The sequence below is a fragment of the Thermobia domestica genome, chromosome 7 (genome assembly GCF_964235325.1).
Source record: "Thermobia domestica chromosome 7, izTheDome1.hap1.1, whole genome shotgun sequence".
NCBI lineage: Eukaryota > Metazoa > Arthropoda > Insecta > Zygentoma > Lepismatidae > Thermobia > Thermobia domestica.
The window spans coordinates 108,165,581-108,309,759 of NC_137460.1; the positions used below are offsets into that span (position 1 = coordinate 108,165,581).

At 35.7% G+C, this 144,179-nt stretch overlaps 2 protein-coding genes across 2 annotated transcripts; one reads left to right on the forward strand and one right to left on the reverse strand.

Moving 5' to 3' along the window:
- Positions 1-24,675: 24,675 nt before the first annotated feature.
- tank (EI24 domain-containing protein tank) lies at positions 24,676-79,802 on the reverse strand. Its single transcript, XM_081765105.1, has 7 exons — positions 79,632-79,802; positions 76,015-76,193; positions 70,108-70,363; positions 64,807-64,926; positions 63,624-63,847; positions 50,015-50,089; positions 24,676-38,316 (listed from the first exon to the last, which is right to left on the reverse strand). The coding sequence occupies exons 1-7, from the start codon at positions 79,644-79,646 to the stop codon at positions 38,211-38,213; spliced, it is 975 nt and encodes a 324-aa protein (XP_081621231.1). The 5' UTR covers positions 79,647-79,802; the 3' UTR covers positions 24,676-38,210.
- An 8-nt stretch (positions 79,803-79,810) lies between these two features.
- Positions 79,811-100,371, forward strand: Trs23 (trafficking protein particle complex subunit 4-like protein Trs23). Its single transcript, XM_081765107.1, has 3 exons — positions 79,811-80,080; positions 88,533-88,811; positions 99,560-100,371. Exons 1-3 carry the CDS (start codon positions 79,906-79,908, stop codon positions 99,757-99,759), a joined length of 654 nt encoding a protein of 217 aa, XP_081621233.1. The 5' UTR covers positions 79,811-79,905; the 3' UTR covers positions 99,760-100,371.
- Positions 100,372-144,179: the final 43,808 nt, after the last annotated feature.

The following is a 144,179-nucleotide window of genomic DNA, read 5'->3' on the forward strand; positions in this document are numbered from 1 at the left end:
TTTCCTGTGTTCTGAACGATATGAGATTTCTCTTGTTTAGAGCACGCTCTATTTGGAAAAGAAAACTCGTAAGATTTCGATTTAAGCGACTTCAGGTGAGAGCAAGTGAAAACAAACATCTGATGCAGTATGTTCCGCTAATATATAATGTAATCGCGCAGGTTTACTTTTGGTGTGCCACTCGAAATAATTGTTGAAAAATTATAATTTGTCACTCATTTCCTTATTATAATTTTCTAAATTATTTGCACTGAGCGACATGAAAATATCTCATATAGGATAGATAAAATACAAGGGGACCATCAAAAGCAATCATTGAGAAACTATTTTTTTTTTTTAGTTTGCCTATAAATACGGCTTCGGGATGTAGCTATAGTATGAAAACTATAGTGCAAAAAACACAAACCTAACCGTAACTAACTTGATCTAACCTAAACTAAACTAATGTGAACAGAAACTACCGAAATTGTAACATTTCTTAGAAAAAATAGCTAGACTCCTTCTGCTATTTAGTTCTTCTTAAGGTCCGTATACAAGGGGGTCTAGGGGAGCCGGGCCCCAGTGAATTATTATTGGCCCCCAAAAATGTTCACGGTAGGCTTACAAATCAACTATAACATAGTGATGAATTATAATATGGTTCGATCGGATCTCCCCTAACTTCTACCGCCCTCCTACATTTTTGCGCTGCCTACCGGGCTGTTCCTCCTGAAAGAGGACTCCACAACATAGAAACGGGAAAATGTTTCGAAACTGTCTTTGCCGTTAGTTATTTTTCTTAACCAAGCTTATAAGTAAAAATACAGGATATTGTGAGGATAAACTGACAAACTTATCACATATAGTACTTATCAAAAGTTCCGGAACGGTTAAATACCTCAGTTAAAATACGTTTTGGTGTAAACGTGAAAGTAAAAAGTTGATAGGTATCAACAGTGTTGGGAAGTAACGTAACGCAAGTAACGCGTTACTTTTTAAGTAACGTTTCCTAGTAACGCGTTACATTTTCTCCAAAGTAACTGTAATGGTAACGCGTTACAAATTTTTAAGTAACGTACCTAGTTTGCGTTACTTTTTTCGCGTTACATTTCGGATGAGTAACTACAACATATGTATATATTTTTTCGGAAACAAATGTTTCTTTCCTGTAAGTGAATTTCTCAGAATGAAACAATCGAGCATGAACTACATATGCCAGTGACCGACAGTCACAGACACACAGAGAAACAGATAAATCGTAGTGCCACTTGCTGTTTTTTTGAAGATGAGGACAGCCTTAGGAAATCACATGTACTGATTGCAAGCACCTGGAAGATTTTGTCGTAGAATTTTGACAGCTCCAAATCAATACATTCAGTGAGTGAACTAGGAGTGCAATGATATCGATAGTCTATTTTACTTTGATTGGTGTTGTTTTTTTTATAAAGATGGAGAACGAAAATATTTTGCCGTTCAAACATTTGAAAAAATACTTTTTTCTTAAGAGCCGAGGATGATGGTGGGCAGAATTTAAAAGTAAAGTGCCTGAAGTGCGCCGGCAGAAAATATTTAACAACTAGGGTGCCATAATTAACGATTTACACTAAGGGGTTAATATGAATAAACTGTGTTCTGCTGAGCAGGCCTACTTTATTACTAGAAAATAGTTTACTGATGGTATGTAATATTGGAGTTCTTATACCGGCCATACACTGACGTATTTTTCCGCCGTAGCCATAAAATTTCATGCGCTAGTCTTGTTAGCAGCTGTTAATACGTTAGTGTATGGGACGTGGCGTACTTTTACGTACCGAATTTTTATACGCTGGAAAAGTCTGGCTGCTTTTAACTTCGAGCGTAAATACGGCTCAGATGAAAGGGTTTTCGAGCAGCAGGTGGTCTCTTGCCTTCTCCCTGGTCTGGTCTTATTGTTTTCAGAAGAGAAAACCTGTTCTTGTGTTGTCCTCGTGAATCGTTGCTGAGGTTTGCTAGTAGACTCACAAGAAATCATCATTTCAATCTAGTTTCAGTCTTTCTATACAATACGTGATTTCGGCTAAATTAATATTTTGTATTCCACAAAACGAGACCTTATTTCCTAATTAAAATTCATAATTAATTTTCAGTGCATAGAGAAAAAGGTATTTAAATCCAATACTTCAGAATCAGAATTCGCAAATGATGAGAGCTCCTCCGTGGTTATATGGTCAGCGTAAGCTTCTCCGGCGCAGGATATCCTGTTCGATTCTCGGCAGAAGCTCACGCAGTTTGGATCTCACTTCTTATATAGCCTCGCTGTCTAAGAGGTCGCTCAAGTCAAACCCAATTCAATCGAACATGATGTCTTTCGACTACGAATTTAACATGAAATTTAATATTTGACAATTAGTCCCAAGATACTTCAACAAGATACTATCTCGATATCTGCCAGATAAAACAGCAAAAAATTGCGTTTGACTATCGAAATTCACTGAAATGTTTTTGGTATTTCGACCACCTGCTGATTGCTATTTTAAGTACCTTCTCAATTTTACAAGAACTTGTAACAAAATAGGTTCAGAAAGACATTTTTTTCACGTGATCTTAACATTACTCGTGAAAAAGAAAATGTGATAAACCACAATACATAGCCTAATGTTCCTGTCTTTGTGAATTATTTCAAACCTCAGATTGTACGCATATTTAAATTTAATAGACCACATAATAAACTAATTTCGCCATTAGTGCTCACATATTAAGTCTAAATAGCACAATCATTGTACCGCACGTTTTAGTGTGCTTGCTTTTCAGCCTTAAAAGTTCAAGTTCAATCCAGGGTACCAGCTATATTGAATATTTTTCAACATTTTATTATATCTCGTCATGATGGGGACTGTGCCAACACTTATTTGAAAAACTTATGTAGACTCAAAACAGAACATACCTAACGCCAAAATTGAAATGACACCCATTTGCAGGAAATAGGATTACACTCATAATAGTTCATGTTAACTCGTAGTATGCCATTAAAGCATTTCTCAACCTTTGTGGTGTGGTTACTATCAATTCTTCCCAGATAAACGTTAACTTAAGGTCTATTATCACAAAATATTAAATAACAATGAATATCTGACAAATAATTTCTTTCACGAACAATCATTTTATTGAGCTCCTCTGTGACTAAACGGTTAGCATACGTGTCTTTGGCGTGGGAGAGCCGGGTTTGCTTTCCGGTGGGAGTTCATGTGGTTCGGATTCCACGTTAATCAGTAGGTCTCGTCTCATATAGCCTCGCTGGTGAAAGGGACGTTAAACTCAAAATCAACTCAACATAATCGTTTTACTATCTTTATAAGTAGCATGTCCATCCTGTCAGGAGAATTTATATAATAATTGACTTAATAGTGTACTATTTTTCTTCTTAATAGTGTATTATTTTAGTGTCATTTTTACTACTAGAGCTTCGAAATTGATTGATATTTAATTGTTTTCAGTTTCGTATAACATACAAGTTTGTTTACATTTTTCTGTTTACTTTCTGCTTAATTCCTTGTAACTACGCTTTCTTACAGTGAAATATGCCTTATGTAATGAATATAAGAACTATGAGTATTAAAAACATACAATACGACGGGCTCTTTACACTGAGAGAAATGAAAATTTAAAATAAAACAAATCTGCTTGTTTTCCGAACCAGTAAATGGAAACTCTTCCGACTTAGATTGCTTCAAATCATTTGTTCATAAGTTGTGAAACAAATGAAATAATAATAATAATAATAATAATAATAATAATAATAATAATAATAATAATAATAATAATAATAATAATAATAATAATAATAATAATAATAATAATAAATTTAAACGAACGAATGGATTTGGTTCAAAGTGTCTTTAATGAGTTAACAGTTTAAACTTCTTTTGAAAAAAATCTAAACTAAGATTGGGTAGCTCTCAGTTATTTTTAACAAGCAGTTGGATGTTTGTACAATCCGCGGCAAAAAACCTGCAACATGAGGATGTAAGTTTATTGTGAAACTACGCCTAACAGCACAGGGAATGAACATAACGTCTAAGTGGAACGAATCACGCCAGGATAAACCTCGGCCTCCTCCCGTGCACACTTACTTTGGAGCAAAAGACTTCTTTATTTCACAATAAACTTATATGTTCATGTTGCAGGTTTTTTGCCGCGGATTGTACCAACATGTAGTAAAATTTAAGCAAACCAGTTGTTCAGAATAGTTTAACTTTGTTTGAAAATAACCTAATCTGAGTTGAATTGGAGAATAGAGAGTTGTGAATAGCTAATGTTTGAACGGAATTTGACTACTATAAGTTCGAAACTAAATAAATTAAGGTCTATATTATGGTAAAGCTTCGTGATAATATGCCAAATATCATAGCTACGCCAAATTTATGAAACAGCTACAATCATTTGTAACAACCCCACATTTTATTATTTGCAGTTTTTTATGTTCCCATGTAACATACACGTGCAAACATCTTTCTTTTAGACAAATTTAATATTTAGTATACTAAATAACTATAATAATTTTAATAAAGTGTTAAATTTATCTTACTTTCCGTAATCAATTATAGTTGCGCAAAAACACAGATCTATTCGCCTGTAATGGAAAGTACCAGTGACGGCAATTGGGTATGAACACTAGAAAGGGAGACAAAACACTAATAATAGTAAGGGGGCATGTAATTAGGCTATAGTGTAAAGCCAAAAAAGTGGGAACAGCAATTACCTCCATGCCCCTAATCGCCGATGGACAGCAAACTTGTTAATAATATTCCAAATTTAAGTGAATTTTAAGAAATTGTTGAGGAATAATTTTAGTAGTATTTAATTAGATCTATACGGTTTTATTTGAATTACTTCACTTCAGATCTACAATTAGTTTCATTATATTTTCATTAACTGTTAATCATCAAACGATGCGTTCAAACGTAGAATCACTGGCTTACAGTGGTTTTGGTGCCGGGTGTTTCTTAGCTGATTTGAAGTAGAATTGGGACGCTGAATCCAAATATGGCGTTAGTTTTCCCCTAACAGGTTTAGTTTTTGAGATATAGGAATTGCAAGACTGACCTGCTACAACGTTGAAAATTGCATAGGTGCTGTTTTACTGTAAGTGAAAAGAAAACTATGACATTTAAATCTGTTATTTGGAACACTTTGAAAATAATGAAAACCATATAAACACAAACATCAAGTACATAATAACTCTGTAACTACATTTTATAATAGTTTTTATGAATAAAAAATCAAATAATTTGTTCAAAACGATCTATTCAACACTTCGGAAGCTTCGTTTTCGTGACATCCTTGAATGTTTCTTTGCACAGTCTCTTTTTAGGTTCCAGCAGTAATCTGCCATCATATGGGCATCCCATCTTCCTTGGTAGCGGTCCTCCATTGTTTTAATATCTTGCTGAAATCTTTCACCTTGTTCTTCACTCAGACTGCCTACGTTGTCTGGGAAACGGTCCAAATGGCTGTGCAGGTAATGAATTTTGATACTCATATTACATCCAAGTTTTTGGAATGCATTAAGCATCTGGTTCACTAGCTCAACATAGTTATCAGCTTTATTATTGCCAAGGAAATTCTTGATAACTTCTACAAATGAGGTCCAAGCTCTACGTTCAGTCTCATTCATGGACTCCACGAAAGCCGGATCTTTCATGAGTTGTCTTATTTGGGGACCATCAAATATTCCAGCTTTTAATTTTTCTGTGCTGATCTGAGGTAGCTTGTTTCCCATGTAAGCAAAGCACGGCCCGTCCTTATTTAGCGCCTTTACAAACTGCTTCATCAAACCGAGCTTGAGATGTAGAGGTGGCAAAATGATTTTGTCACACTCAACAATAGGCATGTTAATAATATTTTTCTTACCAACAACCATGTCGTCTCTCTGCGGCCACTCTTTTTTTGACCAATGGTTTGCTTTGTCTCTGCTATCCCACAGACATAGAAAACAAGGATATTTTGTGTAGCCACTTTGCTGTCCAAGAAGAAAGTTCACCATCTTTAAATCCACACAAATCACCCACTGATGGTCCTGATATTTAATTTTTTCCATAACCAAAGCAATTGCTTCATATTCTTCTTTCAGTCGTGTTGAATGAGCGATTGGAATTGAGCCATATTTATTGCCATTGTGTAGAAGGACGCATTTTAAACTTCGCTTGGAGCTATTAATAAACAGGCGCCAATCATCTGGATTGTATTCTGGAAGACCCATGTGCTCTAGGAGACCTCTAACATCGTGACAGAATACGAGATTTGTGTCTTCAGTGAAAAATGGTAAAAACTCCTTTTCCCTTATTCGGTAGAATGTGATTTTAGTTCCTTGTTCTAGTACGTTTTTCTCCTTCAATCTGGAAGCAAGTAATTCAGACGATTCTTTTGAAAGATTAAGGTCCCTAACTAGATCATTTAGCTCATCTTGATTAAACTGTTGAGGAATTGTTGACATTCCCTCATAATCACTGTCACTTCCATCATCCATGTCACAAGAATGTTCACTACGTTCGTTTTCAGTCTCACAAAGCTCTGGCAAGTGGTGAAACGTTGGGATTGGTATTTCATCGGAATGAACAACTGGACGTCTTGCTGAAGGCAGATCAGGATATGTCCACTTGTTCCGGTTATTTCTATTCATACCCGTAACATTTACCAGGCAGAAATAACAGTCATCAACATGGTTTGTGGGTTCCCTCCAAACCATTGGAACACCAAACTTAAGACTTTTTCTTTTTCCAGTTGTCCACTGTCGCAAGTGTTCAGTACACATTTTACACACAATATGTGGAGCCCACGTTTTATCTTGGTCCCCTAGGTGTACACCAAAATATGCATGATATGCTTTTTTTACAAAGTCACTGATATGTTTTCTATTGTCTTTAAATGTGTACTCACCACATATGTAGCAAAACACATCAGGATGGTTAACACAACTTCTTCGACTTGAACTCATTTTATGTTCAGGCCACTAACACGGATGTTAAATATAAAGCCTTAGTATACGCGATACAAGTTATGATTTCAGAACAAAACTCACATGTTCCAACATGTCACTCCACCTGCAAGACAACAACTACGATCCACTAGCCAAGTAGAATACCAATGCAATCTAGTGGACGTTCCTGGAACTACTATATGACTAGTTTCCGTTTAGTACCGACAGATAGCAGCACTAATGAGAAAAGAGCGCCGTTCTTCCAAATAGAAATCTCTATAGAGCACAGTAGGATTTATTTGAGTTGCAGAGTTTATAAGATCATATTCAAACTTGTTATTACGAGAATATTTGTATTTCTTTTGCTTATTTTGTATACTATTGCAAGAAGCATGCAGAAATAGTGGTTACATCATTTATAATTTACATATTTATTTTGGATTGTAATATTTCTTCCACATACATTGTAACGTAAATAACACTACTGGTACAGTAGCCTGTATCTACCAAAGTAGAGCTGATAGAAAAAAACTGCTTACATTCTTGGATTCAGCGCCCCACACATAGTTAAAATCAGCTCTAAAATTTTAGGCACCAAGAAAAAATTTTTTTTCTGTAGGCCTGTGTAGTCATTACATTGGCCAACAACTTAAATTAATTTGTTTACAATTAAATAAATGACCTTTTTTAAAAAAACACCAAATTTGTTATATTTAATTTGAACATGTGGTTTGGTCCAATCATTAGAATCAATCTTTTTTTTTTAATTTCAAAGTTAGTTTCATCGATTAAAAGTGTCTGCTTACTGTGTCACAAGGTTTTCAGTAGACCCTACATTGAATGCTGTAAATTTCTTATATCTTATACATTAACATTAGAGGCGGAGAGAGGGCGTATTGTGAAATTATACACTGAGAAAAATGTATGTGGCGTACGTAAAAACGTAGGTTACATGTGTAAATAATGTAGTTTTAGGACTTAACGTACAGCAAATGTATAACTGAAAAAAGTACTTTTTTTACATACTTTCCACATACATGTTTCGAATAAACGCACTTTATGTACGAACGAAAGAACTGTATATAGATGGTCAGGATCTTACATACAGATATACAGATATGTAGCATATAACTGGCGTATGTAACATACGTATACGTATGTGATATATGGAAGACTGTTAGATGTAATACATCCTGCAACGGAATGATGTAACATCCAAGCGGGGAAAGTCTGTAGCATATGGATAACGTATGTTCCGTGCAGATTTCTGTAGTAAACATAATGATTCTGTATATTTGTACAATATACCGCTGTCCGAATAACGGACTTTTCTCAGTGTATTAATTAATAAGAATTTGCGTCCGGTGAAGGAGAATATTAAAAGTTCGAAAAATTTTATATATATATAACAGTGAGGAATATTACAGTCGAATCGATAAGTGTTAGTAAACAATACAAATGTTTAGAAGGTGGATGAAAAACAGAGCCGTTGGTAGAGATTTCGGCGCCAGGGGCGAAGTAGAATTCGGCGCCCCTACACTCACCTTACCAAGCTTCCTTTTTTTTTACAAATAAAAGAAACAGCTGTTGTCGTTATGCTACGTTGAATTTTTATTATGCTGCTTGCACAGACTATTGCAGCAGCCAAAAGTGATCATTCTCTATTCTTTTACAAATAAAAGCTGTTTTCAAGAGGCTTATTTTGGACTTTTTGTTAAACTTACGAAACTGCCTTTGCTAGGGATGCGCACGAGTCGAGTCGAGACAGAATTTTCCTGACAAATTTCGAGTCGAGACACAGCTCTTCCAATAGAAAAGAATACATTTTTCGAGTCGAGACATCACTTTTACAGCACATTTTCGAGACGAGACAGCCTCAAATCTTGTCTCATGCGCATCCCTAGTTGCTATACACAAATCCACTATGAGAACAATTATGAAAATTTACAACTATTTACGTTTCATACTATATATAAGAAATGAAATTTTAGTACGTTAGAAATTATGTGATTTAAAAAATGTTTGAAATGGGTAACAGCATCAATTTCCAGTAATAATTGTAAACTTTTGTCATTTTATGATATTCTGTATGTGAGCACATAAAGATTTTAATTTTGATTGTTTTACGGTAAAAAATATTTTGTGAAATGTAACGGAAGCTCTGAAGGGACCTTCTTTGGGAATTTCTTAATATTGATCGATGGAGGTAAATAATATGTTTAATGTTTGTACTTGAAATCCAAAATGTAGTTCGGCTACTACATACACTACGTGATCAAAAGTATCCGGACACCCCCAAAACATATGTTTTTCATATTAGGTACATTGTGCTACCACCTACTGCCAAGCACTCATTATCAGCGACCTCAGTAGTCATTATACATAATGAGAAAGCAAAATGGAGCGCTCCGCGGGACTCACGGACTTCGAATGTGGTCAAGTGATTGGGTATCACTTGTGTCAGAAGTCTGTACGGAGATTTCCACACTCCTAAATATCCCTAGGTCCACTGTGTCTGATGTGATAGTGGAGTAGAAACGTAAAGGGACACGTACAGCACAAAAGCGTACAGGCCGACCTCGTCTGTTGACTGACAGAGACCGTCGACGGTTGAAGAGAGTTGAAGAGAGAATAGACAGACATCTATCCAGACCACCACACAGGAATTCCAAACTGCATCAGAATTCACTCCAAGTACTATTGTAATGCCCCGCTATTTTACACCTGCGCCGCATTACATTAAAGTATATTTTGAAACGTGGCGATTTGCATTATGATCTGTATCCGGTGATTTAAACCTAAACAAAGATACATTTTTCGAATCGAAATTTAAAAAAAAAGTTTGAGTCGAAGAAGATAGAGAATATAAAATGGAAGAATCAACCCTGCGAATTGTTTTATGGATTTAATGTTATAGTGTCAAGGATTTGAAAAGTGCAAAACTATTGTGCTAAATTTTAATTAACTTTCTAAATAAGTGTTCAAGGTTTGTTTACGTTAAGACATGAATAAAATATAATGGATTTCTGAAGCTATTATTTAACTCAGGAGATTCTATCCCCTCTCCAAATTCTACACACCATCACATCTAAACTTTCGACATGAATTATAAATAGTTATATTATAAAATAAAATGTCTCATAAAAATTTTCTGTGGTGCATGCTGTATAATATAGACTTGATATCAGATGGTGTTTGTAGCAAATCGTAATGGTAGTGATCTTTCTTGCTGCTTAATTTGTATAGATTCAATGATATATTAATATGGTGTCATAAGATGTTATGTTGAAGTTGGTTACAGACTGACGATTCTGAAAAAGCTCACTAAAATACGTTAATTATATATATGTATATTTTTTTTAAAAAAAAAAGTTAAAATGTAGATATGATATAAATAAATATATACATAAATGAAAGTATATATATAAAAGAGATAATTAATTTAATATGAAAGTTGCCTGTAAGTGCACAGAGATATTTTAAAAGATGATAAAGTAAAACTTCGTATAATTGATGTACATGAGCGTAGGAACGTCAGATAGTACCAATCAATGTTTGAAAGAGAAATAGAAATGGAATGAATTACTGCAAGATATGCACAAGCAAGACACTAAATCGAGCTACATATACTTAAATAAATATAAAACGAGCTACATACAAACGGAACTACAGTTATAATCATAGTACATGCAAGCACGCGCAAACTACTACTAAATTGCTTAACAAATTTCAATGGTATGGATTTATTATTCATAATGTGATTATTACTGAATTTGCTTTTCGTTTTCACAATATAGATTTCAACACGATATGTGTACAGAATCATTGTAAAGCTGCTAGTAACTAAATTTAGTTAAAGTAGGATTTGGTACAAACCAGTTCAATTTGATTACGTTCTGGAACATTTAATTACATTTGCCAGACGTTGTGAATTTTAGATTCCCACTACGTAACATCCATCTCTACCACGAATCTATAATTTTCCTCGGATAAAGAAGGGGAACATCGGCGACTGCGTTACTGGGCCACAGGCTCAGGTCTTCTCGTAGAGGATTCTGTGCCTTTATTATCTTATACTAACGCCTAACTCATTGGAAGTCCGATACTGTTTTGTGTTGTCTGTCTTGTTGAAGCAGTAAAAGGATCCTGAAACGACATCTGTAAAGTCATCCATGGCAAGATAACATTGAAATAGTTAATGACGTCTAGGCATGGAGGGCGTTAATGAGAGTAAGCGCATTACACTATGACAGTTAGGCGTGAGGTGAGAAAAAACTTGGATTTCATGGTCGAGTGGCTGCTCATAAGCCACACATCATGTAGGTAAATACCTCGCTTGGTGTAAGGAGAGTAAACATTGGACGATTGAACAGTGGAAAAACGTTGTGTGGAGTGACGAATCACGATACACAACGTGGCGATCCGATGGCAGGGTGTGGGTATGGCGAATGCCCAGTAAACGTCATCTGTCAGCATGTGTAGTACCAACAGTAAAATTCGGAGGTGGTGATGTTATTGTGTGGTCGTGTTTTTCTTGGACTCGGTTTTCACCCCTTGTTGTTTTGCGTGGCACTCTCACAACGCAGGCCTACATTGATGTTTTAAGCACCTTCTTGCTTCCCACTGTTGAAGAGCAATTCGGGGATGGCGATTGCATCTTTCAACACGATCGAGCACCTGTTCATACTGCATGGCCTGTGGCGGAGTGGTTACATGACCACAACATCCCTGTGATGGACTGGCCTGCACAGAGTCCTGACTTGAATCTTATAGAACACCTTTGGAACGTTTTGGAACGCCGACTGTGCCAGGCCTCACCAACCTACATCGATACCTCTCCTCAGTTCAGCACTTCGTGAAGAATGGGCTGCCACTCCTCAAGAAACCTTCCAGCACCTGATTGAAAGAATGCCTGGAGAGTGGAAGCTGTCATCAAGGCTAAAAGCGGGCCAACACCATATTGAATTCCAGCAGTACCGATGGAGGGCGCTACGAACATATAAGTCATTTTCATCCGGGTATCCGGATACTTTTGATCACATAGGGTATGTTCAAAATTATAGTACTTAATTAATTTCTTAATGACTGAAAATTTTGAATTTAAGGTTACTTTTATTAATAAACAAATTAAAATACACCGGATGCACACACACACACACACACACGCATATATATATATATATATATATATATATATATATATATATATATATATAATGTGTGTGTGTATTTTGTAGGTATGTAGATAAATAAAAAAAATCATACAACTAGATACATAAGCACAAAAAAGAATCCTGACGATACAAGTAGTTAATGCAGAAATGATCCCAATAAATTCCTTTAAATTGGAAGCATTTCATATGTTAATGAAATAATAATAATAATAATAATAATAATAATAATAATAATAATAATAATAATAATAATAATAATAATAAAAACACTGGTAGCGATCAGTCTTTGAAAAAGACGAAATTCTGACCCATTAAACCCCTATTCTACAACTGTTTCAAATTCAAGAACGTTATTATTCCCCTTGTTTACCTTCATTTATAATATTCCAGCGCGAACACCAACTTGTGTGTCTCTTCACTCCTTTCATTTTTCATACCTTTATTCTCATCGTCGTGATTAAAACGATTGGGTAGAAAAACGTGATTAACTAACCAAACTCATCATCATCAAAATGCGTAATTCGTATGTATTGAAGACTGTGACCGTTCCTGATTTTGAAAACGCTCTTGTTTACACTGTAAGTCATTAATTACTTGGCAGCATGTATGTCACATCGTCATTAAGAAATAATAGCTTTTTTTAAAAAAAAGTAATAAGTAAAAACTTGTTCTGACTTATTGAAACGTTTGGATTGCGGGCGTAGCGAGCAAGAAAATTTTTAACAAATCTATTTTCATTTCCAATACTTTCCTTTCTTCTTGCTCCTTCGGCACTCTTGCTATCAGCGCCCGGGGCAACCGCCCCGCTGGCCCCCTAACTTAGTTACGACTCTGATGAGAACTATTCTAAATATAAAGCAATCTATTCTACAGTTGCTAAACGGATAAAAAATAGCACAAGCACTTATATATTTAAAAATTAGTTGTATTTAAGGTAAAGTATTTTTTATATTAAAAAGATATTTTAACTTCCAAGCAACTTATTATTATGAGCAAATGTACTATCCAATGTAATGTAGTATGGTGCATTAATATCATCACTGTGAGAACAAATGCTATGCTTCAAAGATCGTGAAAGAAAACAGGAGAGTGAATTAGTTGCCACCTTTCATATTAGTAAAGTACAACAATACAATTGACATTGTTTTCATTTGGTTATGTTGTACCTCAGATCAAGTGTTAATTCGTTTTCTAAATATTAAATTTTAATTATTCTAGATATTCTTTGTAACTTTTAAATAGCTTGTTAAGTCACACTTCGAAATTAAAACTTGGTTTGTTTGTACTTGGAGACGGTTGACTTTCCTTCTTTTACTTGACCCTTTCATTAAGGAGTAGATTCTACAAGAGCAGCAGATGTGCTGAGCGTATATTATCCAAAAGCAGTGCGCAAATTAGGTTGTGTATATTTGAAAGGGAATAAAATAGTTCCTAACAGGAGATAGTTGATTGCTTTGTGAGCGATCAATGTTTCAATTTGTTGCTTTTGGAAGGGATTAAAACAAAATACAAGGAAATTCCGGCCCGGGATTCGCACCCTGCCCTAGAGACATGAGTGGCACAAGCTGGATGGTAGGCTCTGGTTCCATGAGATATGTTACGCCAAGAGAGTAGATTTATTTATTTGTTCGAGAAGTCTAACAAATTTAGTGAGAAAATTTATTAAATTGAACACTGCTTTCGCAAAATCATGCATTTAGCTTTTGTTTTACTTTCTTCCTTTTTCTTTTTTTAATCTGATTTAACTTTCTTAAAACATTCTATGGGAATTTCACATTCCGATACTACGAAAAAGAAACAAAAAGTACTCCTACATTTGAATATCACTTCCTATCCAAATCTATTCTGTTGTTCTTTCTTTTTATTCGTTTCCTTAATAGCATAATGCTTGTAGGACCTGCACTTAGAAGATATATGCGTCCTCTTCAAACAACTTGAACAAACTGGAAAACGACCGCGTGCTCAAACAACAGGCAAGAGGAAGAGCGAAAAGTGACAGCTTCTTTTTCTTCTTCTTTTACGCGCCTATTTTTACGCTAGGTGTATGGGCCAACTTACGGACCGAAATTTACGACATCATTTTACGGACCGAAAATACGCGCTGAAAATACGCTAGTGTATGTTGGCCTTTACAGATCAGTTTGCTTATCATACCGCCTTATGCAGAGTCGTTTTGTCGAACGACTAGTGTCATACTAAAGATTTGACTACTGCAGCAAACATATGTTAGTCGAACTTTTTAGTATGGCACTAATCACACGTCAGAACGTCTCTGTATAAGGGCCCTAGAGTCCCATTGATTATAGAGTAGTGTAATGTTTCTCTATATTCTGTATTTTTAATTTTACATAACATTGTTATTATATAATTAGTTTAGCAGAATAATAATAAGCAACCATTTTTTCTAAAGGGTAGGGACGAGCACGAGTCAAGCTAAAACTCGACTCGACTCGAACTCAAGTCGAGTTTCGAGTCAAGTCAAGGGTAATATCCTCAAGTCGAGTTCTGAGCCGATTCAGTTTTTCGCGTCGAGTTTCGAGTCCAGTCGAGTTTGATAAATGGCTTGTTCGTTTTAAGTCGTCTTGAAATCATGGCCTGATTACACTGGAAAACGAAAACCATGAGAAATGTAAGCTAAACAGAAATATGGTATACTTTTAGTGTTGCTCACGAGAGGGGACACTGCTCGCATCTCGTCTCGTCTCGATAGCGAGACCACAAGGGATTTTTTATAACAAGCTCAGCTTGGCTCGGCTCAACTGAGAAGATGGTTAGAGCCGGCTCACTTCGGTTGAACCATCGGCTCGAGCTGGCTTGGTAGGGATGAGCCATTTGCTCGGTTCGGCTCAACTGATCCGAGGGCTCTAGCCGAGTCGATTGGATAAGCTGTGAGCCGAGCTGCTCGAGTCGTTGACAATTTTAAACCCGGGCCGAGCAATTTTGAAGATATTTGGCCACTGCCATATAACTTTTAATAGTGTTCGGCTCGAGCCCGAATACTCAACCTAGATCCTCAACCCAAATTCAGAAGCTCGTGAATAATGTCCTTGACTCCTAGACTTCACGACTACCAAGGTTGGCAATCAACTAGTTTTTCTAGTACTCAAATACAAACCGCCTATCTTTCATTTTTACATACAGTGTTGTTATAATTATTAATTAATTAATTATTATTATTATTATTATTATTATTATTATTATTATTAATAATAATAATAATAATAATAATAATAATAATAATAATAATAATAATAATAATAATAATAATATAAGTTGTAGTAATAGTAGTGTCATTGATAATAATTATACTGTCTATGTAATATACTTGAAGAATGTACTCGAAACTACACACCGGGTTTGGCTCTTGTCCACTCGAAATTCGACCCCAATTCGAGTCGAGTTCTCGGTTTGAGCGCAAAGATGTCTGCTTCTATCGAATCGAGTGTCAAACAAAACTCGCTCGAACTCGCTCGTGTCCATCCCTACGAGTAACGCAGTATGGCATTTTATCAATGTTACATTATATGAAAATGTTCATATATAAAGTAAATATTTGTCCTTGCATTTACATAAAGCGATTCAGAATGTGAAATAATAATAATGATAATAATAATAATAATAATAATAATAATAATAATAATAATAATAATAATAATAATAATAATAATAATAATAATAATAATAATAATAATAATAGCGGTAGTAATAATAGTACGGAAAATTGATGTCATATTTTTTTCATATTTTAAAGTTTCGGATCTAAAAGTAATAGTCTAGTAGCTAGAAGAGTCCTGTTGGGAGTTTGAGAGCCAGAAAGTTTGTTTGTTTTACCGAGTTCTACTATCTTTAGTGTTTTTTTTTTTTAATGATCACATGTTCTGAATCATGGTCATTATTGCGCAATGCCCGCCATCTTGAATATTCTTTTCGTATTCATTACATTTTTCTTAAATACATCTAGCTCAAGCTGTAATTGTCGCAAAGTTATCAGTTATACCTCGTTCGATTTGCAGTAGTATAGGCTTTTAGGTGACGTTATTCACTTATCAGTAATACACACAAGAGGGAAGTAAAGGAGGGAAATTTTGAAAATTTCCCTCAAAATTTTCCTTTTTACCGATTTTTTGCTATTGTTATATGGCAACACTGAGTTCCAAGCGAGAAAGAAAAATTACATATATTTCCTGTAATGTGATAAATATATGCTGAAAGTTTTGTCTTGATTGGTTCACTAGCAGAGGAGTAATAAAATATTTTGTATTTTATGATTTTGGTCGCTCTAACAATCTTTGGATTTAATGAAAGTACCTTTGTCACATAGAAAGACCTCCAGCTCAGACTGTAATTGCCGCAGAGGTACAAATAATATTTCGTTTTATAATTAGTTTGATTAGAGTAATAAATGGTGTGGATTAATCTAACATACACCTATGTGCCATTATAACTTATGACAAGGAAGTATAAGGGAAATAAATATAAAATTAACACGAAATATTTTCCTTTAATGATGTGGAAACACTAAAAGATAGAAGTGGAACTACTAGAAATTCACTAAACATTAATACCCAAAATTTAATTCACAAGTGAAAACATAGAATTTTTAAAAATCGTAACATTTCGTGTTCCGTAATTAAGAAATGTGTTCCAAATTTGATATCAAGTGATATTTTCAAACAGCAATTTATTGTTATTCTTACATAACAGTCCACAAATGTCTGATAAACGACACTTTCATCCCACATTTACACACATATTCTTCACTTTACATTTACAGAATGGACAACGCGGTATTTGTTTCACTCTGCAAGGACAAACATTAACTTCTGCACGTCTTGCACATACAAGGAGAGACAAATTCAGGAGGTCTGAAATATACAGCCGTTATTATTGGCTTAGATATCCTGCTTCTTCTATGTAACCATACTCTAGTGGATTTAGTGGTTGGGCTTCATCCTGCACAGTCATCCATATGTAGCACTGAAGATATGCACGCTGTATGAAAGACTATCGTTGATGATGGTGGACGTAGTTGAGGAAAGTTGATAGCTTTTGTTTTGTGGCATTGTTCAAATTGTACCATATCACAGTTTGTTTTTGATGAACCAAGTACTATTGCGATAAAAAGCTTGGCATTCTGTATCATTCCTTCATGCAAGGAAGCAACCCCAAAATTGTTCAACAGGGTTCCTGATGTCATTGCTATTTTATGTGCCATTAGTTTTGTCCCAACCTTACTTGTGGTATCGCAACCAGTTAAACTGTGAACAACAGGAAGAACATATAAAAGTGTGTCGTCCATGTTCTCCGTCATTTTGTGAAGTGTTATGTACCTCATAGATGGTCATGTGTCTTTGACAACCCACAGTTCTTTTAGGCCACATTTTTTATAACTCTTTTTCAAATTATATAGTTCGGAAATCGTAACATCTGTATATACTGAGGCAATCATAACTCTTTCAATGGAATCAGATTCGACCATGTGTTGGATGTGTTTAATGATCCTATTATCAGCTTCCTCATATTCACAGTAAAGATCTGGTACCAAACTAACAGATCCTTCGGTTAATTTCAGGCATAGCTTTGGGTTATGTTTGTGACCTACTCCCAAATACAAAGATTTTATAGAATTTCCTTGATCGACAATACACTCAATGAAGAGTTCTTGCAAACGTGCTTTGTTCTGGCTTGAAGCCCAAAAAGTATCATGTCGACAGGAAGGGGTGCATTTGAGTTACTAGGAATCACATCAATAGGATTAACATTTTTTTTTGTCTCCTCAGTCGCTCCCAGTTTTTGATACTTTTATCTTGATACAAGTCAAACACTATGACAGTGCGCAAACAATCTTCGGAGAGTTTTAAAAATATTTTCCACAAATAGTCAAAGTAGTCTCCAAACGTCTTACACATAAGTCGTTTGACATAGACTTTTCGCGCGTACACCATAAAGTCAATCACCATTGCTGCTCTCGCTTGCTGTTTTGGTAGATGACTAACTACATCATTCTTATTTAAAAAGTGTTTTTCAAGTTCTTTGCTGAGTTGTGCTTTATCTGCTTTCTTTAAGAACCCATCATTTGTCAGATAATACGATGTAAATGTAAGCTCGTATTTTAGTACTGTCTCAATATCGAAATTTCTTGAACATGCTATTTCTATGAACCGAATAGCATTATTTGTTTCTTTTAGTGTCATCTCGGTTGCAGATATGTGTTTCTTTGTCTTTGGAAATTGTTTATGTATGGGATCTAGAATACCTTTGGATTTGTCAATAGGCCTTTCTTGAACGAAGTTTTTGTAGTTAGTATCTCCTTTTCCTTGTATAGAGAGTAAGTACTCAGCTATTACTTGATCAATTTTTGTTCCACTTATAATGTTAGAAATTCCAGTTGTTTTCATTTCACTATCAACTTTCGAAAAGGGATTTCCTCTCTCAAGCATAAGAGTTATCATCTCTGAAATATTTTGCTGCTCTTGAATTGTTAAAGACTTCGAAAACTCATGATGAAGAGCATATTCATCGTCTTCATTAAGGCCACAAAACCGTCTCAAAAAGTATGTTATATTTTCTTTCTCATGTTTGATAAGATCGTGTTTTGTCACAGCTTCTTTTCGTCTGGTTACTCCGATTGTGCCTCCAGATCCCTTAGTTGGCTTACTGTAGTGTTGCTCTAGTGTTTGATCCAATGCAACGCTGCTAAATCTATTGTTATTATGTTGAACTGTGAAATGACCGTTCTCAAACTCATTTTTGATCAGAGGATGTATTTGTTCTAGTTTTAAGCAAACGTGGTAATATAGAGTACACCATCGTGAATAATTTGTTCTGTCAAATGAGAAGAAAAGTGACAAACACTCTCTTAGGCTGCACACATGCAAGTCCCAGTTATTTTCTCTGTCCGCTCGAATTAAGTCTCGGAGAAGAGAAGCAAGTGTGGAGACAAACTGATCCCAATAAGCAAACATTTCACTTTTTTGTGCTCCACTTTCTCTAAATTTCTCAAGTCCATTCTGATGGCACTCAGGTTTTCGATAGCACATTTAGTTTCTTTAGATAAACTTTGTTCTTCATACACTGATAACTGTATGCGTTTTACTATTGAGCACAATTCGGAGTATTTAGTTATGTTAATCTGTTCCATGAACACCTTCCACTCCAGTGTTTCCATTACTTCACAAAGCATTCCTATTGCTCTAACTCCCTTGCTATAGTGGTTTCCTTTTAAAGCGCTTTCAGCAGTGTGTGGACCCATGGTTTCAGTCTAAACAAGAATTTCCAAAGCTCCACTGATCTTGAGGTATAGACCAATACATGCAAGCACGACTTTCTGAAGATGAAATCCTCCAAGGCCAAGAAATATGTTGGAAAACTTTTCGGGTTGAAGAAGCTGATTTTCTTTAGCTAAAGTTATATACGCTTTTGTCACACCACAGTGAACTCTCTTCGACATTTAACTGGTGCAATATATCTTGGAAATTACACATTGTTGTATAAATAGAGTCATACTGAGTTGCAGGATAGGCTAGTATTGGAGTATATCCCGTAATGGTCCTGTGAGATGGATGTTCAGACAATGCACTCATAAAAGCTTTTCTAGAGGGAATCTCAACTTCCTGAGGGAAATCTAATTGAGATACGTTGGATTTTTTTAAGAAACCATGAAAGAAACCATATGAGATCTAAATTTCTGCCTGGCTGTTTTATTTCATTTGCTGTAATTAGGTCATTGCTAGGAACGAAAGTACTGAGGATGCTGCACCTCGCTTTTGGCTTTGTGTAGTATAATAGTTTTGGGCATCTATATCTTTAGTGAGAGTTCGTGAAGTGACATCAATCCCAAACGTTCCCAGGTATCTATCAGGACTATAAGGTTCTTCTAACGAGACGTTAAGTTTATCACTCAGATGATGGTCTTGAAACAAGACAAGTACTGTGTCGTGTGTTCCATGCATTCCTGAAAATGTAGCTTCTTCTCTGTCGAAATTGTCCATAGCACCTCGAACAGGAATGTTGGGTTTTATTGATGGAGGTATGGGAACACGGTGTCCTTCAGCCCTAATAATAGTCTTGTTTGCTAGCATTTGATCTTGACGTAGTACATCATCATAACTGCAGCATAGCCCTTGACGGTTCAACATGGTGATGAGAGTTTTGGATCTACTTAAATGGTGTATTGCTTGAGCATTAGCGACATGTAACGGTGTTTTTTAAAGCCATTGTGTATCAAGAAATAGGATATCTGAAATAAGGTATCACGTCTACGTTGAGTACTTGATGATTTACAGAATGAAGGTACTAATTCGTGAAGGAACTTTTCCCATTCCTTTGGCCGTGACTGTTCATAATCTAATTCAGATTTTTGCAGGTCAACTGTATCACCACGCCATTTATTACTCTAATCAAACTAATTATAAAACGAAATATTATTTGTACCTCTGCGGCAATTACAGTCTGAGCTGGAGGTCTTTCTATGTGACAAAAGTACTTTCATTAAATCCAAAGATTGTTAGAGCGACCAAAATTATAAAATACAAAAAAAATTATTACTCCTGTGCTAGTGAACCAATCAAGACAAAACTTTCAGCATATATTTATCACATTACAGGAAATGTATGTAATTTTTCTTTCTCGCCTGGAACCCAGTGTTGCCATATAACAATAGCAAAAAATCGGTAAAAAGGAAAATTTTGAGGGAAATTTTCAAAATTTCCCTCCTTTACTTCCCTCTTGTGTGTATTACTGACAAGTGAATAACGTCACCTAAAAGCCTATACTACTGCAAATCGAACGAGGTATAACTGATAACTTTGCTACAATTACAGCTTGAGCTAGATGTATTTAAGAAAAATGTAGTGAATACGAAAGGAATATTCAAGATGGCGGCCATTGCGCAATAATGACCATGATTCAGAACATGTGACCAATTTTTTTTAAAACACTAAAGATAGTAGAACTCGGTAAAACAAACAAACCTTCTGGCTCTCAAACTCCCAACAGGACTTTCCTAGCTGCTGAATTATAAGGCATTAGTAACGCGTTACTTTCGAAGTAAAGTAAGTTACTTTTTGGGGGCAAGTAACACGTTACATTTTAAGAGAAAGTAAAGTAACTTGTAACGCGTTACATTTTTTACAAGTAACTTACCCAACACTGGGTATCAACAGAATTATCGGAAGCTTATGCCAGTCAAAATGTGTGCGGTCCTGTTTAAACCCCCTCCCCGTCCCAATTTTGATTTTTGAAATGAAGTGTCCCCATTTTTTTTATTACAAATTCGGTATCTACGGAACAAATCAGTATAGGTAGCCATACTGCTTAAAGCTGTAGGATGTGATTTCGAGGCCATACAGGGCGGGAAAAGTATCAGCGTGAGAAGTTTAAAAAGATCTGGTACGGCTAAATATCCGTGTAATCGATAGGTCGCTGGACTTGAAACTTATCAACTCGAGTTCAAATTTTACTCAAGGTTGTCATATTCTTTTCTCTTTCTCCCAGTAACCCTGAAAACTAAATGGTGACTGTATTTTATTAGCCAAGTTACTGGAAATTCCCAGAAAGCTATGGTTGCTTTGCATTTAATATTTTTTTTTTTTTAATTAAGTGCTGTACCAACCATGCAGTGGCTGCTTTCTTGACCTATGAACTTATTTTCCAGTACGTCTCAAAGGATTCCATTTAGCAAATTTAGTTCTGGGACTTTTCATCATTAACCCACTTCTGAGCACTCTGGGATCCATCGTCCGAAACCCAAGAGAATTGAACAGGGTAGTATGTTCACATAGTATTTTCGTGCATTTCCAGTGACAAGTATAGGATACCACTTGGAAATTGAAACTGGGCCCCCATAAAGCCACGTAGGACACTATCCATTTTAATTGGTCTACCCGTCCGATACTTTTCTTGATTTTCTACAACTTTTGTATCTTTCACGTTTCACAAAAAAGCATTCTAACCGAGATTTTTTAATGGAATTTTTAACACTTCTCACCGTGATATTGTTTCCGGCTTTGTAGGACCCGGCACAATGCTACAGCTTTTACCTGTATATTTTCTGATTTAGTATTTTCCGTAGGTATCAAGTCTGGAATAACAAAATAGGAGCTCTCACTTGAAAAACACAAAGTTGGACCCGTGGGGCCCACACAGGGTCGCATACATTTTGGCTGGCCTCGCTATCCGATAGTTCTGTTTATTTGCTGAACCTTTATTTTGCAAGTTTTCAGACAAACCGCATTTTAACCGAGATATTTAGCCTTCCGGAACTTTTCACACTTTTCATGCTGATACTCTTTCCAGCACTGTGATATCTCGGAATCATATCCTACAGCTTTGAAGAGTACTGCATATATTCTGATTTAGTTTGTTCCATAGATACCGAATTTGGAATAACAAATGGTGGCTCTCATTTCAACATTCACAGTTTGGCCCCGTGTTACCCACACAGGACCACATACATTTTGATTGGCACGAGCTTCTCCTAGTTCTGTTGATATCCTACAATTTTTATCCACATTTCGGAAGGAATGTATTGTTTTCCTCGCTTATTCGTAATACACACTTATCCGCATCGTGTACAAGCCCTACAATATTCCACATGGAACATTTGTTGACCTTTGTAATAACTCTTTCATTTATCCACCAAATACATTTTTGTTCCTCCTGAAGGCTTGGTTTTTTCCATTTTTATTCATGCTTTACTTTATCTTCATCTTCCAGATTGTCAGTAGCAAGACTACTTAAAAAATAATCTCCTATTCTATTTTTACATTTCAATTCTCCAATCAACGTGTGCTTGATATGTACTGATTGCTGATTTACGGAGTCTGTCCAGAAAGAAACCGAACATTCTAAATATGATGTACTTACACTGTTTGTGAAAGTTGGTCAGATTTATCCCAATCAAAATAGTTCTCTCCATTACCAACATTGTTTACAGTGCATCCTGAGCTGCTGGAATACATTATTGAGCACATTTTCTTGGAATAGCCTGAAGGTCTCTTAGCAAAATTTTTGCTCCCTCTCCTATAGATTGGAAAGAGCGACCTTTCAAAGTGGATTTCAACTTGAGGAATAGAAACAGACACATTGCTTTTGCCAAGAACTCCCTAATGACGAGCACCGAATGATTAGGAACATTGTAATCGTGCAGAATCCATGTTCTATTTTTCCAAGCTTCCAGTTTCTTCTTCCTTACAGCCTCCCTCAAATGCCTAAACACTTAATACATTCTGATGATGATTTGGTCATGTGCAGCTCCGTAGCCAGAAACTTCATTTCGGGGAGGATTCGATTGTTGCAATTTTTACAAGTTAACGTAAGAATTGCTATTTAATCTTTAATATTTGTTCCCTTTCATCTTAATTTTCGGATGGGGTCTTTTTTTTTTTTTTTTTTTGTCTCGACAAAGATTTTCCTACCTATTGGAATGACTTGAAGTCTTTGCTTGAACACCATAGCCATTGCCTCCAGTCACGTAAGCTATCTTCTTCGTTTGCACAATTCAAAAGATTTCGCAGATCACATATTTATTTTGTACATTTGTCCGCAACCGTGGAACAAATGTTGCAGCAACACTGTGTTCGTTCAGTTTCTCAACTGATATCACATGACCGGACTATTTACTGATTTCTACTTTCTCAGCTATTTCGCGGACGTTTAAACGACAGTCTTTCCATACAACAACGCGCACTTTCTAAACGTCAACATCACATGATGTTGGTGAGCGCCTACATTTTGCCCTGATTACGACGGATGTTCTTCCTGCTTTTGAAAAAGCTGACACTCATACCACTGGGTTCGGCTCACACATTCTTCCCCACACACTCCCTGCAACATTTACAAAGTTTCTGTAAATGTCTAGCCCAGTTTGAAACAAAACTTGATGCACTTCCGAGATCTTTATTTTCGTAACACCGTAAGTACAGAACACAGCTTCACTCTAACGGTTGTAGTCTCAGATTGACACAAGGCATGATGATGTAATTACAGTTAGTATGCATGGGCAGAATTCCACCATGCAGCGCTGGGAAACAGGAAGTCGAAGACAGCTTCGTTGATCATATTTGCTCAAAAGCTCAGTTTCTTTCTGGACAGGCTTCATATATTGTTCATAATGATTTTATTTGTCTTTCTTCATGATCATATCATGCAAATTTTAAGGGTGATTTTCTCGAAAATGCACCAAAAGGTTTGCGTTTTTGGATATGATAGTTAGTATGATGAGGGCGCTCTTAACGAGCTGACTGGCTCTTCGGTATCTCATTGGAATCTGTTGAGATTCCTGAGCTCCTTCGTAGCTAAGCGGTTAGGGTACGCGCCATTGGCGTGGGAGGCCCGGGTTCGATTCCCGGCGGGAGCTCATGTGGTTCGGATTCCACGTTAATCAGTAGGTCCCATCTCATATAGCCTCGCTGCTGAAAGACGCTAAACTGAAAATCAACTCAACAACTCTGTTGAGATTCCCATGTAAGTCAATGATGAATGTTTTGAGCAACAACTCTCAAAGAATGACAGATTATTGGATGGACATTTGTCAATTCTAGTCAGAGAGAAAAGAAACAACTTAGGCTCTTAAAAAGAAACATTTAATTGCAGGCAAGTAGATGGGTGTACAAACTATTTGCGAGATTCAAACAAATGCGTGTAGAATAGAAATTAGTTACATACATACGAATATGATAATGACTTGGACAGTTATACACACAATTAATCTTCAATGTCAATAAATTTAAAAACTGATTGTGTTCAAAAAAAAAAAAAAGTATTAAGAAACGCTCTTATACTCTTTCATATTATATCGAAAGCACAAATTGCATTTTACATTACTAGAAAGGGGAAAAAGAAATATAAAGTTAAAATTATTTATTGCTATAATCTGCTTCTGGCCTCTCTTAGCTACACATTTTCACTTTAGAGTAATTTTCAAGAAGGTTGCCATTGTGAAAAAGGATATAAATAAAAATTATTTTTTTTAAAAAACTAAATTAGTTGCATGTTGTGTTTATGACAATAAATGACCAATTTACTGAGCAAAATACACACACTATCCAAAAACAAACATGGAAAATTAAATCCTTTTTTTTTCTTTTTTTTATATAGTTTCGAAAAGTAAATAATTCAACTCAATCAAAATAGAACTGGCAATTATCCGATGTACTGATTTCAATTGTAATGTTTACAAATGTTAAAAAAGAATCTTCAGCTTGAATAGTAAGAAAAAACTGTTGCTGAAGAATTCTTATTGTGGTCAAAATGTTGCCAATTTATCCAGAATGTTTCTTCATTCTAGCTCTGGAACTACGTATAAACTTAAATAAAATTAAAATCAGACCAAAGCAGACATTTATTAATAGTCTCTGTTATAGTTTCGAAAACATACAATTGTCTTCATCAGACGTGTCAGATAATGTACTGTATTTGCTTAAGGCAATGATATGTTGCCGATACTGTAACAAATTAGCAATAACAAGCGTTTGCTTTCGTCAGATTTTATTTTTATATTATCCTAGTAAAGAATGAATATTGTAAATCGCTGCTTAATTTCACACATCATAAAATACAGAGTCCGGCAAAAAAAGACCTGATCGTAACGCCTAAAAATGTGGCGCGTGTGAGAGCGCCCATCCAGCAATCTCCAAAGCGTTCAGCACTTGAAACACGTAGATCAGGCGAATTTTTTCAGTGCAGAACCTGTTGCCTTCAAGTTTGATGCTCAAACTTCAATAGTTTTTCTATCCGGAACAGAATCACGTCGGCCAAAGTCGAACCGAATGCGAAATGCCCGCTGAGCAGTAATCACAGAATCACCATTATGAATATACTCCTCCACAACAAACGCATGATGCTCATTGCGCTACGCCATTGCGAATACTGAAAATGACACGTATGCCGCTATCGATCGATACCGCTCTGCCCCGTATCCCCACCACAACTCACACAGCGTCCTCTCCAAATACGGAAGGTCTTTTCACCGGACCCTGTATATATTAAATTATATGAATATGAACAATATCAGAAAATTAATACTGCAATTTCCTTTTAAGGAATCAACACGACTATTTTATGGTTTTAAAAACGACCTCCAGAACTTCCAAAGGTCATGCTGATTTTTAAAATTTTAGTCAAACTTAAAGAATATCAAGAAGTTCTATTTTTGAAAACAAAACAAAATCTACTTCTTCATTTGATGACATTTATTACTAAAAAGATTTGTTGAATTTTCTGAACTGTTTGTTGAATCTGTTGAATTTTGATTTTTTAAAAATATTAGGGTAATTGTTTAGTAATGGGGGGCCAACACTAACCAAGACAGAAAACAACGTGTCCTGCGGGGCTCTAACTCGCATTCACTCGCTAACGCTCGCTCGGCAATACTGTCTGAATTAGATGTTATTAACCTAACCTAACCTAACCGTATGTGAATAGAATATCGCAAAAAAAGTCGGTTAAAAATCTGGCCCCGCAAAGCTAAACAATAACCAATATTAGCGTGTGCTACAAACTTTAAATTAACTTTCATTATACCGATATTTTTTATCTTAATACCGATGCTTTTAACATGAACTGGTTATCAAAATTAAATAAATAACAACTGTGGAGGCTGAACGTAGCTAACTTGAAATTGTAACACAACAAGTGAGTAAGATAACTCTAAGTTATTGAAATGTCAGTAGGAGTTTGAAAAACTATTTTAGAGTATTCTTTAGAAAGTATATACATCAAACTACTTCAACAAAGCATAGATAATGTAAAATATTTACTTTTATTAACTGGTTTTATGTTTATTTAAAAATCACTCAATGCTATACACAGCTTAGTTCGTAATACACTGTTCCAAAAATATATAAATTATTATGAATGTATGTTAAATAAGATTTCATATATTGAAATATAATATAAATGTACTCTCCAATCTAGTTGTAATCTCTCTGTTTCCTAAATACAAATACATTTTTTTTAAGATCATGTATACTGTAGTATTTACGCTCAACTTATTTCCATTACTGTTTAAAACTGCAAATTAGATTATTGCTTCTTTTGTCTCGTGCAGTATTATCTAACCAAAGTAACAGATACTTACAATGGAAGTTATTCATTATAACACCAGGGCTACATGAAACATGGACCTAAAGTAAACGTCACAGAAATTGCATGGCCTCGTTGTGCCAAGAAAAAAAGTGAAAGCCAGTCAGTAAAGTGAGCATTTATGTTTGAAAGGCGTTAATCATGTTTTTGTGAACAACATTTATATTTTTAAGCATTATAAATGTCCTTGCGTTACAAAAACGTTCAACAATAACCTGGAAAGGATGAAAGACAGGTACTGCGTAAGCATAGCAAGAGCAGCTTTTTCCGAGTTTCTTTTCTTTCGAAAATGAATGCCTCTTATAGACATTGTAAAGTCTCAAAAACATTGAGTTGATGCAGCCGAGAAGCTATGCTGAATATAGAAATACATAATTTAAACAGCTTTTCTTGAATTCTCACCTACCACTGTCTACTCGACTACTGCTAATATTCTGTTTGAAACGATTCTATTTTAAAATGCTCTCCTAAGTACTGATCCCGAGTACCTATTATAAGCTAAAGCCACAGAGAATGCTACAGGACTAACAAATGTGGAAATGTTTATATTAGTCGTTCAATTTAAAGTGAACCTAACGCACCTTCATGTGGTGGAAGAGCTAAACACTTACGAACAAATACAGATACTTAAAAAATCCGCTGAACTTAGACACTAATAAATTACATTAATTTGAAATTTAACAAAGTTTATTAACTTTCATCCATACATGTCAACAGTGATAGTTTAATTATTGTTGGATCATTTGCAAAGTACATCCTACACTATTATAAACAGTGAACCTCATTCTTATTCGTGGGGCAATTGGATCTCGTTCCTAGCATAAAATTATAGTTAAACGTAGATCCAAGCCAGATATGTACTCTCATTGGGTATCAAACCAGAAACATACACATATCTTCTAAGAATAATTAAGTAACATAATGTACGTTAAACCATAAATACCACCATATACAAACTACTTTTACTTTTGAAAAAGGATTTTTATTTTCAAAACAACATATGAACTGCAGCAAAGCAACTCTAGTTACCTATTCATTTAAACATAAACCTACAATTTGCACACATATAATAGTAATAATAAGAAAAGTTGCTTTCTGTATTCGATATTATTTCCTAACTATTTATTTATTAAATAAGTTCTCAGTTTCGCTTCCTAGAAAATATCATTTTCTTACGTAAACTATAGAAAAAGCTTATTTATTTCAATTGACTGCTGCTCGGACGGATATGTTTTATCATAGCTTTAAGGTTTCAAGTTGTCTTTCCAGTTTTGGATAAGTATTAAAATATTTCTCAGAAGACACCCACACTTCAAGTGCTTTGAATCTCCAAATGCTTGTTAAACGTCCGATTTTTCTTATTTGAGCGTTCCACTCGAAGACATTAACGAAAGATAGCTATATGGGACCAGTAAAGAGGTTAAATAAGCAATAGATTTAGGTGTTTTACAGCCTAGAGCTATGATTCAAGGTAGAACATAGGAAATGCAAAAATATGTTTGGTTTTGGCGATTTCTGTAGTTCGCTATTATTTCGAGCATAAGCTTTCATGTACATCTCTATGTATTTTTGGTTACAAGCAATTGTCGTATCTTCTGACGTAGTTTTTAAAAATACATTATACTGTAATTGCAGCTGCAAGTTAAAGAAAAGATTTAAAAAAAAAAAAAAAAAAAAAACATGTTCTTAAAACATAAAATGACTTTCATAATAAAGTAATCCGAGGTGTTTCTTGAAACCCCAACGATTTACGAAAAAAAAATTATTACATGTTTATTATTAAAAAAAAAAAAATTACCTCACATGTGAAAACTGAAAACTCAATAACTTTTTTTCAATACATGGTAAACTATGTCGGAGAAAACTATGTAACCTGCGTTTGAAGGTATCTGAATTAATTAAGAGTTACGAGCTATCTCAAACTTTCGTAAACAGCTTGGTAATGTATCAAAAGCACGAACATGGACATTCAGATCCTGACGGATTGTATGGAAGTCTGAACAGAATTTAAACCTCCAATATTGCCGCAGTGGCGGATCCAGGGGAGGGGCACCCCCCCAGAAGAGAAAACTTTATTTTATATATATAAATAAAACCCATCCCAGAGTTTGAAACTCTTAAAAGTAGCTCTAAATAGCAGTATTACAACCCCCCCTTCAGAAGTCCGTCCTGGATCCCCCCCTGTGTTGCCGCTAAATTACGTCCAACTCTATGCTCTGTTGAGATCATAACATGTTAGCTCCCATGCTCGGTAAAACAGACATAAGAAACAAGATCTGACGTTGGCAAAGCAGTGGTGACAAGCGAACAAAGATATTGATAACAGGGTATATCATTTTTAAGGTTCAACATTCATAGATCCGTAACTACTCGTACATTGCCAAATACACTTCACTACATGTTGCTCCCCCCTCGCCCTCTATTCTTCTTGGCTCTCATTCCTTATCTGAGTGTTAAGGAGTGTGCTCTGATACCACACATGGTCAGTTGAAAATGACCACTACACTATTTCTATGGATAATTTATAGTCTTGCAATTTTATCTGTTACTAGCTGAAATGCCCGTTCTTTACATGGGAAGAATGTTTCTTGAAAATGTTTGAAAATAACGGGCTGAGTAGGATAAATGACAAGCAACGCAATAACCGTGTTTCATATGAAGAAAATAGATGTATGGAAAATATTTGAACCCCCTTACCCTTTACGATACACATTTCTATGAAAATGTAATGATAAAATCCTATAACATAAATTTTAAAATTCCCTAACCTTTGCCCTTTAATTCAAGTGATATAATAAAATCTCGCCTTGAGCTAGGTAACAGCCTTATTCCAAAATTAATTTCAAACTGTTCCGTCTTTCTCCAGCTACCGAGACGGTCACCAATCAGCTTAGCGATCACGAAAATTATGGATTTGGCACTAATATAGGTCGTTTTCGATTGTTTATACATGTCACACCCCTTCCCACTCCTAGAGACCTGCACGGGCCGAATTTTTCGGCCCGAGCCCAATCCAGCCCGAATGTACCTAGGCCCGGCCCAGCCCGGGCCCGAAAAGTTTTGAAGATTTTCGGCCCGAGCCCGGCCCGGCCCGATAAGTTTTTAAAATTCTTGGCCCAAGCCCGGCCCGGGCCCGATAAATTTTAAAAGTTTTTGGCCCGACCCCGGCCCGATAATTTTTTAAAAAAAAATTAGCTCGAGCCCCAATCTTTCTAAAAATTTAGTACTAAATTTGACCTAACGCTCAGAAACATTTTCTAAACTCTGGTTCACAACCTGACGCTTGCCTCCCGAATGGTACCATTGCCTCCTAGAACTTTGCCTGTCATGGAGAGAACAAAAACGCCATTCCCTGTAACAAAATAACTTAATTGATTTTTAGCATACAATATTGTTTAGCGACAGGCAAAACATTCCCACCCCTTCTTGTTATATTTTGAGTTCAGTGAAGGTCAAGGTCAGAGCTCAATTTACCGCATAATGCCTGCAATCCTCTATAGTGAAAGTGGAGCCGCTAAGCAACACAAACTGTAAATAGCTATTGCATTCTTTGTAACACTTTTCACTGACACACTTCTTCAACGTTTGGCTTTATTCCAATTATTGTTTAACGAAAGTCAATAATTATTAAAGAATTGCAATTGATCGGCCCCAGCCCGGACCGACTTGAAGAGAAATCAGTGTCGGCCAGCCCAAGCCCGGCCCGGCCCAAAGAAATAACAGTGTCGGCCCGCCCAAGCCCGGCCCGACCCAAAGAAATAGCAGAGTCGGCCCGCCCAAGCCCGGCCCGCGGACCGGGCCGGGCTTCGGGCCGGCCCTGGCCCGTGCAGGTCTCTACCCACTCCCACTCCCAGTCCTAGAGGTGTTAGAGGCATCTTATTCTTATATTAACTAGAGTGACCAGACGTACTGATTTTTGCAGTAAAGTATTGTTTTCCAAAGATCTGTTCTGCGTGTTGTGAAGATGCCTAGAAAATCGTGAAATGTCTCTTTTTCTTAAAATGCCCTGAGTTAATTTATTACTAATATTTTATTGTTCAACAAGCTTAAAATGTTCGTTACTGAATTCTCTGTCTGTGTCTGTTATTTGCGAATTTTTCAATTTTTGAGCCCTCCATTCGATTGAGCATCAAAAACTATCTGAAAGAAATGATGGAATTTTTCATGTCACTCTTACCGTTCCCGAGATATTGGCCAAAAAAGTTTCAATTTCGGGAGATTTAAGGAGCCATATCTCGGGAATCTTAAGTCATAAGAGAAACGATATTGGTGTTGATCAATACGAATGTTGATTTAATATTTAACGTTATTGAAATAATAATTATTGAGTCAATAACTAATGACGCAATAATTATTGAATCAATTTCAAATAAATTTTGGAAAAAAAAAATCTTTTTAACCCTTTTAATCCCACTGTTCCCAAATGGGAACAATTTATTTTTATCAATTTTTGTCTGTGGATTTTTGTTGTGGATTTATTTCGTCTTTTACAATAAGGACCTGCTAGCAGTCCATCTGCTACTACTAAGATGCTCAAAATATATTAAATGAGGTCAGAATCAATAAGTAAAAGGAATTAGGACATTCTGAAACAAAAATAATTTGTGATTAAATGGGTTTAAGCTCGTTCTGGCAATGCCCTTTGAGCATTCTCAACTGGTTCATTCTTTATTCACAACATTTTGAATCACAGGAACTCTTTTGCTGACTGATGAACCTTTTTTTTTTTTTTTTTTTTTAACTCTTCAATAGATTAGAAAAGGAGAATAATCAAGGAACTATTATTTTGCAGTACATTGCTTTTACTGCTTGTTGAGTTATCGATACAGTAGGAAAGATTTCTACTTCAAGTTACGACAGCAATGCTAACCAAGTTAAGTAGAAGCTCCCTCGTGCCGGTCTAAATTTTACTCCATTCCTTAAAACAGTCACACGCTCCGAAAATCAATTAAAAAAGTATTTAGCCTACACGAAGTTTCACTTTACATTTATAAAAATAAACCAATTTGTCATTCATCAAAGCATTTGGAGTTGTGTTGAATTCCTTTAATACTTTTGTTCGGTACTTAAAATAATAATAATAGTAATAATAATAATAATAATAATAATAATAATAATAATAATAATTTAAGGCTAACGTTAAATGAAATAAGGACTTGCGTATTGCCGACGCAATAAACTATTATATTTGTGTCCTACTTTCCGCTTGTCAGAACCTGGTCACCCTAATATTAAATCATGTGTGTACGAAGTTTGGCTGAAATTGCAATAGAGTTCTAGAGCTGGAAAATACGTGTATATTCCATTTTCGGAAATTGTATTGTTTAAACTTCCCAATATTTCATCTTGACACCAAAAATTGGATACAGAAGTCATACGATGTCGTTGGTGATAATCAACAACTAGTTTTATTAATGAAAATATTGATATACAGATAGATAATTTAAGCAGAACACTACGCCATAACGATTAATAAGATATTAAAGAGTACAATGGTTGTTTTTAAACATATAATTTCAATACCTACATCACGGTTTGGTAGAACTTTATTTTATACTACCGGCACTTTATTTTATACTACCGTTCGATATAACAACTCGTTTGTCAACCAGAAACTCACATCGCCTGGAATTGAACCAGCACTTCTTGAGTCGCCGTGTCTGTTGCTATGGCGTGATGTACTAGGCTTTTGGCTTTTTAGTTGATTGGAGTTCAATGTCCTTTTCCACCACCGAGGACATTTAATATGAGACATGACTTTCCGTTCAATGCGCCTCTCATGGTAATCGAACATAGATCACGCGTACGGAAAGCATAAGCTAAGCTATTTAGCCACGAAAAGATATAAATAAGATTCTCTTAACTTAAAACTTGACACCACTTCCTTGTGCACAATCTGCCAAGACTAACAGGGAACACTTTTACAAGATAAAGGACATGATCAGTTATACAGGGTGTCCAATATACAATGTAATCTGGAGTTTGGGATAGTAGAACTTTTGAACCTGAAGCGACACACAAATAATGGTTATACCAAAATGAAACTTTGTTCATGCATATGTTTTTAAACTACGATGTAACGATTGAAGTATACTAGGAATCACACAGTGTTGCCAGATGTAATCGAAGTTGTAAATCAATTTTTTTTGCAAAACATGTAAATTGACTCATAACTCATACGTATAGATGTTCTGTCATTAATTTTCAGTTTGTTTAGTTGGAGTAGCTTGGAAACTATGAAGCAGAAAAAAGAATTTTTCATTTCCACCGATAGCTAATCGGATGAGGCCTCTGTAAGGAGGAACTAGGGAAATCAGAATTTTCATAAATTAACACTCTGAATTGGCAACTTTGCTGATGTTCCAGTGCATCAAAAGGTGTGTTAAGGATCTGTCTACATTATGCAATTCCTGAAAACAATGAAAAACAAACTTTGAAATTATTATGATAAAACGTTTACTTATATGCACCCGGCAACACTGCTACTAACAGAAATGAGTTACCAGCTCTACAGTGGATGCTGGGAGTGTCCCCTGTTTTGATTCAAACACTGGTTCACACGTTTCACCATGTTGGCAGCATCTTTACAAAGAGTAGAAGTGTTAATGTTCTCAATGGCACTGCAAATGTTTATTTGCAGGTCTTGTATAGTTTCAGAATAACTGTTCTTGTATACCTCTTGCTTTAAGTAACCCCATAGAAATGAACAGCAGTGTTGACGGGTGCATATAAGTAAAAGTTTTATCATGATAATTTCAAAGTTTCTTTTTCATTGTTTTCAGGAATTGCATAATATAGACAGATCCGTAACACACCTTTTGATGCAGTGAAACATCAGCAATGTTGTCAATTCAGAGTGTTAATTTATGAAAAATACGATTTCCCTAGTTCCCCCTTACAGAGGCCTCATCCGATTAATTATGGGTGGAAATGAAAAAAAAAAATTCTGCTCCAGTTTCCAAGCTACTCCAACTAAACAAACTGAAAATTAACGACAGAACATCCATACGTATGAGTTGTGAGTCAGTTTACATGTTTTGAAAAAAAAAAAAAACCTTCGATTACATCTGGCAACACTGTGTGGTTCATAGTGTACTTCAATCGTTGCATCGTAATTTAAATACATATGCATGAACAAAGCTTCATTTTGGTATAACCATTATTTGTGTATCGCTTCAGGTTCAAAAGTTCTACTATCCCAAACTCCGGGTTGCATTGCATATTGGACACCCTGTAGAAATAAAATTAAGTTGGAAAGGAAACAAAATTAAATTTTGCCTTTAAATGCACAGTTTTTGCTATATGCAGGAGTGATAGCACTTGAGTAGTTGAAAGGGCAGCTGCACAGTTTTTCTTTGGCAACTCAAATAGTTCATTCAATGAAGAAACAAGTGTAATGCTACCAGAACCCATTATACTGTATATATTTAAAAAAAAAAAAAAAAAAAAAAAATGTTAAAGTGTGTTCATATGTCAGTACGTTTCTATGAGTACCATTCAGAACACGATACACGTTCAAGTGATAATCAATTTCACACCAGACCCTGTGATGCCATATTGAATCTTATTTCCAAGTGGTTCAAATTGAATTTAACACGTACTAAACCTTACAATAAGAAAACCATGGTATGAAGTCGGGGATTTTTACAAGTGAAGAAACCAGTCCTTGATATCCAATCTACTGATCTTCAAACGAATATACACAGCACGTGCAACAATACGATTAAAATGAGGGGTTATCCATCGTGTTGGAAGGCAATGTTGAAAGTATGCATTTCTATGGCCTCGATTTGTGCTCTCAACCAAACGCCCTCTACATGTTTCAACTTGTGCTTCCACTTGTCTTGGAAAATCACCGCACTGCGGCACTACATGCTTTCTCAGGACCTGTTTGTAACATGGCAACACAGTGACTTGCCCAACAAAACAGTTTATCATTCAATCATCCAGGTACAATCACTCCTGCACAGATCCCTACGAAATCCTAGCATTCTTTTTTGAAGATCCTGTATTTAAAAAAATCACAAATTAAACTAATTTAAGTTTTTTATTAAGAGGAAAAATATTCTTACCAGCATTTCTCCTTACAGAAGCAAAAATGAATACAGCTAAGTACACAAAGATCAAGTAGTAGACGAAATAGATTGGAAATATTCCGAGTATCTCTAATTCGTTTATTATAGCTGAATTAGCAGCCATGCTCAGGACTTGTTCTTACAAAATGTCTTAATAAATACGGCAGGTGAAGTGTTGTACCTTTGGAAACTTACAGCAACTGAACACTTGGCTCAAAAGTGACACACACTACAATTCTGTTTTCTACTGTGTTCCTGCGCAGCAAATTACTAGTGTACATATGACACAAGAATGAGATTTCTGATGCATAGAATTATCCATATGCATGCAGTCTTGGCAAAAAAATGATAGTTACTTGAATTACAGGATTGTCAACATGAAGAAAGAAATAATGGCGTCGGGAACCATAATAATGCATTCACTGTAGATTACTCCGTTTAATATGCATTATGTGGCTGACTTATCCCTTCATGATCTGTAACGGTAGGAATGTTTAGAATTCCGTAAGTATTAATAATAGCTGCTTACACATAATATTACAAGATATTTTGGAATCTCATTCTTCAAAGAAATATTGCTATTTGCAGCATGATTTTCCCTTTATATAGTATGATTACAGCATATCTGATATACATATGTTCTATCCTGCTCACACTTTAGTTTAGGCTCAATTTTATATCATGGTCATTCTTGGGTACTGAAATATTTTTTCTTTCTTTCTCTTTTTCTAAACGTAAGAAATACTTTTAGCACGCCGAAAATTGCATAAAACATACCACCCACATCAAAAGGACCTCGCTACTACATCTCTTACATTACATCAAGTACCACTGCATTCATATCACCGTTGTGTTCACAAACAGAACTTTTAAAAGAATACACGTAATACGAATACGTAATTAATAATAATCTGTACAAAATCATTCATGCTGGTCCTTCTTGATGTTCAAGTTCAGATTAAGAGTTACGAAATTAGTTTCAGAAAATTCCGAACTGAATTGTCTACAGAGAATACGTCATACGAAGTTTATATGAAAATATGTCATAAATTATGCTCAACAATAACATGTTAGTATTATCAAAAAAACGACACAAAGCTGAATATTCTACCAACAAAAGAAAATTAACAGTATGACACACAGGCTGAATATTATGAGATATTGGGCCGTATAAATAAAACAGAAGCGAAAGGTCGAAGTACGAAAATTGCGTCGATGTGTACGAATAAGCTCTATCCTTTATTTCATGCTTGTACATCTCGTGATCATGAAAAATCTGCCACGTTTCAATTTCTGTGTCACGAAACTACATACAGCACACTCAGTTTTAGAAACCCAAGGGCTTAAAAAAAAAAAAAAAAAAAAAAAAAAAAAAAAAAAAAAAAAAAAAAAAAAAAAAGTCAAGGATTTTTTGCCTGAAAATTTTCCATTTATATATATATATATATATATTGAAGAAAAAAAGCTGCAATGGAAGCGTTGGTCAACAGTCAAGAAATCTTTGAGAATGTAATTACAACCTAACAATGATCAAGAAAACTGGCTGGAACAGAACAAAAAATAGAGAAATAAATAAATAAATAATAATAAAAACTGACGTACAAGCATTTGCTTCTTTCTATTCATTCGGCCCATTATTTTTAAATCATCAAACAATGCCCCACTAGGGTCACAGGAAAGAAAACACGATGCACAAAAGTTCCATGAAATAAGACACATTCTTATTTGCTTCACATTTTCTTTTAGAAAAAAAGCACCACTTTACAAAAATATTTGAATTATTTTCAATAATAATAATAATAATAATCCATTTTTTTTTATCATATCAACACAATTATCATAGGAAAACGTATATACATATAAGGTACAGTACCACATTCACACACTAACGCACTAGAAAAATGTCAGCTGAAACGTTTGCTTTGGTACAAGCACACTATTTATAATACATTAAGTATACATTATTGAGTATACAAAGTTCAACAATAATCACTACCATATTTAACACTAGCAGTCGCTGTCAGTTCCGTCTATTATATGTAGTAAAATGTAGTAATTTTACTTAAAAAAATTAAAAAATAAAATAAAATAAAATTTGTACCTCTACTTCTCTCAATACAAAAAGAAAGTGTGCTTTTGTGATATTTGTTCTGAGACACTTAAGTTTCCACTTATGGCGAAAGAACAGTACTTTTTTTTTCTTTATATATATATATGAACAAACTGTAGCAAAATTGGAGACGTAACACAACGATGAAGTTTTCAAATTATGGCAGTTCTTCTTTCAGCAATTTTGAAAAATGCAACAATTAAGGATGTAAGACAACGACTTTTAAGGATCTTGCATTCTGTGACTAGCAACAAAGCTTACTAATTCTTCTCTGAAGGACGTGCACTAAGAATAAATTCTTTGTATTTCAGTATTGACTAGGCCGTAGAGAAAATATTTTTGTTAATATTTTTCTATTTGATTAATATAATAATAACTGCACTACTACAAAAAATTGCATTTAAAAAAATGTTTTGTATAATACATTACACTCTTTGCACTGCGGATTATCCTGTAGCCACAGGAACTTTCCATCTCTGATCTGGCTAACGAATTTGATATAAAGAAAGCATCTTATTTGCATGGTAAATTACTAAAACCTCTAAACCCAGATTGGCACTGCACTGATCACTCAGTGGGCAAATTTAGAACCTTATTTGTCCACAGTCTGGATTCACAGAGGTGATGTGCATGTATTAGAACTGTCTATTTGTAACATACCCGAAAAAATATGTATATATACACACACACAAGCATACAATATTTTTTTAAAAAATAAAAAAAAAAGTAATAATAATGTAAATTTATTTGTCACAATCACAATAACTTATCGTCCTCGAATTTCTTGATGTTTGGAAAATAAGTTTTCGATGACACGGGTCTGTGTAAAAATATCATCTTCTCACGCCAGGTGGGTCTGATGTACGTGGACGGATTGTTCGATTGAAAAGTGCATTTGAAATTGCTATCACTGGTGAAAAAAGTTGAAGCGGATAATCACTGAAACGAAATAAATACATAAATAAATGAAAGTGAATTGTGTAAGAAACTTTCGCTTATTTCAAGCGCTGAGTAAAAATTTAGTTTTAAATACTGGCCAGGGTTGACAGACGTCCGGTTTTGGAAGAGGAAAATTGATGTCCTCCTTTGTAATTAAGCCGGTCATATTTTGTCCTCTTTTTATAGCTTGAAAATAATTCTTTTTAAACATTATTATTATTATTAATAATAAATCTATAATTACTGGTGTAAACAATTCGACACATTGCATAGTATAGTTGCACATGATATCAGAAAGTTTATAGATAACCCTAAGAAATGCCGAAATTTCTCACAAGAGGCAAAGCATGCCTAACCCAAAAGAAACAAAATGACAAACGACCAAACCACTAGTTTTAATACAATAACTTGCTAAACACATATATAAAAAAAATGTTAGCATGCGTTGCTAACATAACAAGGAGATATTGAAAAGAGAGGAATATAATAGCAGAACAGTAGAAATGTTTCAGAAAATACACACAGGCGTATATAAACAATTAATAATAGACGCGAAAATAACAAACCAAGTTTTTTGTATTGTTATATACTTGTTATACACAATGTTATATACATATTACAAAATTTACAACCAGGAAAATAATAATTGTTAACATCTATTGTGTTGACATATTTTAAAATCTAATGCTCTTATAACTTCCATTGCTGGCTTTTAAAAAAACAAGTACAGAAATTACTTATTAATAATTTGTCATAATTGTGCGGCATAAATATAGCGGTAAATTTAAATTTTCTATTTTGGACAATTTATATTCTGATTTGACTTTTTATACTGTGTGAATCATCTGGAACATATCCGGCCCAAAACTATTATTTAGTTAAAATATAACTTGTGTCTAATCTTTACAATTCCCTTCTAACAAATAAACACCGTGGCCATACAATTTTATGTGATTTTCTCTCTTTGATCTGCATCTTGATATCCTAAACAACAATCGAAATCCTGTAATTCCATTTTCGTTGAGTTTAGCAACACAATAAATGCTGCCAGGAAACATCCGTAGGTTTCTCAATTAACACATTACCTTGTTAAAATATAATGTTCAGAAAACAAGCCCAAATGTTTTATTCCATCGATTTTGACAGAAACTGCTTCGTTGGCATATTTTATCAAAAGCATGAATCCCTGGCTGTATTTTCCTTTTAAATAGGAAAGATCTCTATGACTTTTGAATTCACCTCTCACCATCTTGTGACACCTTACTCTCCTTTCTAGTGAACATCATTTGGGTTTAAAAGAATTTATGTTCTTGGTACTTAGACCGATCTTCATCTTTAATGTCCCCTACAACTATTTAAGATAAAAAGCTTCCTCCATAATAGGATCAGAGGGGAATGATTTCAAAATACAAGTTGCGATTCCCCGCTGAATTGCTAAACTAAATCTCTGTATTAAAAATTGTTTGCTCGGCGGATCTCTTGTTTTCGCAACCAGCTGTGAACCAATTTGTTTCTCTAGATTCTTTGCCTCTTTGCTGAAAACACCCATTGTTTCAACAGCAAAGGGAATGAAAATATGGCCCTCTTTTAAGCATGTATATTTTAAATGTTTTCGTCTGCACGCTATCTCTGCCGCACTTCCAGCTTCCTTAGATGTTGATACGATATGAGAAGCTGCGAAAGTGTCAACATAAGTTACATCCCATATTAGACATTGCCCTTTTCCCAAGGGGATTAACGTGATGCCATCTGGTCTTTTCCCATCATCCCTTGATAAACCAGATGGTTCTAAAATTGAGGGCACTTCTATACTGGCCAAAGCACGCTTTAGGGTATTATTTAATTCAACGTGTCGGAACACTCTGCCTGCGCTTTTAGAACAGCTCAATGGATGCAAACACTTTTCATTGACCTGCTCCCGACAAATGCATGTAAATTTTTTACACATGTTCATGCCAATGCGTAGAGCAATACAAAGACGAAAATAATTGTTATCCATAAGAGTTCCAATATTTCTCGATGGAATTGATTGCAACCATGCACCAGATTCTTTTTATTGTAATGCCTTAAAGCGAGCTATATCAAATACATTATCCAAGACTAACTCTTGTTCAATAATTGATTTTAAGATTATTTTGTCCTAGCTGTACTTCCAATGTGGATGGTATGTCATTTCCAAATAAGAACTTCCATACGTCAATTGCCTCTGTCAAGTGATGAATGACCACATCATCAACAGGATTGCTAAGGACGTTGGATTTGAGTGGTCTCATCCCATAACAAGAGGAAACAAATGCTGGAAGACTGAGGTCTGAGACTCTGCGGATGTTCAAACCTCCGACTTGAATTGGAAGACTAGCTTGTGTCCATTGTATTTGATTCATGGATATATTTACAATAGACTTTTTTTTTTTTTTTTGGTAGGCATCCATTTGGAGAAGTAGAGATGGCATATACCATGTTGGAGTAGTTCGAAGAAAATATTGTAACTTGGTATACCCATGCAGTTTTTTAGAAGGAAATATGCCAAGTGAGATGGTAAAATTTTTAAACGTTCAATAACGTTTTTAAACTGATTTAGGAGCACCTAAAAGAAATAACTGGTTCGCATTAAGTGTTCGAATACCAGGAAGAAGCTGTTGAAATTGTGATACAATAGTGGGATCCACTTATCCAGGTGTGAGAAACAGTTCACATTTAGAAGGATTAACTTCTAAACCAATGCGTTTAGACTCCGCTAATAAAGTATTCACATCCTGAAAAACGGATTGTGGGGACCCACCCAAAGTACCATCATCCAGATAAAATAAGTTTAGTTCAGATGATAATTTGCGAACTATAGGATGGATTGATAAGCTGAGAAGCATTGGGCCAGCTGGATCCCCTTGTTGACAACCGACCTGGGACAGTATTGTTTTCTCTCCAAAAAACAGCATTGATGGACAAGCATAACTTTGCCAGAAAAAGGGATAGGCGGCAGGGAGCTGTTGCTTTATTTCACTTAGCATGATATCACGTTCCACTGTATTAAAGGCATTTTATAGTCTATTTTGAGAATGACGTGCACTGAATTTTCATGGTTCTTGATAAAAGTTCGAGTTAAATGGATAATTGCTTCACACCCTCTTTTCGTTGCGAACCCTAATTGGTTGGGCTGGAAGTAGGAAGAGCATTGCTGATAAACACTGGAGCATGCGAGCTTAGAAGCCAATCTTCTTAAGGTGCAACGTACAGCTATTGGACGAATTCTGCCTTCTTTCTTACGGAGTGTACAAACTGTGGCTCCAAAGAAATATTTTCGCATATCTTGAGGCACTCTTCCACACAAAATAAGATTAATTAATCATAACAAAATAAGTTTATGATAAAAAAAAAAAAAAAAAAAAAAAAAAAAAAAAAAAAAACCATATACACAGCATACACAGATTATTACAAAACATACGACTCAATACTTCACTCCTTGAACTTGGGACTACTTGAGATGTTCTGAGGAGATATTGAAACACTTAGTACAGAACATGAGCAGATGGAATACAACATTACATTTGAGAGATAACCGGACAGAAGCAGAGATAGAAGATATACAAATTAGGAGATAAATATTCCTTGCTTAGGACACGACCCACTCTTTGAATTATTGGACAAGACGAAGCAGGGATTAAACATACCACCAACCAACCAAACAGAATTAAAAAGACTATATCTAATGTATGGGAATTATATCAAACTATGCGAGTACGGAAAACCAACTGAGAAATCTGCTGAATCATTAAAATATTCTTGATAGACATAAAAATGAAATTTGGAATAAACAAATGTAATGATAACAGGTTAACCAAGGGGGGACAAATAATCAAAAAATATGAGTTATTTATAGAAGATACAGTGGAAGCTATGAAGCCAAAAGTAAACAAATACTTAAGTTTCAAGCAATTGAGAATAGAACACAAAATGATAAAAGAAGAAATAACACAAAATCACTAGCAAAGACTGAAAGATATACGGAAAACAAACTTTAGCAGTAAGAACTTAAGGGGGCAGACTACTAAAGATTTTTCAAAAGCTTAATAACATTTTTCCATTGCCCATTTTTTGTAAGTGAAAAGAGAATGAAATGTAACTTATCACAATAATAATGTTATTTTACACCAGAAAATATGAATCGAAAGAATTTTCAGTATTGCCTTCCTTAGAAATTACAGTGTCGCCAAAATATGAATTACTCAAAAATGTAGGTTAAGGCAGCGATTAGAAAAGTGAACTCAACGGTAATTGATGACTTATTATGTTGTCTTGGTTCCTTGTTAACTACTTTTCAAATAATATTTGTATTTATTTTGTAATAACTTAAAGTAGTTAAAAAGGAACAAAGACAACATAATAAGTCATCAATTACCGTTGAGTTCACTTTTCTAATCGCTGCCTTAACCTACATTTTTGAGTAATTCATATTTTGGCCACAGTGTAATTTCTATGGATGGCAACACTGAAAATTCTTCTGATTCATATTTTCGGGTGTAGAATAACATTATCTATTATTGTGGTAAGTTACCTTTCATTATCTCTTTTCACTTACGACAAACAGGCAAAAGAAAAATTGTTAGCTTTTGAAAAATATTTAGTAGTCTGCCCCCTTAAGTAAAGCCATTAATTAATACATTTGCAGTATCAGTTCCAACATACTCATTTCGAGTAAAAAAATGGATAGAGAGCGAGCTAGCAAAACTTCAAATGAAAACCGGAACAATATTGTCAGAGAACAGAATAGGAGCATGTACAGAAAAAATATCACTTCCAAGAAAGGAAGTACAAGGACTAAACAATATCCGAAACATATATTTCATGCAAATTCAAATATTAGGAAATTACAGGGAAAAGACCAATAGTAGCAGCAGACTACAAGTATACACCCCTCCACCTAAGTCAAACGGAGAAATCAAAAGTAGTAAAAATCTTAAAAACAACAGAGAACATACGGAAGAAAGGGAGGAGAAAAGTATTACATTCCCCGGAACAAGTTAACCAAGAATATGTACACAGGGACGAAAATAGAATTGCAGTACATTGCAGTGGACGAAAATAGAATTTATATCCAGAAATACAACGTTTCACGCAAGGATAAAAGAATAAACTAATAAATAACGAAACACTACAGAAAACATATACTGAAAAACGTAACATATCACAAGTAGATCCAAAATGATAACACAAACTGAATGTACGCAAAACAAGACAGTGTGTCAAAAATCACACATCAAGGAATAGGAATGAAACAAAATAATACCAGGAGGAGTATCATATTATGAACATAATACTAATAGTAATCTCAGATACTGAAGTGGGCAGCAAGACGTTGAAAAAAGCACTTGAAACCATTTGAAAGAAGAAAGAAAAAAACAAACAAAGAAGATAAAGAAGAGCGTAACACTGGACACTTAATGCAAACGCCGGAATAAAGAAAAAAAAACTAGAGAAACAGTAATATTCTCTGATGGTATGTATATTATGTATCGCCAGCTCAGATGAGTTGAGAAAAATACAAATAATAATAGTAATAACTGGAAAACTATTGACTTAAGCAATTTTATTGCAAAATATGAATTTACCAGGAAGACTTGCTACTTGCATAAAACTTTTTGCGACCAAAGTTTTGTGTTCACACGCATGTTGCATCATTCCATGTAGACAAGTTGGACAGTCTGCTTCGATACACCAACGAATCGAGCAACTTCATTTACTGTGTGCCCACGCATAAAATCGACCATAATGGGTTCTTTTTGCCATTGTGCCACATCTTTCTTCGACCCATCTTGACGAGTTGCTTCCATACAACTGACACGTACATTTATTCCAGTTAATCACAACGGTCTTATGTTAGCGGTAATGGACCATTGTCACGCGTTGACATTAAAGTGCTAGCGATAGAAAGGTCCAATATTATAATTGCATAAAATAAACCAGACGCTGAATAATCAGACAGAAAATCTGTTGTATTAATCAATAAAATATGTACAGGGGGTCACTTATTTGATATGACCTCGTAACTTTAAAACTTAAGGGGGGAAAAAAAGCAGAAATTTCGTACCATGCAAATATTGACACGGGGACTTGTTTGACATATCTCCTAACCACTCAGTTAGCATTGTTGCCAACTCAACATGAAATTATTATTATTATTTTCAAATGGTTCTAAGTCAGATTATTACATATTTCAAATTTACATGTTAAACGAAAACTTACAATATCACATTTTTTTTTTTTTTTAATTCAGTGTTCCAAACTAAGGATGACACAATAACATAAAATTCAACTTTTAGAAGTCTCTACAGCAGTAATAAGGCACGTGAGATGTACGAAGCAATACACATCCAAAGTACTTGAGTCGAATAATGTGCTCATGATATGAATAAATAGGAACAACGTTTAAGGAAAAAACTAACTATCTAACTCTATGGCCTATGGAACCCGGAGGTTCAATGTCGCGTTCACAAAAGCTCTCCACTGACTTCTATCCTTAGCTAACTGCATCAGTTTCTACTTTGTATTAAAATCTCTGCGAGATCCATCTTAATATTGTCCTCCAATCTGCGCCTAGGTCTTCCTAATCGTCGTTTTCCGATTGGTCTTCCAGTCAAGACTTTGAAAGCATTTCTACTTTCTTCCATTCTAGCTACATGACCCGCCCACCTAAGCCTCCTAGACTTGACGACCCTAACAATGTTGGGTAAACCATATAAATTATGTAGTTCCTCGTTGTGAAGTTTCCACCATTCCCCATTCCCGTTCCTTTTAGGTCCGAATATTCGTCTCAGGATCTTGTTCTCAAATACTTTCAGTCTATGTTCTTCCCTCAGTGACCATGTTTCGCAGCCATACAGAACAACAGGCATGATTATCGTTTTGTATATTTTAAGCTTCAAATTCCTCGACAGAATTCGCAGCGACAGGAGATTTTGAACCGGATAGTAACACGAATTCCCTGCTTTTAGTCGACATTTAATTTCTCCGTGAATATGATTTTCCTCTGTTAATATTGATACTAGATATTTGAAACTATCCACTTTATCAAAAGTATTATTTAATATTTTAACGCGTCGATAATTTGCTGTATTCCGGTCCCGACGCACTTCCATGTATTTAGTTTTCTCTGCATTTACTTCTAAACCCATGTCCCTGCAAGCGTTTAATAAGATCTCTGCATTTCTTTCTATTGTTCTCCTATCATCCCGTATTAAATTTACATCATCAGCATATGCCATAACCTGGTGAATACCGTTCAACTCTAGGCCCTGGTTGCTATCTTTGGTTTTCCTTATAGCGTATTCCAGAACGAAATTAAATAATCAACGCATCTCCTTGTTTCAGGCCATTTTCGACGTGAAAGCTCGTGGACAAAATTTTTCCTACCCGGACTTTACTTTGGGATTCATTTAAACATATCTTAATTAATCTAATTAGCTTTCTCGGTATTCCAAGTTCTGTAAGAACGTTGTATAATGTTTCTCTCCTAACCGAGTCGTACGCCTTTCTAAAATCAATAAATAGTTGAGTCAATAAAATCAATCTAAAATCAATAAAATCAATCAATCATTAGGGAAAAAATACTTTTTTTAAAAAAACAAGTTTTATTTTAAACCATGTCCTTAGATAAGTTTAGGGATTTGGGATTTAGATTTCTGGGATTTCGGCATCTAAGGCCATTTAGCCTTTCACGTTCTTGAGGAATGACGTCCCTCGGCGAGCACACAATCCGGGGAAAGGGAAGGAAGGAAGTTGCCTGGAATCTATGTTAGGTACCAACCCGGCATTTGCCTGGTTTGAATGAGGAAAACCTCATTCAGGGTGGCTGGCTTGAAAAAGCGTTTTACACTTTTTCGACCGAGTGGCCCCACCGGGACCGCTCGCACCGAAGGCGAGAGCGTTAGCGACTAGGCCACATTCTTAGAAACGTATTCCACCTAATCACGTAGACTGTTTTTAAGGATTTGATATCTCAAAACGTTCCGGAGATAGGAAAAGCATTGGTAAAGATTGCTATAAAATGCTTAAAATGGCCAATTTCTGGGAACTTTTTAAAACAATTGTTCCTTTTTCTTGCTTCTGTAACATTACAATAATAGCTTTTGATAGCTGTAATTACAAGTTCTCGAAATTACATAATTTTAAGCATGTAGTAAACTTTACTAGTGTTTATCATATCTCCGAAACTGTTTGAAATATCGAATTCTTTAGACGGCATTACGATCTTACATTTATTGAAAACAATCCAAGTGATTGGATGTTTTACTTACCTAAATAATTTTTAGACAAAATCCTTTTAGAAAACTTTTTTGTAACTTTGCTCCTATTAATTCGAAATATGTCTTATGACGAGACAAAGGTGCACTTCATATGTGCACTCCCTTGTCCTCTCACCTGCGTTATTAACTGTTGTGCAAACATCGGCACTTTGATTCTTTTTCAGTATTTCTGGAATTGTAACGCCCTTAGTTTGTACACTAAATCATTAAGTGGGGAATTGTAAGTTTTCGTTTAACGTACGATTTAAAAACACATAATAATCTAAAGTAGTGCCATTTAAAAATAAAAAAAAAGTTCGGTTGGCAACAATGTTAAATGGGTGGTATGTCAAACTATGTCCCCATGCAGATGCTTTCATGGCATGAAATTTAAGTGTTTCCTATCTATTAGTTTAAAAGTTACAAGAACTTGTCAAGATAAATGGTACAACACGTATATGTAGAATTTTGTACCGACTCAGCAAGAAAAAAAAAAAAAAAAAAAAAAAGTTGTTCAAAGTATTTACTATGAAGGTATATTAAGCTCAAATTTTCAGTTGTGATACAGATGAGACTTAAATCCATTATTAAACTGTCACGCAATCTTTCTTTCTGTAACGTAACTTAGGAATATTAAATTATAAGTATACAAATAAAACAGAGAGAGAGAGAATCAACATATCCAATGACTTCAAGCACTTGGTTTTATTTTCTCCAGAAGAGGGAGTGTAAGTAACTTAGGTGTATTAAACTGTTATAAAAAATTAAAGGTACTTGTAGTAAATGAAATTAGTATGAAAATAAACAGACTCACTTACTGAAAGTCAGAATTAACAAAGTGAAATTGAAAGTGAAAGCATTCAAAAATAAGAAATTGAAAAACAAGAAGAGAAACACAGGTAAAAACCACAAATCTCAATTGTATAAACTGCCTGAATAATAAACATGAGGGTTAGTCAAAGGTAGTCATAAAGAGAAGTTTATCGACGTAAAAAATTAGAGACTACATACATTTAAAGTACGGCCGCTACGTCTCTGGCTCTGACAGTTCTGCACCTGGACAAAACAATGTTGCCAATTTGTCGTGGGTTTAACCACACACTAAGAATAAACAGAAAAAGCAAGCAAATACAATCAAAATGAATTGCTTAATAAATTCTGAATTTCCATGGATTTTTTAAACTTTTTCACTATTCTCAACAGCACACCCAAACACACAAAAAGAAAAGAAAGAAAAACACATAGTCGCAATAACCGAACACAATCTCAAAGTACTTTTCACTCAACTATGCGCAAACAAAAGGAAGAACACGGAGCGGCAACAACGTCTGGTTTCCATGCCAGCGCGGCGACAGCTCGGTCACTTATTGGGTCCTTATGTGGGTGTGTCCGTGTAGTATCAACCATCGCTTTCTTCTTCGCATAGCTGTCAGAGCCAGAGATACAGCGGCCGTGCTATAACTGGTCAAGACGTAGTCAAAATGGTATTGACACTTCAAGATTCTTCAATCCTCACTCTGTAAGTCATTTCTTTTATTTGTTATGTAAAGTATTAAGACAGTGAGTTCATAACACTGCGGAGGTCTTCCCAGAAATAGGCTTTCCTTCAGTAATTAGTTTTGTTCTTACATATACCATCCTGTTGTTTTTAATCATCTTACAAATTTTGTTTATGAAATTACAAATTTAATTCTTGTACTAGTTAAAACAAGCTGAAATCTTTCCTTCTTGTCAGATGAATTATATAATTTAATACTAAAAAGTCATTTTAATTTCTTCCCTATCTTAGTAACTAATTAAATACACTATATTACCAATTCTATTCACATAAGCCTTTACGTAATATAATCATTTTATTAAGTTACGAAACATTTCTTTATTAATAAATATATACAGGGTGGCCCATTTTAACATTTCCAGGGAAATATCTCGAAAACGGTTCAACATAAATGAACCAAACAAAAACTCAAAAAGGAAATGCCATAGGGCACATCGAATGGTGTTGTCGTGGTGTCCCCCAGGACTCAGGGTACAACTTTAAAATTTTAAATGGAAACATGGAGCAAGTGATACCTCGTTCGATAGATCTTTAAAAACTAAAACGCGCTGGTATAAAAGATTTTTCATATCGGTCAAAGTATTCAAAATGGACGCCAAGATATGGTTCCTGTATTAGATAAAACGTCCAGTACCATTAATATGATAAATGAACCGAACAAAAACTCAAATAGGAAAGGTCATGGGGCACATCAAATGGTACTGTCGCACTGCCCCCTGGGGGGGGGGGGGGCGGCAGAGCCAAATTCAAAATTTTAAATGGAAACATGGGGCGAGTGATACCTCGTTCACACTGCAAAAACTGCAATGTTCGACAATTTTGTTTTGCATTTCAGTTGATTGATTTTTGTATGAAATCATTGCATGCAATAAAAATGGAAGGTACCATTTAACACGAATTTTACCTACTTTTTCTCATTACAGAAATATCTATCTCTCATAAAAATACATTTCAGATAATTTTATTGCGAGATTCAATTTCCAAAAACTAAGGTTCTCATTTGCAATTTCACCATTCCTTTCCACTTCAGAGGAGGGAGGTTGCAGTGACAATTTTCTAGGAATTAGATTTTCTCCTTTGCATTAAGTCACTTTTATTTTAATCATCTTTTTCTCTGCTGCATCGTTCTCGAGCCGTGGAATAATAAATACCCTCTGTGATTTTCTATACGAGTTTTATTTTGTTCATTTATCTCCAATCATATTCATATTAGTGGTACTGGACGTTTTATCTGATACACGGACCATGTCTTGGCGGCCAATTTTAAAACGGTGATCCATATGAAAAATGTTTTGCTACAACGCTGTTTAGTGTTTAAAGAAATATCACTCGACCCATGTTTCAATTTAAAATTTCAAAGTTGGACCCAGGACCCCCATGAAAGGCGAAACGGGAGTCACCACATCATCATTCGACGTACCCATACCATTTTCCTGTTTTACTTTTTATTGTATTCATTTATCTCCAACCGTTTGCTCACTGATGGTACTGGACGTTTTATTTGATATTGGTACGAAGTCTTGGCCGCCATTTGAATGCAGTGACCAATATGATTTTTTTTTCTTTTTTGCCCCAATACTTTGTAGTTTTTAAAGATCTATCGAACGAGTTATCACTCGCCACATGTTTCCATTTAAAATGTTAAAGTTGGGCCTTGAGTCTTCATGAAGGGTGGCTTTGGAGGAACCACGATAACACCATTCGATGTGCCCCATGGCATTGCCTATTTGAGTTTTTGTTCGGTTTATTTATGTTGAAAAGTTTTCGAGATATTTTCGTGGAAAGATTAAAATGGGTCACCCTGTATATATATATATCATGGACTTTTACATCATTGAAATATATTAAGAGTATTACTTACCAGACTCCGGTGACAGGTTCGGCTTCATTTCCACTTATAATGAAAAGTGGAAATAGTATTGAAAACACACACCCACTGCAAAATTATTTTAAAAATTAATTAATTCATACTGATTAAACGAGAGGATGTTCATAGAAGGTACACTAACAAAATGTGGCAGTAAATTCGTAAATTATACTTTAGAAACAGAATTTCTTCCTATAACAACACAAATACTATTTTCTAATATTCAACATGCAGGGTAGGTACACAATCTATTGTCCAAAGAGAACTGAAGATACATATATATATATATATGTCAGTTCAACTCATTTCTTTACTTTCTATCATTTTACTTGATTTTATAGGATGCATGTTCAAAGATTCATAGACGTTGCTTACCCACAAGCACCCAAAATTATGCAGTGTGTATGTTTCCGCAAAAAAATTACTGCCTTCCTCAGCAAATTTCAAAAAACAATAGGACTTTGTTACAAATAACTGGTAAATCACTTTAATAAATTATTAAAAATTAATTAAAAAAAGTCAACATAGGTTACGATACAACATGTGGATGTTTGGTTTACCTATTACATCAATACTTGGTTCTACGTGTGGAAGTTCCATATGTGTAGTCAACCTATTTTACAGAATATTTCTATGTAAGAAATAATGTGGATTAAGTGAAACAAGGAATTTTAATTCATCAACTTGTGTGTCTTCCTCAAATCTCATTACTTTCTTAGCATAAAGGAACATAATAATTAAAAAGGAGTATATTTTAAATTTTGAGTTGAGTTGAGTTGATTTTGAGTTTAACGTCCCGTTCAGCAGCGAGGCTATATGAGACGTGGACCTACTGATTAACGTGGAATCCGAACCACATGAGCTATTTTAAATTTTATTTAAGGTTGTTTGAAGAAGGTTGATTATTCAAAACCGAGTAGTGTTAGCATCAAAATGAGTAGTGCAAGTGATTTTACTTATCGTGTTTAACATCATCGCTTTTCTTGAACCAAACCCATTACATTTGTTAATAGATTGAAGAACATAAGTGAAACACGTGGGATAAGAAGCAAGATTTCTTTAAATATTACCATAATTAAAGCTACATGGAATACCAGTTAATGTTTATGAAGAGAAGTAAATACGGACGAAAGTAATTTTATGAAAGACATCTGGAATTAAGAAAACTAATCATGTTCAGTCAGAAAATAATCACGGTGATGTAGTTTTACAGACAACGTTAGTTTTCTGTAAGAATTTGTGCTGGGGAAGGTAATAAATTCTTTGCCGAAACGCAAACATTGTATAATTTTGGGTACATTTGAGATAAGTAATTTTTATAAACATCCAGAGCAACTGTTGCTGTGGTCATGCTCTTCCGGGGACGACCCAGATATCAATTTCAGAACACATATATTACAGATTTTAAAATTTCCCACAGCATCTGAATTCTCTACGAAGTCTAGTTTTCGGAAAATGTTTCAAAACTTTTTTTTTTTTTTTTTTTATGTTGTACAGCACAATTAGCTCTGTGAATTGAACAAATTAGTTCGAGTCACCTTCATGGCGAACTCACTCACTGCACACATAAAAGTGCATGCCTTTATAATCCGTAATAAATTACAATAAATTTAATACCTCTATAATCCATAATGAGAGAGAGAGAGAAGTTAGCCGCATACTGACAAAGGAAGGCCAACCAAGCCGACTCCGAGAAACGAGGAGAGTATATATATATATATATATATACAGATGGTGATCAGAAAAATGGAAACACCTGTAGTTGGCAACACGTCAGATGTATGGGTTGGCAGTGGTGTCGTGGCGCCCGCAGCGCCGGACCGCTGGTGGTGGTGTGTTAGGTCGGTCTTTATACTACGTCAGGCGCAGTGGAACAGCGGTGTACAGTGGCTGCAGCAGACGGAGGTATTGTAAAATGGGAGACCTCTCAGATTTTTAAAGAGGGCAAATTGTTGGTGCGCGGTTATGTGGAGTGAGTGTGACGGCAGTGGCTACTGTGTTAGGTGTGTCGCGTGGGACAGTGTCGAAGGTGATGACGACCTACACAACACACGGAAAAACCACATCGGGGAAGCGGAACAGTGGGCGGAAGAAAATCATGAGTGACAGGTCACGCCGGGTATTAAAGAGCATTGTCACGCAGAACCGTCGTGCCACTGCGGAGCAAGTGACGGAGGAACTCAATCACCACCTCCTCCACCCTGTTTCGACAATCACAGTCCGCCGCGAATTACATGACATGAACTTACGGGGTCGTGTTGCACTGGCCAAACCGCTCATCAGGAACCATAACGCTTTCGCACGCCGCAAATGGTGCCGCGACCATGCAACTTGGACCGTTGAGGACTGGAAACGTGTGATATGGTCGGATGAGTCATCCTTCACCCTATTCCTAACCACGGGCCGTGTTTATGTGTGGAGAACGCCCAAAGAAGCTTATGATCTGCAGTGTATCCGCCCAACTGTGAAACATAGCGGCGGCTCGGTGATGCTGTGGGCCGCCATATCATGGTTTTCATTGTGTTCTGTGGTCACACCTGCGGACGAATCACTGCCAACGATTATGTCGCAATTTTAGGAGACCACTTGCATCCTATGGTCCGGATGTTGTTCCCGGACAATGACGCCATCTTCCAGGATTATAATGCACCCATTCACACAGCTGGCGTTGTTGCAGCGTGGTTTGAGGAACATCGGGTTGAAGTTCAACACCTCCCCTGGCCCGCCCAATTCCCAGATCTCAATATAATTGAACATCTGTGGGCCGTCTTGGAAACATGTCTCCGGCGACGATTTCCACCTTCATCCTCTCTCACAGAACTGGCTGATGCCCTGCAAGAGGAATGGTGTAAAATTCCACTCGCTACCATTCACGACCTCTATGCCTCCATCCCACGTCGCATCAAGGCTGTTCTGAAGGTGAAAGGTAGCCCGACACCATACTAATCTGGTAAGTTGCAATTTCGTTCAGGTGTTTCCATTTTTCTGATCACCATCTGTATATATATATATATATATATATATATATAGAGAGAGAGAGAGAGAGAGAGAGAGGGCACGTGCTCGAGTGAATATGTGGTACAAAGCTTTGTTACATTACTCACAGCCTGAACCTTGGCCCGGCTATCCTGTCCTTTGATCAATATACAGCTGACAATAATAAGGTTAATTTTAATTTAATTTAACTTATTTATTTGTGTGTGTTCCTATCAAAGACATGAAGGTCAGATACTCTTAACAATGTGAAGTTTCAATTAGTGTTTTATTTCAATTTTCCAGCATTATGATTCAACGCTCCTTCTATATGAGAACGGGACCTATTATTTTAAGTACAGGATGATTCAAAAGAGGGAAATTTTGAAAATTAAATAATTTCATGAAAACAAATTTTTATCTCATTTAATAGTAAAAATTGAAAAAAAAAACACTAATTTCACTATAAGAAATGATAAATAATGATGTATTAATAATTAGTGTCATCTTTATGGACACAAATCCTGGCTTGGAGAAGCCACTTTGAAACCGGACCTATTACTATTGTAACCCAATCATATAGAGTAAATATTTTTTTCTTAAAGTATAATTTTCCTAAGCGCAACGGTTAATAATTTAGAGATGATAATATCCAGGAACTTGCGGTGATGTCAATCCAATCAAGAGGCTTGAAGTGCAATATTTAGCAAAACCTAGCCTACCCAATTTAACCTAAGCTATCTAACTTAACCTACATATACAATTCATACATTAACTATAACCGCAAATAAAGTTATCACGACATTTATAATATGTTGAAGAGCATTTATAGCGAATGTTATGATTACTGATCGGATTATTTCAGGTTTTCTTATTACAGTTAAAATATATGTTACAATGGTTATGCTATTATCCAGACTGAATATCAAAGCAGCAAATGAGATATTTCTAAGTATTACTCTCACATTTCGTATACAGAAATAACATTTGCAAAGTTAGCTTCCTGAGAATATATTACTAAACTTTCAGAGCTAATATCAGTAGAAAGTTTACTGTAATAAAATTTGGTTTTTAAATATTTGTGTTATTCTACTTATCCAATAACTAGGTTATCCATCAACTCGATCAATTTAAAATGATAAGATAGTCTCATTCAGATGATATTAACACACTGATGTATACATGCTAATTCCAAGCCCCTTTCATAGCCTTACCCGAATGTACGTGACAAGCAACAAGAAAACCTTGGCCCACCCCCTAAATTTTGGCAAGGGTACCTAGGACCACCCCCTTTAAATTTTGGAAATTACTAAATTTAAAAATTGGGTATGGTAGCCTACGACTATAGTATGTACCTCTGTAAGTATTTGGGGTCCATCTCGTTCCCTTTTATGGGTAAAAAATTGCCAAAAAGTCAAATTTCGGAGGTTTTTGACCTAATCTGGAAATTGCCAAATTTAAACATTTGGTATAATAGTATAGAACCCTAATATGTATTAATAATTATAAATTTGGGTGGTCCACCTCGTTTCCTTTCATGAGTAAAAAATTGCCAAAATATAAACGTAAGCGATACGTTGTACCAAGTGTTCGGTTTTTGACCCAATTTATCCCTTTGATGAGGTGGTATCTTATATGGTTATATGGGGATGTATAGGGGTCCATTCTCTTTTATTAGACACATGTATATTGGTGCACCCCTTTAAAAATTTGGGAGGGGTACCTGGCCCACCCCTTTAATTTTGGAAATTGTCAAATTTAAACATTCAGTATAATAGTATATGACCCTAATATGTATCACTATAAATTTGGGCGGTCCACTTCGTTCCCTTTCATGGGTAAAAAATTTGCCAAAATTTTAAATTTCGGAGGTTATTAACCAAATTTATTCTCTTTAATGAGGGCTTTATTATTTTATATGAGCATATGATTGTATTCAGGGGCCCATTTCCCTTATACTTTGATGCTCACTTTTTAAAATTTGTTTGGTGTACATAGAACCATTCCTTATATTTGGGAATTATCAAATAACAACATTCGGTAAACGTTTTCTAGAACCCTTTGAAATTCTGGTGTCCCTCTTACGGCCAAATATTCAAAATTCGAAGGTTATTGACCTATTTTATCTTCTTTGATACGGCTTTATCATTGAATGAGTACAGGATTTATTACTTTTTTTATAACACAGGTGTATTTGTGCACCAATCTTAAAATTAGGAAGAGGTACATTTCTTATTGTCAAATCAATAATTGGTAATTGTTCTTAAAATTGGGTGGTATCCCATTTTTTGGGTAAATCATTGTCAAATATTAGTATGATCACGTGGTCACTTATTGACCTATGATGGTATTATGGGTCCAGGACATTGGTACATTGAAACTTTGTAGGATAATTTAAGAATTGTCAAAATGAAATTTCGTTATTGGTCTTGAATATTTCCGCCTATGGGCCAAAATATAAACGTAATTTATACGTTGTACCACGTGATTGACCTTGATGAGGTAGTGTACAGGGATTCATTTCCTTTTCAAAATTTGTTGTGGTACTTCTAAAGTTTGGGAGTTATCAAATAACACACTTCTAGACAACAGTTAGTTTTGCTAAGGTAAACAATTGACGGAGGTTATTGACCTAATTGAGACCTAACTACAACATATAATTATATGGTTAATTCTAGGACTTAGGTATATCGAGAGAGGTACGTAGGACCATTCTTTAAATTTGGGAGTTGCGATAAACAAAATTTTAGTATGAGGCGCAAAGTTTGAACGTTCAATACCTGATTAATATGAAACAATACAGAAGTACCTTAAACTTTAGTCACAGCGCATGTCACCACCAGCAAGATTATTGGTGGTGGTTGATTTTTACCTTGAGTTTTTAGAAATCTGATAGATAACCTTACTGAATCTTATGACTCATAGTCTAAACGCAATATGATATCTGATATGGCACAACAACTCGAAATTTAGTCACAACTCACTGGTGTCTAACAATAAACCAATCACATTTAAGCAAAGCATCATCTCATTAGTTAATCTACAAATGACAAGGATGTTCTCTTTCACCATTGTTAGAGAATAAATGTATCCTTTCAAAGACATACTAATTCAAGGACAAGATTCTGTACTCAATCCCACGTGCACATATAAGGTGGGCTCCCTCTCCATCAAGGTAAGAAAGAGGTTAACCATCTTATCCGTAAAAAGAGACAATACTATTTAAGGTAGGTCCGAGCCCTAAAAGGGGAACTTCAGTTCACCATCAAGAATGGGTAATTGTAAAATTCAGATTGATAAATTTCCCCACAATGTTAACTTATGATGCCATACCACGTGACCAAAAATTTTAAATTTCCCCGTGGGTGGGGGCTAAGATCACGTGACTTTTATCACCTAATCAAAATCCGAGGTACCAAAGCACTCATCTAAGAGAATAACCTTAAAATGAAACGAATTAAAAAAACTGACAAAAGAGAGTGAGGAATTTCCCCGCAAAGGTGACTCATGACGTCATGCCATGTGACCTGAAAATTTCAATTTCGCGTGGGTGTGTCTAAGATCATGTGACCTCTATCAGCCAATCAGAATCGAGGTACCAAAACACTCATTTTACCCGTAAAAGGGAACGAATTTTAAAAATCCCAGGCCCTAAAATCACGTGACCTCTATCAGCCAATCAGAATCAAGATACCAAAGCACACATCTTACCCGTAAAAGGGAACGAATTTCAAAAATCCCTGTCATAAAAGAGAGTGAGGGATTTTCCCGCAGGGTGACTCATGACGTCATACTACGTAACCTAAAATTTGAATTTCCCGCGGGGACGGGGCCTAAAGTCACGTGACCTCTATTAGCCAATCAATATTCAGAAAAATTTTGCTGACTCGGCGAGCCATAACGGGGGCCTACTACTGCGCACCACCCGTACGAACCGATATTATCCAATATGTACACAACAGTTTTCAAGCACTGCTGAATCGTTTATTAGCCAATGTCGACGACGAGGCGATGGTTGGTTTATCGGTAATATCTCCACGAAATACCAATAAGCCATTTAGGGTAAGTTTTCGCCAAGCACTGGTTTTCCTTCACTCACGCATGCAAAGTAAGCCTTATTGATTTTCAACGATATAAAATCCATGCAGGACAAGAACAATGGCGGTGACATGTTCGTACACGTCCCGAATTTATTGGTTGCACAATAAGTAGGAGTGTTATGCATGCGTTGAAATGACAATATTCACCAGTTTTGCAGTACGTGTGGTCAGCGCCAGTATATTTTTCAAGGAGAGGATCCAATATTTGATTTTCTTCAGTACTTGCGTGAACGCCATCCCAACATAAATAAGAATTTTTGCCTTGCTTACAATTCGAAAGGCTACGATGCGCATTTTATTCTAAAGACTATGGTAAAACAATGCCAATAGAGACATGCCGTCATTTTAAATAGGACCAAGATACTGAGTTTAACATTAAATAATCTAACATTCATTGACTCTTTGAACTTCCTGCCTATGGCATTAAGCAAATTGCTGAAAGTGTTCAATTTACCCGCAACCAAAGGATTTTTTCAACACCAAGGAAAACCAAACGTATATTGGACCACTTCCTGAAACGAAGTGTTATGGTGCAAATGAAATGTCCGTTGAAGACAGAAACAAGTTTATGCAGTGGTACAACGATCATCGTAATTACACGTTTGATTTCCAGAATGAACTTATCAACTATTGCATTCAAGATTTCAATGTACTGTGACAAGCATGTGTTTCGTTTATGACGCCATTTGAAGCAGAAACCAAAGTGAATCCCTTCTTGGAGACAATAACGATTGCAAGCGCTTCCAATTTAGTATTCCGCCGGAATTTCCTCAACCCCAATACCATTGGAATCCTACCAGCACATGGTTATCGATGGAAAAGTACGCAATCGATCGCTGCAATGGAATGGTTGGCCTTCATTGAAAAACCAAAGGAAAACAAATCTTACGTGTGGCTCGATAAAAAGAAGCGTTTATTGCGAGATTCCGTGTTGATGGTTACTACCAAGATCCCGAGACGTTAGAAGAACACGTCTATGAGCATGCCGGGTGCTTTTATCATGGCTATAAAGTGATGTTACTACAGGCCGTAATCAGCCCATTTACGGCAATCCGGAAGACACCATGGAATTCCGTTATGAGCGCACGCAAAGAAAAATGGCGACGTATCTCAAGAATCATCCGTACATGAATCACAGCCCCTTAAATCCAAGAGATAGCTTTTTTGGAGACAGGACCAATTGTGTAAAATTGTATCATCAAGTCGACGAAAAAACAGGAGAAAAAATAAGATATTTGGATATTATCAGCTTGTATCCTTACACCAATAAGTGCGCTAAATATCCTGTAGGACACCCTAGAATTTATCTACAGGGAGATGAAAATTACCACCAATAAGTAAAGTCAATGGGCTGATCAAAATGACGATATTACCAAGTCGCCACCTTTATCACGGACTCCTTCCATATCGATGCAACAAGAAATTACTATTTCCACCGTGTGCTGCTTGTGCCGAAGAAATAAACCCAGGCCCTAGAGCAAAGTGCACGCACAACGATCAGGAGCGATGCCTTACTGGAACATGGGTATTGTACAAAATACAAAAGGTAATAGAATTGAGATATCAACCGGTGGAAATCTTTGAAATTTGGGATTATGACATTGAACAATATGACCCCATCACGAAAACAGGTGGTTTGTTCACGGAATACATCAACACGTTTCTCAAATCGAAAATGGAAGCTTCTGGATGGCCAAGTTCATGTGTCACCGAAGAAGAGAAAACGAAATATATACAAACCGTCCTGAAGCGTGAAGGTATTGCTTTGGACCCGGCCAAAATTGAAAATAATCCTGCACGACGAAGTTTATCTAAGCTGTGTCTTAACTCTCTATGGGGCAAGCTACCGAAACGTACAAACTTTAGCCAACCACGATCGTTGATCGGCCTGAAGAATTTTATGAAAAACTAACTTCCCCCGACATTGAGTTCCATCAAATTGTACCCATCAATGATACCATGTTGTATGCGTTCTGGGAGTACAATGAACATGTGCCTGTTCAAAATCAAAACACGAATGTCGTTTTAGGAGCATTTACAACATGTCAGGCACGTCTGGAGCTGTACAAGTACCTGGAAATGTTGCAGGAACGTGTTTTATATTTCGACACTGATTCTGTGATATTTACAGAAAAACCGGGGAGAGCCAACCTTTGAACCCTCCACTTATTTGGGATGTTTATCAGATGAGATAGATTCTTATGAACAACGATCCTACATCAAGACATTTGTTAGTGGAGGGCCGAAAAACTACAGTTTAGAAACATATAATCCAGACACCAATGTCACCAGCTATATATGCAAGATTAGAGCATTTAGCTTACACTACGATGCAGAACAACACTTAAATTTCAACACCTTAAAAGAAATGGTTTCGAATCAATGAAGTGGACAAGTCACCATTACCACCTCTCATAAAATATGCAGGACCAAAGACCATACCATCCTCACTAGCAATGAAGATAAAAAATTACAGCATCCAGTACACAAAACGTCGATTTAGAGAACTCAATTCGTATGATACGGTTCCGTACGGGTACGTTGAAAAACGGAAGCTGGAACAACAAAGAGATGAAGAAAAATTGTAAATACCCAATGAGGCCACCAATCTAACATAGTCTTTTTCCTTTTCCTTTCTTCCTTATCATAAAGCAGCAACACCACGAAAAAATTCAGACATATCGTACCCAGAGGAAGCCATAAAGCAGCAACACTAGCATCAGCAGAAGAAATGCTGTCATCTCGTACCCCGAGGAGGAAGGAACTAAACAGACAGTGCTACACATCCATCTTTTACGAGTAAGTTTTATTTCTCTCTCATCAATATTTACTCCTGTTTATTGTTTCAGGAAAAAAGAAATTCGTAAAGTAATCTATTGTTTCTTTTTTTCTTTACAGGATACGTCTGCAAGACTCGAAGATGAAGACACGATCAAAGTATTCATCAACCTTGATTCTCCACTTATTGTTAATAAAATTGTGTGAGAAAAAACACATACCTTTCGTTAAAATACAACAAGCAAAAAAAAAAAATATATATGTTTTACTATTTCTTGAAACCCCGAACACTCGTTTTCAAATAATGTTAATCTTGAAAATTTGGTATGAGAATTTAAGGTGGAAAATGTAAGTTATATTTTTCCAAGATTTGGTTTAAATGATTAGTTTGAGAATATTCGTTCGAAAAATTGATTTAAACTTTTTAGTTTCCAAAATTTGTTTTTTAATTTTTAGTTCGAAAATTTAAAAGTTTGGTTCGAGAAAAAGTTTCATTTGAAAACCTTTAGATTTGATTTAAATCTTTATTTCGAAACTTTTGTTTTTAAAAATTGGTTTAGTTCGAGAAATTTTGGTTTGAAAGTTTAGTTCGAAAAATGTTTGTTTTAAATTTTTTAGTTTCAATTTTTTTGGTTCGAAATTTTTTTTTGGAATTTTTTTAGTTCAAAAAATTTTGGTTTGAAAATTTAGTTCGAAAAACTTTGTTTGAATTTTTTTAGTTTCAAATATTTTTTTAGGTCGAAAAAATTTTGTTTAATTTTTTTTGGTTTGAAAAATTTTTAGTTTTGAAAATCTTTTAAGTTTGAAAATTCCTGCACTCTGCGGAACCGTTTCGGAAAGAATCGGAGCAATTTAGATTTTAAAAATCTGGCAACACTGTTTTCATCAAGAAAGCGCTTACTGAGCAACAAAACGCTGAGCGTTTAAAAAATCGCTCAAACTCACAACAATGTTTTGTACGAGTTCTAACGAACAATCAGATTTAAGCAAAGCACCATCTCTTTAGTTCGTCTACAAGCGACAAGGATGGGCCCCTCTTTCACTATTGTTAGAGAGTTAATGTATCCTTTCAGAGACACATTAATTCAAGGACAAGATTCTGTACTCAATCTCCACACGTGAACATATAAGGTGGGCTACTTCTCCATCAACGTAAGAAAGAGGTTAACCATCTTACATATAAAAGAAAACTATAATATTTTAGGTAAACTTCAGTACATAATCAGTACAATAACCATAAAAGGGAACGAAATTCTAAAATCACGGTCAAGGTTGGATCACCTGGCCTCATGACGTCATACCACGTAACCTAAAAATTTGAATGTCCCACATGGGCGGGGCTAAATCACGTGACTTCTATCACCCAATCAGAATCGAGGTACCAAAGCACTCATCTAAAAAAAATAACCTTAAAATGAAACAAATTTCAAGAAAAATCCGACCATAAAAGAAAAAAAATGAAATCTTTGAGTTTTACGTCCAACGGTTATGCCGGTTAGGCTAAAGGAGACGGTGATTATGAGAAATGAACGAAATGGTGGAATGAATAAAGTGGGAGGAAACGGGAGAACCCCGAGAAAACCCACGCACACGGTGTTTGTCCACCACAAAGTTCACTTGGCGAGAGCAGGGTTTGAACCACGACCATAAAAGAGAGTGAAGGATTTCCCCGCAAAGGTGACTCATGACGTCATACCATGTGACCTAAAAATTTGAATTCCTCCGTTGGTGAGACTAAGATCATGTGACCTCTATCAGTCAATCAGAATCGTGGTACCATAGTACTCGTCAAAGAAGATAATCATAAGAGGGAATGAATTTCAAAATCCCAGGGTCTAAGATTAAATGACCTCTATCAACCAATCAGAATCAAGGTACCAATGCACTCACCCGTAAAAGGGAACGAATTTCAAAAATCCCAGGATCTAAGATCACGTGACATCTATCAGCCAATCAGTATCGAGGTACTAAAGCACTCATCTTACCCGTAAAAGGGAACGAACAAACAAATAATGCTGCCAATAGCATCCATGTATATTTTTATATAAGCATGTGTTTACTTTAATGGTACAGTTTGCTAAAAAGTGGACTGTAACAAAATAATGCAATTTTAGAATACACAAAAAGAAATTACAAGCTGATAAATCAGGGGATCTGAGAGGCCACTGAATGTCACCATTCCTCGAAATTACACATTCCCCAAACAACTGGCGTACAACAGCCATCAATATTGGTCCTGTATGAGACGTTGACCTACCTTGTTGAAACCAGGCTATGTCAATAATGTATGGAAATCTCTGTAGTTGTTGCACAACACAGGTTTCAAGCATGGCGACGTAACGATTCGATGTGATTGTAATCGCATGTTCAGTTTCATCCTATTTTTCTTTTTCTTTCTTTTTTTTTTTTAAAAAGAGCCCATCACACCATATGATGACAGCACATTACACAGTAGCTTTGTTGCTGTGCAATGGACGCTGGTATAACTACATAGGATTGACTGTCTTGTGCTCGTGGCGTCTTAAATTAAAATGACGATGGAATTCCCTACGTGCTCCCTCCACACTGTCGTTGCTTTTGTAAAACGCTTTGATCGCGAAATCACGTTGCGCACCACTCTAAGCATTCATGATAACTAAATAGCAGGGTGTCGTTGACAAGCCGGCGTACGTTATTTAGTATTACCAACACAATTTTCAAAATTTCCAGTTCCTTTGGATCACCCTGTATTATCCAAAACATTATCTGAGTTTGTATCCGATGTAAGCAACTCCATGGGGAATCACAACCGGGAGCACGCGCATTAATCAGCAAGCCGCGAGGAGGTACTGATTTAACCGAGTATTAAACTGAACTACATTTGTTTCATTTGACATCTTGCTATCAGATCCCACATTTAGGATGAGTTACAGAAACAATATTTAATGGTAAGTGATGCCGAGATACCTCACGTATACTGTTCCATTTCGGTGATTTGTTAACGCAGATTTAAATATCCTACTGTCTAAGTTAGATGTTAACTGCAACTCACTCTTTGAATCCGTATTTATTTCACTCATTTTAAACGATAATATTGGAAATGAAATCTTCGAGTTTTACGTCCGAAGGTTATGCCGGTTAGGCTAAAGGAGACGGTGATGATGAATAATGAATGAATGGTGGAATGAAGAAAGTGAGAGGAAACGGGAGAACCCCGAGGAAACCCACGCACACGGTGTTTGTCCACCACAAAGTTCACTTGGCGGGGGCTGGGATCGAACCCGGGACCCCAAGCACTAGAGGTGAACGCTCTGCCACTGAGCCACCGCGACCCAAACAATAATATTGGATAGTCAATATTTGCTGTTAAGCATTTTCTTGAAAACAACAGCGAAAATTCGGAATTTTTAGATTTCCAATGTTAGCTTCCTTCAGACCAAATTTTGACTGTGTACTGTTGTAAATTTGTTTTTTAAATGTTACTATTCTTTTAAATATACAATTAACAGCGGTCATGTGAGATTTGATATAAAAAAAGATTGGGTATTACATTACTTTAATCATTTAAGTCAGGGAGATCACATGCCAAAGTTAACTTTTAACAGTTAATTAAAACTCCTGTCGTTTAGTTAAAAGTTTGATTAAAATCTACTCAACTTTACACTTAAGGAGTTGGTTCTGTCTTTAACTTTACCCTAACTCAATAGATCCATCGTTAAAATCCAATAATATAAATTCATACTTAAGCAAAAACTGTGTTGAAATGTACTTACCTAATAATGTATGAGGAAGGAAGAGCAGTTAACACAGCCAGAGGCAGTCCAAATCCTATGAAGTACGGCCAGTTAAATTCAATGAAAGTAAGTCGCTTGTGAAGCTCCCATCCCATATTAAACCACTTATACTCGAAAGCATACAGTGAGTACAGCATACACATATGAACTAGATACACAACTTCTCCAATTAGTACGATTGGCAGCATGCTCACCAACATACTCTAGAACAATTTTAAGTACAATTATCAAATCAAAGAAATTTTCATGGAAGTACATATAATATCTATTTCACACACGAAAGACAGTTCAAACATTTACCATAACACCATATGCTTTATACATATCTCACAAATACCACAACTGCTTCAGATAGTATTCCACTGAATTTCAGGAAGATAAATCGTAAGAATAGATTACTGCCTTAATGTACTTTAGCAGTAAAGCTATCTACTCGGTCATTGTAATCCCTTTGAAGTACAATTCTGATGTTATTTCTTGTAAGCCACGCATGCCAGGTAGAGAATATATAGGTACACTCATGTCCAAAATGATTGTCGCATATCTATAACTGTCTTCTTGTAAGAATATAATTTGATAATGATTTTGCAGGGTACTTTTAATACTATGTGTGTAATCGGGAAATGTATATTTGTGGTAAATGTCATAGGAAAAGAATTATAAATACGAAAATTAGAATGAGTAAAACAAAATGTTGCTAAATGGACAAGAAAGTTTTATTTTCGTTTTATTGTTCTTATTTACTGCTCCTTTTGACATGGAATTTGCCACATACATGTCTACCAATTATACAGATACTAAGATTATAATACTGGGTGTTATCAAATTATATTCCTACAATATATTTATAGACATGCGACACTAATTTTGGACATGAGTGTACTTGCAGAGCTACCTTATGGCTATGTGCTTAAAGTACGTGTCCTTGGAACGGGAGACCCGCATTTGATTCTCGGTCAGAGCTCATGGCTGATTTATACTGGAATATCAAAAGGAAAACACGATCACAGGGGAATAAATGGTTCAACATTTGGATTAAGAGACTGTTTCGTAGAGTGCAGTAATATGAGCAAAATCTACCTCTGATCACGTTATGTTTTCCACTGGGATAAGATACTACTCTCCCTACAAACAAACACCAAATACCCCTACTATGACTTACCTGTACAAGAAATAGCGCCTGAACAAGGACACTAAACAATGTATCAGCTATCAACATGCTGACACTTGAGAGCAACTGAGGTCTTCCACGACTATATCTATACGCAGAGTCAGCTATGTCCTGAAAATGAAAAAAATAAATAAAATAAAATATATACTTGAATAAATTAAAAAAATATCGATAACGAACTTATTTGACAATGTAACAAAGAGTTAAAAGTATTTGCGAAAAGTATACAATGTGTATTGCAAGTTACAATTGAAATTAAAACTTTTAACGACATATAATGTTATAAAGCAAAGAAAATCGCTAAAAGTATTTTCCAAATATATTGTCCGAGAACAGAAATTTATTTCCTCCAATAAATTACCCTTAATCTGAAGTTAGTTTTATTAAAATAATTATTTGCGGAATATGGAGAAAGATATTACAGCTGCTATGAAGAAAATTATTAGAACAGAATTCACTCATACGAGTAAAATACCCATTTTGGCCTTCTGTGATAAATATAAACTAAATCAGTTTGGACAAGGATTAGGATTAGGAATTAAATTTCTGAACTCTCGGCGATCATACTATCCAGGGAATTGGGGAAGAAGGAAGGACGTGGCTTGGGATGATCATTATATTAGGTATCATCCCGGTATTTTCGTGGTGTGAAAGGGGAAAATCCAAGAAAAAACTCACTCAGGATGGATGGCCTGAAAAAGCTGTTACACGTTTCCTACCGAGTGTTCCCACAAAGAATCGAACCTGGTGCCATTCGCATCAAATGCAAGAGCGTTACCGACTACGCTACGCGAAGCCACTATCGAAGTTTGGGGTTTCAATGAATATTTATAAATGAAATATGAGCCATATCACTTTTGTGAAAATCGAACGAACAAAATCCATAACACTAATAAACTATCCCTCTCGGATTTTTACAAAATAAATGACTAATGTCAAATTGCATGGTTATTAACGAAATGTTTATTTGCGAAATATTGACAAGAAATATAAATATAAAAAGCACTGAAAATGAACACTGGAAAACAAAATTAAATACAGCTATTTTGCATCTGTGAATGAAGTACACATATTAATGAACTTTTGCTGCTGATCTGTTGTGTACAATACCTGTAGCATATCAAAACAAAATGCTGTTCTCACTGTAAGTGAAAGAAGCAGCATATTACTAGTGCTAATGAAAAGTACAGATGTTTAACAGAAGCATAAATGAAACAAAATAAACAGATCTTCCACAAAAACATTCGGCTATCTATCAAAAATAATCTATTTAGTGTATAAACATCTATTTGCTGTATGAACTATTCTATTTGCTGTATGAACTATTCTATTTGCTGCAAGAATATCTATTTACTGTACTTCAGATACTCAAGTGAAACCGAAAAAGACACAGTCGTGCCCCTTTCGTCAAGCATCGGCTAAGGCAACAAGCAGGACCACATCAGCGGAAACAGTTGAGTTGATTTTAGTTTAGCGTCCCTTTCAGCAGCGAGGCTATATGAGACGTGGACCTACTGATTAACGTGGAATTCGAACCACATGAGCTCCCGCCGGGAATCGAACCCGGGTCTCCCACGCTAAAGGCGCGTATGCTAACCGCTTAGCCACGAAGGAGCTCGATCAGCGGAAACAGTATCCACGTCCTCTTGTTCTGGTCAGTACAACATACTACCATTCATATCTTTGCGAGCAAATCTGACATCATAAAAAGAATCAACTACATGAATTACTTGGCCAACAAAATGCTTCACTGATTTCTTTCCTAAGTATTTAACCAATAATCACTGTCCAACTGTAATTGCGGTACGATTTTAATGTTCATCATAAAAAAAAGTATAAATAAATGTTATTGTATATATGTACATTGTTTTGTTATGGGTCATTATCAGGCACAAAATGGGGCAAGTAAATTAACTAACTATGAGTAGATTATTATTATTCAGCAATGCCCCATTTCGATAACATTTTGTCCCTCTTTGAATAAGGTCATTTTTAGGCAATACAACTTGGGTGACAACTACGGTAACAGGTGAAGATAGCGACACTGGTACGTTTCGTACAATACGAGGGTCAGTACGAAAGTTTTGGGATGTGAAATAACTTACATACTTAAAATAAATTTAACAGTTACATTTTCTCAAAGTATTCACAATTACACTGTACACACTTTTGCATCGTCGAAAACCACTTTTGGAAGCAATGTTGCCAGTCTTTTTCTTCAAGTGTTGAAAGTTCATTCTCGTAAGCCACTACAGCTTCTTCAGGGCTGCAAAATCTCTTCCCACGCAAGCGATCTTTGATCCTGGGGAACAGAAAAAAATCACACGGGGCCAGGTCAGGGCTATACGACGCAGGAGCCATTAAGTTTGACCTCTGTAGAATCTAAAAACTGAATTGTGATGTGGCCGTGTGTGCGGACGCGTTGTCATGATGAAGCAGGATCCCACGCAATCCAGTTCTTGGACGCCGTTCCCGAAGCTTCTGGAACATTTTTGTTAGGCAAACAGTGGTGTACCATTGAGCAGTAACAGTTCTTTGTTATTCAAGTGGAACAGTTGCGACATGGCCAGATTTGGAGAAGAAAGTTGCGACCATCTTCTTCCCCATACTTCGCGGTCGCTTCACTTTCGTGGGTGAATTTTCGTCTGGAAAGATTCAAACTGTAGACTGGCGTTTATTTTCAGGGTCAAATTGATGCATTCAAGTCTCATCACCAGTAACAATGTCAGAGACGCGTCGAGAATTGCCTTCATCAAATCTTGCAAGCATTTCTTCACACCATTCCACAAGCATACGCTTCTGCTATTCAGTCAAAGTGTGAGGCACCTAACGAGATGAAACCTTCTTGAGCCGAAGATGATCATGAAGAATTTTTGTTACTGCTGGCGATCCAATGTTCACTGTAGATTCAATGCCCTTGAAAGTTGTTCGAGGATTTTCTCGAATCATTTCTTTCACAGCGGCAATGTTTTCATCTGACACAGCTGTTGCCGGACATCCAGCTCTCTCTTCATGTTTAAGCGATGTCCGGCCTCTTCTGAATTCACAAAACCACCGAAACATTGTAGCACGGGAAGGAGCAAGGTCCCCAAATGCCCCCTGCAAACGGTCAAGGCTTTGTGTCTCGTTCAAACTACTTTTGAAATCGTAAAGGATCACTGCCCGAAAATGTTTCCTTTCGAGCTCCATTCTAGACAGCCGAATACTGCTTACATCAAGAAACAAGTGAAAGCGATACGGCTACGCCGATAAGCGAGGTGAGTTGAAACTTGCTTCGATTCTTCGCTCTGGATAACACTACCGAACGCAACTGTTGGAATTCAAATACTGTGCCACAACAATGCGTATCTTAAAACTTTCGTAGTGACCCTCGTAATCTGCCTGGAAAATGTTTCTAAATTTCATTTGTCAAAAAGTACAGACCTCTTAAACTGACCCACGAAAAATGGCGAAAATAGGCCCTGTACAAAACTTTTTCTTTGGCAAGGTGGGGCTAGAAATACACAATTTAAGACCTGTATTACCTTGTTGTATGTATATCTGCAGAACTGAAGTACATTTTTAATTTACAGATTTATTGTATATTTTACATTCAGGGTAAAAACGAAAACATTCTCCCTTTCTGTTCAAGTTTACCCGGGGTTCATCATTGCCCCGCTTGACGGTACATTTAATGTATATTAGTTGCAGTACAAGAAAAGGTATATCTACGAGAAACTAACACAAAAAGATGTATGATTCATATCCGATATAAATTTTAAATTCAAACGATTTTGCAACAACTGTCTTTCATATAAATGCTCCCCAATTGATTCTCGAGAATTTGCATTGTTACTTATTTTAACAGTTACAATGCCGCGGGGTGTTTTAAGCCACATTCTTTCAGTTGCTTACTCGCTAATAGTACCTGAAGCTACACACGTAAACGTACCCTTTCAAAATTTTACGGGTACAAGTGTTTCTAAAAATACTTTCCCAAAATCGGATATGGAACTTTGGCCCATAGGAACACTAATGTCCAAAATTATTGTCGCATGTCTATAGATATGTTGTTGTAGGAATATAATTTGATAACGAATTCGACCGGTATTTCTTATAATGTTAGTATGTGTATAATCAGTGAAGACATGTATGTGACAAATTTCATGTCAAAAGAGCGGTAAATAAGAACAATAAAACGGAAATAAAACTTTCTTGTCCATTTAGCAACATTTTGTTTTACTTAGTCTAATTTTCGTACTTATAATTCTTTCCATATGAAATTTACCACAAAGATACATTTCTCGGTTATACACATAGTATCAGTATTAAAAGTACCCTACAAAATCATTATCAAATTATATCCTTACAAGAAGACAGTTATAGATATGCGACAATCATTTTGGACATGAGTGTACATATCCCAAATTTTTGACATGACTTTTGACCTTCCAAAAATTTGATGAGATAGGAGTTTTCGACTCCTTAGGATAAGAGTCTTATATTCTCCCCCCCCCAAAAAAAAAATAAATAAAAATAAAAAATGGATACATGTCTTGGCCCTGAGTTATATTGTATTTGTTTAGTACAAGCTTTTCAGAATATATTCTTCCATCGGTTAATAATGTTATTTTACTAACACTCAACTGTTTGAAAGTGAATAACTTGGAAGACTACAATCAAGTAACAAGTCTTGTTTGGTCTTAACACGTGATTCACACACCTAAAATTCAATCTGGTAAGATGCGTTTATGTTGCATTTCTACACATAATCATATATTACAGTGTCGACTACCACAGCATACACTACAAACCTAAATCGGGATATCACGAAAAAATCGGGTGTAAACCATAATTGTCGCACACCAACAAACTATTATCACAAACTTGGATGCTGCTGACTACATAAAATCAAACACATATAATTAACAGGACTGATGCCCCACTCTCTACACATTCCAACTACATTTGAAGCCAAAATAACGGTTTCCCAGCTCTATGTTTGTGCATGTATAAGCATTAAGCAGCTGAACAGTCTTTTAATTTAATTCCCTTTCTCAACTATATCCCCCTTATTATTATTATTATTATTATTACTAAAACAAAATTATTGATATACCACAATCTGATTCTACTACTTCAATTATTTTACACTTCGTTTTTGTTTTCACTGAAATGGGAGCAAGTAGAAAATGTTTAGGAGGAAAATAGATTTTTTTATTTTTAAATGGCTGAACAACTTTCAGTACTGTTATAACTATACGGCATCAGGACTTTAACTACACAGAGTCAATAAGTTTCTCTTAGACTTACCTGAAACCATAAACTATTGACTATCTTGCTTAGTAGAAATAATGGAAGAACCCATATGGCACTGAAGGTCCACGTGAGAAAAGGCCTCATCCAGTACCAGACTGTCTTCCCCATGCCAGGAGAGTGACCAAACAGGACTGAGAGGAGGTATTTGAGCCCCGGCAGCAGTCCACAGTCGAAAATAAGAATGCTGAACCAAAAGACTCCACCATTTAAGGCGCAACACTGAAGTGTTCTCTTCAAGATTTTCGGTTCACTAAAAACAGAATGAAATATGTATAATTCATACCGGAATCAAAGACAAACCGTTAGTATGTGTGTACTGTTCAAAATCATTATCTATGAATTATCAACGTAATCTTATACGATGCTTTGTAATCGTTATCAGCATCTACACAAACTTATTTTTTTAAGAAGAATGTTCTTTTTTTAAAATGTCGGTTTTCTGTTTAGTGACTTTATTCAAATAATAAGGAATAAATAAATGAAAATTAATTCAATTTTAGTCCATTTTAACCAATGTTCAAGGTCAAAATGAGCTAGCTTTCAAAATAATATTTGGTCTAGGAATTAATACGTGCGGTTGGTACGCACACATTGAAGCTGTAGTACAAACACAAAATACATAAATACCTTAAGAAAAATATTGTCCATCGCTAGCCACCACTTTCGCCCATCTGTCAGGCAATGTACGGATTCCGTGGCGAAAGAAGTCCTCATCCTTGGAAGCGATCCAGTCAGAGACCCATGTTTCGATATCTTCTGAAGAAGTAAACCGCTGTCCAATCAAATCGTTGTTCATGCAATCGAACAAGTAGTAGTCCGAAGGAGCAACGTCTGGTGAATACGGCGGGTGGGGTAAAACTTCCCATCCGACATTTTCTAAATAGGTTTTGACCGGTTTTGCGACATGTGGGCGAGCGTTATCATGTTGAACAATAAGTTTATCATGTCTGTTCTCCCATTCTGGTCGTGTTCTGGCCAGAGCTTGCTTCAAACGCATTAATTGTCGTCGATAACGTTCTCCATTCATAGTTTCACCCGGTTGCAGCAGCTCATAGTACACCACACCTTTCATATCCCACCATATGCACAGCATAACCTTTGAACAGTGAATATCTCGTTTTGGTTGTGATGGACCTGGTTCACCTGGTTTCACCCAGGCCTTTTTTCGTTTAGGGTTCTCGTAATGGATCCACTTCTCATCACCCGTAATAATTCGATGCAGAAACCCCTTTCTGCTCTGTCGTTGAAGCAGCAATTCGAAAATGTTTTTTCGTCTTTCAACGTCTCTGTCTTTCAATTCATGTGGAACCCAATGTGACATCTTTTGAATCATTCCCATGGCTTTCAAGCGTTTGGAGACTGTTGTTTGATCAAGGCCTAATACTGCTGCAAGTTGTTCCTGCGTTTGACACGAATCCTGCTCGAGCAATGCTGTCAATTCTTCGTCTTGAAATTTTTTTGGCTGTCCAGCTCGCTCTTGGTCTGCCAAGCCGAAATCACCACTTCTAAACCGTGCAAACCACTTCTAACACGTTCGCTCAGCTAGAGCATGGTCACCTTACACTTCCACCAAAATACGATGACTTTCAGTCGCACTTTTCTGCATGTTAAAGTAATGCAGCAGGACACCCCGCAAAAACACTTTATCAGGCACAAATTGCGCCATGTTCACTTCACTACAAACTGGTGTTGTTGACGCTTTAATCCACTGCCCTATTATACTACGAACGATGCGCGATGACAGGGGTTTGCAACACATGTGTGGATACACGGAACTGTGGGACGCTCCGTTCGTTGCGCCATCTCTTGTCCACCCGCACGAATTAATTCCTAGACCAAATACAATTCAAAACAGCTTTAAGGTTAATGTCACGAAGAACATCGCTACTAATTTCCTTTCTAGTAGTTATTGGGTTAAAATCTATCCTCTTTTTCACCCCTTCTATGCTTTTACATCATTATCACCACATTTAGCATCTGTTTCATCTACTAATAATAAGTAAACAAAACATTTTTATCTGATCGGAAGTATGTTAAAATATGGTTTAGCATATCGATGAAAATTTCAAAAGCTAATATTTAAAATCTGTTTGTTGATTAATTGAGCTTTAACACATTTTCAAACAACAAGGCTACATAAATCGTGACTAGTTTAATGTGGAAACCAAATCATGTATGGTGAGGAAATACCTTATAAATACCAATAAATTTATTAAAAGATGAAACAATTCAAGTACCAGTGGCCAATGTATGAGTGACATATGCGCAATAAGTATGGTTGTGTGTACATAAAATGTCAACGTATTAAATGTACAGTAATATTGAATGGTGAATAGAAAATAATGTTTCAATATACAAATGTTATCCTAAAATAATTGAGAAAATCCATATCAACGTTTGGCAATACTGAATATAACCTTGACACATTTTGCAATGTGAAAATCAATTACTCAAGTAGTGTTAGCAACAGAAGGTAGTATACTTACGAGGGCGGGTTGGAAAATTCATTAAATCACCAAGAAGAAATAAAAATTGAAACATATCATTGCAGTCATTAGAAAGGTCATATATTGTGAACCTCTTATCTCGTATATGATCATTTTATCATTGTTATTTCCTTTGTTACAAGTTCTGTAAGATATGGCGGAAGATCTAAGGAAATTCGAGAATAATGAGCTTGGCAGTGTCAAGTTTTTTGTGCTGCAAGACAAATCCTCTACAGAAATTCATAAAACTTTGCAGGATACTTTGGGGGAACACGCTCCTGGATATACAACAGTAGCGAAGTGGGTGAGGCGTTTTAAGACTGGTCATCGTGAGACTGAAGATGAACCTCGCTGAGGCAGGCCTTCAAGTGCAGTGATCACGGAAAACATCGACAAAGTGCATGCATGATCATGGAGGATAGGCACATATCGATCAAAACCATTGCTGCGTGTGTAGGGATATCGCGTGAGCGTGTCGGTGTCATAATAGCAGAATATTTGAACATGCGGAAGGTCAATGCCAAACGGATCCCAAAATGTTTGAATGCTGACCAGAAGAGAACACGGGTGCAGATGTCACAGGAAATTTTGCAGAAGTTTCAAAACCCTGGTGAGTTCTTGCGCAGTCTGGTGACACAAGACGAAACATGGCTGCACTACTATGATCCAGAGACTAAACAGCAATCCATGGAGAGGCGCCGCAGTCGATCTCCTCGACCGAAGAAGTTCCAAAGCCAAAGATCAGCTGGAAAGGTGCTTGCATCGGTGTTTTGGGGTAAGGACGGTGTCATCCTTATCAAATATCTTCAAAAGGGTGAAACCATCAATGCTGGGGTTTATTGCAACTATTTGATTCTGGGGTTTATTGCAACTATTTGATTGAGCTGAAGGAGGCTCTGAAGAAATAACATTGGGGAAAAGTGAGCAGTGGTGTTCAGTTTCTCCAGGACAATGCACCCTCCCATAAGGCTTATCAAACCATGCAATTGCTGGTGGATCTGGGCTTCACCTGTGTACCTCACTCACCCTACTCATCTGATCTGGCCCCCTCCGACTATCACCTCTTCCCACATCTCAAAGGCAAACATTTTCCATCCGATGAGGCACTCATTGCGGAGGTGGAGGGCTGGTTTGCACAGCAGGACAAGACCTTCTATTTGCAACATCGTTGTGAAAAGTGCATTGAGCTTCGGGGGGAATACATTGAATAGTGTATTAAAATGGTTCTTCCACGTAAATTTCTTCTTGCTGATTTCCTGAACTTTCCAACCTTCCCTCGTTTGTTTTCTGTAGTTCTACAAGTATTTGTAGTTTGTGTTTTCAGGAGGAAATGGATGTGAAAGAAGAGCACAGCTGCTGTGCCATTAAGTTTTGTTGTCAACATAAGAGACCGTATGGGAGAAACTTTCCGTCTTCTGCATGAAGGTTACAACGAAGACTTCTTGGGAAAATTAACAGTATATAGTTAGTTGAAAGAGTTTATGGACAGTCGTCAATTTCCCGCTAACCATATACTCACGAAGTAACTTGATTTTATTTTTAAAATGGCAGGTGCAGCGCTCGTGGAAATGCTCACGGAATGGCTGCTACTGCAACTGAGAGGACAATACTGCAACTGGATGTGTGACCATTTCCACCAATATGTCTGTTACCGCAGCGATCGATCAGAGGCAAACTCTGTGATTATTTCTGTAAGGATACGAGAAAGACCAAGTTTATGTCCTCCCGCTTCCTGATAATATCCTGGAACTAAGTATGTGATCAGAATTGTCACTGAAACCATCACCACAGACATGCTATTATAAGCTCGTAGTGTACTCCAATATCGTACTGCTATTTGTAGAGAACAAAAAGTGCACATATAGAGCACCTGCAAAGCATGTAACGAAAATTTGCAGTGGTGTTCTATTAAATAAAAACATATTCATATTTCAAAAATGCATTGTGTCTAATGTCTTGTGCATAATTTCGAACACCTCTGCACTCAACCAGCTTGTACTAATGTCTAAACTAGGGATACGCAAAACCGGTTTCTAGAAAAACCGAAATCCGACATTTCGGTTTTATCCAAAAACCGGTTCGGAGAAAACCGAAAAACCTGTTTTTGTGCCCACCATTAGTGTAAACCTCTACTCATTTATTGATTCGAAAAATCAAAATATACTTTAGGGCTGAAGACTGAACCTGCATATTCGTAACCACTAAGCTATCCACACATTAATACTGTTCTTTATGCAATTCATGTATAACAAGCAATAAATAATTTTCTATATCTTGCGCAAGTGTTATTTGATTTTATTCTTTTCTTTATCTCTCACCTGCTTTTTGTTCTGCAAGCTTAATCGGAGGGTTTCACCTTATGAAGATTGTCGAGAAACAATTCATATTGGTTATTCCGTCTTTTTTTCACCAATACTCCACTGGACGACCTAAAAGCAACACTAATCCTTACAACCTTCGTCAGTCAATAATAAACTGCAAATCTGTAGTCTTATTAAGAATAATAACGATTTTCATACTCATCTTTTTCATTTATCCCTATGGTTTGTTCACTTACGAAAAAATGGTGAAAACTAAGTGATTACCGAAATTTGTAGGAATTTTGCAGAGTACCTGTAGCTCATTAAATTGAATATTAGTGAGGAAAAGACCAAATAACCAACATGTGAATACTCCTCGATTTAATTTTCATAAGGTGAGACCCTCCGATTAAGTTTGCAGAACCAAAAGCAAGTGAAATATAAAAGACCAGGATAAAATCAAATAACACTTGCGCAAGAGACGTAAAATTATTTATTTCCTTATTATAACCACTCCTATTATAACCACTCCTTTCTTTATATCACAAAGCCGCGGAGAGCATTAAAATTTGAACAGTGAAAATATCTCATATAAAGTATATACTGTACTTAGCACTTGGTACTTCACTGTACTTTTCCGGATTTCGTATTTGGATAAAGACTGCTAGTGTTCTATACTTTTATTCCAAATATTTTAACCTAATCCCTTCTTTTAGCTGTACCGACGGAAAGTACAGTTAGTTACTCGAAAAGCTTTAGTGATTATCTCCATACATGCAGAATTTTTGCAAAGTAAAACATAATAAACACTTGCCATAATTGTTTTTATTCACACTTTGTGCTCAAGATCCATAAGAAAAAAGTGAGTAAAATTATTATTATGGATTATTTCTTCTTTGGCACATTCTCTTTTTTTAAACAAATGATTATAATATTCTAAACTATTACAGAAACAAACCTATACATGTACTACATTTATCTCTTGAGTTAGATGGGTTAAATTCTTTCACCACTCGCCCACAAGATAAAAACTACATTGGAACATAATATACATTAATGTAGCTACTGGAAACTAAACTAAACACTAATGGTGCTCTAACACAGACCACACTTACTCCTCTGGCTTCGTAGTTGAGCGAGTTTTCAGTTCTCGTTGAGGTGAATCTACTCGTCTCGGTTCTTTTGTTGGTGACTTTCTCGCTGCTCTTTCTTTTATATTCTTGTCCAAATAGAACAGTACTACAGATCCTCTCAAACTATCACCAAATCCCCTTAGCATAGCATACATTATTCCCTACGAAAAACAACACTCATATTACTTTAATGTTATTAGTAAGAGGAAAAACACGGAAACTTACATTCATTTAAAAGCAAAACTATACCAAAGATTGGTCAGCATAATGAAGAACGTTTTGCAATTTTAAAATACTAACAAAATTTATAGCAAGTACAGAAAAATAGTGAAAATATTAGTGAGAAATACAATAGAAAGGGTGTAACTGTATAATCCAAACTTAATATGTACCTCTATAATATTTTTTTTTTTTTTTTTTTTTTTTTTTGTCCTGTACTCATTCTAAAAATCTCTCATCTCGAAATTGCAAAAATTGTGATTTACCATTCTTGTCATCTAGTCCTGCAAATGTGGCTTAGACTATTACTTAACCTCCATGTAGTAATTTTTTCTTTCTTCAGATTTGATATCCCACAACTAAATAAATTAACTGATATATTAAATACCTTTCAACACGAACAAATTAACAGAAGACGAACTACTGAAAAGTTACTCTGTCAAAGTCTGTATACACTTAACAACAAAACACCCTCAAAAAGTATTGGCAGCAAATGAAACAGTAGACATCAGTGACAAGGTACGGCAAGACGTAATATAAATTAAACAGTTAAAATGTTGAGGACGCAACCCCTCTCCTCGTAACACGAATTATATAACAATAATACTGGGTAAATCCATGTCAAGTGGTCTAATGGACGTTGCTCGACAATTTTTATCCGTACTTCTGCCTCTGCTTATTTGTAAGTATAACTTTGTGTTACCTACAAAGTGTATATACGTACAGTCAGAGTTTGAAAAAACCAAAAACATCTGGGCCCATATGGGTATCTTCGGATTTTATTAGGTTTTTTCGAAATATTTCAAGGTCTGTGGGGTAAAAGTGTTAAAGTGTGGTTTATATTTGAAGATTCTCATGTCACAAGTTGTAACAATTTTCTATTTATTGTTGTTTTGAAAAAAAGGTCGTCATTTTGAAATTTTACACTGGATCGCCGAGAAAATCTATACAGCAAATTTAAAATGTCTCGTGCTTCTGCCCTCAAATTATCAACTTAAAAGTAGGAAAATTGCACCTTGTAGTGTGATACTCGCTACTTTGAAAAATGGCCGGCATTTTGAAATTTTACGTTGGATCGCCGCCAAAATATATACAGCTAATTTAGAGTGTCTTGTGCTTTTACTCTGAAAATTTCAACTTAAAAGACAGAACGTTGCACCCAAACAAACGAACAAATGTAGATCGCGTCATCCCAGGAGCCTCAGTGACATTCGCCAAATATGAATACCAAATACAGGGTGGCCCAAAAGTAGATATACAGTCCCGTACTGATCAGCTCATGGGATTTTATACCATTTACTTATTAAGAGTCACACAGGTATTGACTTAATTTCTTCATTATTTATTCATAATCTCGAAACTTAGATCTTAAGCTCGGAAGAGACCGAAGCAAATAAATTAATTATCTTAATAAATTAAAATGTCATACTTGATCGATGCTGGTCTGTATACCTTTTGGGCCACCCTGTATATTAATTTAAAACAAAGATATAATTCACGTTTTATAAAATAAATGTTTCACAATGTCTTCTATAAAATATTTTCCAGCATAAAATAAATGGCTTTGTTGTTGAATTTCATTTCCGATTCTTTGTGCGTTCAATTACGGGAATTTCCCGAGCACGATTGTTCTTTCCCGAAAATTACTACCTTTGGTTATGAAGCAATATGAAGTATGTAAAATAAGATAAAGCTGTTAATAGAATAAAATTTTACAACATTAGGAATCTATAGTAACCGACAGTATATGTATGTCCATTGCTTCTGTGCGTGCTTCTGATAACCTATCCGCAATTGCTCCAGAGGGTATACGTCGGACAGATGGGGGCCAGCATTTAGAATCAAAAATTGTTACTTCCTGGTAAATTTTCAGTACTTTTTTAAAACTAAGGTTACTTTTGGTTAGGTTACATTATGATACGTCAGGTTAGGTTAGCTTCCTTATTTATATCTTTCCTTACCTTCAGAGTTTGCAAAGGTTCGTAGTTGCTTCCAAAAATTTGTGAACTATATTGTCCTTCTTTGCTGAACAATTGGCCCAACGCCATGCCAGGTTAGGTTAGGTTTGCTTCGTTATTTATGCCTTTCCTTCCCTTCAGGGTTTGTAGAGCCCGCCATATCTCAAAACGATCAAACTTTAATTTGTGTATTCCTACACCCTTACGTATTATTCCGCGAAGAGCAAACAGTCTGTATATCATATTTCACGGGAAGGCTCTAGAGCACAGGTCCCCCCATATAGGTTAGAGGGTAGGTTGATTCCTTTCTGTACCAAGTTTAATATTTAATTCACACAGTATTGGCGAGCGAGCGTTGCGAGTGAAGGCGGGTCAGAGCCCCGCTGAGTACGTTGTTTTCTGTCTTTATTACAGTTAAATGGAAAGGGGGACCTGTGATCTAGAACCTCGCCATATTTCACTCCTCCAGATTGCACATACTGATTTTCGATATCACTACGATCACAGATTACTCACACTTCAATTAGCTTTTAGTAACATGGAATGATCTCTCCTGTACACACTGTTTTTTTCCCCCCCCTAATTTTGGCTTCCATCTGTCCGACATAACCCCCACAGAGTAATTCTACGTGCTCCAGCAGAATATAAGGATAGAGTATACATGAAGCTGCATCAGTTCCCGAAGGAGCAGGACCTTCATACTTTTAGGGATTATTCATTGAGTATGTACGAACTTACAAAGGGGGTAACAAAGCGACTTTTATTTACTTATCGACTGATACGCAAATAAAAAAGAACGTACCTGTACTTTATATCTGCATGTGTAGTGTCCTTGTACTTTATCTATGACTGTGTGTGTTGGGGGGGGGGGGGATTTAACGCATATCGCATGTCTTGTGCACATGGATACTTATTATTGCACTACGTAGAAAATTTATGGTATTTCATATAGAAGTGGTAATAAACACAGAAGAAACGCAGAGGGTTCTCATGTATACTATTACCGAATATAATTTCTAATCACACTGTAGTCTCTTAAGAATTGCATGTAATGATGCTCATTTTACTTCACCTCATTACTTAGAAGTATGATTCCTGTATAATTTAGTTACTTAAACATTAGTCTTAGTGAAGTTTGAATATATTTGTGTACAAATATTTCTCAATGCTGGATTATACTTATTTGCACAACATTGTTTGGTAATAATTCTGGCTCATTATTCCTGTCGCTTATTCCAGCAAATTGTAATAATAATTTTCTGTGCAATAAGTTCTCTCTATAATCAATAATTTACTAAAGCAACATTTGAGTACCTCTGAATGTGCATCAATGAACAAACAAAAATATCTTAAAAGACCAAGCAGATGATGTAGTCATATATCTACGCTATACATTGCCAGAATTAACTTTAAAGTTCTTACCGTGAAATTATCCATTTTCGCTTGTTTCTCTAAAACCTATTCAGCTAACTCTAGCCTCTTAAAATTATTGCTCATAATTCTCGACACAGCTGACCCCTCATTCTCTTCTCCCGTTCTCAGGATAAAACAGATTCAGATATAATGTAGGTTATTTGAGTCACTAGAGTAAGTTCCTCTTTTCATATTCTGTTACCCGTGAGACACATTTTAAGAAGGAAACAAGTGCCGGGTGGAAAGCGTACGACTTGTTGTCAAGTGAAGTGTAAAATTGAAAATGCCAATATATGGTGTTTATATTGTGTCAAAATCAGGTGGTTTAATATTTGATTATGATAATAATGTACCAAAAATTGAAACTGAAAAGACATTTAGCTTTCCCCTCGATATTAGGCTAGAGTACGAAAACAAGAAAGTGATTGTTGCTTTCGGTCAGAGAGATGGAATAGTAGGTAAGTTTAGTTCTGAAATTAAGCAATATACCGACAATTAAGTTTTCTGAAGACTTGACTTTTTAGTATTCATTAAAAGAAAAATACAGGGTAAACTTAACAATACACGCTCCACTTGCGCATTGATAAGTAGGGCTGTTTTAAAAGAGTATAGTAGAGTCAGATAGGGATAAGTAGGGAAGGGGTAGGTGTGCAGTTTTGCTATACGGATCTATAGTATAAGTAGTAGTACTAGGAAAGGTATGAGTATCAGTAAGGATGTTTTAGAAGCCCCGCTGGGTTCTATTTTCGACATAAAATGGGCAATTTAAAGACTTCCTCAAATTTTCCGTACATTTAACAATCTGTGGATCCGTATAGTAATACTGCACCGGGTAGGATCGGGTTAGCTTAATGTTAGGGAAGTTTTGATCCATTTTCGTAAAAGTTTAGAGTGTGATGTGTCGTTTCAGAGGGAGTATACTAGGAATGGCCGGATCCGAAGATCCGGATCTGATTGGGTCCGGATCTCGAATCTCGGATCTGGGTTCGAAATTCGGATCTGGATCCGAAATTCTTGATCTCAGATCTTGATTCTTATCCAAACCCTTATCCCACCCAAATTGAGATAAACTTGAATATCAAAAATTCGCCGAAAGTAATTTCACGAAGTCCTGACAGTGAAGAAGAAAACAGAAAATTAAGACGAATATTGACAAGTCTATTTGTCTCCTTCATTCTACACGAAAGATCAAATGCTTGCCTTACTAAAAGATAATCTGATTTGATCCGGATGAGAGAGAGTTCGAATGTCGAATCTAGGTCCACCCGGTTGCAGGACCGAGATGAAATACACACATATTTATATTTGAAACCAGAATACAAAACTCGAATATTTAAAATTCCGCAATACACCTTTTTCATTGACAGTTAAGAAAACATAAACAGTTAAGACAAGTATTGACTAGTTTTTACGTATATTTATCTTGCTCAGTCTGCTCAAAATATCAAATGTATACCTTACAATTAGATTTAATAATTATTTAGTAAATCACAATATGAGCACCGAGAATAAGCTATAAATTTTGTTCCCCTTATCTATATTTGAAATTTCGGATTCATACATAGAATCAGGCTGAAAGATAAATATTTGAGATCTGGAAACCGAAACAAGTGCTAGTACCAAAATCGTAGCCATTGTACCTAGGTAATGCGAGCGGAAGGCACTTGCACTAATTTCGCATGTACTTTGGGAAACACAAGAAACTAAAAACAGATAAATATTCTTTTTCAGGAGCAAGTTGCGCTTTAACATGACTTTTCATGAGTGTTGTGTTCAAATACGAAAACTGTAATGTACTGAAATATATGCCTTTTCTGTTTTAGCAATAAAGTTAGGTACTTTCACACTGAATAAAAATTAGCAAAACACATTTCACTGATTATAGTGCTTGTTTTTATGAAAGCTTTCACACTAAACCGAAGATTTCCTCATGTGGGTATCGGATTGCCACAATTCGCCTTGCTGAAAGACGTGGTTTATCAGGAGTCGGTCAAGATTCTTTTGGACTTAGCCTGTAGACTGCATCTGGTCTCAATTAATCCCATATAAGAAGACTAACCATATATAAAGTTGGTTCGAAATGAGTTAAAATATCACTATTTGATCTTAAGGGGATAATCGCGATTTAAATATTCGTAAATCAGAAGAGATGTAAAAGTTAAGCGTTAAAATAAATCCGATAATTCCTAATGCAACCTAATGATAGCAATAAAATTCCTTATGTAACATTTTCAAAGCTAAGATTAACAGTTATGTTCTTGAAGAGGGTTTATGGCAACATAGAATATTATAAATCCAATTATCATAAGTAGTACCTCTGACAGCCCCGCATTTCACATCACCACCGTCCTTCATCCTGACAAGTGGGCAATTCACTTACCCACAATGACTTTTCAGGCGTTCCAGTGACATCAATATCTCAGTTTGGGTTTGGGATCATGCTTCGGTTAACCTTGACTATCACCATCAACAGCTATTAGAGAATCAGAACTTATTTCTGTATTAGATAATGTGGGTAACTATAGCTTTTCGTTTATAGAAGACGGAGAGCGTGCCTTCGGTGCCCGTGGTCATGGGTTCAATTTCCGGAGAGGCACTCAACAATTTCGATGTTGACCCAGCATCGTGAGGACAATTAGGGAGTTATCTTAAATAAGAGGTAGCGGATTCAAGTCTAGAAAGCCGGCATTAGGGACTTCGGGTATTGATGCGTTGATTACACATCCCCACTTTGAACGTAAGCCCGCTGGTAGGAACCAAAGGACTGTTGTGCCAAGAATTTAGTTTGTTTTAATTATCATAAATGCCTTCTTTATTATTAAATTTTATCCAATATTTTCTTTTTAATTCATCTTCATAGTTAGCACAACTAATCACTAAGGAAAAACAATCTTTTCAATAAAGTTCGTCTCGCGTCTTTCGTAGCTCTAAGTTTAGTTATTTTTTTTATTTATTTATTTATTTTAAGTTGAAGGGCGGTTTTACATTTCCCCCTCGCTTTCCCTATTTTTTTTCTAGTTTTACCTATGTTTCTTTGCACGAACATTGCGCCTATACGCACGTGCTTAGTGTGTTCGTTTATAAAAGCGGGCCATTTTCTGCTACTATAGAAAGTAAGAGTACACTATATCAGAGAAATATTAATTGACGTATGTAAGTGAATATATATCTGTGACGGTCATAATTACTGTTTTTGCATCTTACATAGTTTCCTCATCCTCATTAATCTCTTCCCCCCCGCTTCCTGAATTCCAGTTCTAGTATTCGTTCTTGATGGGGGACTGATGTCTCATGTAGGCTTATTAACTATAACATCAGCAAGAAAGAAAGTACGGTTTAATTTGCACTAATTTTAAAACATTACGTTAATTAAATAATAATAATAATAATAATAATACGGAGCGAGCTCAGGCTACTTGTTAGGATTCTTGCTTCGCAATTGGATAACACCGGGTTCGAATTCGGAGACCAGCCATCCTGACTGAGTATTTTCCAGGGTTGTTCCTCAGTTATACTGGGCAAATGGTAGGTTAGTACCTTGATCTAAGGCTCTGGAGACCTTCCTTCCATTCCTTTTCACGTGTTTTCATCTGTTGATTACTACAGTGTAAAGTGGCCTCTGAGGATGTATCTGGTAGCTTATAGTAAATAAACAATAACGACAATATATCTTCACGAAACGTTTGGGTTAATTTAACTACAGCCTTACAGTCCCAGTAGGTAGCTAAAGTTTTAATATCAATTTCCTGACTTTTAAATACTATTTTCATATTGTTTCACCTTTCAATTTTCTCATGTATGTTCCACCGAGAATTGAACCTGAGATCACATGAACAAATGCGAATATGTTAAATATTTTTGAACACTTTAATATACAAAACACAAAACGCTTCAATGATACGATGCATGAATATGTTTTGGTTACGTCCTGCAATGTATGATTAAAGAAACCTGAAGAGTGAAGAAAAATAACAGAAATCTCTTTCATATTTACTCCTTAAACAAACTCCCAACCTCAGCAGGGCAAGCCGTAAGTTAGGTAATAAAGTCATACAACGAACACAACCATATCGCTATCCTGAAATTCTCGTGTGTGTTTAAAAATCTACTGTTGTTCCATGCCAACCAGTCTATATGTTTTGTTGTATATACCTTCGAAGTGAAAGATATTCATTATTACATTTGTTGATGGTTGGACTCTAGTGAGTCAGAAACTACTATTAATAAAGAGTTTGTTTTGTCTAGTATTCCTGCGATTAGAAGGGCCTTATATAAAAGATATTTCATTTGTATATGAGAAAAGAAGAAAGTTTATTTTCTAATAATGAAATAAATATTTTCAATGTGAAGCTAACATTAAGTTTCGAAGAGGAGCTAAACAGAAGAATTTGTTACCATTTACATCAGTTTTCAGACAGTTCACTATACTCTGAAATGGGAAGAAATCAAACTTGGAAACATTTTACTAAAGAGACTTCGACAGAAAGTGCAACATGTAAATATTCGTTAAAATAAAATAAAGAACAAAGGTAGCACAAACGTGTTACGGAAACATTTAAAAGCACAGCAATCTACTATATCAGTGAATCCGAAAAAAGTTTTAACGAATTTTAGATATTCAATTTTATCATCACAATTTCAGATGTAGGTTTGGATACGAATCAAGATCTCAGATTCGAATTTCAGGTCCAGATCCGAGATCCGGATCTCACTGGATCCGGGATATCCGGATCCGAAAATTTTTGGCCATCCCTAGAGTATACCAGCTAGAGCGGGCATTGTAAAAACCCAAAATACATTATTTACGCGTAGAGTAAGACTATGGGGGACATGTTGGCTCGGCTTATATTCCGAAGTTGGTCGTCCGCCTAGTTTTTGGCTAAAAGCGTAATAATTGGTTCCTTTTTTGTACCAAAATTTAATTCACATAGTATTGAAGAGCGAGCGTTAGCGACTGAAGGCGGGTTAGAGCCCCGCAGGTCACGTTGTTTTCTGTCTTTGTTACAGCTAGATGGGAAAGGGGACCTGTGTTCTAGGACCTTGCCGCTCATATCCAGGGCTGCGTGTCTAGGTATGTTTACAAAACAAATGCTTATTACATTCCCACAATCCTACCATGCAGTAAGTAACCTTGCGCCAAGTAGTTCCTTCCGCTTGCCAAATAGTTCCATGTTTAGAATCGCTTATATAAGAAAATAAAGACAACTTTCGCTCTTCTTATATATTATCAAGCACACAAAGAAGCAAATTATTCATTAATTCCCGGTAAATTTTCAAAATTTTGCTAGGAACGGACAAACAACTTTGGAAATTAACCCGTTGGCTCAATGCTCGACTATGATACATAGGGATCAGCAGGGCATTTTTTAAGCTACCTTTTTGTATCCAAATGGATACTCAGGCCCAGCACTTGGATACCAGGCTCAGCAATTTGAATACCGAGTGCACTCTATGAATCTTTAAATTACTGGAAGATACTTGAACAATAAATTACTTGAATTACTGTAAATTTAAAATTAGTTTTATATACTTTGGTTTTGTGACTATGTGTATTAAGTTTTATTCTGTGGATAGGTATAAAATTGGAGAGTTTCATTCTTGAAATTTAAGATATTTCTCATTCCTTCGTTTCGCGTACTCATTTGACTACCTCGAGATGCTACCACTTTTATTCTACTCTAATGAAGAGAAAGTTAATAAACCAAGTAAAGAGGTAGAAAGATTGAAGCGAACTCTCACATGTAACGGTCTAAGTGAAGTTTGGTTTATGTACCTTTAGAATAGTCTCTGAGAGAAAATAACAGAAGAAAACAAATTGCTCTTTGGATATTTAATTTCTATGAAATGGAATTTTACTTATCTTTAGCTTACAGTACTGTTTGGTTTGTTACGATTAAAACTCATTATTACTGATAAAATATTGTGAATAGAACTTCTACATTTTGGGGAACACTTTGAGTTGCTACGATAGCCAGTTGTTTCTGACCTGGCAACCTTAGATCGGACACGAGCAAGATTCAGTGTCGACGCTAATGGCTTTTTAGTGAAAATTTCTCACACCGGCCGGCGCCGAATGATTAATGTCTCAGAAAGTTCTTCAACGGTCTGATCTACTGCCTGATGTTCTTACAGCAAGGGTTATAGCATTAAGAAAACATTGAATTTAATGTTGGAAGATCCTTTTTCCGGTGGAAAGGAGGACTGCTCTGTTAGCAAGAACGTGGATGAAGATGAACAGAGGCGACAGTGCAGTACAACTCTTAATATGTATATGGCTCGTCAGAACAGAAACTGGGAAGCTGTTCGAAGAGAAGTAGTGCAGTCTTGCTTAAACTTCCTTGGTGTTCGACTGCACAGAGAAGATGATGGCATTCTTAGCTCCATTCAGACTACTTTGTCCGCATCTTCAGTACAGTCGATGATAAATACTGCTCGTCCATTAGTAGAAGCAATATTTGGAAAAGAAGAGGTACTATTACTAGTGGATAGTGCTGATGCAGCAATGAAATATTCTGAGAGACTGAGGAGACTATTACCAATCTCTGGAATGCTGCAGAAACGTCTTGCTGCCTTACTCCCAACATCGCCTCACAGCATATCAGTCGAACGAGCTGTTTCACACTATAACCAGCTTCGAAGTATTCATTGTTTGTCGATGAGTGGAAACACGACTTTTTTTCAAAACAGCAGTAAGTACAAAATTGTTGCAAGTTCTGACAATGACAATCTTGAAATATAAATTACATTTTAACACTTTTACCCCAAAGATATTGAAATATTTCGAAAAAAAAAAAAAAAAAACAACGATTAAACCCGAAAAAAAACAATTAAACCAATTATACCCGAAAAAACCCATATGGGCCCAGGTGGGTTGAACTTTTTCAAAAAAGCCCGGTTTTTTTTTCAAATCCTGCCCAAAGCAGAATTTATCCAAACAGCTGTATTGTAGGTTTATAAGTGAAGGGTTAGTGTAAAATCATTACAATTGCTTTACGACTGTTAAAACAAATAAGTACATATGAAATATGACTGTATTAGTGCATAAGACTGTACTTTCTGCCGTCGAAGTATTTCTTCACAGGGTACAAAAGGTGTATTTTATGTTTACAAGTTTAGCGTTACTAGTGTGAAACCATTACAATAACTATTTAAACTCATATCATTGCGAAAACCCTAATATTTTTATTACCCTCGTTACTGTCGCCCCCTTGCGCGGGCCCACCGTTTACACCCTTCTCTGAGTCGGTTAAATAATATTCGTTGTTTTTACTAGCCAGCTAGCATAGATTAATTTTGTTTTTTGCACTGTCGTTTTATGGCATTCATCCAGACGCTATATTTATACCGAAATCGTAGAAGAATTTTAAGTTTTCAACATTTACTTCTGGTGGCCAGTTTGAATTTCATCTGTGCTAAGTGTGCTAGTCATGTCGCCCAGCGCAAATCCTTCGGAGAACAATAAGAAGGCAATTAGTGAAAGAATTCTAATTTTTCAACAGTTATTTCGAGAGCGTGGCTAAATTTGGCCTGCAAGCTTACGGTGCACGGATACTCGATATGGGTAAGCGATACAGTACTTCCTGTAATAAACAAAATTAATTTTGCATACATATAATAATAATAACAAAAGTGCAATGAATACATTTTACGTAAAAACAAAATGTCTGTGTTTAAACTTAGATATACTACTTTGTTGGACAAAACTAAGAGCATAATTCTGGATTTACCTGGCAGTAAGGTAAGCGTTTCGAGTAGATTACACCTGGCAGCTATCACCAGGAACATGGTGGCGCAAAGATGACAGATGCAATGAATCCTTCGGTTGAATATAAACTTGTTTGTGAATTTATGTGATATGAAATTTGGTTACTTCGTCCTTTTATTATATGAGGCGTTCCTGGTAGAAGAGCAAAGTCAACCTAAAGTCGGTCTTCTTTCTCTGAAAAAATACCGTTTCAAAATAAATGAAGTATAATTTTCATCGTTCAGAGTGCATTTACAGGAAAAAGCCTTTGGTGAATTCGCCCTTCAGAAGTGCCTCGTATATAATATAGTTTTTATTGATAGGGCCTAGAAGGTGTTAATTATATTCCCTTGTTGATTGTTCTTGAATGTTTTCATTTTTGAAATAGTTCAAGATATTCGAAAACAGCGAAAGTGACATTTTAACTATGGGAAAACTTTGTAATTTCCTTTATTGTGTTAACATAAATTTATTCTATTTCAGAAACATATTTCAATAATCAAAATATATACTAATTCACAACGAAAGCACCTTCGTGGCTAAGCGGTTAGCGTACGCGCCTTCGGCGTGGGAGGCTCGGGTTCGATTCTCGGCGGCAATTCATGTGGTTCGGATTCCACGTTAATCAGTAGGTCCACGTCTCATATAGAATCGCTGCTGAAAAGGACATTAAACTCAAAATCAACTCAAGTAATTCACAATGACTTTTATTTGGTATATTGAGATCGTGGTGCAAGCGTAAGTATATAGTATATTTACAATTCAAGAAAATGCAATGTTAAAAAAAATCATTACATAGCGTGTGTTCTAGGGCTTTTGAAAAACATAAAAAAATCTAATTATATCAACTATACTTAAGTGTTCTTTGTTTGTTTGTTTGTTTGTTTGTGTGTGTGTGTGTTTGTTTGTTTGTTTGTTTGTTTGTTTGTTTGTTTTGATGTAGCACAATGTGGCTGAGTTACTTGAATTAAGATGTGCGAACTCGGAATTAGGAAATTAGAAATAACAGCAATGGCAGCCGATGTACTGACTACGCCTCACCAACTAAAACCCGTGTGACTGGCAATAGGCATTCTTTGATTACAACCCCAGTAATTTAGTTTAACTTTCTAACCAGGAATATTCAACTTCTGCAGCTAAAAATTCACATTTATTTCTGTTTTCAGTTGGCCATGTTTTGATGTCCGTGAATGGCATTCCAGTGACTGGAAGACAGTTAGATGATGGAAGAGATGTATTTGACGTAATAAACAATGTGGATAACTACCCATTGAGCTTAAAGTTCGGACGCCCGAAGATGACAACGAATGAGAAGATATTTCTGGCTAGCATGTTCTATCCCCTGTTTGCAATAGCCAGTCAACTGAGCCCTGAACCTAGAAGCTCTGGAATAGAAGTTCTAGAATCAGATACGTTTAAACTTCAGTGTTTTCAAACTCTGACAGGTGAATGTCTTAATTTATAATACCTATTAATACAGTTGTCAACATTGGGCTACATATGTGGGAAACATAAATTAAAAACATAGAATTAAGAAACTGTTAAATATACTATAGGATTTTCCAAGTTTAGCGAAGTTTTATATTTTGTGAATTAAGCATTCTAAATATTGTTTCAAGTCCAGAAGTTATAAAGATGTTTATAATACACATAGAAAAGCACGGAGAAGAAACAGAAGGCAATTTCTGTCTTTCACTTATGTTTCTACGATTAAAAGGTTCTTCAGAATGTGCCAGACGAGGCAACGGAAGTCTTTTGTAATGCGCCGATAGAGGGACAGTTAGCCTTTGAAACAGTTCACATATCTCTTAGTTAATGCATTTTTTTGTTTGTTATTATTATTATTATTAAATATGCATATTATTGAATTACTTAATATTTCTGTAATACCTACGTTGTAGTATCCTTATCTTTAACCAAACAGCAAATTTTTGACAGCCTCCTGCTATGTTTCAGGAGCAATGTTCGATTGCAAATGGGGATTATTTTAGGAATAAATTAGCTAATATAAATAGGTTATTTACAAGAGAAATAGTGAGGATCATCACTGAGGTTGAGACGAGAATTGGATGGACGGCTATGATTCAGAGACAAAAAGAGATTCGTAGTGGGAAAGCTCCCAAGATCTTCCTACCGAAGATGGCGAACCAGAGTCGCGACCAAGAGCATGTTTATAGTTTTTTTCTTCTTATTCTTCGACATACTATGAAATATTTTTCACTGTCAGAGGGTGAGTATTCGGCGAAAACAACCTGAATTGTTGTAAGAGCATGCACGGGATTTCAGCAGTGGGATCAAGAGGGCTGCTTTGGATGTTATGTTGCCCAAATTTAAATCAAATAAACACATGTTAGTCTATGGATCGATTCTCAGAACTTTGTGAAGACAGTCAAAGACAAAACTTTCTCTCTGCCTTTTTATTATTATTATTATTATTATTATTTATTTATTTATTTATTTTTCGTTCAAGCTCTGAAGACTCGCGACATCCTTATTATAAAGTAGAAAGGAGGAAAGAATGAAATATACTAAAGGAATGTATATTGAAATACAGTGAAACCTGTCTATGTGGGCCACCATCGGTTCCATTGAAAAGTGGCCAACTTACAGAAAATAGGTGTGATTAGTATATTTTTAGAATAGGATTTCTAGTATTACTTGATAGTAAAATTTTAATAAACAGTGGCACGACAGCCTTTAATATATACATATATATCCAGAGTAATCAGTTGTGTATTCACTATTTTGTTTTGGGTGGGTTTGCTACCTTTATTCCTGGAAATGTGAAAATTCTGTAAGATATTTGATTTACTTTAAAATATTAAATAATATTTCGGGGGGCTTCAGCCCGGAAGCCCGCTTAAATACGCCACTGAGAGTAATCATAACAATATACGGTAATAGAAAAATATGTATCTTATGGTGGTTTATTCTAGACATATTTCTTTTATTCTTTCTGACACGTATGCATATTCTAATTTTCTAGTTCTTGCGTAGTATCCTCTACCGCTGTTAATGAGATATAAATGTTTCCCTCGGAGCAAAAGATGTTTTGAGAAAATCTTAAGGGAATTGGTATCTTAAAACCTCCGCTACCTTTTGACAAGCCGTCAGGTGCCAATAGTTGACAATTAAGATGGTTAGCTTTCACCTTGAATTACTAAAGATCCCCACTGATGAAAGGAGCCGTTATAGCTAAGGGTTTTACCAAAAGAGACAGGGTAAACAAATATGTACAGTCATTTCCTGAATTCCTATATGTGCTATTTCTTATTCACATCTTCCCTCATCAACCCCTTATCAGGGTAGTGTTCTGGCCAATGACCTCCAAGAACAAATCGTGGTAATCCATGCTCCTTGTCTCCAGTCACTAATACAGAACATCTGCCTCTCATATGAGAATACGAACGAGTTAAGAAAAATAACAAAACGGTATTTTGCGTGGCCAAGATACGCAGGTAAATTTATAATTATCATTATAGGGTAAACATTGCTTCAATGTGGCCAACTTCCAAGATAGACAGGTGGCCAACTTACAGAGTAATAAACAATCTATGTCTTATGGGAAAAATGCAGGTTCAAGACGAACCAGGCCAAGATAAGCAGGTGACCAACTTAGAAAGGTGGGCAAGTTTACAGGTTTTACTGTATAAAAATATGAAGTATGTGAAACAATAATAAATGTCATAAGCACAAACAAAATAGTAATAAAAATAAAAAATGATAAACAATAATAAAATATACCTAAATTGATATTAAGAATAAAATAACTATATGGGAAACAAAGCGATTACTGTTGGGTGGGGGTACCTAGATAGGCAGGTAAATGCAGTATGTTGTATCTTTTGCTGAGAGATGTGAAATATTTTGGAGGCGGAAAGGACATTGAGAATATCGAGGTGAAGATATTGCATATTCTGGGACGGGCACATTGAGTGTCTTAATTTTTTAGAACTATTGCTGATCGTTGATTCAGGTTAGGTTCCACAACGTAGAAAGGCGGTAAATGTGTACATTTAAGAATGTAAATGAGGTTAAAAAATCGCAGCTACCGGAACGGCGGAATAATGTTATCTTTGAACTGTGATATCGGAAGGTCAAACTACTGTCGAATAAAGGGAATAAAGGACATTTATACTTGGGTTTCTCGAATTTCTTCTGTGAGAGTGCGGTATGTTTCAAGGTACCAGTCCTCATAGTAGGATATAAAGGCTAGGGGGCTTCGGTGAACGGTTTATGCTACAGGGTGATGAATACTTTTCCTGTTGCATTACGAAATAGGTAAAATTGATGAGTTCCGGATGAGAATAGAGGCTAGGATAATATTCAATGAGGAAGTTGAATAGAGAATTTAAAGATTTTTGTTTCTTTCGTCTGGTGAGGTTTGTTTCCATAACAGGTTTCTACTGAGGAGAAGTCCCAGTCGGTAAGTAGGAACGAGAGTATCTCTTAAGGCAGTTGCGGAGGATAATGTAGTAGACCTGATAATAGTTCTCCAAATGATAAGGTCGTTGGGTAAAAAACGGACGATAAGATGATAGAGCTTTGTGGTATTAGTTGCTCTTGGTAGTTTTCATATGTATATCAGTCTCCAAAGGTCCATTGTCAACCCTGACCTCCACATAGAGTGGAGTGACTGTGTAGTTGGAGTAGAACCAGGTGAATTTAACGAGGAACTTGTTTAGGAAGTGTATGAATAAATGTGATACAATGCTGTTCACAAATGGGACCATGTTAGCGAAATATCTACAAATCAAAGCGAGATAAAAAGTTGGAATGTTGATGAGTGGATAATTTGTTTTATTCATTGTGTTAAACATAAAGATGTATGAGAGGCATGCGAATGCCCATAATACGGATTTTGATCTTATGACAGTTGCCATTTACAAATGCAAAGGTTACAGCAAGGACAAACTGAGCTACTAGAATTAGGAATTTTGTGCTTGCCCTTTGACATTAGGTTTATTCTTAAAGGACGCTAAGACTATGTGTAAGTGGAATATTGGATGATGAGTCGACATCCTTGGAAGATTGAATGGCTGGTGGTAGGGCCTTCGGGGATAGAGCGAATAAACAAAAGAAGTGCTTTGTATCTTTTGAGGTACATAAATAGGCTGCACGCAGAATTGTGTAATGAAGCGACATCTTTGGAAGATAAAGTGACTAGTCGTAGAGCTTTCGATATTAACGAATAAATAAGAATGTTTTGTATCTTTTGAGGTATCATAAAGAGGGTGAACGCGAAGTTGGAGTTGGTAGTTCGGTGGGTATCAATATTGTTAACGATTGGTTTTCCTGGATTGCAAATTTGTGTGGATTTTAAGTAGGGTATATAATTCAGAGTTTTTTTTTTTTTGGGGGGGGGGTACGGCTGTTTCGGTGTAGGACGTTTTGGTGCAGGGCGTTTCGGTGTACGGATGTCTCGGTGTAAGGACGTTTAGGTGTGAGGTTGGTTCGGTGTAAAAGTTCCAATGTTTACACCGAAACGTCCACTCTTCAAAATGAAAATTATTCGTTAGGGAGAAATAAATTCATGTAGTAGAAAATAATAAATAAAGAAAATAAAAATTAAATGCTGCTGTAATTGGCAGGGATTACTTATTTATAGTGAGTCTCCTCGCTTCACTCTATGTCAGAACTCCTTATATCCTCAAATGTTATAATTATGAATTGATTGGGAAAACGTTTTACGGTAATCATATATAGTAAAAAAGTGTGTGATGCATAAACATTGTGTACACCACACACACACCTTATTACGGCAATAACTGTGCACAAATCGCAAAATGCTGCACAATATTTGAAAAGAAATTTTCAAAGAAAGGTGGTTTTTCTTCCAAATAACCGCTTTTATATCATGTATACTCAATAAGATTAGCAAATCTAGAAGAAGAAAACTGATTATGAATCAGTGATGGGATCTTAATTATATTATTACGGAGATGTAAATTCATGTTATAGTTGTAGAGAAGGACAGTGTCAGAAATTTTTTAACGGCCTAAAGGACACAACAAGAGGCTGAATCCTACCAGTTGTTCATGCAGAAATGGTTTCTATTATGAGTTACACTTTTGTTCTTAAAATAGATTCAAAGTTGAATTTTGACCACTCCACGAAGCTAATAACAAAATGGACTTTGCATTAGACGCTTGAAGAAAAATCTCTTGGAACCATGATCTCACAAGACTTAATGTTAATTTTTCCGGATTTGATGCTTTCACAAGGATATTTTCAAATTTAAAGAGGTTGTGTTGGACTATAAGACCAAATGTTCCATTGTTTTCCTACAAAACAATTAACAGTGGTGATAACAAAACACTATTTGCAGAAATAAAAGGCTGTATGATGTAGCTACGAGTCATAGAATTTACTGACTGTGCCACACTTTCTACTGTTTGTGTCCCTGTAAACACTGGAGTACGTCCCGTCTGCATTTCCAAATTAAACCGTATTGATCAGTTATAAATATTTTCTTTTCCAATAACATGTGTTGCCTCACATTCGCGACAAACGCATTGACACTGGTTACTAACTTTTTTGGCTATAGATTTAATCAAACGTCCTGTTAAAATAAGTACAGAAAGGGGTTTCAAATGAGCCTGCACCTTCTCTCAGTCGCCCTTGCCAATTATAATTGTTCGTGGCTAACTGCAGAGCATTTCAAAATGGAAGACTATTTGTAATAGTAATCATCATATTGGTTCCGCCAATTTGAATTTTGTAATTTTAACATCAGGTTCTGAATCACCTGTCCTCTAAAACCCCCTTGGCAATAAGCTGGCCGTATCATTTAATCTTCTATTTTAATGATTATTTTCTGTTTATGCTTGGAGGCCACCTCTAACGTTCAAAGGGTGGTTTCTACCCTTAAACCCGCACCATTGCCAAAATAAAAAGATACGTGACGATTATTTTTTGATATTCTACAAGTATGCAAAGTTTCATTCAAATCAGTAAATTACACTTCAGTAAGTCTCCTTGTTAGTACTGTTCAAATGGAACAAACAAGTTAATTGGCAGACATGAAGTCAGAACAAGGAAAAAATACACTTATGTTACGAAGAGACTGAGCAACGTTTGTGAAAATTACAAATCTTATGATGTAAATACAGTCTTAAAAGGAATTGAGTACAATTTTAGATTCTGAATTGAATGATTCTATGTAATTTTAATTTTGTCAACAAAATTCCTTTGAGGTATTATTCAGTTTGTATATATTATTACTGTGTCTCAGGAACTTTGTGCAATATATTTATTTCTATTTAGAAATGATGCTGAATACTTTGCAGTAAATTTGATTTTTGAATTAGATTTGATTATTATTCTATAAAACTCGCCTATGGACACCTCTGAATCGAAATTATTGTTACGAATGGATTGGTGTTGTATTATCATCCTGTCTCAATAACAATGAGACTCAATAACAATGTTAATCAGTTTACACTATTGCAAAGTGGCTACACTATGACACTTCATGACTGTTCAATACAAGCATATGATTAATGTAATCAAATATTAGGCTATACACCGAAACGTCCTTTACAACCAAGCGTCCTTACACCGAAACGTCCTACACCGAAACATTCTATACTGAAACATCCTAGATCCGGTTTTTGGTTATTTAGGATTAAAGGCAAAATATGAGGAACGTCCCACTTTACATTTCTATTAGAAAGTTACTGCTTACTTATCTCATCGTACTCACTTCTTCACCTGAAATTGAAAAGGCGTTCTTGGCCCACCCCAACATCTTTTACCCCTTTCTTAACCTTCACTATCTTATTAGAGACACACAACGTACTTAATGTCAAACCTGTATTTGATACAACATACTTCATGTTATATTTACGCAACATTGTTATTTTACAAGTTTTCCAGTAGTACATGTAACCGTCGTTCCCTTCTAAAGTGGTGCAGGTTTGATCACATATTGATTTTCCTTCAATGTAAGGAATCAAGAAGGTCAGTATATAGTCATTTTTGTCAGTATTTAGTGCATCAAGGATTTATCCATTCCATTTGCATATATTTTTCCATCTTCTCGTAGTTGGAGGCAACTAAGAATTAAGCAACTTTAGTTTCCATTTGCACTGAAGAAGTCGATATTGATTCGACGAAACTTTTTGTAGATTTTTAATAGTTTATTAGGACGGTTGTAGGTAAATGTGGAAGTACATAGCTTGCGTCTATAGTATCTTTAAGCCACAGCATATACATATTCTCATTCCGGTAGTTTCGATTCTTCCAACCTCATATACGTACATCCTTAAATACATCCAGTGTTTAACCTTCTATTTTGGCGTAACTCTCGAGTTTCGAAAATAATAGAAATTATGAAAAATGATGTAAAATAGTAATAATAATAATAGAAGATAATATATAATGAAAAATATGTAAGAAATTAATAATACAATGTAAAAAAAGAAACTGGCATAGATAAAAATAGTTGTGAAGGAAACAAAGATGGTATAGTAAAATAGTATTATAGGTTGTTAATGTGGGAGACGATTCACAGTTAGGATGATAATTGCAATGATGTTTCCAGCTTTTTCTGAGGAATATAGAATAGTCTGTAGGAAGAATTTTGAGAATATTTACGCGGAAAGTGTAATATTTAATAGAATGTATTTCTGTGATCTGGGACAGGTAAAAGAGGAATCGAACGCTGTAGAAGTATGAGTGATAATTGATACAAATCGAAACAAGAGTTGCTACATAGAACACCGGATAAAAGGTCGGACATCGGCTCAACATCTCTCTTATTGCACACAAGAGAATCTGTACTATACTGCGTCCCGTACTCTTATCACTGAACGAAAAAAAAAAAAAAAAAATGCAGTGCACAAATATTGAGTGTAATTTACTTAAAGATTACGTTTTGTAATATATGATTGTTTCCATTATACATAACGAATTATCAGGAAAAACTGAAAATCTGAAAATATTTTCACACAACATAATTAGAAAAGTACATTGAAAAACTTTCGGTGAACGTTTCATCAAATAGGGCGGTGAAGAAATGGGAAGAAGGAAAAATTAAAGAACAAATCAGCGGCTGTAAAGCATCTAGGTGGGAGCCATCTTGAAATGCAGTCGTGTGACACATATGAAATGAAATGAAATTCTTTGTTTAACTTCCCTTGTTTGTAATCTTTAGGCTGAAGGAGATCGTTGATTAATGAAAGTGAATGATTGTGAGATTAAATTTTTGTGCTCTTCTACCGGAAACCGAATCCGGGACCACGTATACCAAAAAGACGGGTACTTAGCCACTGGAGCAGCTGGAAGGGTTATGTGATAGATAGTGATGCGAGGTACAAGGTAGAAATGTTTCAGGTAGAGGCAGATAAAACTAATGGAACGGATTGTTCGGTAATAGTACTGGAGGAAAAATGACTGATTTATGCGGTTCTGGCGTGGGAGTATTTTTAGCTATTCACTTTGACGGTAGTACTTAGGGGAGGGGGGCATAAAAAAAATAAATAAAACATAATAACTCTTGAACCAAAATTTACAATGTAGATGAGGTTCGGGACTGGAATGATTTTTATCATTTCACTTTGACGGAGAAACGTAGGGAAGAAGGGGAAGATATACAAAAATCAATAAATATAAAAATAAAAGTGACTACGTTCGTGAATTAATAACTCTTGAGCCACCCGATCTATCTCAATCAAATTTTCAACATATATGAAGTTCAAACATGAGAAGTTTTTTTATCATTTCATTTTGACAGTAGATCTTAGGGGAGGGAGGAGGGGAAATATATAAAAATGAATAAAACTTAATAACTCTTGAATCACCCGACCGATCTCGATCAAACTTTCAGCATAGATAAGGTTCGGGCCTGGGATGTTTTCTTCATTTCACTTTTACAGTGCAACGAAGGGGAGGGGGTAGATATATATGTAAAAAAAAAAAAAAAAAGTAAAAATAATAGTGACTGTCTTTGTAACTTCATCACGCTTAAACCACCCGACCGATCTTAACCAAATTTTCAGCATAGATGAGGTTCAGACCTGAGGTGGTTTTAACGGTAGAACTTAGGCGAGGAGGAGGGGAAGGGAGAAATCTATAAAAATAAATAAAACTTAATAACTCTTGAACCACCAGACCGATCTTGATCAAACTTTCAAGATAGATGACTTTCGGGCTTGGGATAATTTTTGTCATTTAACTTTGACGGTACAACGTAGGGGAGGGGAGGGGAGGGGGAGATATATGTAAAAAAAATAAAAATGAAAGTGACTATGTGACTTCACTCTTGAACCACCCGACCGATCTCGATCAAATTTTCAACATAGATGAGGTTCGGGCCTGGAATGGTATTTATCTATTCACTTTGACGATAGAACTTAGGGGAGGACGTAGGAGGGGGAGATATATAAAAATAAATAAAACTTAATAACTCTTGAACCAACGGACCGATCTCGATCAAATTTTCAACCTAGATTAAATTCGAACATGAGATGATTTTTGTCATATCACTTTCACGATGTAACTTAAAGGAGGGGAAACACATTTACGAATGATCGAAAATGACCGATATTAGTGTCGAATCTATAGTTTTTGAGGTCGCTGAGATAAACAGTGACACTTCTGACGTCATTTAAATCCAAATTTAGCCCCGCAAAGATTGTGGAAGGAGAAGGGGGATATATATATATATAAACAAAATTACCAATATCAGTGTCGAATTCATACTTTTCGGGATGGCTGAGATGAACAATGGTACTTCTGATGTCGTGGCCCGCAACATGGGGAGGAGAGGAGATATATAAAAATCATCGAAAATGACCAATATCAAGGAGCGCTTTAGTAATAGTAAAAACTGACTGACTAACGAAACATATTACTATTGTTTCTTAATTTAACCCAGCGAAGTGGGTAATTGATGCTACCAGATGTAAAAAATTTTGTTGTTGAACGAACGTAGAACTACATGTAATGTGAGCAGAAGTGTACAATGTTTGAAACTCCACTAGAAATAAAATGTAAAAGCGTAAAATAAATGATATAGTTACTATTACACTTTCTTTATTATTTATTTATTTATTTTTTATTTATTTATTTATTCATTCATTCATTTATCCTATATATAAAAGAGTAAATTAGCTGGCTTATTCATCACCGAATGTCCGAAACTATTAGGCGTGGAACCTGGAGGTTTGTATGGATGATGTTTTTGTTCTTTAGGCTGCAGGTAAAGAGGGATTTTACGAGATAACATTTAAAGATTTGTTTTTGTTTTTTCTGTTCTCCGGATCTCCAAAACAAGTAGTTGCAGAACCTTGAAATTTTCTATAAACATTCCCCATGTACTTTAGGCTGACGGTAAGATGGAATTTATGAAATGTGGTCCCTGAGCGGGAAAACGGGGAAGGGAGTGACGTAAGTCAAGTAAGATCTTACTTTCCATCAACAAGTATTTTGAAACCGGAAAAAAATTATATACTGTATATTATATTTTCCAAATATTTTCCATTAACCTTATTCCTCCCATGCGAAAAATAAGCATTCTGCTAATTAATAATAATAACACTATTATTAATAATAAGGTTATATTAATTTCATAAGGAGTTGCGAAAGTATATGCTGGACAATGCAGCAAAGCGCAACAGGTACATGTGTTGCCTTCTACAACCCCAGCTACAGCGGATACATCGCTAACGTAATGGAAAGGAGGAGAATGAGTTAGTTTATATTGTGCACATACCATAAAATAAGGAGAACAATCTGTATTGGAGACTGAATCTCATTGCTCTCTGCGACAAGGACATATTTTGGTGTAATTTAATACTTTTACTATGTAAATAAGGTGTAAATGGTTCAAAAAAATATTTGTTTTGTAACATTCAAAAGCTAATATGAAAATTATATATTTATTTCAATAATAAAAAAAAATTAATGTTTAAAAAAAAATACACGAAGTGTTCGTTGGCCAATCACGTTTGTGAAAACATTAGGCAAAAATTGCTCTGTTTGTAATTATAAGAAATGTTTATTAAATATTTATAATTATGACAGTTATATCAAAGCTGATATTAATAGTATCATAATATAAATAAATTCATGTATTATAAAATAAATGTTTCAAAATGTTTTATATGGCATATATATATATATATATATATATATATATAATATACTTGTAATGAAGAAGCATCTTACTTCTTAACATCGTTTTTTCCAGGTGTGAAGTTCATGGTGGTCGCTGATCCAAGACAAACAGGACTAGACATTCTCTTGAAGAAGATTTATGAAATTTATGCAGATTTTGCATTAAAGAATCCATTCTATTCTCTAGAAATGCCAATTCGTTGCGAACTTTTTGATTCTAATTTGAGAACATTGCTTGAACAGGTTGATAAGACTGGTATCAGCACTGTTTGATAGTTTAATGAATCGTGGAAAGGCTGTAATTAGTGCATGGTGGGTGGATGAAAATTAGAAAATGCATTTTCATATAAATAATGTATATATTTATAATCAGTTCTAATCTAATATGTAAACATTCGAGTAAACACTGTGCTTTATTTGTCTCTCTGTAATTTGTGTTAATTATAAGATCAATATTCAAATAAATTTATTTGTATATTTATTTTATAGTATTGTTAATAAAATTTAAAATATTTTGTCTTTAAAATCAGTACACATTAGAATATGTGATGTTTGGTGTTTGGTACAATGATGTTTGGTGAATTGGTATTAACTGTATGTATCTTTTAAGACTCGGATTAGAAGACTATCTTATTCGAAAATCATGATAATATGTGCGTATTTTTTATTTGGAATTAATGTGTAGATTTCGGAGGAGTATTGCAAAATATTCGAAAACTATAAAAGAGTACATTATACGTTAAAATAAATAAATAAATAAAATTGGATACGTGGATAAATCGAATTTACAAGAACTTCGTATTGTGTAGAAGATGTGACCGTTCTTTTTGTATGTAAAAAAGTAACTTTATTGGAGAATTCTGAATATAACCTTAGGTAATTCAATGTATTTCATTCTTTGTTAATCTCCTTCTGAACCAAAAGATGATTTTCATGCAAAGAACTCTGCACAAAAATCTATACTAATTAATGTAGTAACTTACTTGATACGTTAGTTGAGAGAAGCTCAAGTGCATTCCTGTATGCAGAGATAGGCATTTATCTTAAAAAGTTTTTTTTAACTTTTAAATTAATAGATTTATTTATTAATGTATTCAATAAATTCCCAGATACAGCATAACTTTGCCATTTTACACAGGGAAATGTTAAAAAAAAAAAACGAAAAAAAAAAAACACAACAGTGTCAACAAAGAGTGTAAAAGTAATATTATTTCGCCAAAATTCGATTAATTCCTCTTTCAAACACCAGGTAGCTCGAAAAAATGTCCACATCAGTTGTTAGATGATTATAACAGTTCGGTATTCTGTAAAAAAGAGATCTCTGTATAATTGCCAACCTAGGGCGGGCAAGATGGAATAGGTGGGGTGTTCCGGGTTATGCGGGAAGGACACGTAAAGATAGTTCCTGAAGTAATGTTTCCGATCTTAATTTTCCATTAACTATTTTGTGAAGAAATTTCAGATCAGTTATTTCTGCATACTCTCGGAATCTGAATATTAAGATGTCGCAAAATTTCCACGTCTTAGTGAGCCGAAAATAAAAGAGGGGATTTTTTTGGGTCCCCAGATACGTAAACTGTACAAAGATGAGCATTTCAACACCATCCTAACAGATGATGAAAAGTTAGCTTGGGATGCCTTTGTTTAAGTATCAACAAACTTTTTAGGAAATGAGAGGACAGAAAACTATAAGGATCTTGTGGCAAATCTTCTGCACTGCTACGATAGACTGGGGTGTAACATGTCCTTAGAGTTACATTTCTTAGATTCCCACTTGGACTTCTTTCCTGACAACTGTGGTGCTGTAAATGACGAGCACGTGGAAATTTCGGACATGGAAATGAGATACCAGGGAAAGTGGAATGCATCAGTATTGGCCAATTATTGTTGGACACTAATCAGGAAATCACAAGAGAAAACTACAAGCGCCACGCAAAGCGGTTACGCTTTCAGTGACCTTCCTCCGAGGGATAACAATAAGGTAAATACACGGATAAGCTTATATAGACAATAACGTAAAATTATCATAACTTCAACATGAGAGCTAATCTTGCATTTTCATTAACATTTTCGTTATCAGCACACCCGAAAACATAAAGATTAGCTGTTCTCATACCAGTTACAGGAAAAAAAAATTGTTGGCTAGTGTAATATTCAAAGTGCGGGAACACGAAAAATGTACTATAGCAATAAAGAAATAGAGAATAGAATCAAGTCTGGACAAATGTGTAGATGTTACCATGGCTCATATGGGGGAGCAGTATTCGATCTTGGGCGCTATTAGAGTTTTATAGAATATTGCTAATGATGCCACAGTGCGTAGTTCAGTAAATCGATAAAGAAATCCCAACATGCGCATTGAATTCTTAAGTATTGATACCAAAATCATTATGATTAGCAGAATGTGTAATAAGAGAATTATTAATATGGTATGTGGAGGGAACAGGAGACTTTTTCAGAGTAATGGTAACAGTGTCACATTTCTTACTAGTGCCACATTCTACACCAGCCTATAAGTTAATTTGTCTTCCTATAGGGCAATCGTGTCATGAAGACATGATATTTGTCTGTATAATTTACAATCGTTAGCAAAAGGCAGAAGGCCACTAGGATAAGCTGATGATAAGTGCGAGTAGAGGCCATCCATATATAGGACAAATAGCAGGGACCCAAGTATACACCCCTGAGGCACCCCCGAGATCACGAGTTGAGGGTTAGAAATCGCCCCTGAAAGAACGACTTTCTGTTTACGGCAAGTACCTAGGTGATTACAGAGAGAGAAATTTGCCATGTACATTAAACCTATTAGAAAACTTGTGAAGAACATGAATGTGATTGACAGAATCAAAGACATGGGAGAAATCAAAGTTCATAATATCTAATTAAGTATTGTTGTTCATACATTTAACTGCACAGGAGAGAATAGTATTTAAGTTGGTGAGACTTGAGCCATTCTGTAGAAAGCCGTCCTGAGAAGTGTGAATGTAAGGTGAGATGAATTTAAGTAGCCTGTCTGATTATTTTTTCGCAGTTAAAAAAAAAGAAAAAAGAACTATGACCTTCGACTAAGACAGAGAAACATCACGAAAAGGAAATGGCCGTAACTGCATTGCGTTGCATCACACGCAAAGAAATTGGTACCAGATTCTAATATTAATACACGAAATTAAATCAAGATGGGACCGAGAAAAAGATGAAAATAATAATGAGCCAATTCAGAAAAAATATTTTTTGAGATCTTAGTTGGTTTCCGTGGAAAAGATGTCTCGACTAAACCGAAAAAAATAAAATAAATAAACTGTAAATATACCCAACGTTGATAAGCCGAAACAACAAACACTATATGTAGAAAGAAATCAAACATGTTACACAAAATACCATGTGAATTAAATACAATCTGACGCAATTTTGAGATAATACAGTGAAAGAACTTGAGAAGTACAAAAATTTTGCATTTTACAGTCAATAGTTAATTTACATTGATAATTTTATGGAAATTGTAAAGAGTCTTTCCTAGTAAGATAGCGAAATCGGCTCTTGATCCACAGAGTCGTTATTGACCCAAAATATTAGTTTTGACCTAAAATCATCCCCCAAAAAGTTTCGAACCCCTTCCTCCACCCCCTACCGAATTATCATATCATACATGCTCAAAACAATATTTTTTAAATTCTGGGAGGGGTGGTCCAAATAATATGAAAATTTCTCAGATTGTAGATATGTAGGTGGGTATAAAGTGAACTTTTTTTAAAAAAAAAAAATATGCGTATTTTGCTTGTTGAAAATTTCAAAAAAAAATTGTACAAAAAACTACCGTTGATTTTTTTGTTCAAAATGGTATCCTTAGGCATATATTTTTTTTATCAGGGTCTGAAAGCGTGGCAACGTTGTCAAAAAATTAAAACAAAAAAGTTTTTCTCAGTTTTTTTACCATTTTAGGACCCTCAAGTTTAAGTTTCAAACATTTCTTTGTCAGAGTTCACGATTTTCTTTTCTATTTAATCACTGATTTGTTTAAAACAGGCTCTTTAAGTATTCCAATCAACATAGAGAGCGAAGAAGATTGAATGAATTATCGCAAATTGTATGGTATTTGGATTTTTATTTGTTCTCATTATCAGAGAGTATTTGTACCTTATTGCTTTGGATGTTAAAATGGATAACTATGTATAGTAAATAAGTTTACTCAAACATACACATTGATATAGCTATAATCCGAATATCGTTTTGTCCAGTTTTTCTCTTAAATTAAATGTATTTTTGTTTTTCAACTCTTAAACTTTATTTTTGTACATTAAAGCTTTAATTTCGTAATTCTTAAAGTTATAAGATTCAGTTGCATCCAAAATTGCGAATCGGAAAAACACAACTGCAATTATGTATAAAATAGATTTCAAATTGATCTTTTGTGAAAGAAATATAATAAATAACAGGCAAACTTGGGAAAATATTGCAAAACTAGGTTTGGTACTCAAAAATATTCTACAAGAAGCATTTCAAAGTACTCTTTTTATATATTAAGTTAGATTCAAAGTTTTGACATTGAGTGTCGTACGATTTTTTTGAAATTTTCAGCACATACAAAGACAAGAAAATACACAAAATTTTTTAAAGAAAATGTTCGCATTTACACCTATATCTGTGAAACTTTCTATAATCTATAATCTGTGAAACTTTCAAATTATTTGGACCATCCCGACCAGAATTAAAAAATATTAAATTTTTTGCATGCATGATAAGATAATTCGTTAAGTGGTGGGGTAAGGGGTCGAAACTAGCATTTTGAGTCAATAGCGACCCAGTTTGGATCAAGGGCTGGTTTCACTATCTTACTAGAAAAGACGCTTTACTAATTGGATGGAATGTTAACGAGGTAATACTGAAATGACATTTTAGCTGCTATTATACGTATTTCTATAAAGAAACGAAACCAATATCGCGCATTAAATTTCACTGGAGTAAAACAAATTATGTAACTTTTATTATACGTAAATGCAGTCATATTAAGATAGAGAGGTTGTTTGCACTAAGAACAGAAGAAAGCATAGTTGTACAGATGACATGAAAATAATTCTGAAACGAGAAGATTGAATAACAGCCGTTCAGTCTTGGGAAGTAACGTAACGCAAGTAACGCGTTACTTGTAACGCGTTACTTTTTAAGTAACGTTTCCTAGTAACGCGTTACATTTTTTCCAAAGTAACTGTAACGGTAACGCGTTACAAATTTTTAAGTAACGTACCTAGTTTGCGTTACTTTTTCGCGTTACATTTCGGATGAGTAACTACAATATATGTATATTTTTTTCGGAAACAAATGTTTCTTTCCTGTAAGTGACTTTCTCAGAATGGAACAATGAAGCATGAACGATGTCAGTGACCGACAATTCCGGCACTGTTCGCCTTTTCCCGTTTCGCCTTATGATCTCTAGCAATAAAATTAGCATGTAAAACCTGTTATAACTTTTCATCTTAATGCAAGGCGGAACGGGAAATCTCGATGTGCATTTTCCCGTTTCGCCTTACTGACTTTACGTTGGTAGGCTTGCAAATACATTCATAGATACAATTTGATTTGTTTATTTACATAAAATATAGTGCCACTTGTTGCTTTTGGAAGATGAGGACAGCCTCAGGGGAATAACGTGTACTGATTGCAAGCACCTGGAAGATTTTGTCTTAGATTTTGACAGCTCCAAATCAATACATTCAGTGAGTGAACTACGAGTGCAATGGTACTGGTAGTCTATTTTACTTTGAATGGTGTTGTTTTTATAAAGATGGAAAACGAAAATATTTTATCTTCGAACATTTGAAAGAATACTTTTTCTTGAAAGCTGAAGATGATGGTGAACAGCAGTGGCGTATTTAGGGGTGGTGCTTCCGGGCTTAAGCCCCCTCCCCGCGAAATCTTACTTACTATAGTAAAGTATATAAAATATCTTGCAGAATTTTCACATTTTCAGGCAAAACCCCACCGAAACAAAATCGTAAGTACGCCACTGCTGAACAGAACTTAAAAGTAAAGTGGTGCCCCGGCGCGAAATATTTATCAACAATTAGGGTCCCATAATGAACGACATTCAGTAAGGATTTAATATGAATAAACGGTGTTCTGATGAGCAGGCCTACTTTGTTGATGTAATGTTGATGGTATGTAATATTAGGGTTCTCTTAGATCAGTTTGCATATCCTAAAGTCCGTTGACTATAGAGTTTGGAACAATTAGCTTTAAAAAGCATGTATCGATTTTAGAGTTATTGGCAATTTTGATTCATCTCCAGTTCATGTGTTCTCATTTCGTCAGTTGTAGTGTAATGTTTCTCTATATTCTGTATTTTTAATTTTACATAGCAACAATGGTATTATTATATAATTAGTTTAGCAGAATAATAATAAGCAACCATTTTTTCTAGCGCATAGGGATGGGCACGAGTCAAGCTAAAACTCGACTCGAATCCAAGTCGAGTTTCGAGTCGAGTCAAAAGTAATATTCTCGAGTCGAGTTCCGAACCGATTCACTGTTTTTGTCGTCGAGTTTCGAGTCGTGTCGAGTTTGATAAGTGGCTAGCTAGTTTTGAAATCATGGGCTGATTACACTGGAAAGCGAAAGCCATGAGAAATGTAAGCTAAGCAATAATATGGAATACTTTTAGTTTTACTCACGAGAGGGGACACTGCTCGCATCTCGTCTCGTCTCGATAGCGAGACTACAAGAATTTTTTATAACAAGCTTAGCTCGGCTCGGCTTAACTAAGCCGATGGTGAAGCCGGTTCGCTTGGGGTGAACCATCGGCTCGAGCTGGCTTGGTTGGGATAAACTATCTGCTCGGTTCGACTCAACTGAGCGAAGGGCTCTAGCCGACTCGGTTGGGTGAGTTGTTGGCTCAGCTCACTTCTCGGTTTGAGTCGATAGTTAATGAGCTGTGAGCCGATCTGCTCGAGTCGTTGACAATTCTGAACCCAGGCCGAGCAGTTTTGAAGATATTTGACCAGTGCCCTATAACTTTTAACAACGTTTGGCTCGAGCCCGCATACTCAATCTAGACCCGCAACCCAAATTCAGAAGCTCGTGAACAATGTCCATTACTCCTAAACTTCACGACTACCGAGGTTGGCAATCAACTACTTTTTTAGTATTCATATATAAACCGCCTATCTTTCATGTTTATACACAGTGTTGTTATAATAATAATAATAATAATAATAATAATAATAATAATAATAATAATAATATTATTATTATTATTATTATTATTATTATTATTATTATTATTATTATTATTATTATTATTATTATTGTTCGGTAGTAATAGCAGTAGGGAAAACTGAAGTAATAAGATTTTTTCCACATATTCAAAGTTTCGGACCTAAAAGTAACGCGTTACTTTCGAAGTAAAGTAATAGTTACTTTTTTGAGGCAAGTAACGCGTTACTAACGCGTTACATTTTAAGAGAAAGTAAAGTAACTTGTAACGCGTTACATTTTTACAAGTAACTTACCCAACACTGCAGCCGTTACAAAATAATAGTAATAGTAATCCAGAATTCTGACTGTAAGAGAAAGGTTGAAAGAAAATTAGAAAGAATTCAATCATGCAAGAAGAAAAGACTGAGTTATTTATTCATAAAAATCACTAATACTAATAAACTTTACCAGAGGTTTTAGTTTTAATATGAAAGAAAAGATCTATAAGTCAAGGCACTCTCCATGGTTATAGATAAACAAAATTCCACAAACTATCCAAAAAATAAATCCACCATTAAACCAGCATACCCATAGCGAAACAAAATTTATCCTAACTTACTCTACTTATAAACCAGTGTTGGGAAGTAACGTAACGCAAGTAACGCGTTACATTTTTTCCAAAGTAACTGTAACGGTAACGCGTTACAAATTTTTAAGTAACGTACCTAGTTTGCGTTACTTTTTTCGCGTTACATTTCGGATGAGTAACTACAATATATGTATATTTTTTTCGGAAACAAATGTTTCTTTCCTGTAAGTGAATTTCTCAGAATGAAACAATCGAGCATAAACTACGTATGTCAGTGACCGACAGTCACAGACACACAGAGAAACAGATAAGTTCGTAGTGCCACTTGGCTGTTTTTTGAAGATGAGGACAGCCTTAGGGAAATCATGTGTACTGATTGCAAGCACCTGGAAGATTTTATCGTAGATTTTGACAGCTCCAAATCAATATATTCAGTGAGAGAACTAGGAGTACAATGATACAGGTAGTCTATTTTACTTTGATTGGTGTTGTTTTTATAAAGATGGAGAACGAAAATATTTTACCGTTCGAACATTTGAAAGAATACTTTTTCTTAAGAGCTGAGGATGATGGTGGATAGAATTTAAAAGTAAAGTGTCTGAAGTGCCCCGGCGGAAAATATTTATCAACAACTAGGGTGCCATAATTAATGATTTACAGTAAGGTGTTAATATGAATAAACTGTGTTCTGATGAGCAGGCCTACTTTATTACTAGAAAATAGTTTGCTGATGGTATGTAATATTGGAGTTCTTTCAGATCAGTTTGCTTATCCTAGAGTCCCGTTGATTATAGAATAGTGTAAGGTTTCTCTATATTCTTTATTTTTAATTTTACATATCAACATTGTTATTATTATATAATTAGTTTAACAGAATAATAATAAGCAACCATTTTTTCTAAGTATAGGGATGAGCACGAGTCAAGCTAAAACTCGACTCGACTCGAATTCAAGTCGAGTTTCGAGTCAATCAAGGGTAATATCCTCGAGTCGAGTTCCGAGCCGATTCAGTTTTTCGCGTCGGGTTTCGAGTCCAGTCGAGTTTGATAAATGGCTCGTTCGTTTTAAGTCGTCTTGAAATCATGGCCTGATTACACTGGAAAACGAAAGCCATGAGAAATGTAAGCTAAACAGTAATATGGAATACTTTTAGTGTTGCTCACGAGAGGGGACACGGCTCGCATCTCGCTTCGTCTCGATAGCGAGGCCACAAGAGATTTTTTATAACAAGCTCATCTCGGCTCGGCTCAACTGAGAAGATGGCTCGAGCAGGCTCACTTGGGGTGAACCATCGGCTCGAGCTGGCTTGGTAGGGATGAGCCATTTGCTCGGTTCGGCTCAACTGAGCCGAGGGCTCTAGCCTAGTCGGTTGGGTGAGCTGTTGGCTCGGCTCACTTCTCGGTTCGGGTCGATAGTGAATGAGCTGTGAGCTGAGCTGCTCGAGTCGACAATTCTAAACCCGGGCCGAGCAGTTTTGAAGATATTTGGCCAGTGCCCTCTAACTTTTAACAGTGTTTGGCTCGAGCCCGAATACTCAACCTAGACCATCAACCCAAATTCAGAAGCTCGTGAGCAATGTCCTTGACTCCTAGACTTCACGACTACCGAGGTTGGCAATCAACTAGTTTCTTAGTATTCAAATACAAACCGACTTTCTTTCTTTTTATATACAGTGTTGTTATAATAATAATAATATAAGTTGTAGTAGTAGTAGTGTCATTGATAATAATTATACTGTTTATGTAATATACACCTACTTAAAGAATATACACGAAACTACACACCGGATTTGGCTCGAGTCGACTCGAAACTCGACCCCAATTCGAATCGAGTTGGAGGAAATTTTTCGAATCGAGTTCTCGGGTCGAACTCAAAGATGTCTGTTTCAAGTAGAATCGAGTGTCAAAGAAAACTCGCTCGTGTCCATCCCTACGAGTAACGCAGTATGGCATTTTATCAATGTTACATTAAATGAAAATGTTCATATATCAAGTAAAAACTTGTCCTTGCATTTACACAAAGCGATTCAGGACGTGCGATAATAATAATAATTATAATAATAATAGCGGTAGTAATAGTAGTACGGAAAATTGAAGTCATATTTTTTTCTCAATTTTAAAGTTTCGGACCTAAAAGTAACGCGTTACATTCGAAGTAAAGTAACAGTTACTTTTTGGGGGCAGTAACGCGTTACATTTTTACAAGTAACTTACCCAACACTGTTATAAACTAAGTTAGTTTCGAAGAAAGAAAGAAAACTAGCTACTGTTATAGTGATTGGAGATATCTTCACCACTGTTTTTGTTAAAACTAAAGAGAGAAAATAAAAGGAAATTGTGACTACTAGGATGAAAAGGAAATACTTCACAACGTGAAGTGGCAGCAACTTTAGACCATTTAGCTATTTTAAGACTAGGCTAAAATTGAGAGACCAGCATTTATATGAGCTATGCTCAAAATGGAGGTCCTGAGACGGGTTAGCGGAGAGGTAGGGAATCAGTTCTCTACCTCAATGAAAATGTAGCCAATAGAATAAGGTAGAGTGTAAAACTCAGAAGGTTGTACATGTAGAATAGATAGATAGGGTGTAAGTTTAGCATGAAATTTAGAAAGTGTGCAGAAGATCGTAACTAGACAAACATGGGGTTGTGTGGGGGTAAGGATTACAATTGCCTGTTACTTGCTGAGTTACAACGTCGCTCCATCTGCTCCAGGACCAGTGCAATGATGTCACAAACCGTCTTTCAAACTACGACGTAGAGATCAAAATGCATATGCTGCAAAGCCAGGTCTCGATCTAGAGACATCAGGATCGATTCCTCTTGCACTACGGGCTCTATGCTAAGCTCCACTTCTTGAGTGTCGTGTTCTCCATTGACAACGGCAGAATTCCCAGGCTTTCTCTACTCTTAGACTGCTGGCTCGCCGTTAACTCCCATTATATTATTCTATACTTCAAATCATCGATCAGTTATGTTCTCCTTTTTCCTATTCCTCTCTTTCCTTCCATCTTTTCTTTCATGGCGTATTAATAAGACAATTTCTTCTAAAGATGTGCCCAAGCCAATTGGCTATCCAACGAGAAATGCTGACTAAAAGCGTAATTTTCTCTCCTATCCGTTTTGAAACTTCTTCGTTTGTTCCTCCCAACATCACATTTCGACGCTTTCTAAATATTTCTTCTCTAATTTCGGTAATGTCCAAGTCTCTGAACCATATAGTGCAATACTCCGTTGACCAACTTCTTCCTCATGGGGCGTTTACACTTGGTCTATTTAGTCGCACGGCTAAATCGACTCGCTGCATTTGCGACTAAATCGAAGCAACTAGGCCGAATCAGATCGATGGATGTGTTCAATTGTTTCAACCGAAATTGAATGCTGCTTGTCGACTCGCTCTCCTCTGGTCGATTCGAAATCGACTGGCAATTTTAAAGATGTCCAAGCAAAAAGTACAATTTACAATGGTACAATTGGTAAACTGTACGGTTGGTACAATTTACGGTGTTATAGTAGAAGAAAATAGAATCGACCACAGAAAATAGAACGTCTTTCAATTCAATTGCTAGTCAATTAGTCGCTTTCGATCAACAAGCGATTAAGTTGAAGTCCTGTTTACACGGTCGATTAAGTTGAAAGTGACGTCAATTCAACTGAATCAAACGAAAATCGACCAAGTGTAAACGCCCCATTAGTCCAATATTAAGTCAGCTAGTTAAAAGTGATCTTGTCTTGCTTAACGCTTCTTTGACTATAGCAATTCTTGACCTGACCTTTTTGCTGTAGTAAGCTTCTCTCGTCAAAATACTTGCTAGATACTTGAAATTATCGACCTCTTCAAGTTTTCTTTGTTCTACTCTGACCCGTAAAGCCTAGTAGAAGTCATTTGTTCGACTTATGGGGCGTTTACACTTAGTCGATTTGCGTTCGATTCAGTTGAATTGACGTCACCTTCAACTTAATCGACCGTGTAAACGGGAATTCAACTTAATCGCTTGTTGATCGAAAGCGACTAATCGACTGGCAACTGAATTGAAAGACGTTCTATTTTCTGTGGTCGATTCGATCAGATTGCCTAGCGAATACGACTAGATTGCTTAATGTAAACACCTGATTCCAAAACATTTTCAGGGGAAAGGAAAAGTGTCCGGCATGCGGTTATGCTTATTTTACTTTTATAATTATATGAGAAAAATGAATGTTTATGGAATACAAAAAATACTCTTTACAGAAATATTGCTACCAGAGGAACAGCACTAGATTTATTCATCAAATGAATTTAAAAATCACAACTGCTGATCTACGTAATAAAATTAAAAATATTAAAATGCTTCAAAAAGGTCAGATGCAGGTGTAGAAGATATACCTCAACAAAAGATAGCTTGGTTCATGAAGCTGATCGCTTTTTACGCTAGATTATTTAAGCTCCATTAGAACATACAGGTCTACTTTTGCCACACCACTAGAAAGAATTGTTGAAAAATTATAAATCTTTCACTAATATCCTTCTTATTATAACCTAAAAAGTTTCCACTGGGCACCATGAAAATACCTCACTTGGCATAGATAAAATCCAAAGGGACCACAAAAAGTAATTGCTGAAAAATTACAATTCTTTTACTATTTGCGTATAAATACGGCTTCCGGGTGCGTAGAATAAAACCTACAGTTAAGAAACGCAAACCAACCTTTGCTAGGTGGCCATTGAAAGAAAAATACTATTTAACGGAGTCAGACAGGACGAAGCTAGTGGGTCCGCGTAGTAGCGCGGGAGGGGGAAGTCGGAAGAGACCAGGAGCGATGGTGTGCGCGCAATCGAAGGTAGTGGAAAAAGTTGATTTTGGCAATGATACGAGTTTCAATAGCACTTGTTATGGTTTCATACTAGTAAGGCTGCACTTGTAAACATAAAATAAAGGTCCGGTACACTGTTTAGAAATATGCCACAGGTCGAAAATAGCATCTAATAGAACCATCCTTCATACGCACTCATTTATTTTATCCATCGTAAAGCACTTGTAATAATTTTACACTAGTAACCTTACACTTGTAAACCTAAAATATAGGTGTATTACTTTGTATTTAATTCTGATGCCTGCAGAAATTTGTTCCTTATAAGTATGTTTTTTTCATGCAAAGTATTGAATTTTGTCTGTAAATCTTCCAAAATAGAATGCACCAAAACAAATCCTGCACCCATTAGTAACGTGGTAAGTGTTATGATTTGACCTGATAAAAATAATCTATTATTTTGTGCTAAGCAAGGGTTTTGCTGTTCCTAGTCTGTGCGCTTTAAATACCATTCTTGCTTTACCTTCAGTGTGAGCGGTCCCGGGTTTGATTCCCGGTGGGGGCACTCGATCGAAAAACTATAAAAAGCTTTTTAATGCGAACCATCCTGAATGAGGTTTCCTTATTCACACTAGGCAAACGCCGGGGTGGTACCTAACATAGGTCCTAGGCCTCTTCCTTCCTTCCTCAATTCTTTCTTTCTACCCTTTCAGTGTGTTCACCGAGGGACGTCATCCCTCAAAAACGTGACAGGCTGACATGCCCTTTGATGCCGAAAGCCTAGAAATCTAAATCCTAAATCTAAATTCTCGCTTTTAGTAGCTACCTAACACAAGTTGGTTAGTGCTTTTTGTAGCTATTTACTGTTAGCTTTTATGGCACTTCTCTATACTTGTACCGATAACAGCTAAGCCTTTTTAAAGTAAATGTGCATCCAGTAATGCAAGTCCGCCCTTCTGCAAGAGTAAAACTGCCGTTGAAACACATGGATACATTACTAATAAGACTCCAACTGACCAAAACAGTATATATATTTTAAAATTATATGTTTGTGTTATAGTTTCGGCTATGTAACAAGGTCTAGCTCAGGAGAGTAATGCTCCCGGAAGTAGGGACGGAAAACACAGTTCTGATTGGTTGGCGTTATTTCTGTCTTGCCACGTTTCATTCAAATAGCAGAATTCAGACTGTGTTGTTGTCGGTCCTCGTGGCCGAGTGGGCTAGCGCTATATGCTAGCAAAGAAAATCTCTTTTGGCGTGAGTTCAAACCCGGCCCGAGGAAAGTTTTTTAAACTTTTTTTTACATTTTTATAACACTTTTTAAATTAAAATGATACGAAAATAATACTCAAAAATGTGATTTACTTACGTTTTTGCAGATAAGTAGTAGTAGTAGTAGGAACGGGTTAAAAGCCCCGCAGGGCTCGTTTTGTTGTCCTTGTACTCCATGATATAAGGCTCGTTTTGATCCCCTTGTACTAAATGATATAGATTTTGTGACCAACTTAAAACAACTGACTAGGATAGCGCGTAAAACAGCTGGCTAGAGTAGCGCGCGAAAAAATGTACTTCCGGGAGTATTACTCTCCCGAGCGGGTCGTATGTAACATAGCCTTCCTCATTATAATGGATACTTAGATAATATAGATAATGGTTACATTATGATTCTAAGTATGTGTACCTAAACTGGGACTGCACGGTTTCCACTAACTAATGACTATCCTACTAAAGAACTTGTCAATTTTACGAGATAATGTTAATTAAAAAATCATATCATTTTTTCATTATTTAATGATTTATTAATACATTGTATAGTGCAAGTTTATAATAGACCGTCATAAAAATGGCAATTTTATGGTATAAAAGAGTTGGCTATAGATGAAAGTAGATTAATATGATATTGATTTCCACTGGTGGAACATTTTTTGCAAAATGAAGGTAAGCAGTATTTTATGTTAACAAGTGGTATACTGCGGTTATGATGAGTGACTCCATATGAAAGACGATTGTGTAATATATTAATTTCAGCGGAGTCTTTCTCTAGAATATAGGAAAGTATATTTATGTTTACAAGTTTAGAGTTATAACTGGGGAACCATGACAAGTGCTTAAACCTACACAAAGATTCTCTACTGAAAATTCTTTCATCAAAGTAGGGGAGAGGGGGGTACATTTGAACATCTGTTTTCGAATATTCGTTTTTGCTTCCAAACACCCAGTAAATTTCCTTATAGAATTGTAGCAAAAGCTAAATATAATATACATTATATTTGCCATAAAATAGAGTATTTTGTTTGATCTTGTCATTCTGTGCAAGGGCGCAGGGGGTGTCGTTCAAATGTACCCCCTTGGGGGGTAGATTGAAACAAGCATGGGGTAGATTTGAACATACGTGGGGCAGTTTTGAACAAACCATTATTTTACTACAATAATCGTTATTTTCAGGATGAATTTGTTTACGAACAACAAGGCTAATGTAACAAAGCAGCATTAACAGTTTAAGGCACAAGAATTAACCAATCGCGTATGGCAAGGAAATAATAATAATAGTAATAATTGCTGAAACATATATGCAGGCCCGTATTTGTATATTGTGCGCCTCTGCGCTCTAAATAATTTGCCTCCCCTTCGGAAACACATCTGAATTGAGTTGAATTCATAGTTTTTGGGGTCACTGAGATGAATAGTGACAGTTATAATCCAATTCAACTTCAAGGTTATACTCAACTCTCAAGTAAGACGGACGAGAGTTTAAAAGTAATCGAAAACGACAGACAAGAATTAGAAAGTCCACACACAATATCAGCAGTTGGCACTGAACATTTGTCTTCGTTGTCTGAGAACACAAACATGTTGCTGGTACTTATAACTTTCAGAAAAGCATAGGTAGAACAATGTTCAAATGTGCCCCCTAATTTTTGTTCAAAGCTGCCCCAACCGGCATGATCAAGCAGAATTTGATAATACCCAGATAGTACAAACTATTGTGAAATACAAAGGGCAACATTGGATAAGTAAATTAATGTACTTGCTTCTGCAATGAATGACAGATAATATCAAAACACAGGCTTCTGTCAAAAATCTTACAAAACTTCACAAAAATTCCAACTTTTCTTCACCCCACAAATGTAACAAAGTACTGCTGTTCATCAACAGTTACATTAAAATTGCAGATAACAGTTGACCGTCATGCAACGCAGTTTTGCCAAACTAAAAATTTTGAATCCACCAGATATGCTATTATTTCTAGCCTGTTATCTTAAATGTTCAAAGGTACCCCCTGTTCAAATGTACCCCCCTGTCCCCTACACGTATACTATGCTTCTAAATACTGTTTTCTTAATATAAATTCCATTATCCAACACTCGTGGTTAAGCGGTTAGCGTACGCGCCTTTGGCGTGGGAGACCCGGGTTCGATTCCCGGCGGGAGCTCATGTGGTTCGGATTCCACGTTAATCAGTAGGTCCACGTCTCATATAGCCTCGCTGCTGAACGGGACGCTAAACTAAAATCAAACAATCCATTATCCAACACCATTTTTTTTTTCTTTTTTCTTGTCACTGCTATTTAATTTCGTCCCTTAATTCTTCTGCTTTAACACCACAAATTGTACCAATTACTTTTTGCTTGGACATCTTTAAAATTGCCAGTCGATTTCGAATCGACCAGAGGAGAGCGAGTCGACAAGCAGCATTCAATTTCGGTTGAAACAATTGAACACATCTATCGATCTGATTCGGCCTAGTTGCTTCGATTTAGTCGCAAATGCAGCGAGTCGATTTAGCCGTGCGACTAAATCGACAAAGTGTAAACGCCCCATTAATCGCACAGTTAATCGACTTTCTGCAGTTGCGACTAGGCCGAATCAGATCGATGAATTGTGTTCAATTATTTCAACCGAAATTGAATATTTCCTCACTTAGGATTACAAAATATATTGGAATACTTTAATTATATATGGAACACTGGATATATCCCTTCAACTTGGAAAAAAATCTTGATTCTACCGATTCCAAAGAATTCTAAAGATACAGCTTCTTCTAATAATTTTCGACCAATTGCACTACTATCGTGTGCCTATAAAATTTTTGAGAATCTAATTCTTAATAGATTTAATTGGTACTTAGAACATGAACAAATTTTTCCTCCACAAATTACAGGTTTCAGAAAGAACTTCTCTACGTATGATGCACTATCGAACTTAATACTAGATATTTATAAAACATTTTTAAATAGAGGAGCGCTTCTGACTATCTCTTTTGATATTTCTGGTGCATATGATCATGTGAATAGAAAAGATGCATAAATTGAAAATTTCTAGTAAAATCATTAGAATTATTCATAATACACTAATAAATAGACAGGTATTCATCAAAGTCAGAAATTCCTACTCAGAATCAAGAAATACCTCATTAGGTCTTCTTCAAGGGAGTAAATTAAGTCCACTATTATTTAATATTTATATATTGGATCTAGTAAATAAAAACTGGCAGAATAGTACAATTACTAGTTATGCTGATGATATTTTGTTAACTTCATTTTCTAAAAACATTGAAAGATCAATCCCACAGGTGGAAAATCATTTACAAGTAATCAATTTCTGGATGACTAAGAATGGATTGGAATTGAATTGGAAAAAAACTAAGTTTATTATATTCTCTAGAAAAAAAACCCATTAAGAATCATCATTTAACATTTAAAAATAACAAATTATATTGTGAACAATATATTCCTTATTTAGGAGTTAGAATGGATCAGAAATTAAATTGGAAGGTTCAATTTCAATATTTAGTACAAGAGCAATTCAAATATCAAAATTTACTTAAGTGCCTTTCATCGAAAAAGTGGAGAATTAACCCTTTTACCTTACTTAAAATTCTACAACACGGCTACATATCTAAAATCGCTTATGGCAGCTTATTGTATAATAGATATGGTACATATTATCAGGAATTAGAAAAAGCTATATATAATATCATTAAAATTATTTTCTCACAGCCATCATTCTGCCCTAAACAAACTATTTTAAAGGAAGCTGAATGTACGCCTTTACCAGTAATATTTTCCAAATCAGCATCAACGTTTTTAATAAGAATCTTTGGAAAGTCTTGTGATTGTGATTATCCAGAACTATGGAGTATATATATATATATATATATATATATATATATATATATAGATATATTAAATTGACATCATGTAAAATTACCAAATTTTTTACTAGGATGATCATTAGTAAATAGAAACCGTGCAGTCCCAGTTTAGGTACACATAATTGAAATCATCATAGTATATTCATTTCTTTCAACGGTATTTTTACTCTTGCAGAGGGAAAGACTTGCATTACTGGGTGCACATTTACTTTAGAAAGATTTACCTGTTATCGGTATAAATTGAGCGTGGTGTCACAAAAACTAACAGTAAGTACAAAAAGCGCTAACCAACTTGTGCTAGGTAGATATTAAAAGCGAGAATGCTATCTAAATTACTCAGGGTAGGAGCAGCAAAACCTTTGTTTAGCTCAAAATGTTAGATTATTTTTAACAAGTCATAACATTTACCATATTACTAATGGAGCTTCGCCCTTGTATAATGTAGCGTAAAAAGTGATCAGCTTTATGAAAACAAGCTATTTTTGGTTCGTATATTTGTTCCACACCTTCACCCGTTCTTTCCGAAACATTTACTTTTGCAACTTTTCTACTTTATGTGTTTTTAATATTTTTAATTTTATTCCGTAGATCGGCAGTTGTGATTTTTAAATTCATTTGATGAATAATTACTTATAGCAGTGTTTCTCTAGCAGCAAGATTCCTGTAAAGAGCATTTTCTTGTATTCCATAAGCATTTCTTTTTCTCATATAGCTGATTCTAAAAGTATATAATCTCAGCTGTACCGAAAAGGGCCATTTCGAAGACACTTTTCCTTTCCGCTAATTTTTGACATCAGGGTAACACTATGCAACCCAGGCGTCTTCGCTGGGTAATCTTATCGAATCGATAAGTCGCTTTCGACCAGCAGGCGATTCAGTCGAATTCCTATTTACACAGTCGACTGAGTCGAAAGTGACGTTATGGGGAGTTTACACTTAGTCGATTTGCGTTCGATTCAGTTAAATTGACGTCAGTTTCAACTTAATCGACCGTGTAAACGGAAATTCAACTTAATCGCTTGTTGATCGAAAGCGACTAATCGACTGGCAACTGAATTAAAAGACGTTCTATTTTCTGTGGTTGAAATAATTGAACACATCCATCGATCTGATTCGGCCTAGTTGCTTCGATTTAGTGGCAAATGCAGCGAGTCGATTTAGTCGTGCGACTAAATCGACCAAGTGTAAACGCCCCATTAGTTCAACTAAATCGACTAAAAGTGAACACCCCATAAGGGCGCGTCTCCACGAGATATTCTCATGGCTTTCGACCTTTCGATGTTGATTTCCGTTCCATATAGTTTCTATATGACCAACTATTTTGTGGGTCATCTTATGTGTTAGGTCAAGCTCAAGTAATTAAAATTATTTTAACCCTAGCACACTTAAGTGTGACCTTCAAATCCTCAAATCACAAGAAACAACATACCCATTAGTATCACTTTATTCTCAATTTGTACTGGTTCGTATACTCATTAAATCATATATAATCTTCGGTATCTTAATATCCTAATCAAGATCTATATTATATTAATCCTCTTTCAAGTATTCAAGAACCTTCGTAAACTAACTCAATATATCATCACTAATTCTTACTATTCATACCCCATAATATTTGCACATAACAACGAACAATGTCAATTAATAGGGACTTTGTGCCCTTTCATATTCCAACATTCATAGTCCTTCTTCGGTTCTAGCTATAATAACCGTATAATCTGAATACCTGATCTTGTTAATGCTCTGCCCTTCACTGTAAAGGTTAAATAATTGGGGCGACATACTATAATATGGGAGGTTTAAAGGAAATTTTTCGTGACGAATTCTTTTTCGAAAGTAATGAATCGAACAAGAGATTAAAAATTCTGATGTAATGATTGTTACAATTCATTTATTATATTCATAGATGAAATTCTTACTTAAATAATTCTGTAATCGCTTGTCTCTATTTAGTATAGCTTTCGCATTTGGTGAAAAGTCAATCTGAATACGCTTTTGAACTTCAACTCGAATGTCAAAATCATATGTAGCATATCGGTGACAATATCACTACATGCCTTTAGGAATGTGAATAGAATAACCTTACAACTTGACTAAATTGCGCATGTAAGGAAAGCTGGATTAGGAACGTTTTGAGTACTGAAGCAAGGAAAGAATGTATCTTCATCATGTCAACCAACAGTATATTATTTTCCGAGAATTTTGCAAGCTTTTGATTCAGATTGTTATCTGGAACAGATACCTGGGCTGATGAATATCAGTAAAGTCCTCACTTCTTCCAATTTTTCTTCTTCTTCATTTTCTAAAGCAATGTTTGGGCGGAGTTACAGGAAGGGATCACCAATGAGTAGGTGAGTTCTTTTGAAAACGTTGACAATGGGCGGATACCAGACGTAGGTGAGTGCTAAGTGCATAAGGTTGAAAAAAACTTCTTTAAAAAATACATGGAGCGAGAGGAAGAGAAGAGTAAAAAAAATCTGTTGTTAGGGATCAACGAACAATTGCAGAATGGCGTCATGGAGTTTCCCCAGCCACATTCTATCAGAAATTCAAACACGTACTAGCATTTACAAGTGTTAATATGAATGACTCATTTAATCTCATGAATAGAAATAACTATTAATTTCTATAGCTCTGATAATAAAATGTGCAATGTACTGTATAGTTATTTCTTTTTCAGTTACAAAAACGTAACTTCTTTTCCTCATAAAATAAATCTCTAAAATTTAAAAGAAAAAGTGAGGTTTTAAATATACATTATTATAGCATAAAAATTCCATGGAGATGGTTCATACAATAAAATGTTTTATTGTATATTTTTTTATCAAGATGTTAAATAAAGTTGAATTATTGAATTTTCCAGAACTATTTTTTTAAATAATAAACCAAATTTTAGTCTTTCAAAATGAAATAAAATTTCAGTCATAAGTCCCTTCTTAAAATTATAGATTTTTCGTATTCTAATAATTGTAGATAAAAAAATCAACAGACTATGCTAAGAGATGCTTAACTTCAGAATTCTTTTGCGCGAAATACAGAATGGCACACAAAATGTCATAGGCCTACACTTAAATTTCCTCATATGATCTCTAATATTCAAAATATGTGATACAATTGAACATTGATTTATTCTTCTGAATGTGCATGATTAACTACCATGACGGACATGTTCAATATGTACACTTTTTTTTTGCCATACCACCTCATTGAAATAACAATCCTACGACACAAGTCCTCTCCATTTCCTGAAAAAAAAAAAAAAAAATGTTTGGATAGTTGCTCGCAGTTCTATGAGATTTCGTGGTTTGCTCTAGTAGACAGTTTCCTTTAAATATCCCCATCAAAAATAATCACAGGGATTAAGATCCATAAAATAACCCCTTATGTTGTATTATAGAGAATTATTCACGAAAATGCTCAAAAACTGAGTTTTTATATTAACGATTTCCTGCGGGAAAACTCCCAGAAAGCCTACTCGACTGAGGGATATTTCAATCTCCCGGAAGATCCGCCCCCGCAGCAGACTATCCCTAAATCCGTCCATGCTCAAAACGCGACATTTATATGCATTAAGGCAAGAAGACACACACATGTATAAGAAAGAAACAATTCAATGTGGACATCAAAATATAAACTAGATGAACGTCTTTGAAGACACCTCATTTTAAAAACAAACAGTAGAAAAAATAACAAAAATGTCGGTGTTGCAACTTAGAAATTATTTCTACATAAGAATAAAATCTTTTTATGTGCAAAGCTATTCGTCAATTACTGTGTATAATAATGGGTTTATTAAAGGTATTTAGCATCTACTCTTCAGTGACGGTATGTCTTGATCATTGAAAAACCAGAGGCGGTACCGGTATGCCTTCATCAATCAAAAACTAGAATCGGTATGGCATACCACCGCATACCGTCTCACTTCGACCACTGCATTCAGCATCATCAGGTAAAATGGGGAACCACTTAAAACAGAGATGATTTCGAAAGATTTTCTCCAGAGTGAAATTTCAACACACTAGGGGAAAAAGAAGTTCTACAAAAGTACTGGGAATTCAAATTGAGCACGATTAAATATATGGTTTGAAGGGAAATTCACCCCCCCCCCCGCCCCCAATCAGCCCTGAATCATCATTCAGTTGAAAGAAAGAAGTAGCGAATTTCAGTCTAAAAAGCCAGCATCAATGGCGAGAAGAGCCGATCACACATCACGCCAAAGAAATGGGTGCTACAAGAAGGCTGGTAAGCCTTGGCCCCCTGAGCGCTGTTGCGTCAATTTAGTTACTTTTATTTATTTATTTACTAGTATCAACTACCCGCTTCGCTGGATTAAATTAAGAAAAAAAATAATATGTTCCGTTAGTCAGTCACTTTTATTATTGCTAAAACTCTCTCTGATATCGGTTATTTTCGATCACTTTTATATACAGTATCTCCCCGTTCCCCTTCTCAAATTGCGAGACTATTGAGGATTTATTCGGCGTTGGGAGTGACACTGTTCATCTCAGCGACCCGGAAACTACAGATTTGGCACTAACATCGGTCATTTTTGATGATTTTACATATCCTCTCCGCTCCCCCATGTTGCGGGGCACGGCATCGGAAGTGTTACTGGCCATTTCAACGATCCCCAAAACTATGGATTCGTCACTAATATTGGTCATTTTCGATCATCCTTATACATTTCCCCTCTCCCTCAAGTAGCGGGACTAGGGATGCGCACGAGACGAGTCGTGACAGGATTTTCCTGACAAAATTCGAGTCGAGACACGGCTCTTCCAATCTTCTATATATATAAAAGAGAACGTACAAAATTTTGTCCGCTCATCACGCTAATACGGCTGAACCAATTTCTTTCATTTTTGGGGGGTTATTAGGATTTGGACCCTAGATGGTTTTTATCATATCACTTTAATTTTTAATTACCAGTGTCTTGAGATAATTGACCATTCAAGTGTCCATAACGTACAAATCCTTTGTTATTAGTTCATCATAGGTAAAAATAAACGTATTTATATGCAACCCGCATGACCGTGTCACTCGGCGGGTTAACATAAATGACAGGCGATATACAGCGGAAAATAGCTTGAATCTTCTGTTTAAAATTTTTTAATTGATTTGCTTATTTTTACAGACACTTTTACAATATGCCAGCACCGGGATGACCGCAGCGAAGCGGGGCGGGTTAACATAAATGACAGGCGATATAATGTTAAGATTTACTGCAATCTTCTATGGTTTTTATCATATCACTTGAAAGCGAAAAAGTAAAAATTATCTAAGTAACAAAGTTTATTGCGTTCCGGGGTGACCGCAGCGAAGCGGGGTGAACGCTGCTAGTAGACAAATATATATTTTTCGAGTCGAGACATCACTTTTACAGTACATTTGCGAGACGAGACAGCCACAAATCTTGTCTCGTGCGCATCCCTAAGCAGGACAGAGTTTAGATTTAAACAGCATCGGAAATGTCACTGTTTATATTAACGACCCCGAAAGCTATAGACTTGACACTAATATCGATCATATTTAAATATCTCTTCTCCTCCCCCTCCCATAAGTTGCACCGTCAACATAATAGAATAAAAATCATCCCAGGTCTGAACTCATCTATGTTGAAAATTTGATCGAGATCAGTCCAGTCGAGTAGTTAAAGAGTGATGGAGTCACAAGGACAGTTACTTTCATTTATATATGTATTCCTTTTATTGATTTATATATATCCTCTTCTCTACCCCCTTCCCTCCTACGTTCCTTCGTCAAAGTGAAATGATAAAATCCATCCCAGGCCCGAACCTCATCTGTGTTGAAAATTTGATCAACATCGGTCAGGTGGTTCAAGAGATTAAGATAAAAAATATATTTAAATATGTTATTAATATAAATATGTTATTTTATATTCTATTTATTGAATTTACATTTGGGAAATATTCATACGGAAAATGAAAAGATGGAGGAGAAATATTTTGCCTGGCGTTTAGAACAAAGTCATTATCTTAATTTACACACACACACACACACACACACACATATATATATATATATATATATATATATACATATATATATATATATATATATATATATATATATATATATATATATATATGCTGATTTGATTTGTTCGAGGAAATATTTTTGATGGTGAAGATAAATTTTAAGATTACGATGATTATGTGATAATTCCCTTGTGAACAATTATAATTAATATTTCTCGTACTCTTTTCCCGGCCCTTTCGTGGCTAAATTGTTAAGTTTATTATTACACATGATCTGGGTTTGAGTCCTGTGAGAGTACAGTTTGTTCTAATCTCCATATACTAAATTATAGGTACCTGTTTCATTGCAATCTCAGTACGTTAAGCAAAAACAAAAAAAATCTTATTTTAAAATAAATAAAAATGTTTATGTGAGTTAATGAGTTTAATGGCAATGTTCGAGTATATTATAAATTATACTCGAATTAGAATTTTAAAATAAATCATCTTGCATTAGAACCTATAGGCCTATTATTTACTACTTTATTATATAAACGGTTAACACATGCGCGCAGTTATGGTTTTGGTAGAACACAGAAACCCAGCACCAGAAACAATTCGTCAAAAACTTCTATTCAGTCAAAGGTTTCGAATTCTGGTATAGAATTTTTTTTTTTTTTTAAATCAAGAGAGCAAATGTGCTGACTACTTATCTGGTATGTTATAGGACTTTATACGATGTGGTGTCTGGGAATTTTAGTTATTAGTTAAATTCTTTAATAATCGAAATCAACAATTTTGTTATACTGGAAGCAAAACACTCATTAACCTATATGAACCTGGCTACAATGACTCGAAAGGAAAGTAGGTAGTACATGACAATTCGGTTTTTAAATACATAGTTACCAATTTACATAAAAATTTGTACTTGAGAGAAATTTTGTGGTTGATTGTATTACGAATTATGCTTTTATTTTTTTGCTTTTAAAGAAACAGGTATGAGTAATAGTATTTTCCGTTGCAAGTTATAAAACAATTTGAATCATCATCTTTTTGCGAAATGGGTAATGTTTCGGCGCGAGGGAGTGGTGCATAGCAAAGAGACTCTCAAACTGTTAACTGCACTCAAAGGAAGTGGTTAACTAGAGAATATCCTCTTCTTCACTTCTAATTCTCATATTACAGTATTTTTCCAGGAATTAACATCACATGTAACACATATGTGATCGTTTTTTTTTTTTTTTTTTTTTTTAAGCTCGAACTGTGTAGAATACTCTTTCTGCAAGAAAAGACTATCAATATTGAATTCTCTTGTAGAGAAAACCTCTTTTAAGTTTTATGTACTACGATTATGCCGGCTAGGCTAAAGGAGACGATGATGATGAGAAATGAATCAAATGGTGGATTGAAGAAAGTGGAAGGAAATGGGAGAACCCCGGGAAAACGCACGCACAGTGTGTTTGTTCACAACAAAGCTCACTTGGCGCGAGCTCTTGTAGAATAAGTTAGTAAATAAATAAATGAGTCATATAGATAATTAATAGACCCTATTTGTTTATTACGCAGTCGCAGTTTTACGAGCTGTGGTCCAAACAATGATTTTTTTTTTTTTTTTTGCGCAGGGCTCGAAATGGACTGGAGCAAACCGAAACGCCATTCCGGTTCATGAATATTCGGAACTTTCTCCTTCCGTTTCGTCAGAAATGGCAACGGGAACTGTTTTTTTTTTTTTTTTTTTTTAACATTACTGTACCATACTTGTGATAAATTATGGGAAAAGTGGTATTATCGGGGATCGCAAATAGAATATACTACATATTAGAGAATCAATTTTTGATATCACAGTTTTAGGAGTACATACTGACAAGAACTTCAGATTAATTATACAAAGGCAGGAAGGAACCGTGGTTCCCAATGGAACAAATAAAGAGTGTCAACAGTTGAGTTTAAAAAATAAACGAATATGTGAACGTAGAAAGAGTGAAGATCTTCTTAAAGCACCTGAAATTATAAAACAGGCTGAAAACCAAGAAATCTATCTATTCCCGTTTTGAAAATATGCACAAACTACAATTTGTGACAACTTAGGTTCTTCAGAACAGTGTACAAAATTATAAAATCCCAAAGACCATTCGTTGATATGCAGGTAGAAGTAGATTGAATAGCATTAATTTGACAGGCGTTGAATAGCATTAATTTGGGACATATTTTACATTATGATACTATGCACTGGCGCAAATCCCGGGGGAATGAAAGGGATATGTCCCCTCCAATCTTGGACCTGTGGGACTGTCTCCCCCAATAAGCCGATTTGATTATTTTTTAAAAGAGAGAGAAAAATTTGATTATTTGTGTCGGACTGTTACAAAGGAAAGTGAGATGAAATTGATCCCCCCCCCCAGAATAAAACTGAAATCTGCCCTCCTCACAGTGGTACGAAATGCCTAAAACGTGGCCAAAAATGAAAATGGAAAGTTGCTATCTGGTTATTTTTAAGTATCAGATTCGCTACAGTAACAATTAGTCTCCTAAACTTCACCCATGGAAACGGCCAGCCGTTTATTCCAGAGCTAGTATTGGAAGTCAAAGTGAACCTACTTTTGTGTATCTCGTAATATATACCTAATGCGCGCGAGAAATATATCTCGAGTATCATATGAAATAGTTCATTGTATACTTTTCCGATCTATTTAAATCAAAATGGACGTTGTTCCCGAAGGTATGTAAAGGATTTTAAGACCATATATTATTTATAATACGTTAGTTATTATACATTTATTTTCATTAATGCCTTTTTTTGTACGTTGCAATTGAATAAAAGGTTGTAGTTAAAGAATGTTTAAGTATTTTGTTAATGTTAAACAAAAAGCAAAAAACAAAGCTAAAATTATTATAAAATAAATGAAAATGATGTTTACAAAGTACATGCAAATAAAATAGTGAAAGACAACAAATAAAAAAGGAGGAAAAATACTTCAGTATAACATAGAAAAGGATAGTCGATGTAGGCATATTTTAGTTTCCATTATTTTATTCATAGAAATATATACAATAAATTGAATTGAGTAAAGGTAAATAATTTACTAATACAAAAAGTGATTATTTGACAATATCAATTATATTAATTGTAGGTCCAAAAGATGAAATCATCAAATTATCCAAAAAAAAAAAAAAAAAATGTTTTGACGAAGATCATTTGAAAAGCGATCTACAAATCATAATTGAAATTTTGGAACATCTCTCTTCGGGGAGTGGTCGTTGTATTAAAATATGTGAAGATATGAAAACAGGCATCGCATCTTTATTTTATAGAAGGAGGGACAAATATCAAGAGCCCAATAGAAAGGATGAGCGAGTTTTTTTTTTTTTTTTTTTTTTTTTTTTTTTTTTTTTTTTTACAAGAATAATGAATGGCTGTATTATCGTTTTGTGTACATCGAAATACTGCTAAGACATCAAGGAAAAAGATCGACCACCTTGCTTGGAATTTTTATCTTTGAGCGAATGTTCAAAGCTAAGAACTGAAGAAATTCGCAATAATAATGACGTTAAAACATTTGCTTACGCTAAGCAAATGAGTATTCGCCCTTCCGGAAAATTGAGTGCTTCAAAAGTTGTCAAAGACGTTTTATCTTCAAGTCCATCGAGAGCAGAGAAGTATATGAAAGCTGTGACATCAATGTCTTCACACACGGACGTGTATACCAATGATGAAGTGCTAGCTTTTTTTCTTGATATGGGAATATCAAGAAGAAAATACCTAACGTTGGAAAACAGGGTACTGTCAAAAAGCTTTGAGTTGAGTTGATTTTGAGTTTAACGTCCCGTTCAGCAGCGAGGCTATATGAGACGTGGACCTACTGATTAACGTGGAATCCGAACCATATGAGCTCCCGCCGGGAATCGAAACAGGGCCTCCCACGCCAAAGGCGAGTACGCTAACCGCTTAGCCACGGATGTCAAAAGGCTATAAATGTACCCATATATGTCAATGTATTAATTTGATTCGCCATATTGGATCCACCATATTCGATTTTTCCATTTTGATATCAAATTTGTATTCAGTGATGTGAAAACCCCTAGTATATAATTTTTGTTACCTTATTCTACTTTTTCTCAAAATTCGATCCGCCATATTGGATCCGCCATTTTGAAGTCTTCAATTTGTATATCAAGTTCGTGATCAGTGAAATCAAAAACCACAGCATGCCCATTTTTGTGCACTTTGAAGGAGATTTTGAATTTTGGCCACATTTTTAGCATTTTGTAGCACTGTGCGCCTCCCAATGTTGGAGACAAGTCTGCTCCCCTGGTCCTCCACAGCATTGTTTTTCAACTTCGTAAATATTGTGAACATCGCTTTAAAAAATGAGAACTTTCTTAACCCTCCCTTTCCCAATGTTGAAGACAGATTTGCACCGATGATAATATGCCAAGATCACTATCCACATTGCGCCTGAAATGAAGAAATTATTTGTATCTCCACAAACAAACAAACCAAAACAAAATTTTCATTTTAATTGATGAGTCGACTACATTGAGTAGCAAAACTGCCTTAGACGTGGACATTTAAACATTTATTCTAAAAGATTGCACTGGAAGCACATATGTGTTTAATTTTGGTGTAATAGAGTTGTTCAGCGTCCAATATTACAAACGAATTACTTAAATGTTTGACTAAAAGTGGATTCACAATATTTCCTGAATAAATAAGTAATTGCTTGCTTTGCGTCTGATGAGTATGAAACAGAATCTAAAGAACTGACATCGACCTCTTCTTCCGGGATTAAGGATGCTTCCTGTATTTGAAGTTCGCCAGTGTCGACGATGCAAAGAAGTTCTCTTCCTCGTCGATAACAGATTCGATGTGGCTTCACACGTGAAGAGGCAGGGGCTTTGTGAACAAGCTTTCGAATATCTTTTTTGGACTTCGAACTTCGGTTTACCAATTTTCAAATTCTGCTTGCCGTAAATCACTGTCAGAATACGAATAAATTCAATTTCTCCAGAAAAACTGAAATCCAAAGAGCAAGAAATTCAGTACGAGATGAATATTAGACGAATTCATTTTTTAAAAAATATCTTATTTTGCTTTGCAAATCCTGGATCGTTCCGTAGCGGAAAATTTTATTTTACGAATAAGAGTTTCTTCTGTTTCACATGCGAAACTCCTTAAATCGAAAGTTGTAAATCATATTCTCTGAAACAGTAACACAAGTGGAAACGCGTGGGGATTTTTCAGCGGTGAGTATGATCGCTAACAACTAACTCCAGAAAAGCTTCGTGTGCCGTAAATGCAATACGGCGATAGCCACAAAACGGAGGTTTATTTATTGTAATACATGCATGGTTCGTCATCAGTCATGCTACTGTCTAGTAGTGTCTTCCAATCTCTTCTGCATTACTTATTTTGTGTAGCCTATACAGTGATGCCCACTCCCTTATGTCCATGACGCACCCCCCTCAATTGTCTATCCGTAGGTATTCTTCCAAGAAAAAAAATTTCGATTATTTTTACACCTCCTCAAACATATTTATATAGATTTTTAACCCCCCCAAATATTTCAATGACGCAGTTTGCGTCATAGCCCCCCTTTGTGGGGACCCTGGCCTATACGTTGGTAATTTCCCACAACAATAGAAATATTTATTTATTAATAGAAAAGAACTTAATAAAATTATTTGTTTAGAAGATTATATATAAACTTGAGAATAAAAATTACAGCAAAAAATGCGTCTTATAACATCTTTTCCAATGAACGCAGTCTGTGTGTGTGTGTCATCAGATATGGCCATTTTCCATTGCACAGATTGGCTCAGAATCACATTCTCTAATTGGCCTCACGCTAGCTCAGGCTTACTTCACTTAAGTTCGTTTCGAGCTTACTTTGGTTCACCTCATTGGAGCTCGGATTCGCTACGCTTGTGCTCATAACGTCATTGAGCCTCGCGTTTACTTAGCTCAGTTAATCTCGTGCTCACTTAGGCTTCCCCTCTCAACCTCGTTGGGACTCACGCTAACTTTCCTCAATGGGCTCGTGATCACTCGAGCTGAGATTGTCACTTACCTTAATTGGTGTCAGCTCACTATTCTCAATTAGAATCTATGAGAATCAGTATTGAAACCGGAAGTGATGTAAATTCGAACCATTTTAAGTTTTATTAGTGTTGTGGATAGTCATAACATGATTTGAGATCCTGAACCGTTAAAAAAAAAAAAAAACTTCTCGCTATCTGTTACCACTTTCATTTCGTGGCGATAAACGTTGAAAGTGGTAATGGTTAATTTGAAGCACCTCCGTTTTAAATACAGCTTCATCAGAGGAGATGGAACCTTCTCTTGAAACGCTGAATCGTTGAAAAAAAAATACTTCTTGATATATTATACTTTTTTTCTGTACGAAAATCAGCAGTGAAACCGCAAGTAGTAATAAATTTGAACCACTAGTTTTGGTAGAGTGTTGTGGATAGTCACGATGATTGGTCTTAAGACACTGAATCGTTTGGAAAAAAAACACTTCTCACTGTCTGTTACCGTTTCCGTTCTATGGCGACAAACATTGAAACCGGAAAATCGCTACTTTGAACCACTTCCGATTTGAATAGAGGGTCAATGTAGGAGATGAATCTGAGTTCGATTCCCGGTGGAAGCTCATGTTGTTCAGATTAGCTGTAGGTTCTCGTCTCAAATAGTCTCGCTGCTGAAAGTGACGCTAAATGCTAATTCAAGCAAACATACTTATCATAAATTTAACTAAATTAGAAACAAAAAAGTTATAGATCACGCAATTAAAGCACATACCTACAAATGCAATTATTATATAAATTGTTGTCACTCTTTAGGTTTATAATCAAGTTATATTTTCTTCTGCTACTCTGACTATGGCAGAACTAAAATTGTTGTACACATAATGGACAACAGATAAGGCACCTTATAAGGTATGATACACCTGATCTGGAGCAAGTAAAGAAAATTTTTGGGCATAGGAACTAAAGCTTTCCTGGTATCATTATGTAAATTACTATCGTATTGTTTACATGTTGAAGTGCCTCTAGTCCTGACTGAATCTGACAGCTTGTGTATCAAACAGTCTTTGGAGGTAACCCTCTCATTATGAAGTCTGTATTGTCCAATTGAATGTTCAACACTTTCTTATAAAACGTTCAAAATTCTCAGACCACACAAAAAGATTTTTTTTTTCAGTTTTAGGTCCCACAGTTATGCCGTGTAGGCTATAAGAGACGGTGATGATAAGAATAAATGAAATGGTGAAATGTAGGAAGTGGAAGGAAAGGGTGAACTCCAACAGAGACCACACACACGGTCTTTGTCTATTACAAAACTCACTTGGAGCGGTTTGAGATCCAACCAGGGATCCCATCCACTAGAGGTGAGCGCTCTACCACGTTTAGTATTAGGCCTACCTCATAATATTAGTCTGTTCGTGAGCATCCTGTTCTTAATTATCGTATTGTCACACTTGTTCATGTGATTGAGATTTTTTATCATTCTATAAGGTTTTCTTTTTCTATTTTACCTGTTATATTTTACCATTATTGCTATTTTGAGTCCTTTTCTGTTATGGGGCAATCCAAATGAAATCGATCAGTGATGGTTGCTGACTAAATTTAGTTTTTTATTAATTTTTATCTAAGTTTGTACCACATTCAGGGAGTTGAAAGCGGGTATTCATTTATTTTTTTAACCGTGCAGGTTTTGTCGTAGCGGCCATTTTGTATAGGCGCCTGAGCGTATTTTGAACTTTCCAGAGGATTTCGTTAAACGCTGTAACCAGGGCCGTGTCCTGGAAAATCAGCGCCCGGGGCGAGAGTATACGACGGCGCCCCCATACATATATTCCAAGCAATTTTTCCTATCTTTTTTCCTTTTTCTCCCGAATTTTTCGCCCCCTTACTTCGGCGCCCGGGGCCGTCGCCCTGCTCGCCTTCCCCCCTCACGACACGGCCCTGGCTGTAACTTTTTAGGTTTTAAAGATAATAAGTTCAAACCAAAACCATATGAAAGTTAATGGAATTGACAACATTCTGTGTTCTGTGCATATTGAGACGTACTTCAGAACGTTGAAAGAAAAAGCTCTGAACATTGCTGTTGTTTTCAACTCCCTGAATGTGGTACAATCTTAGGTAAAAAATTAAAAAATAAATAAATAAATTTTGTCAACAACTTTTGACCTGGAAATTGGTCGATTTCATTTGGATTGTTCCTTATTTGTTAATTATCCATTTAGCCTTTTCAATATGTATATTTTCTTATTTGATTTTGTTAACCTGCTGAGTTATTTTCGACTTATACTTTTTAGAACTCATATTTATTTATTTATTTATTTATTTATTTTAAATATGAGGAACATCTGTTACCCATTATGCTTGTCATGAGGAGCTGATGTTCTCATTAAATCAAAATCAATCAACTCGTAATATCAATCATGTGATCTATTGTTGTCCAACGTTTCGTGAACAGTTATTTGCACTTCTGATCATGTTCACTCCGAATGGTCAGAATAAGTAGAATTCGAAGTCACTGAGCCACTCCAAAAATTTAAAGAATTGCGCTCGGCTATCTTGAGGGTATATCAAGGTATTTTACATGCACCTGAAGACTGAATTGGTGCAGATTGAAAAATTAGGAAGTCGGTTAAATTTGATCCAAATAGATTAATAAATAAGAATTATAATCTATTAGACTATTAGCTTGAGGTAAATGTTTAATAAAGATTACTTTAGAACAGCCATTTGCAACAACCGGCCCCGGCCGGCTGAAGCTTTCATCCGGCGGAACCGTTTTCCCTAGAGATCAAATTAGTTATTAAAGAATTAAAGAATAACCAATAACCAGAAGCCGATTTCCTTCCAACGGAATTTTTAAGACGGGAGAGGCCCACATAATCAAGCACTCATACATATTGAATAGCTCAATAAGGCAAAGAGAAGAAATTCCTGATGAGTGGAAAGAGTTGAGTTGAGTTGAGTTGATTTTGAGTTTAACGTCCCGTTCAGCAGCGAGGCTATATGAGACGTGGACCTACTGATTAACGTGGAATCCGAACCACATGAGCTCCCGCCGGGAATCGAACCCGGGTCTCCCACGCCAAATGAGTGGAAAGAGTCCATTATATTGACGATATTTAAGGAAGAAGCCAATACGCATCGGAACAATTACCGTGGAATTTCATCCCTTCCAATCTGCTACATCATCTTCGTAAACATTTTACTAGCATACTTAACCCCTTATACTGATGAACAGGGCCACTTATAAGGAGGGGAGGCACTCCGAGGCAAATGTTGGGAGTCCGTGATCTTTTTTTTTTTTAATTTCCTTCATTCAATTATGACTTTTTTTTTTCAGGTTTGAAATTTCCGGAAGGCGCTCACAGAAGTTTTAGGGACTCACAAAGAAAATTAGTCTGGGAGCTCATGAAATTTATGGGTGACCCTACTGATGAAGGAATTGGATGTCATCAATGTGAATTCAGATGCAATTGGTCGAAACTTGGCGAAATATTCTGTAAATACCAGACAAATACGAGAAAAGATATGGAAATGTTTCAAAACACTTCACCAGTTATTCAAATACTTTACGAAAGGGTTAAAAGAGACAGGCTATATGCTTTCTAGGAAGAATTTGAAAGAACTAATGTTCATGCTATTGGTATAAAGTGCCAGCTCTTGAATAAATTTCTAATTTGGCTTTCTGTACTAATTTGAGGATGCTTAATTCAATGGAATTAAGTTTAAGCATGCTTGTCCGTGGGCCCGCAAGAAAAGTGATCTCAAAGTTGGGATAGGCTGTAAAATATCACAACCATAACTTCTAGCTATGAAAAGTTAGAGCTTGTCTATTCCACCTGTGCCCTCGGAAATTATGCGAATTATACTTCGGCCTCACCCCCGCCATCCTCTGGCGCATGAAACCCTCCCTTTGCGTAGCGAAAAGACGTGAATGATCTCAGCTGTGTTGCCAATTTGTCATTCAGTCGTTTGGTTTTGACGAGTGAACATCGTAGGCTACTTAGAATGGCTAACAAGACAGAGCACAGCGGAGTCTGTGAAATAATTCATTGTTTGAACGCTTCCGCATTCAACAATTGAAAGATCTCGACCGCAGCAACTCGTCCTCCTCTTTCGAGGAAGGTACGGGAAATCACGTATCGACAGTAACGCCAGCAGGAAGGGCACAGTTCAAATAGAAAGACTCTAGTGATTACAGATTTTTAAGAAGACATATAATTCAAGGTAGCGTATATCATTTATTTACGTCAATTAAATGGTAAAGTAATAAATTGTTCCAGAATTTTGAGGAAAATGGATCAAAAGATTGCGATCTTGGCCAATAATTAATTTTGCACTGCTCAGAAAAGACTTTTAGGAATGATTAAAAAAAAGGATCAAATAATTAATTTTACGCTGCGCAGAAAACAATTTTAGGAGTGATCCAAAAAATGGATCAAAAGATTGTAATCTTGACCAATAATTAATTTTTGGATCAGGGGCCACAACATTTTTGAACGGATCCTAAATCAAGTTTCCGTATTTTCTACAGAATAAGCACTTCATACTGAGTTAAGTTATAGTTTGGGTATTTCTACACTATATGTAGTTCTCCACATATAAGGCCTACAAGAAAATTTTTGGTTGAAATATATTGGATCTTTTGATCCAGTAATCAAATGATGTTATTTATCGGGATGAATAGTAAACTTTTTTCACCCTATCCTACTGAATGAGCTCTGCCAGAAATCAACTTTACTCGAGATTCATCCGGTAAATGATTTATATTTCAGTGCATTCTGTGACTTACTAAGTTTCCATTTATTCGACAAAGATATGAAGGTTAGTCTTTCAAAAACCTGAAGAAAAGATCAGAAGCCGTAGTATCTAGAGGAACTCCTAAAGGAGGATTGATTGGGCTATATATAGGTATCTTGGAGAATAAGAATGGAAGTAAAATTGCTTTGGTCCTAATTATTCGCTTTTTATTGACGGAAAGAATATTCTATTATCGTTATTATTATTATTATTATTATTATTATTATTATTATTATTATTATTATTATTATTATTATTATTATTATTATTATTATTATTATTATTGTATCAAATGAAAGATCTGACAATAATTTATATTAAGAACACACAGACACAACAACTGGAATTTCCTAATTCAGTAATGGTCACATCTATGATTTACGTTTTTTTAAAATTAGTTTTTTACTAAAAATCTATGATTCAGATATTTTTCTTTCAATCTCCTTCCACAGTTTTCTCTACCTGTCAAGTGACACCTGCAGAAAATGGTTAAGGAATGTTCGCAAAAAAAAAAGAAAAGAAAAGAAAAAAGAAAGAAAGAAAGAAAGAAAGAAAAAAGAAACAAAAGAAAAATCTTTCTAGAAGGACAACCAATAGTAACTCAGCAGAGGGAAATATTTTGAAATTTCGGTTTGTTAGTTGTGGTTAGCAGTTCATCTTTCATCTAACGACAATTCTCGCTTCATCATCTTTCTGTACTTGTTAACTGGTGGAAGACTAAACCATTCAAAACACTTCTCAAGGCTGTTCAAGGTTGGATTTCTTTATCATTGCGCCCACACAACGGAGTCTTCTGCTTCTCCTAGCTCTCGCGCCATTTTGTATTCTACGAAACCACGAAATGCCCATGAAAGTATTAATATTTCCTTTGTATAGAAAAGCTATACACGAGTTCATTTCTTTCACAAAATTTTACGTAAATTAGTGAAAGACCTCTAAGAAAGGATGAAATGAGTTATCTTTCTGCAAAAGTCCAAGTATACACATTTTATAGAATAGACCTACCGGTAAACTTGATAAATCGATTGTTCTTGCATTAATTTACATATTTTACAAACGACTATTTTGCAAATGTTTCACTTGAACACATTTCAATTTATACTTAACTATATCGAAGTTAATGGATCACTAGATTCTAGAATCAAAACCACTAAGGAAAATCATACGTATTTGATAGAAAAATATAATGGATTTATTATCATATTGATTAAAACATTCTGTTTTTAAAGTTGCATACACACAAGCAAGATTTGTTTATGACAAAGCCCTGTATCCTATTTGTTTGTTTGTTTGTTTATATGTAAATCATTTATAAGGAATACTGCCAAAGGTAGTTGAAGGTAATTAACGGCAAAACAGTACCAGAAATAGAAAAAGATATTGGTCACTGCCTCGCAAATCTTGCAAATCTAGTCCTCGGCAGTGGGCTCTCTATCTTATTTCCCAGGTTCCGCATGCAGTGGTTCCCGGCTTCTAGCACTCGCTAGGGGCTGTTTATCACGATTAGGGAAGCAAAAGATGAAGAAAGAATGGTAAATAGCGTTACTAAAGTTAAAAGGATATAGATCGTAGAACTCAGCAAGCTGAGAAAACCATTCCACCATTCCACGTTTTTTATAGATTCTAACATATGGAAAAACTGCGATACCAGGTGAGAGCCGAACAACGAAGGACAGAAACTTAAATGCTCTACTGCTAGTCATAAGGTGGATTCACAACTGAATAAAATGGATGTTAGGTTACTGGATCCTGCTGCAGGTTATACACAAAATTAGTTGTCATAATGTTGTTCTTAACTAGTAAGGAACGGAAGTAAGGAAATGCCATCTTTTTCTCTGTTGTCGCTAACACAATGTCCATCAAATGCACATAATATTACACTTCGTTCTATATATATATATATATATATATATATATATATATATATATATATATATATATATATATATATATATATATATAGACCTATATATATAATGTTAATTATAAAGTTCATCTCTGCGTATTTAGCAAATTTTCAGCTTTCAAGTCACTTTTTAGTAATTTTTTCTAGCTTTTCATTATTAATTCCTTATTTTTCCTAAGCTTCGGTCACTATTTTTGTCACTACTTTAATTTTGGTAATGTACTCAAGACTTTGCAGCGAGGAAACCATATTTTCTCATAAGATGACAGTTTACAAGCAAGAGGAAGATGATCTGAATTACACATAGTATTACTAATACACATAGTATTACACATAGAATTACACATAGTGTTACTAATAACCACAGATATTTTTCCTTCTTTTCACAAACACTTCAACTTACTAAGGGGACACTATCCCCTTGTGCATGCCTGATCTCCACTCTTGCTTTGATCTCAAGATTTTTACCCGTGGAACCGTATTTACCGGGCCCTTCTGACCCGGGGCCTTTCTGACTTGTGCCTTTTGGATGCAGGGCCTTTTGATTCTGGCCTTTATGTCGCGGGCCCTTTCAACCAGGGCCGTTGACGCAATGTCGTTCTTACTCGTGCCCTTTGGCGGCGGGGCCCCTTTTGACCCAGGCCCGTTTGACGCAGTTCCCTTTCGACTCGGGTCCTTTTGTCGCGGAACTTTTGACCTGGGCCCTTTTGACGCAGCGCCCTTATGACTCGGGCCCTTTCGTCGCGGAGACATTTTTACCTGGGCCCTTTCGCTGCGGGGCTGGTTTGACTCGTGCCCTTTTGTAGCAGGTCCCCTTTTGACACGGGCCCTTTTGAATCGGACCCTTTTGTCGTGGAACTCTTTGGACCCGGGTCCTTTTGATGAGGAGCGTTTTGATTTGCACACTTTTGACTCGGCCCTTTTGTTGAGGAGACCTTTTGATAAGGGCACTTTTGACACTTGGCACATATGATATTCATGTGCTAAATATGTACTTCAGGTACCTACAGTTTTAGATGCTTGTTACACATAATGGATATTTGCAACTATATAATACAAATATAGCATTTATATAACTGGCTTAGTTTCGCACTCTAACAGTCATTTGTTTTTAAATCGTCACTTGGGACATATATCTGTCATGTTCTAGGTACGTCCTTTAGGTACATACTGTTTCAAATACCCTAACAGCACAAGATGTGCAAGGCATGCGCCATTTAGTTGTTCTAAATTCATCTCCCACATTTGATGCATTTGTTGCTTGTTTTTCTAAGCGATTGTGTACTAGAAGAAACAAACGCATCAACTTTATTAGATGACAACTGTAGCCGATCATTTGAAAGTGAATATGGAAGAACCATGAAATAAAGTAAATAGACACTCGTTGTTTTGTTATAAAATTACATGGCGAGCAAATTTTTATCTGATCCCAAACGGTATAGTCGAATATATGCGGTTAAAGGAGCACTCTGATTAGCCAAATTCAAAAGACCTCACCAATTTATCCCTCTACAAGCGACCTTTCATCGTCTCCGTGGCTAAGTTGGAAGAGCATGCGGCTAGCACCAAAGGTTTGTGGTTCGCGCTCTCCCAGGGGTACATTTTTTTTTACTTGTTTAAAGTGTTTTTAGACTCACGTAATGTAAACACATTACGCATATAGGCGATTTAACATATTTTAGTGGAGTAAATTTGTGGTTCATTGATGCTTACGGCATGGGGAACATACCTAGAACATACTAGGCACGTTCCCCAGGTACATGTCAGGCATGTGCCTAGGGGGGGCATAGACTGTGACTATCACTTGCCATCCATGTGATTTCTCTCTCAGAGGTACATAAGGCACATACTGGACACTGTGATGTTAGGAAACTGACTGAAGAATTACAGCTTATAAATATTAACTTTGATACTGAAAACTTGAATAATAGAATTAAAAAAAATTAACTGACGACTACTTAGGGAGGCACAAAAAATAATATCTTCGTTGCTTCTAACAAGGGAGGGTCACGAAGTTGCTCCGCTGAGATCCGAATGGGAAAATTGTGTTTGCATTTGATCTTATTACTAGACGAATCCCAAAGTTACACGTGCAATCGGGCGGGATATCGTGAGTTACAATATATTTTGTAATGTAAAAGCTACAAAGAAAGAATCACCTGGCAGAATAGTGTGCATGAATTCATTTGTACAGAAACGGCTGGGTAAATGGAAAACTCGGCGAACACATATCACATCATTTTCAAGGACACACTTTTTGGGGTAAAAAACTCTGCCCCAAGGTCCCTCGCAGGGTCCCAGACGGGGTCCAACTCAAAATGTTCAAATGACAAAGGGGTTAAGTAGCACATCGTTTGAAAGTTGTTGTAAAATGAAAGAAAATGAAGCAAGTCTCGACTCTCTACGACGACCCTGTACAAAATGGCAGCGGGTCAAAATTTAAACAGGCTTAATTGAAAATCTATGGCCACCTTGGATCCAAGAGGGCCGCTTAAAACTTATATCTAAAGGACAGGCATACCAAACTGCTGAAGCTAGGAAAACCATGAATGTTGATCTACAGGTAACGAAAAGATGCGAAATGTTCAAAAACGCGACATCTGGAGTTCAAAATGCCGCACGAAGTATCGAACGCATGTCCAGGTCAAACGACTTGTGCTGCAGAAGCGAAATGTGGTATTTACATTTATGGTTACTAGCAGATATCCACTAAATTTCAAAGAATATAATTTGTAGTCCAATATGGCTGCCAGCGTGAAAAATGAGTTTGTATATAAATATGCTATTTCTTGGAATATTGTGACAAACCAACCAAGTTTGCCCAGCTCGATGTACTGAAATGATTTACACGTGGTTTGGTACTATTCGCCAATCTTGTAAATGAATGTTTTTGTGTATTTGGTATTGCTTAAAATATTGCGATTCAACCAACGAATGGCATACAAATGTAACCATCACGAATACGTTACAATAGAGCCCCCAAACTGACTGGTGCAGCAAGTCCTTTATGTATGAACTACCTGTGATAAAATTAGAAAAAATATCGAAGGTGTTCAACCTTTGTTTAGCAGTATGAAGTCGAGTTGTGTGTTCATCGCATATTCGTTATATTCACGTAAATGATATCGAGAAACCGTGACGAACGTGCATTGGGAACAAAACATGTATGTGTTGTTATGGAATGAAATAATAGTTGAAGAGAATCCAAATTCAATTATTTGTCTTCCTGTTGTTTCTAAATACATAATAGAGAAAAATAGAGATTTAGATTTGTACTGGTATGAATGACATAGGTTTTAAGCTACCATCTTGAATTCAAGGTGGCTATAGATTTTCAATTAAGCTTTTTTTATATATTTTGACCCGCCGCCATTTTGCACAGGGTTTTCATAGAAAGTCGAGACTTGCTCCATCTTCTTTCATTTAATAACAGCTTTCAAACGACGTGCTAGTTAACCCCTTTTGTCATTTGAAAGTTTTTTGTTGGACCCTCCAGGGACCCTGTGGGGACTCTAGGACAAGAGGTTTTAACTTAAATCGTTGTACTTTGAAAATAATGCCACACTTCCTTTCCAGTTTTCACATTTGTCTCACCGTTTCTGATTTATAGGGGAGACCATGGACTTTTCAATTAATTTTTGTTCATATTTTGACCCGCCGCCATTTTGCACAGGGTTGTCGTAGAGAGTGGAGACTTGCTTCATTTCTTTTATTTTACAACAGCTTTCAAACGATGTGCTACTTAACCCCTTGCAGTTTGAAAATTTTGAGTGGGACCCAGCGGGGAACCCTGGGGCTAACTTTTTTTTATCCCAAAAAGTGTGACCTTGAAAATAATGGGATACGTGTTCGCAGTTCCATTTACCCAACCGTTTCCGAACAAATGACCCGGTTCAAACTATTCTGCCAGCTTTGTAGTTTTTTCATTACAAAATATGTTGTAACTCACAACATTCTGCCTGGTGGCACGTATAACTTTGGGAGTCGTCTAGTTATAATATATCAAATGCAAACACGATTTTCTCGTTCGGATCTCAGCGGAGCCACTTCGTGACCCTCCCTTGTAAGTATTGATTGTTTTCTTCTACTATATTTTGCACCCACTACGTTATTTGTCAATACAAGTTCAAAATAACTATCTTAATTGAAAAAGTACTCTCATTTGTCTGTCTTACGGATACCCTGTAACAGACAAATCCGAACCAGCTGATTTTAAACTGAAAATTCTGAATTTAAACTAAAAATGTTAAATTTACTGTACTACAGTGTACCAGGTATTTTAGACTGCCAGATTGGATAGTATACTTAATTAAGAGCACAGCAATGCATTATTCCTCCTCCTTTCGTAATGTATATAATTGTGGGTCTTAGTCACTTGAGACTTGGTGTCGGACCTTATGGACGATCAACAAATATCACTTTTTCATTCGTTAAAATAATGGGTGAGAGTATCCATTTTAATTTCATCACCACATTTTTTTTTTTTTTTTTTTCATTCATATTGCCCGGATTTCGTGATGGAATGAAGACTTTTCTGATTACTCCAGAAATGAATGTCCCTCAACCATAGTCGTTCAGAGAATAATATGGTGTGTTCTTACGAGCTGCTGCAGTCATACTGTCCGCATAAATGGAGGATGTTCTCTATATCGACTGTGAAATGAAAACGATCCGGCAAATCCTGAAAGAAGATCTCGGAGAAAGGAGTTTTTTGTGAGGTTTGTGCTCTATTCATTGACTAAAGAGCAAAAAGATAGGAGAACCGAATGCTGCATTGAGTTGAGGAGTAGAGTGGAGTGGGACCCTTCATTGCTGAATCAGACTTCTTATTCCACAAACTCAAAACTTGCACTGAGAAGAAGCAGCATGTTACAATTGTATAAGATATCTAGATATCCGTGACAATACTACTCAAACGGATTCCAGAGAATAAGTTCGGAAAAAGTTTTCGAGACAAATCTGCACATTGTGAAAAAAGAAAAATAATTTGAATAATTCTCAATCTCAGTTTGCTCCAGTAACTTCAACTTTCCAGATACTAGCATCAGTCCTGGAACTTTATCAAACTCTGCAATTTGATTTTCCTGAACAGTTACCACTTCAGTTCTGACCAGATCCAGTGCTGTTTGATTTTGGTGATTCCATTCAAAACTGTAGCATAGCGAAGCTAGTAAGTATGAAATCAGGACAGGACCATATGCAGTATCAATTCAGAAAAACAGAGGTATGCAGACTCTTCTCTCGATCTCGAACAAGAAATTTCTTGCTCTGATTAAACCCGAAATATTTATAAAATTAATAAGCCGAGCTGAATCGAACAAGAAGCTCCGGCATGCAAAGCTGTGGAACCCAGCCTCTGTTGACGGGCGGGCTATTTGTCCACTAAGTTTTATTCAGAACCGGACAGTAGTTACCGAGAAATGTAGCATCACATACCAAATGAATCCCGTATGCTTACGCTGAAAGCTAAAAATGCATACTCAGTATGACTTCACATCCAGATCGGCCATGAACCTGCATGAATTGTATCATTTAGTTTAGAAGTTTAATTTGAATGAGAGGTCATGAAACGAATTTTAAGAGATATTGTTCAACTTTAATTGAACTACGTATCTAGTAACATGTGAAATTACAGTAATTTTGCACGTAAAAGTTTTCCTTATTGGCAGTTTAACAAAATTCGGTCATGTGAATGGGACGGTCTGGTCGTATACGCACTTTAAATTAAATGTCGTAAACTAATTAGAAAACGAAGTTAAAATTGCCACATAATGTTTTGTTGACATGAGCAGCACTCCAATGTTAAGAAAAAATCCAAAATTTTCCTCTTTCTTTATTGCATTTATCTAATGTATTTATATGTGGGTAAATGACCAAATCCAGGAAAATAAAGAGATAATTAGATATTGTTTTCTTCCTCTCTCTCTCGTACACAGAGAGATATAGTTCTTTTGTTTTCATGTAGCCCACTTAAGTCATCGGAGCTAAACAACGCACGCATCTCTCTGTTCACCTTGAGGCTATTCGGTAGTCACGCTTCAGGAGGGTGAGGTGGATCATGATGAGTAGGCGACCGGTATCCTTGAAAGAGATTCTACTCTCTCTCTCTTTGACACAAGTAGTACCAGCACTTATAATTTTATTGTATCCAACATATTTCTTGAAAATGGATATAAGTCTGGCATCCTGTTCAGCAGCGAGACTATATGAGACATGGACCTACAGATTAACGTGGGATCCGAACCACATCAGCTTCTGCTAGGAATCGATCCCGGCCTCCGACGATAAAGGCGCGTACGCTATCCACATAGCCAGGAGGTAGCTCATATTCCTTGCAGAGTTGTACGAGGAGCTCATATTTCTTGAAGTGAACCATTTTTTTTTTTTTTTTTAACGATAATGTCAGCATAGGCGCCAAAACCTAGGAAGCTCAGACTGTTTCAGCCTCTTCCCCAATATTAACGTTGAGGGGCTTGGCCACTCTATGTTTCAGTATTGTTTTTGTGTTCTTATTTCCGTAAAACATTTTTCCTGTTTGAGTTTTAAAAATAAACGGCTACTATATATGAAATATTGAGAAATGAAATTTATACGTTGCTAACTAACGGAAACTGTTATACATTAAGACTTTACAGTGACCAAGTTCCCTCCCCTTACCAAAATATTCTTCACATCGGCTCGTAAATATTCTAATTTTGAACGGAGGATCTAGGTTAAAGGAGGAATATATTCATCTCTTTAATCAACCAAATTATAATTTTTCTTGTATCAGGTTGTCTAAAAAGTATTTAGTCTTTGTAGGTCAAAATTGAGAATATATTTATTGTTATTTGAAAATAAGGTTATGGGACTTCATATGTGTAATTTCGTTCGATGGTTTTCTGCCATTTTTCGGAAACACCATAATCCTGTTGCTGTAGAACTGTGATTTTTGTTTTAAAAAATGTAACACGTGGTTTTCACACGTCTCTTTTGAAACTAACTTAATACCATTCAGAAAGTCCTGCAGAGACCGAGGCTAATGCTAGGCTGACAGCGCCAGGTCCGAGATATACGGAGGATGGATTGAAACCTTCTATATAGCCAAGTTCTCTCAATTTCTCACAGGTCGTTAAAAGATTTTCTCACAGGCATTTTAAGTATTGAGACGAGACCAAGACTTGATGTATTGAAAGTTGCTTCAGATGAGACCGAGATCGAGACAAATACTTTTAATTCCGGACGGGACTAAGCTCAGTCTCAAACTCTCGGTCTTGACTGGAATATTGACATAATATATAGGGATGCGCACGAGACAAGATTTGAGGCTGTCTTGTCTCGAAAATGTGCTGTAAAAGTGATGTCTCGACTCGAAAAATGTATTCTTCTCTATTGGAAGAATTGTGTCTCGACTAGAATTTTTTCAGGAAAATTATGTCTCGACTCGTCTCGTGCGCATACCGATATATATAAATTTCGTTTACTCAAAGTTGGATGTGTTGTTTCGCAGTCATGGGCATACACACGAAAGAAACGAAGGGTGGGGTGAAGAGATAATTGGTAGGCTATAGTGCAAGTGTTTTAAACATCACACACTTTTTAGTCGGAATCCAATATGTCATTCTTTTTCTAGTCATTTTAATTACAGAAAGAACATGTTAGCAACATCTTTGATAATTTTGAACTTAATTTTGTAATATAAACACAGAAGAATTTACTGTATTTTTCTATACATTCAGGAATTCTCCAAGAAAAAAAGGAATTTTAAAATTTCTTATTTTACTGCAACCGTTCGTACGACTAGGGTTATTATTAGGAATTAGATTTCTGAGCTCTCGGCATCTATGGCCATGATAGTCTGTCCGTATGAGGGAAGACGTCCCTCGGCGGTCACACTACTCAGGGAATTGGGAAATGAAGAAAGAAATGGGAAACGAAGGAACAGCCTGGGAACGTTATGTTAGATAACATCCCGGTATCTGCCTGGTGTAAATGAGGAAAAGCCAGGAAAATCCCAACTCAGGATGGTTGGCTTGAAAAAAGCTTTTACACTTTTTCGATCGAGTGTCCCAAAGAAGAGATCATTAGTGGAACTACCACTGTTCGTACATGTAAATAATAGTACTTACCAACTTCCTTTGTAACTGAGGGTAAAATCTTCCGATTTTAAGAGACTATTCCAGAATAGGATAGAGCAAGATCATTGAAAGAGGAAGAGCATCAGATTAACCAAAGAATTGGTTAGAACTATCAAGATACCAGCCACATGTTATTTATTTTTA

Excerpts from the sequence above, each read along its gene's own strand:
- tank (XM_081765105.1), bottom strand. Across the intron at positions 70,364-76,014 it reads TCAACTACGAAGCCAGAGGA|TGAACCGAAAATCTTGAAGA; the intron begins GTAAGTGTGGTC and ends TTCTGTTTTTAG. Across the intron at positions 38,317-50,014 it reads GAACCTGTCACCGGAGTCTG|TGATTATCCGCTTCAACTTT; the intron begins GTAAGTAATACT and ends ATTTCGTTTCAG.
- Trs23 (XM_081765107.1), top strand. The coding sequence starts at position 79,906 with ATGCCAATATATGGTGTTTATATTGTGTCAAAATCAGGTGGTTTAATA. Across the intron at positions 80,081-88,532 it reads TCAGAGAGATGGAATAGTAG|TTGGCCATGTTTTGATGTCC; the intron begins GTAAGTTTAGTT and ends TTCTGTTTTCAG. Across the intron at positions 88,812-99,559 it reads GTGTTTTCAAACTCTGACAG|GTGTGAAGTTCATGGTGGTC; the intron begins GTGAATGTCTTA and ends CGTTTTTTCCAG.